Source organism: Ochotona princeps, chromosome 3 (assembly GCF_030435755.1).
Source record: "Ochotona princeps isolate mOchPri1 chromosome 3, mOchPri1.hap1, whole genome shotgun sequence".
NCBI lineage: Eukaryota > Metazoa > Chordata > Mammalia > Lagomorpha > Ochotonidae > Ochotona > Ochotona princeps.
In genome coordinates this window covers 78,236,026-78,380,204 of record NC_080834.1, presented here as the reverse complement: position 1 = coordinate 78,380,204, position 144,179 = coordinate 78,236,026, and the positions used below count along the sequence as shown (strand labels likewise).

The following is a 144,179-nucleotide window of genomic DNA, read 5'->3' as shown; positions in this document are numbered from 1 at the left end:
TTGATCTGTATTCTTTTTTTTTTTTAGCATATTTTTAAATTCATTAATTACATTGTATTATGTGACACAGTTTCATATATACTGGGATTCTCCCCTTCCCTCTCCAAACCCTCCCCCCCAAGGTGGGTTCCTCCACCCCGTTGCATAACCACAGTTTAAGTTCAGTTGAGATTCCCTCATTGCAAGCATATACCAAACATAGAGTCCAGCATCTTATTGTCCAGTCAAGTTCAACGGCTTCTTAGGTAGACCCTCTCTGGTTTGAAGACAGAGCCAGCAGAGTATCACCCCGATCAATTAAAAGCTCCAACATACCATCAGCAAAGATTTACATCATTATGGAATTAATTGACATAGTAATGAGTAACCAATATGTTAAAATAAATGCGAGTTCTTAACCACCTTCTGTGACCACCTCATTGACATTTCAATTTTAGTTTATACACAACATATAACATACATAACATAACATGTTATACATACATTATATCATCTTAAATTAAGGCAAACATGTGGTATCTAACCTTTTGGGATTGGCTGATTTCCCTTAGCATTATGGTTTCCAGTTTGGCCCATTTGGCCACAAAGAACTGCATTTTGTTTTTTTTAATATTCTTTCATACAGAAAAACCTGATCTCATTCCTGGAAGAAGCTCTGTGCGGTCCACAAGAAACATCCAAGGGCTTCTCTTTGACAGTTGCCCAGCTGAGTCCAGAGAGGCCAAATAATTTGCCTGAGTTAGTTCAAGGAGATGGCAAGAGGCTCAGGACCAAATTCAAGTCGGCTTCTCAAAGGCATTGCTTTATTTACTGGACCTTCTTATCTCTTGGAACAAGACTCATTGCCATTGAAATCAATGGCTCTTCAACAGTCATGCATTTTGTTGTAAGAGGTCATAGTTCTCTGTAAATAGACTAGTAACAGATGGAAATATTCAAAATACTTTTGTTGAAATATAACACACAAACAGAAATGGCCCAAATCACAAGTGTTTTATTTGGTGGACTTTCACAAAATGAAGCCCCTGTGAAATCACCAAACAATAGTTGACATTCTTGTCACACTCTCCATGCCTCCAAGAAAGGAATTCTAATTGTGAAATATACTATGAGTAGGTCAAAAGGAAGGCAAACGGCTCTAGAGAGAAAAATTTCAGAGAGTAAAGTCAGAAGGAAAGTTCTGTGAGGGAGGTTTCCCAGGTTAAGTGACCTGAACACCTGCCTCATGCAGGTTGCTCCTATAAGAAAGTCTCACACGATTTGGTGAAGGGGAGAAAAGGCTGGAAAGAAGATTCAAAACCTGGAGACCCAGGAACTACTGCCACCCCCATTAATTGACTCTGTGTGTGATGGTAATGTCTCGTGAGTGAGTTCTTTCTGATTCCTCCTGTCCCCAGCACACTTAACCCCACTCACATTCTATTGGGAGTAAATATCAAATGTGACCAGATGTGGCAAGTTAGGAGAAACTTTTGTGGCTTTAGTGTAACTGTTTGATTGCAGCCACTTAGGGCACTGCCTGCGACTCAGGGTGAAGGAACCACATAAGCTGCTGGCTCAGCTTAGAGAGAACTGAGAAGTGTATGTGGTTTCACCAGTCCCTTCTTCAGGGGAGATGGTTGCAATGTTCGTGAAAATATGTGATGGGGTGGTTAGGAACTTAAACCTTGAATTTTTCTCATACTTGAACTGCAGCTCCTCACTATTTAGCTGCAAGCTGCAGGCTCTGCCTAGGTTTGGTAGTCTTGAGAATCTAAATCTTCCAAAGAAAAAACTTCAGAACATGAAGCTCAGTAACAGCAGGTGAGTTGCTTGTACCCAACCCAGCAGAGAACAGAAATCTCTGGCGGCCTGGTCTTCCTGAGAGCATCTACCTGCTGTGATGCTTGCTAGGGTAAGGGTGGAGCTCACAGCATTTATGCCCCAGGAAGCTAGTGGTAACTTTTTAGACGTTTAGAATAGTGTTAGGGATAAGCAGAATTAGGGTGTGATGTGTGTATTGTGTGTTGAGGGGATTTAATAAAATTATAGAGGGAGTCAGTCTATCTTTGACACAACCCAGGAGCCCACCTATCCCCATCTCTGCCCTATTCTTGTCCGTCAACCTCATTCAAATCTCCAGGATCTTACACCTGTCACCTTGGGCCCAGGTTATCACAGAGGTATTTGAAACATCTAATTGCGACTGTGTTTGGCTTTACACACACACACACACACACACACAGAGTTTGTGAAAGATTATATATACCTATATTTTGTATTTTTACATTCTATTTTATTCTATTCTTACTCACTAAAAAATGTTGAACTACACTGACTAAACTCATCTCACAAGCCATGATTTTCACGAAGCATTACTTCACCAGGAAAAGTGTGGACAAGCAAGCAGGATCTTTGTGTTGCTTTGGGTTTGATAAGCATCCAGGTTTCACCACTGCTTCTGGCTTCTAAATTGAATCTGTGAGTGTTACAGCGTTTTGTCAGCATGCTGGACACGGAGGGAAGTTTTTCAGTAGGCCTCCAGTTTTCTCCTGTGTGGGAGGGCTTCCCCGGGGGATCTGCATGCTGTGTGGGAGGGAGTTGCCACTGTCATGTGCTCCTCCAAAGCAAGAAGTCAGAATATATAGTGCAGTGGGTAAAACTGCTTCAGTGTTTGAAATCTGAGTAAATTTATCATGTTGCTACAATGACATAGAAAGTCCTTTGAAATACAAGAATCAATATGATTCATCACAACCACTTCTATTTTAACTGCTGCTTGCTCCAGTAACTGAAAAGGAGGGCTTGCAGCCTTGGGTTCATAGGTTACCTCCATTTTCTTTTTAAAAAGAATAATTTCTTGTAGCAACATGGGGAAAATCTGGAGGGGGGTGGGAATTTGAGGGGGAATCCCAGTCTGTATGAAATTTTACCACAAAATTTAAAAATCCAAAATAAAAATATGAAAAAAAAATAAAAAGAATCATTTCTGTGAATGACAGAGTGACACAGTATGAGGGAGTGATGGAGAGAGAGGGATACAGAGAGCTTCCGTTCACTGGTGCATGCGCAAATTTCTACAATTCATGGATAGACAAGGCTGAAGCTGAAACCAGGAACCTGATCTGGGTCTCCCAGAAGTGGCGTGAGGCCAAGTATTTGAACCCAGAAGCTGCATGGTAAGCACGGTAGCCAGAATTCAAACCAGCACTGCAATATTGAAGCAGCAGCTTAAGCCACTGCACCACGGTGGCCACTGCCTGAATTGCCCCTTCTTTCAAAATGGAGAGCAGGCCATCCCTAACATAGATGAGATTATTAGGAAGAATTCTGGAGGGAGAAAGGCAAGAGGCACAATAATGCGAGACCTAGCTAAAGTAAGCCTGCAGTAGGAGTGACAAATAAAAAATCCAGGAATGTAGGGTTCAGGTCGTAACAATGAAGAATAAATAAGACTATTAAAAAAAATTTGACCCTAAATCCAATGAAGTATATGAAAAGTACAGTATTCTCTAGTGATTCTGAGATGTAAAAGTGATCAAGTCTGTTAATCATTTTCCATTTGTCAAGTATCTACTCAAACTGAATGGATTTGCTTATGGTCATACGCTTCCGCTAAGATTTAAATCTCGATCTCTGATTCTATAGGTCATATCCTGCCCATAAAATTACACAGGAATATGGATCTTGTGTTTTTTTCCTTGCAATTTTGAATATTTTTCAACATTTTTCTAATGAGCTTGTATTGTTTCTGTGGTGAAAAGAAAGCACAATACAGTCTCTATTCTTAAAAATATTTCTCACCAGAGAACCATTACCAATCAAATCAAGATACAGAATTTTAACTATATCAAACAAGTTTTCAAGAACTAGTTTAATTTTACCCTAAAAATTTTCAGGTGGAAATGAATTTCTTGTTTGGAAAGTTTCTTACTTTAAAGATAATTTTCACTTGATTATATTTGGGTTATTGTTTCAGCATTATTTTCATCTTCTTTCTTTTATGCATTAAACTAGAGTCAATAATCAGGGTTGTTCAGAAGTATAAAACTGTGTAAATGTAGCTATAGATATTTCTAGATAAAAGAGTTTGTGAAAATATAGTAGATATCATATCTGATGTAAATAGATATAGATGATATAGACATCCAATTATAATAGATGCATTCTGAGAAACATGTTGTTAGACAAACATCTTAGAGTATATTTACACAAATCTAGAAGGTATAGGCCAATAAGTTAATTTGGCTTCTTGATGGAATCAATAGATAAGTTAACAGAAGTTGTATGAGGCTGCTGCTAGCATATCAGCTTGCGGTAAATCTCTTTTCTTTATTTTTAAAACGATGCATTTATTTACTTGAAAGACAGACTTATAGAGAGAGAGGCAGGGGGGATATTTCATCTGCTGGTTCATTCCCCAAATAGTTGTAATATTTAGGGCTGGGCCAGGCCAAAGCTGGGAACTGGGAGCTTCTTCTGGGTCTCTCTTGCAGTTGCAGGGGTCCAACAACTTGGGCCATCCTCCACTGCTTTCCCAGATCCTTAACAGGCAGCTAGATCAGAAGTGGAGCAGCTGGAGCACCAAACAATGCCCATATGGGATGCTGGCACAGTTTTACCTGCACAACACAAGATCTAGTAATCTTTTAATTCTTTTTTAAAATATAAATCAAAACAGTATATTATGAAATAATTACCAAAGTACAATGACTACATAGACCAGTAACACAGTCATCCTTGTCATCCATCACCATTTTTAAACATTTTGTACCATACATTACAGTATGTCCTGGTTTTTATTTAACTGGCAATACAATAGATATGCCAACACCATCACAAATTCATAATGCATTATGTCATGACACTCTTAGGAGGATTGCAATGTTATTAGACTAAATAGAGTATTTTTTAGTTCCACTACAATCTTAAGGGACTACAGTCAGATAAGTGATCCATCGCTGACCCAAATGCTGTTATGCAGTGCACGATTGTACATAGCAGATAGCTAGATAGAAGGGAGGGGATTTTTGAGGGAAATTGTCTCATGTATTTCTGGACGCTGAAAAAAGTACCATTACAGGCATTTGCAAGCCAGAGAGCCTGCAATGTTGGTAGTTTGGTGAAATCCAAATCCAGATGCCTCAGAGCCCAGAAAGTTGCTGGTACAAGTTTCAAAGTGTAACAGGGCTGGGAAGCTTTTTTTTTTTTTTTTTGCCAAGGACCATTTGAGTATTTATTTATAACATCATTTAACAAAATTGTCAGCTTAAAAATCAGCCTGCTGTAGCTTTATTGAACTTTTAATCCTGCTTACGGTTGCCCTGATGAGGCCAGACCAGATAATTTTGTTGGCTTTTTGTGATCTGCAGGCTCAATGTACCCTTCCCCTGAAAAATCAAGAGAGGCTGAAATTTTGATGTTCATGGACAAGAGGAGAAGAGGAGCAACAAGGCAGGGAGGAATAATTTGTTTTTCTCCACTTTATTTGTTCTATCTTGGCTCCCAACCAATTTAGTGGTGCCTACCACTGTAAGTGGGGCTCTTTCCCAGTCTACCAACCCATAGTGTTCTCCTCAAGAAACCCTCTCACAGATACACTCAGCAGTAATGCTTTTCCAGTTCTCCAGTTTTTCATTAGCTCAACCTGACACAGAAAATTGACCATCATAACACCTGAACTTTATAGCTCATTTTATTTCTTAAAGGGACAAATATTCAACAATGGAAAGAAGTGACTGGCACGAAAGGGAATTCCTGACGTTAAAGAATGGTCCAGGTGGCAGGGAATGCTGTAAAAGAATTCTGATGTTTGAAAACCTGTTTTTGTAAATCAGTTTTCTCTTTATAATAAAGAAGGATTCAAGTATACTCAGGAAGAGGTTTGATCATTCTGAATAATAATAATAATAATAATAATAATTGTAATTTCATCTTGGGCTTGACATGATGGCTCAATGGCTAAATCTTCAGCTTGCAAGTACTGGGGTACCAAATTGGCACTGGTTCATGTCCCAGATGCTCCACTTCCCATCCATCTCCCCGCTTGTGGTGCAGAGAACAGCAGGGGATGGCTCAAAACCTTGGGAATCTGCACCCATGTGGGAGACCTGGAACAAGCTCCTGGCTCCTGGCTTCAGGTTGGCTCAGCTCCGGTCATTGCAGCCATCTGCGTAGTAAACCAGCAGGTGGAAGAGCGTTTTCTGTCTCTCCTCTCCATAAATCTGATCAGCCTTTTGAGTAAGAAGTAAATAAATCTTTTTAAAAAAAGAAGAAATGGTTATGTTAATTGGGGAATGATAAAGCAATGCCTTGATACTTCCATTGCAATGCTGTGAGTGTATTCAAAGAAGTGGAGATAAAAGGAAGTTTGTTTTTTTAAGCAAAAATGAGGAGGAAGATTACATCAGACAGTTTGAAAGAATAATCTTTGGCATTAATGATTAATAACCAGGATAACAATAACGTTAGCCTGAGGCTGACTAGACCATTGCTGCTAGTCAGATATTCTTTTTCTTATTTCCTTTTGAAAGGATATATTTTTATTGGAAAGGCAGATTTTTACAGGGAGAGAAAGATCTCCAATCCGTTGGTTCACTCCCGAAATGGCCACAACAGCTGGAGCTGAGCAGTTCAAAAGCCACAAACTGGGAGCTTCTTTTGGGTTTCCCATGTGGGTGCAGAGCCTCAAGGCTTTGGGCTATCCTCTACTGCTTTATCAGGCCATACACAGAGAGCTGGATGGGAAGTGGAGCAACCAGGACACAAACCATTGCCCATATGGGATCTCAATGCTTGGAGGTGGAGGATTTTTCAATTGAGCTAATGCATCAGCCCCCAGTACTTTCTTACAGAAGTATTTTATATATCAATTTGTGGTGACTTTTTATAAGTTTGTGGTTCTAAGAGAATCTTTTGTGATAGTTGTTATCAGCTACCCCTGCATCACAACATTTCCTTCATAATGACCTGTATTTTTTTATTAATTTATGTTAAGGATGACACATGAAATTTCACTTCAATTCTGACAAGTTTCATGCTTCTTTTACAGCTGCAAATACAAGGAAGTTGGACTAGACCTCAAAACTTATCTCCTTCACAGTTTTATTTTTACTAGTTTCCATTGGGGGGCATTCTTCCCATTTATCTTCATCATTTGTGAATCCAGCCATCATGATTTCATACTATATGGATGCAAAAGTTATTCAAGAAAACTCTCACCTGGACTCTCTAAAGCTTGTACCAGGAGACAAACTCTCTAAGGTAGAAACGGGGAAAACAAAGCAACTATGGAGTAATAAAATTGACATGTATGAGCATAGTCATTTTCTCAAAGAAATTGTCTTCTATTCCACTCTATGCCTCAATCAATGCTGTTTGCATTTCATAGCTTGCTTTTTGTTTCCCTAAGTTTTAGACTGCCTGTGCTAGTTGGGCCTGTAGATCAAAGCACTGACTGCCTAACTCTAATCATTTGCTAGGTGGCCCTTGGTATCAGGAAGGGGTGGGCAAAGGATAAGTCTCCTGTTTTCCTGTTATCCGAGGCTCAATGGTTTTCCCAAAGACAGAAAAGACTGAGTGCAAAAGCCCCAAACAGATCAAAGACTCAGACCATTTGTGGATCAACAACCTGATCTGAGAATACAAGTTATCTGGAAAGTACCCAAGAATACTAAGTATTTGGTATCCTGTGTCATCATATTTTATTAAACAGCTGCTGCAGCTGTAATGTCACATGTACAATAAATGCTGCTGTAACTTGCAAGTATTAGAGGGGTTGTCTGGGACATGTCCTAGAAGAGACAAGTGGTCAGGCTCACAGCAAGTTTCTCATGTTCCTGAGTTGTTCGGCATAAGCTGTCCTAAGTAATGAAATCTCCTAGTGACAGCTTGGAAGCCTTTTGCACTATGATAGAAGACCAAAGAATTATAAGGGAGATTGGGAAGAGTAGGAGACTTGCTTTAAGGGAAAGAAATGCATTATAATAAAAGGAATAAAACTCTGGCAGCTTAACGCCAGACTGGAATTCCCACAGAGAACCATTCTGAAAGGATATAATCAGCTAGTGGAATTTGTGGCCCTGAGATCAAATATAGCCAACCAATTAGGTGTGGATGTGGACCAGAGGAATCCTGATCATGATAAAAGCAGGGAGAATCAGCCCGAAGAGAATTTTTATCCTGAGTCTGGAATTGCAATTTGTGTTGGAATCTGAATTGAAACCCTTCTTGTGGGCACCTCCATCCCCTTGATTCCTTTCTCTGAAACACCTGATCTGTTTTGTTTGTTTATTTGTTTTGTTTTGTTTGCATCCTGGGCTTTAAATTAAGCTTGGTACTTACCAATTCGAAAAGCACTTTCTGTCTCTCTCTCTTTCTCTTTTCATCATATTATCTTGCCCTTCCTCTTCTCTTTTTTTCCTGCTTGGAAGCCCAAACCAAGAAGTCCTGGGCCCTGATTTCAACCATAGCCTGGGCCAGTAGCATGGAGGAACACTCTGCTTGGCTCAAGTTGCGCTTTTAAGCTTTTCTCTTCCAGGATTATAGGAAATAAAACCTTTTCTAATGTTGCAGAATTAAGGAATATGAATCCTTAAAAACCTATTTGTGATGCTTAATTTTCTGGTGTCATCTTGACCAGAATAAAGAATAGCTGAAAACCTGGGAAAACGTTGCTTTCAAGGTGTTTCCAAACAAGATTCAATGTAAGTCTGAGTAGACTAGAAGATAAAACCCAACCTCAGTATGAATGATGCCATTAGTTGGCTGGAGTCTAGAGGGACTAAGTAGAGAAGGTAAACTGGTCCCTCTGAGAGCTGAGACACACAGGGCTCCGGCCTTGGACAACCATTGCTGGCTTTTGGACTCCAGGATTTAAACCCTTTTGGACACTCAGGCTTTTGGACTTGAACATAATTGGCTTTCCCGGTTCTGAGGTCCTCAGATGTGGACTGAGCCATGCCACAAGAATCTCAGTGTGTCTAGGCTACAGATAACTTGTTGGAGGATTTCTCAGTCACCATTACCATGTGAGCCAATTGTCTTAACAAATTTCCTTTTCCATCCCTATTTACATACACCGTCAATTCTGTGTCTCTAGAAAATCTGGAGTCGAATTTAGTGCTTTCTCTTTTCTAGTCATACAGTCTGTCAAGGATCATTATAACAAGAAGACAGAGACTAGGTGTCTGCTTATAAAATGGCCCTGACATGCTGGGATGAAGGCTCAGAGTAGCAAGAAGGAAAATAAGCAGGGTGTCTACCTGGGGTAATGAAATGTAGTATGCAGGGAGAGTGAAAAGCATGTAATTCTCATTTTAAGAAATATTTCTCTCAGAGACTTTGATTCTTCTAAATTCCCATAGTTTGGGGACTCTGTGTATATAAACAAACCATGAAATCCACATTGACGGATGAAGTGAACAAGGTGGAGTTGGGTCTAAATCAGGAGAGGGTGGGACTCCGTGAGAATGCATCCTTTTCCCCAGGATCTCAGTGAGCTTCATAGAAAACAAACAAAACCCCAAAACCAAACAATAAGACTTTGGAAGCAGTAATTAATCTTTTGCTATAGAACAATGTGTTTCTCAAGTACTGAATCTCAATTTTTGATTTTTTCTTTGGCTTTTGGAAGTAACTTAGGATGTTGATTACTTGATACAGTCAAAAGATTTCTTAAACTACAAATCTGTTTAACAGCGTCTGGCCACAAGAATTAAGGAAAGATAAAGCTGGCCAAAGTTTTACTACATATCATGCGAAATATTTTCAAAAGATTGGGTTTGGCATATTTTGGCTCTATCAGCTTCCTGTATTGTTATCTCTCACTGGTGAATTCACTCCAAAGGCCAAGGAAATGATGGCATTTATTTTAACTGTGAGTGGGATTTCAAGAGAGATTTTTGTTGTTACAATGACTCATCTATGCTAAGAGTGACTCCAATAAGATAAAGGCATAGTGTCTGCTGCTGTACTTATGCCTCACCCAAGTCTTAGATCAGACACTGTGAGCCTGTTACTGAATACACTTACGTGGGCATTGGCCTGTCTTCTTGGCTTTTATATCATCAGCTTCTAGCTGAATTTCTGTCTCATAGTAGAAACTCAGAAAGCATTTCTTGCTTAGATTAATGATGGAATCTAATACTCCACTTAGCTCTGGTGTATAGCAAAACCAAAGAACAACAACAACAACAAAATCTAAAGGAATAGGACTCAAGGACATATAGGATGATGAATGGTGATCCCCATAACAATAAGATATGACTGGCTCTTAATCCCTGAAGTCTGTGAAGGTGACTATGTTGGGGGAAAGTGTCTTTGTAGATGCAGTTAAGATAATTGTGGAATATTCATATAGATCCAAAATTCAATAGAAATATCCTATTGGGAAACAGATACATGCAGAAGGTTGATGGAAAGACAGAGGCAGATGTTAGTTCCATGCACCTGCAAGTCAAGGAGCTCCAGTGATCACTAGAGCAGAGGCTTGGACTTGATGCTCCCTCCAAGCCCCTAGAGGGAACCAAGGTTGCTCTTGATCTCATGCCAGAACCCCAGCCTCCAGAACATCTAGAAAACAAGCTCTCACTTTAAGCACCTCAGTGTGTGGTGCTCTGATAGAGCAACCACAGGAAACTAAGACAAGGTTTCTGTAGAAAATTCAGAGCAAGAAGGATAAACATTTTTTGAACACCCCTCTAGAACTACTTCCCATCAGTAGAAAAGGCAACAGGGACCTCAGGGTACCACAAGGAGTTGCGTTCTACAAAGCTTGCTGAATGAAGATGCCCTGCTGAATTCTGTGCGAGCCTCACCTTAGTACACTACTCATTCTCAGAATTGTGATAGCATGGAGGAGCTCTCGGTCTACGTCTTGCATCTCCCACAGAAATATCGAAGGCAGAACATAGGACAACGAGCCTGTGGAAAGGGTATTTGTGTAAGAAAGAACAACGAAAATGACCCAGCTTAAGATCTGGCTAGTAAATCGTTCATAAATAGTACAAGATGTTTCACTTTAATAGTAGTCTTCTATCAGTGGGTTTGTGGCTCATATACAATTCTGGTGGTGGTGGTTGGCGGCAGTGAGGGGTAGAGGGGAAGAGGCAACCCTTGCTCTCCTATTTTCCAAACAGCTCCAGACCAAATCTTACATATAATTACATTTATGTAAGGAATTAACAGTCTGCAGATGACAACACAGCTGTGTCAGCTGAGTGCCGGCAGCTGAGTCAATATAAATGGTAACCAAGATATTGTAAGCCAGGAAAATGGTTTATGATGTAAGAACATCAGTCCCAAGAGAGGCCACCTGGAGCCCTGAGTTTTCACAAGGAAGGCCAAGGCTAAGCCTTCCTTGTCAGCCCCTGAACTGAGCTGTTCCTGCTGGTCCATTGCTAGCCTGGACCCAAGCAGCTGCTATGTGATATGATTGGGATGCTAGAGGCCCACTCCCTCTACCTCATTCAAGCAGCACGTGTCAGGGACCACCCTATGTGTTCAGTGTTGGAGGTTGGCCAAGAACGGTATGTTGGAGCTCCAGGACAGGCTCCAGGGCCCTCAGCAGAAGGAGATTTTGAGTCCCTCTGACACAGTGCCTCCTTCTCACTCCTGCCTGGATGCCAGGTGCTGTGAATGTCCACCATGCACTACTTAATAGGTCATTCAGCTGATGTAGAGCTTAACAGCAGAGTTTAATGTTGAAGGATGCATGCTACAGAACCTGGCGCTGTCCCTAGTGACTGTGAGGCTGTTTCTCGAAGACTTCTTTTTTTCATTTGTAAAATCATGTTGTTGCACACATGATACAAGGTATTGAGATATGAAATCAGATCATAAAGGAGTGCTATGCACAGGCATAGTAAACACCTTAAGTCTTATTTCTGTGTATTCTGGGATCTAGAAGGTGTTAAGCAGATACTTAGACAACAGAAGGAAGAAATAGACAATTCAACACATCTCACTGTAGCAATTTGCTCCCTCCCTGTTTCAGTAATGGCAAGGACCCTGCCTGGGTTGGAGGCCAGAGTGGTATGAATAAATACACAGATCAGAGCAACATTATAGAACAACTTGGTGTAAGTGACACTTCTCAAGCACTACATTCACCTGTAATACCATCAATTATTCTCAAGTACACATGCTATATAACTTAAATATACAATATGCTGTGCTATATTACAATTCTCAATAAAATTAAGAAGCCAAAACTTTATATATTATACTGTTTGACCTTAAAACATTTGCAATTATGGGTCTAATATTTTGGAAGTACAAATGAAACAAGAAAATACATTAATTTGAATAAAACCAAACATATGAAGGGAAATTATGGCTTTAAAGGTTTATATTAACAATTTTCTTAGGTACAAAAACAATGACAGAAGCTTACCTGTAGAAGAATCTGTTAAAAGGTGGGGAGTGAAGAAAACACAAAGTAAATTGGGAAAGAAAAATATTAAGGACAAGAACAAAAAATAAGTAACATTAGATTTTGGCAACCAGATTTCAATAAATGGGATAATAGAGCATGGCCAAGTAGGTTTAATCTGAGGAATACAAGTTTAGTTTGATATTTAAAAAAATCAATCAACTTTCTGGTCAGCACCCTGCATAGTAAGTAAGCACCAGTTCATGTCTTGTCTATTGCATTTTCAAAATAGCTGCCTGTTTATGGTCTGAGAAGGCAATGGGGAACAGCTCAAGGTTTTGGACCCCTGTGCCTATGTGGGAGATCCTGAAGAAGTTTCTGTTCCTGGCTCCCAATCAGCCAAGCTCCAGTTGTTTGTGATCATTTGATGAGTGGATCAGTGGATGGAAGAGCTCTCTCTCACCTCTCTCTTTCTCCTCACTATGATACTGCCTTTCAAAAAAATTTAACCTTTAGGACTCAATCAATGTTACTTTATTAACAGTGTAAATGGGAGAATTTTATTGTTTAATGGGCACACATTAAATATTTGAAAAATCCAATATTCTTTAATGATTAAAAAAAACCACTATCAGAAAAGTAGGAATAGTAGGAAAATTCCTCAAACTCACAGAACTATTAAAAAAACTTCAATGAATGGTATCCTTAATATGTTAGACTAAGTCATGATCACTGGAACACAGTCCTTGCTCATTTCCATAATTTCTGTTCAACATAATTTAGCAAATTTTGGACAGTACTGTAATAAAAGTAAAAGAAATGAAAAGCCACAATGACTGGAAAGGGAAAATACTATCACATGACAAGATTATTTTAACTTTTAAAAAAAAGATTTATGTTATTTTTATTTAAAAGGCAGAGTGTTACTCCATCTGCTGGTTCACTTGCTGAATGGCCAGGGCTGGGTGGTGAAAAGACAGCAACTGTCAATGTAATGAAATCTACCATGCGAGTTGCTGAAACCCAATTCTAAAACCATCCCAAGTCTACACTGATAGAAAGCTGAAGTCAGGAGCTGGAGCCAGGAAATAAATCCAGGTACTCTGGCATAGGAAGTGGCATCAATGCCTAGTCTTTGGTATGATTTCTTAGGTAAAAAAAATATCAAGAATTGTACAAAACAACAATTAGCACTAATGAGTTAATCAGTGCAATAAACAATGTCAAAGGATGCAAGGTTAATATGTAAGAAATATATTTTTATGTGTGTGGTCTTTAAAAAGTTTATTAAAAATGTGTATTATGAAAAGCCTATGTATGATTTTAAAAATGTAGGCCAAAATAAACTTATCCTTCACTTCTTTCTTTCTTTCTTTCTTTCTTTCTTTCTTTCTTTCTTTCTTTCTTTCTTTCTTTCTTTCTTTCTTTCAATAATCTTATTTAGTTGATTAGGGTACAAAGGGTCAAGGGCTACAGAAAAGTGGGTAATACCATTGGTTCCACACTAATACCATCATTTTCCCCTTGTATCTGGGGTCAGGGGAGAAACAAAGGGAGAAGCCCCACCCAGCCTCCCTCCCATCCCCGGTCCCTGATGTGAGGCATGCTCTGAGGGTCCTGCTCAAGCAGTTTTGATAGTTCAACAGTTCTGAATTGCTGCCAACCTCGCCGTTCCAATTGTGATGAAATCTATTCAGAATCCACTGGCTGACATAGCCTCTTCATGGTTGGGGTTCAGATCAGCAGTTCAGTTGGAGGGATCTCCAAAGAAACTTCATGTGAGGTGATCCCGGACCTGGTTCTTATGTGTGCTTGCCAGTACAGGGTCCAGCACAGTCCGTTGCTTCAATCAGTTTACGCACATGCTGGTCATTGCAATTGCTGGGTCAGTTCTGTTTCCAGCCCTGTCTTCCATGTGAACCGATGGGTATTGTAGTCCAGCCCAATCCTGCCCACTTCATACTCAGCCCTCATGCAAACAGTGGGAGCTGCAGCCTAGCTGGGTGACTACCCATAACCCCTACCAGGCCTGCCCCTTACCCTGGTTCCCATGCATGCCAGTATATACTGCCTACTTGTTCAGTCTGTCCCACATCTCATTTAGCTCTTATACATGTCAATGGGCATTGAAACCTAGTTCAACCCAACCAACCCTACTATCCAGCCCACACACACTGGCAGGTGTCTTTCTGTCTAGTCACCCCTGCCCCTGCCGTGCTCTCCAGTGGAAGTGATAACCCAAGAGGGAGGTGCCCACTATCTCCCTACTAGGCCACTTCCATTGCTGGAGCATGCACTCTCCAGGTGGTTCTGGGGTTTAACTTGATAGATTAACCCCCAGTGCCAGCCTCTGCCATCCAATGCTGCGGCAAAGCCCAACCAACCCTCACCCACTCTAATTTATGCTTGTGCCAGTCAGAACAGTCAACCCAACCTGGCCCTTCCCTGATCTAGCTCACATGAGACCCACAGGTGTTGTAGCCCTGCCTGGTCTGGTCTGCCCCCGTCCCAACTCACGCTCTCCAGTGGGAGTTGTTGTCCTGTGGGGGAGCCCACATTCCCCTTGCCGGCTTTGACCCCACCCTCCCCTGGTTCTCACATGTGCTGTTTGGGTGCTGCAACCACATCTGGTATGACTCACCCCTTGGCATTCCGTAATGTGCACTGGTTTGTGTTGTGACCGAACCTGGCCCCACCCACACTCTGTTCCGGTGCTCGGATTTGCCAGCAGGTGATGTGAACTGGTTCAGCCTAAGCCATATGTACGCCTGTGGGTATCTTTCTCTGGCCCGGTCTGGGTTGCTCCCTATCGTGGTTCTTGTGCTCACCTGTAGGGACTGTGTCCTGACAGAGGAGTTTCCCAAGCTCCTCCATCAGAACCTTTCCCTATGCCAGATGTTACATGTACTTGTGGTTCCAAGGGCCAGCCCTCATTGCTGGCCTTCAATCCATTCCAGTTCTTGATGTTGGCTGTTTCACCCTAGCCAAGGCTTGTCCATACCCAGACACTGCTCACACATGGCTCAGTAGGGGCAGAGACCAAGCCTAGTTCGTCCTACATTTACCCAGGTTCTCCAGAACATCAGTTGGTGCTGGCATCTAGCCTGGCTTGCTGTGCCCAGCCCCAGCCCCAGCCCACACTTGTGCCAAGGGAGATTGCAGCCATATCCAGACCAGAACAGAGCCCCCATTCCAGCCCCCATACTCTCCTGTGGAAACCTCAATCCAGCAAGGATATACTCTTACAGCTCCCCAACCGAGTCTATTCCCAGCCCTAGATTACACATGTTCCAGTAGTTGCTCTGACCAGTTGGTTTAGCCCCACACCTGTCTTAACCCTTGCCTTCAATGCTGTGGCCTAGTATCCCTGGCTTAGGCAGAACAGTTGGTGCAAGAGCCTCGTTCGGCATGACATGTGCTCCATCCTGATTTCTGTTCTTTCTTATGAGCTAAGGTTTGCTAGGCCCTGTCTGGTCCACCACCTTCCAGTTGCAGCTTGGCCCATCCCACATCCTGTTTTAGAATGCACCTTCGGGTGCTGCTGCCTTGACCTGCCCAGACTGCTATCAGTTCCTTTACCCATGAGTGATGGCAGGTTCTATGGTCACACCTAGCTCAGCCCATCACCACCCCAGCTCATGAGCTAACCTGCGGGACTTGTATTTCCACAGGGTTGGGTCCACACCTCCCCCACAGAATCTACCCCTGGACCTAGTTCTCTCATATGCTGGTTAGTGTCTTGACCCTGCCAAGTGTGACCAGTCCACTATTCCACCATCCAGTCAGGTACTGGTACCTAGCCCTACCAAACAGGCCCCCATCCATAGGTTTAGTGTGGAGGGTGTGTGGCAGTCAGTGATGCTCTATGCTAACAGCTCATCTCAGGATTCCTAATTGTGCTGGTGAATCAGTCTGGCCCAAATAGATCTTATGGAATCTCCCCTCCAAACCATCAGGTCTCAGTCCCCATAACACTGGCCTTATTCATGGGTGTCCCTAGGCAGCAATTAAATATCCTAAAAACCCCAGAGTTTGCTGCCAGGTGGGCAGCAGGCAGAGCCAGGCATCACATAGTGTACTGGCCACCCAAAGCCCAGGACTCAGTCACCGCCTTTCGGCAGTGGCTTTGGCCTGAGTCCCCAGCATTGGGGCTGGCCTGGCTGGGATACCCTCCGCAGCCTCCACACTGCAGGGAGCTGCTTTTTCCCCAACTCCAAGGCCTGATCCCCCACTTCTTTCTTTTTTCATTAACTTTTTCAAGTATTCTCATACTTCACTCATAAATCTATTTGAAAATGAAATTGAGGGTCCGGCATGGTAGCCTAATTGCTAAAGTCCTTGCCTTGCATGTACTAGGATCCAATTTGGGCACTGGTTTGTATTCCGGCTGCTCCTTTTCTCTAACAGCTTCCTGCTTGTGACCTGGGAAAGCAGTTGAGGATGGCCCAATGCCTTGGGGACCTACATCTGCATGGTAGACCTGGAAGAAGCTCTTGGCTTCTGGCTTTGGATTGGCTCAACTCTGAAGGAGTGAACCAGCAGATGGAAGATCTTTCTCTCTGTCTCCCCTTCTCTCTGTAAATCTGAATTACCAATAAAAATAATACATAAATCTTTTAAAAAATGAAATTGAAAAAGTATACTCCCATTTATAGTAGCAAATGAATTGAAATACTTAGGAAAAGTTGTAACAAAACTATCCAAGACTTCTACACTGAAAACGACAAAAATTGTTTGCAAAAGTTTGAGACCTAAGTTGACAATGGAAACAATCACTGGGGATTAGAGACTAATTTCATTAATCCCCAAATTTTTCATTGCAGTGGTAATAAAAATTTTATGAAGCTACTTTTTGAGATTTATTTATTTTTATTGGATAGGCAGATTTACAGAGAAGGAGAGACAGAGAAAAGATCTTCCATCTGCTGGTTCATTCCCCAAGTGGCTGTGACAGTGGGAGCTGCACTGATCCGAAGCCAGAAGTCAGAAGCCAGAAGCCAGGAATCTCTTCTGAGTCTCCCATGTAGGAGCAGGTTCCCATGGCTTTGGACCACCCTCCACTGTTTTCCCAGGGCACAAGCAGGAAGCTGAATGGGAAGTGGAGTAGCCAGGATAACAATCGGCACCCACATTGGAGCCCGGCTCATGCAAGGCAAGTACTTTAGCCTCTAGGCTACCATGCCAGTATCTCATGAAGCTATTTTTATAAAAGTGGAAATATGATTTGAAAGTATATATTTAAATGCCAAAAACCTACAATAGCCTAAGCAGTTTTTAAAAACAAGGAACAAATTTTCAAAAAATATAAAAAAGTCCCATAAATTTAGGAACACAAACAAGCCAATTTAAAACAATGGTTCAAAAAGGAGTTGAATATTTAATATAAGAAAATAGATGAATGGGGCTTAGCACTATGGATCAGTGTCTAAATCCTTGTAAGTGTTGGGATCCCATTTGGGTGCTGGTTTGTGTCCTGCTGCCCCACTTTCTGACCATCTCCCTGTTTATGGCCTGGGAAAGCAGTTGAGAATTGCCCAAAGCCTTGGAACCCTGTACCCTCATGGGAGACCTGGAAGAAGCTCCTGGCCTTTAATCAGTTCTGCTCTGGCCATTTTGGCCACCTGGGGAGTGAAATAGCAGGTGGAAGATCTTTCTCTCTGTCCCTCCTTCTCTCTGTTAAATCTGTCTTTCCAATAAAAATAAATTTAAAAAAATTTCCCACACATTTGCCCACAGTATATAAATCCCATGTTCTATACCAAAAGATCACATTCCTGTCTGGGACCCTGTGCATAGGTTACAGAGAAGTAGTTTCTGGGGATGAGCCATTCATAGTAGGTGAGAACTGCAAGTATGGTTGGTTGGTTCTGCTGCAGGGCTTGGGCTTTATGGTAGGTTGGGGGTACCAGGAGCACCAAATAAACAAAATCGTTTAAAAAAAGATACGTGAATAACAGACAAGTATGAAAGCATGTTTAACATCATTCGTAGAAATAAAATCAGCACACAAGAGAATTATCTGTACTTCCATGTTTATAGCAGCTAAATTAACAATAGCCAGGATATGGAATCAATTCAGATGTCCACCAACTGATGGCTGGATAAAGAAAATATGTGCATGTGTGTGTGTTATGGAATACTACTCAGCCACAGGGGGAAAAATTCCAATTTTTTTTTTTTAACAGATTGGATGCAACTGGAATCTGCTATGCTTGGTGAAATAAGCCAGTCTCCAGAAGACAATATATTTCTCTGATCTGCAGGAACTAACATACAGAGTAAATAAAAATGTAATCTACATGTGTGAAATTGACATTTAGAGCTGATTATTGTTTATAACTTTTATCTAAACCAATGAGGAGCATTGGTCTTTTCACACTTTTTTTTTCATTTTACCTAATGAATTGTTAAGTGTGTGATTGTGAAGTGAACTCAAAGTAGGTCATTATAAAAATTTTAAAATGGAAAGAGATGATGCATCATATTTATAGATTTATGAATGTTGAACCAACCCAGCATGCCCAGGATGAATCCCACTTGGTCTGATGGATAATCTGTCTGATGTATTTTTTTAAAAAAGATTTATTTATTTTATTTACAAAGTCAGATATACAGAGAGGAGGAGAGACAGAGAGGAAGATCTTCCGTCCAATGATTCACTCCCCAAGTGAGCCGCAATGGCCGGTGCGCGCTGATCCGAAGCCGGGAACCAGGAACCCCTTCCGGGTCTCCCACACAGGTGCAGGGTCCCAATGCATTGGGTCGTCCTCGACTGCTTTCCCAGGCCACAAGCAGGGAGCTGGGTGGGAAGTGGAGCTGCCGGGATTAGAACTGGCACCCATATGGGATCCCGGGGCGTTCAAGGCGAGGACTTTAGCTGCTAGGTCATGCCGCCGGGCCCTGTCTGATGTACTTTTGTATTCTGTTCGTTAGTATTTTGTTGAAGATCTTAGCATCGATATGCATCAAGGATATTGGTCTGTAATTTTCTCTCTGTTGAATCTCTACCCGGTTTTTGTACTAAGGTGAAGTCAGCCTCATAGAACGAGTTGGGAAGAACTGCCTTCTCTTCTATTATTTTTGAAGTTTATAAAAAATTGGGGTTAACTCTACTTGGAATGCTTTGTAGAATTCATCAGTGAAACCATCTGGGCCCAGACTTTGTTGGGAGGGCTTTAATTCCTGATTTGTTCTCTGCCTCCATTATAGCTTTGTTTAGGTTTTCTGTTGCTTAGTGACTAAGTTTTGGTAGATGGTGGGAGTCCTGGTACCTCTCCATTTCATGGAGACCTTCTGTACAGCAAAGGAAACAATCAACAAAGTAAAGAGACAACCAACAGAATGTGAGAAGATCTTTGCACACTACACAGGAGACTAAGGGCTAATTTCCAGAATATACAAAGATTTCCAGAACCACAACATCAAAACAAACAAGCAAACCAGTCAAGAAATGGGCAAGGGAAATGAGCAGACACTTCTCAAAGGAACAAACCCAGTGGCTAACACATATGAAAAGCTCCCTGGCAATAAGGGAAAGTCACATAAAAACAACACTAAGGTTTCACTTAACTCCAGTAAGAATGGCCTACATTTAAACTACCAAAACACCTGCTGGCGAAGTTGCATGGAAAAAGAAACCCTGCTCCACTGCTGGTAGGATTGCAGGTTGATATAACCACTATGGAAATCAGTATGGGGAATACTTTGGCAACTAAAAATCCACCTACCATATGACCCAACAATACCCCTCCTAGCAATATGTCCCAAAGACCTGTCACACGAGAAAGCAAGCAATGTGCACCCCAATGTTCATTGCAGCACAATCAACAATCAAAAACATGGAAGCAACCTAAATGCTCATTAGCAGAGGATTGGATAAAGAAATTGTGGCTCATCTACACTATGGAATACTACTCAGCTATTAAAAATATGAAATACAATTCTTTGTGACAAAATGGACCAAACTAGAAACCATTATGCTTAAGGAAATGACCCAATCCCAATAGGTCAGATATCATATGTTCACTCTAAGATAAGATAATAAGTCAAATCTAAGGACATGACACGTGAATTTTACCTTATGTCACTTCCTAGTTACTTGTATCTTTTATAATAAGATACAAGATGTAATTCATTAACCAAACATTCATAAGAGACTAATTGTTTATAATCACCTGAGATTGTTAATGTTCCTCTAATCAGTGTTATTGCTACTGCCCATATGTAACGGGGATTTAGTCCTCACTGTACCTTCATTAGTGTTTTGGAACATATGCTGACATTTATTGCTATGTGAAGATGCTGGACACTCCTTTTCACCACCCTAGCATCATGTTGATACCTTTGTTAAATGTTCATTAAACTTCTGTGGATGGAGGTTCATTATCCTTTTCTTTTCTTTTTCTTTTTCTTCTCCCCATGGTGGACTGTACTCAAGGGGATAAACCATGGACATGCAGTGGAAATTAATATGTGCAAAAGTAGGAGCAGAGAGAGAAGTATGTCCTCATGTATGCACTACAAGGATGGACTCACACCGAAATGACGGACAATCTCCTACCTTGGTGGGAGACACCCCAGGGGCAGCGTGATGCACTTGTGAAAACTCACGAAAGACACCCATTGTAAAACTGGAGGGCAGAACAGAGGCGAGGGAAGGGAACTTGGAGAGGGGGAAGAGAGATCCCAGTGCCAACTAAATTGTATCAAAAAACAATTAAAATATGGAATGAGGAAGATGGATGGGGAACATGGGCATAATTAAGGGTAGGGTGGGAAGTATCACTATGATTCTGAATCTGCATTGTGAAATATATACATAATTTGTTTACTTTATATAAATAAAATAATTTTTTATTCATTAATTACATTGTATTATGTGTCACTGTTTCATAGGTACTGGGATTCTCCCCACCCCTCCCCAAACCCTCCCACCATGGTGGATTCCTCCACCTTGTTGCATAACCACAGTTCAAGTTCAGTTGAGATTCCCTCAATGCAAGCATATACCAAACATAGAAGACATACATCACTAGTTATCAAGAAAACAAACTGGACCCAGCGTGATGGCCTAGCGGCTAAAGTCCTCGCCTTGAACACACCGGGTCCCTTATGAGCGCCGGTTCTAATCCCGGCACCTCCACTTCCCATCCAGCTCCCTGCTTGTGGCCTGGGAAAGCAGTGGAGGACGACCCAAAGCCTTGGGACCCTGCACCCATGTGGGAGACCTGGAAGAGGCTCCTGGCTTAGGATCAGCACAGCACCGACCGTTGCGGCTCACTTGGGGAGTGAATCATCGGACGGAAGATCTTCCTCTCTATCTCTCCTCCTCTCTGTATATCTGGCTTTGCAATAAAAAATAAATAAATCTTTTTTAAAAAAACAAATTAAAACCACAATAAAATATCACTATGTATCTGTTAAAATGGCTAAAAGTAAAATGACTAGCCAACCACATTTTGGTGAGAATTTGGACAAAACTGATACAACTAATTTAACAAAAAATTTGACAGGTCCTATTATATGACCCAACCATTCCATTCTGAGAAAATGGAAGATCTGTGACACTAGTATGTTCATGCTGCTTTGTTAAGACTCAGATCCTGAAGATAACTCAGAATGCACCAACTTGTGAAAGGGCGACTAAATTGGGGTACAGTGATGTTTCTTGGCAGTGAATTGAATGAATTGTTATATGAACATGGACCTCAAAATAGCTTTTTTTGAATGAAAGAATCCAAGGCCAAAGAAAGTACATAGGATTTCATTGTTAAGAATTTAACAGAGACAGACTAAAACCTTAATGAGTTTAAAGGGTTTGAGCAAACAATATACATGAATCAGGCAGCTCCCAAAGGATGGTTTTATAGATGAAAAGCAAGAAGTTTGGCTGATCACTGTGGAACATAGCCTCATTCTTTGAATCATTCCAGTGGAAAGTCCCTAATTGAAGGATATTTGTTGGTTTTTGTTGGCTAAGCTTACTTGTCACTTTAGCATTTATACCAAATTGAATTTCAGTTTGCTTACAGGTAGTAACCCAGGGTGCTTCAGAGGTCTCAGCTTGATGGCCTCCAAATGAACTGTTTTAACATAGTTACATAAAATTATAGAAATGCAACTAAACTATAGTGACAGAACAGTTCAGCAGTTACCTGAAGACAGAGGTAGAGGGAAGGATGGATCACAACCAGGCATGGAGGTTTCTTTCAAAAGGGATGAAGGGACAACTGGTTAATCTTCTGCCTACAAGCAACAAAGCACTGAGGAAAAACGAAAAACAGAAGTGAGAAAAGGAAAAAAATAGAGATAAATCAAAGGTAATGTTGACAACTTGCATGATTGATACAGATGGGTTCAATATACTTACATGAGTGTTCTGTTACAATCAGGAAATACTGAGGCAACAATTCTGTAAAGAGAGAATGTTTATTGAATTCAAAGTTTTGGAGGTTCAAGTTCAAGAACAGATGGCCCCATTGGTTTGGACCCTATAAGGATAGAAATCTTGGATACCGTCAGAGCTCTCTAGGCTTCTCCTTGAGATCTGCTTATCTAAAGTTACAACTTCTATCTAGTCATCTTGGACTCTTTGTGCTGGTAAACCAACAGGAGAAGAAGAGAATGACTATTGCAGATGGGCAATTGGTCTTAGTAACCATATGAGATAAGAGATATAATTGCTAATATGTAATACTAACAGGAAGGATGTCTGGGACTCAGGAAATTAACTTGAGCAATTTTTGTTGATTTCATACATGCTGATTGTAGGACCAAATGATTCAAGCATTCTTAGCTTGACAAGAACCTGGTAACAGCGGCTTAGATCCCTCAGCAATGAAAATCTAGGATATCACCCTCAGCAATCATGGTAGAGGAGGGAGACGATATTTAACAATTAGATAAACATTGGAGTCAATTAGATAAACATCCAGTTATTGCAACCAGTGCAGCTATGGAGACTATTTTGTCTCATTAGCCTTCCTAATTTTCTGGTGTGTGTTTTGAGGTTCTGAATCATGACATCCTAAAGAATCAATAACAAAACAGGTCAAGTTTAATACAGGGCCCAATGGGACTTGAGTGAGGCAAAGGTGGACCGCAGCAGGCACTGTTGGTTCCAAAGTGTTTGCTTTCGGCACTCACTAGTTCCTCGTTTTCTACTTCAATTCTAAGACTTGCTTGTTCAGTGCCACACAGTATAATATCGGAAGCTCCTAGAGCAGACAACATCTCCTGAGGATCCTTCAACTAATGAATGAAAGAAAATGGAGAAATCCCCTACCTCTTTATGTTTTGATTAAGGAAACTATGGTGTGTGACACACACTACCCTAGAGGCTCCCATGGGATAAATTCCTGTTGCCACAGTGGCAAATTGCTAGTTGTCACAGCCTGCATCTATCTTTCTTTCTTTCTTTCTTTCTTTCTTTCTTTCTTTCTTTCTTTCTTTCTTTCTTTCTTTCTTTCTTTCTTTCTTTCTTCCTTTCTTTCTTTCTTTCTTTCTTCCTTTCTTTCTTTCTTTCTTTCTTTTCGTCTTTCTTTTTCCTTCCCTTCCTTTCTTCCTTCCTTCCTATTTTTTTTGCTAGCTTTTATTTACCACTCTCTTCCCTACAATTGCTTAAATCTAATTTCAAATAAATACCTTCACTTGAAACTTTTCCATGAAAGTTGCTTCTGGCAGAACCCAATTTAAGATGGTCTCTGACTCACTGAAACTTATGTTACCTCAGTGTCATTATACCATCCCAAGTAATGATAATGTACATTCAAGCAAAGTTCTCACAGTAGTCTGCATATCATGCTACTCTTCTCGTTTAGTGATCTAAGGTAATAACAACCATACACATAATAAATTTAAGGAAAGTCAGATGGAAATGAAATCTGGTTTGTGGCTACATGGGTGACTTAGTTGGGTGAGATAATTTACAGCAAGAGAGTTTTATTCAGTTATGGATAGGCATGAGCTTAACATGTGGCCTGGTCACTTGTGAACTACCTCTTTTTATTTTTGGTCATCCTTGAGTTCTAATGTGCTAGCATCCTGCTTAGAATGTGTGTTTAGCAATTTTAGAATTCATTGTAAAAAAAAAACTTAATTTTATCTCAAGTCTTTATATGTTTAGCCTCAAAGGTATCTTTCCATCTGTTATTCTTGTGAAATTCTCATTTTACTAAGAAATGTATGTGTATATGGACTTTTACTAGAATTCTTTGAAGGCAAGAGAAAAATAAACACAACATTCCATCATTTCCTATTTCGGTTAAAAAAAAACATATGCTTGGATGGATTAAAGTAGAAAAAAGGGGACAGAGAAAATATCATGTAGAGTTATAACAACAATTTTAAAGTTCTGATTTTAAAGTTCAAAATAGTTACTGCTTACACACTGTTGAGGAATTGTACTGTACGATGTTTGTCTCATGATAGTTGTGTAATAATAGACTACTTTTATGGTTAGTTGTGGAAAAGTGAAAGCTGTTTTAGGAACAGTGTTTTAAATTTGTATATTGAACACAAAAATCTGGCAAACAGGTTAAAATTCAGATTTCTGATGCCACCAAGACTTTCTAAATTATAACCCCTAAGGGTGTCCCAGGAACATGAAATTAGATAATAGTCCCTGGAGATCTTTAGCCAAGGGTTCTCAGATTTTTGGCATACACAGTCCAAGATGGGCTCTCATGCCTACAACTTGATTGGAGCTCTTGTGAAATTCGTCAAAGGCAACTTTAGAGTAGAGTTTAAGATGATGCCCTAAATGCTGAATCCCATTAAGATTAAGTTATAAATCTGAGCAGTATTGTGTGTAAAGTTGGGTTAACCTTTGGTAAAAAGCTTAGATAATATGGCAAGAAACAGGACAAGGTCTGCAAAACCAGCTACTAATGAGCTGTTGAACAACTACACACTTCGCAAATAAGACAAATTTAAATTTTTTGGTAGATTATTGGCTCATATCCCTGTACTTTAATATATAACAAAGTCTTCATGGAAGTTATTGCTTGGATGTATCCATGTCTGGTCCTAAACGGAAATTTATGAGGCTGACATTGTGCTGCAGAGAGCCAAGCTGCTACCCAGCAATCCTCATATTCATGTAAGAGCGTTGTTTCAAGTCTTGATTGATCTGCCTCTGTTCTAGCTCTCTGGTAATGTGCCTGGAAAGCAGAGAAGTATGGCCCAAGTACTTGAGTTCCTGTCACCCACATGGCAAACCATGCTGGAGTTCTGGGATACTGGCTCAGTCTCATCCATTATGGCCATTTGAAGAGTGAATTAGCAAATGCAAGATCTCTCTCTCTCTTTAAATTAAAGAAATAATTATTTCAGATGGGAGGTGTGTAGATACCTTTAAGGACAAGTATGATAGGATACACAGTCCTTTAAATTTTTAAAAAATTTTGTCACAATTCCAGACTTCAAGATGTCCTGCAGGGTGGTGGTAATGAGAACAGTTTGGTAACAAAACAAAAACAGATGAGAAGATCAGTGGAGCAAAACGAAAATCCCAGAAGTAAATACACACTGCTATAGTCAACTGATTTTTGACAGATGAACTGAAATCAACCCAGGGACAAAGGATAGCCTCAGTATTGGGAAAATTAGAGTATGCAATTGCAGCAGTATAGGCCTCTACCTTTCACTATATACAAAAATCAATTCTAAATGGATCAAGCCTCTAAATCTATGACCTGAAATCACCAAATTACCAAAGAAAACATCAGGAACATTGCAAAGCATAGGCATAGGCATAGGAATAACTGTATAGCCAAATAAGGCAAATTAAACATACGGGATTGCATTAAACTAAGAAGCTTCTATACTGCAAGGGAAATGGTCAGCAAAGTGAAGAGACAACAAACAGAATGGGAGAAAATATTCACATGCTATACAACAGAGAGGGCTGACATAAGGCTTTATAAAGAACTCTAAAAACAGCAAAACAACCCAGTTAAGAAATGGGCAAAGGACATGAGTAGGTAGGTACCTTTAAAGGATAACATTCAAAGGGCCAAGGCCACATAAAAAAATGCTCAGATTCTCTAGTTCTCAGGGTAATGTAAATAAAAACCATAATAAGGTTCCACCTAACTCCAGTGAGAATGACCTACATATTAGAAATTAGCAAACAATAATTGCTGACAAGGATGCAGGGGCAAAAAGGCACCCTAACCCACTGTAGGTGGGAACATAAATCAGTGTAATCACTTTGGAAGAAAGTATGGAGACTACTCAGACAGCTGAAAATAAATCTACCCTAGACCCAGCCATCCCTTTCCTGGGAATTGAAATGAAATATCCAATTGAAATGAAATGCACAAATGAGAAAGCTATCTGCAGTCCCACCTGTTCAGTTACACAATTCGCATACCTAAGACATGGGACCAGCTCAGATGCCCATTAGCAGATGAATAAAGAAAATGTGGTGCATTTGCTCCATACAACACTACTCAGCCATAAAAAAGGAATGAAATCTTACCATTTGCTATAAAATGAACCCAGCTGGAAACCATCATGCTTAGGGAAATAAGTCCTAAAAAGACAAATATCACATATTTTGTTTTCCTAATATGAGACATCTAATACACAGAACACACAAAACTAAAATCTACAATGGAAATCAACATACTGGGAAGTAATGGTTGTACACAGTATGCATTTTTACTCCTAAATAATAGTAGGATTCCCATTACTATTTTAATTCTACTTTTACATTACATACTTTATTTTCTTCCCTTTCCTATATTATAGCATGATACATGTATATATCAGAAAGTAAAACTTGTAATGGTGAAGTGAATGACTATGATGTTGTAATAACTTGGAAACAAAAAAAAGGAGAGGAACATAGAGAGGGAAGAGGAAAAGGGGACGGATTGATCCACTATGGTTCTTAAAAATAAATTTTTAAATTTTTAAACTCTTTCTTTCTTTTAAAAAAAATCCTACTGTTCAAGTTTGCTGTAAAGCAGCTCTGAGAAAGTATCGCAGAGTTAATTCTGTCATATGATGACATTTATCACCAACAACATGATAGGTAATAAATTGGTTGTAATGGACTACGGAATCAAACCTGGATTCAAATGGTAACTCTGAAACTGTTTGTATCATCTTAGGTTTTGCTACTTATTTGGTGGACTTGTCTCGCAAAATGAGGCCAAATATCTCTTTATATTATCATTTGCAGTGTTGAGTTAGGAGGCTGAACATACCAATAATTATAATTATTTTCAATTGTTCTTTGTGAAATTGGTTCTAGACAAAGTGATGACAACGTGACTACCACCAAATGATAGGAATTAGTAAGCTTTTTAGTTTCTAAGGAATTTGGGCAGTAATTTTGAAGATAACCAAATAAAATGAAAACTTTGCTTCTAGAAACACTGTTATAGGTAAGAAAAATCTACTTTACAGTGGGAAAGTAGATTTATTTGCTGTAAATAAATCATGACATGTTCCTCTTTTAAAAAAAAGGATTTATTTTATTATTTTGAAAGGCAGGGTGAGAGATCTTTCACTCACTGGCACACAACTGTTGGACTAATGGCAATAGGACTGAAATACTTAAACCACCATATGCTATCTCCCAGGCACATTGGCAGGAAACTGCATCAGAATCACACTAGCTGAAACTTGAACCAGTGTGCAGGCTTGAGATGCAGGCATCCCAGGAGTGGCTACATTTGCTGTACCATAGTGCCTGCTCTTTTTCCTCTTTCATAGCCAGCAAATGAGCTTACAATTACCCCCAAATTAATTTCTTTAACAGACATTCAGTTATGCAGGTAATCTGCTTCTTGAGTGGGCACTGCTAACTTGTCTCCAGGACATGTTTTATCAAAACTGTCAAATTTAGTGGACTTAAAGTTTGCAAAACACCCTTTTGCTTTCTTATTATGGTTTCATGTATTAATATCTAGAGAACATACTTCATGAAATTCATAGAAATTATTTCAAGAATACAATGATGCTTTCTACCCTCTGTCCCTCCTTCTTTCTTTCCACTTTCTAATTCCTATTTTTTTGACACTACACTTTCAATTTACTTTATAATCACAGGCTCAATTCTCCTCTAAACAAAGAACTCTTTAGCTAAAATGGAGATAGACCACGCTTCCAAAGGGGTACAAGCAAGGGTTTTAGACAACAGCAAGAACACAAGATGTTAACTTAGCATGATATACATCAAGTGGTTTTTCTGTACTCTATGTATCACATACAACTAATCAGAGAAGATACATGATGCTTGTCTTTTGTGACTGGCTTAATTCACTAAAGCGTGGTAGTCTACAGTTGCATCATTTTGTTATAAAAGATAGGATTTCATTCTTTCTCTGTGTATCTGTCTCTCTATCTCTCTGTCTCTGTCTCTGTCTCTGTGTATATGCATATATTTCTTTATCCAGTCATCAGTTGATAGACATCTGGGTTGATTCTATATCTTCGCTATTGTGAACTGAACTGCTATAAAGATGGGGTTACAGATAAATCTTTCAAATGTTGACTTCATTTCCTCTGAGTATCTTCCTAGAAGTGGGGCGGCTGGATGACCTATTTTCAGATTTCTAAGGAAATCTCATACTGTCTTCCATAATACTTGTACTACTTTACATTCCCATCAATATTTGCATCATTCATTTCAAATGTAGAATTACATACATACATGTATCCACTATTTTTTCCTGAAAACATAAACAAAAATATCACAGAGAAAGGGATTCATGGGAATGATCATGATTTGGGGATAGAAAATACACTATCATCTACATTCATTCATTATATTACAGTCATCAGTTGCATCATGCCCAATGGCATGATTCAATGAAGCAATATTTACAACTAAATACCCAAAGAGATGCCTGATTTTAGAGCATTCCATCAGAGAAGGGCAACATTCTTGGGAAAAGAATTGACACTGCATTTCTCTGTGCTGAGTTTTTTTTTTTTCTGGATAATAAATGAAAGTTCTTGGTTTTATTTTAATCAAGAAGTCTCTTTCTCAGCTCCTTTGGCACCTCTACTAAGGATTCTAAGCTGGCATTCAGCTACAAGTAATAGGTAACTTCAGTTAAGTTGACTTTAGCAACTAGAAAATATAAAGATAGATGGGCTTCAAAAATGGCTGATGTCATGATTCATCAATGTCTTCAGATATGAAGGTGTTTTCATTTCTCTGTGTCAAAGCTTTTAAATCAGTCTGATTGGTCCCCCTACAGGATGGTTTCAATCAGGAATGAAGGTGATAGACTTTTATTTATTTTTGATACATGTCTGCCAAGTATGAGAGCATCTCTTTCAGCCCTGAAATACTTCCTTTCTACTTAGCAAGGCCAATGTCCCAAGTAAGCCATATGCCCCAATGCTGCATCAGTAGCAGTCACAGGGAGTATGAGTCCTGGATCAAATCACGTACAATGAGGAAGGGGCTCAACGTGATTGAATTAGTAAGATCTCTCTCCAAAACTGAGAATCTGACTAGCTTCCCCTAACTGACAGAGACTGCAAGGAAGGAGGATGGTGGCTGTCCCAAAAGCACCTGGAATTTGTTAGAAGACAACAGAGCACATGCTGAAAGGCCATCAATAGGCTTACTAAGCCCAAAGCCTTCTACTTAAAGGTCCCTGGCCAGCTTGACCACAATCCCACTCCATTTAAAATTCTCAAATGCTGTAGCTGGTGAGGCACTGCCTTTTACCCAGCTGAACAGCTTGAAGGATGCCTTGTGCTTAAGCTGTCCTGGGATCTGGTGGGAAGATGGCTCTTGCAATGCTGCTGCAAACCTGACAACATTCTGAGACATGAGTGAGTGTGGTGTCTGTTGGCAGTCAACCCAGTGAGGTGTTGGTACAGATGGTACACGTGCAGAAGTGTTTCTGCCTGGGTCTCAGGCACAGGTTTGGGGGAGATTTTCATTTGGGTGAGCAGAGAGTGGTTAGTGGAGAATGCTATGGTTCTCCAAATAGTCCAGACTATTTCCCAGTTACCCTGTTTTTCCTATTCGGTGATTCTTCAATTGACCCTTGATTGACACTTCATTCTCTTTTTCTGTACAATTGTCCACATCTGGAAAGTCTCTCTTTCTCTTGTCCATTACATCCGATTTTAGCTACTTTTTGGAGTGCCAGCACTAAACTATCCAACACACCCAAAGCCTAGAGATATTTATTTTTCTTTGGTGCAATGTTTTTTAATAGTTATGAAATCCAGGCTCAAATCGCTACGAACTAAACACTCATTTGTTTTTCCACTGCCAGGAGGCTTCATCATCAGAAATTTCCTGGGAGTGGGAAGTGGCTGGAAAAATGTTTGCTCTCCTTCCTGGGTGTGGCAATTGATGGGAACTGAGGCAAAGCAGGGAAACTCTCAGAGTGTGGTTCAACTTCTAGACTGAGCTGAATCATTCCTTCCCTTGCAAAGAAGCAAAGGAAAATAGAAATGTAGTGACATTTTAGCTCATAAAAATAGGTTAGCAACTCATATCCCATACAAAAAGATTCAGAATGTATCAGCAACTCAAAAAACAAAAACAAAAATCAAAAAAACTCAACAGCAAAAAAACTAATCCGATGGAGAAATGGGCAAAAGGACCACACAGTTTTCAAAAGAAGAAATACAAATAGCCTACAAACATATGAAAAACAAATGCTTAATATTACCAATCATCAGGGAAAAGCAAGTCAAACCTGAAATGAGATATCACCTCTTCCTATTAGAATGGGTATTATCTAGAGATGGAGAAAAACAAATGCTGATGAGGAGGCAGAAAAACTGGGAACACGTATACACTGAAACAATGTACACTAGTGTGACCACTGTGGAAACCAGTACGGTGGTTTCTTTAAACACTGGAAGCTGAATTGAGAAAAGATCAGCAATCTCTCTCTGCTGTATACTCAGGAAACATGAGGATGTTGTGCTAGATACTGCTCCACTATGGTTACGTCAGCACAGTTCACAAAAGTCAAAATATGGAATCAATTGAGGTGTTCCTCAACCGATTAACGGATAAAAATTGCAGCATGTTAAAACTATTAAATATTATTCAGATTTAAAGAGAAGAATGAAATCCTGTTATTTGCAGCAAAATATTTGGAACTAGAGAACTTCAGGCTGAATAAACATGGACCATGTAGAAAAGAAGCCAAACGCAGAAAGACAAATACCACATTATACACCTTAAATGTGGAAGCTAAAACTAAAAGCGGAAAAACACAAACAAAACAGCTCAATTTGAACACAAACTGTTGATAAGTAGAGGCTGATGGAAATAGAAGGATAAAAGGAATTTGGGTTAAAAAATTAGGAAGATCTGGGAGAGTTTATTACTTGAGACACATATAATAATATGAAAGGCTAATAAGGAAAATCCAGTGAAAGATATTTGGGAACTCATTCTGTTATCGTGGAAGAGCATGGGATTAAAAAAAAAAAAAACACCACTAAAACTAGGACTGCCACATATTCTATTGCTTTCTCTGCTAGTTTTACATATGTAAGGGAAATGAAATAAGCCTATCAAAGAGATCTCTATTCTAATGCTACTAAATATTACTGTATATTGTGTATTATGTGTATGGAATACTTTTGTGTAACTAATCAGAAAAATTATGAAGATCTGAAATTTCTCTCTGAGTACTGGCTTCTGTTTGTTCTCTGCTTGATGCTGTGAGCTGCTGGAATGGAACCGGTAATAGTGATTTCATTACAATCTTGACTTTTTTATTGGAGTCATCTGGACCCTCATCCCTTGCCTTACCAGCAGAGTCAGGGATGGAATTTTGTCACTCAGAGAAAACTTGACCTCTTTGTAGAGTAAAAATGGAAAAGGAGACAAAAAAGCAGGTATACTTCTATTAAAAACATTTTTGAGGGTACAATGTACAAGTTTGAGGAGTTTAGGGATTAGTGATTTGAAAAGAACGTTCTGCCATCTGTTGAGTTGACTCCTGAATACATAAAGGCTAAAATCCCTACTCTCCCCCTCTCAGTGTGCTTGGTGGACAAGGCCAAGGTTTCAGGGTTGTTTGCCTCTTAATAAGTGGAAAGAATAATATTTCTCTCTCCTACATTCAACCAGTTCATTTCAGACCACAGAACTTATTAATATTCAGTAATAAGCTTAGGCTTGCATGATTAAAAATAACCAAGCCATTTCATTTAGAAACAAATTTCTGTAAGCACAGGCTTATTTTCTCTCCTTTACAAGTGTTACTGCTTTACCGTGTAGAATGATGACTCATTTCCTATCGGTGATCAGTAAGTGGAATAGTCACCATCAGTTGTTTCATAAAAGGCTGTATCCTTTTGAGCTCCGTATGTTAACACCTCTGTAAGTTTATTTTTCTGCCTTACCTTTACCTGTATCTACAAACAATATTATACCAGGTTAAACACAGGTTTAAGGGAAAGCGTCTTTGTAGCAAAAAGTAACCATTCTCTCTCTAATTATGATCTGTGTGCTATATTGCTGTGCTAGTATGCTGTCCAATATTGCAGCTGCTAGTCACAGGAGATTTTTAAATTTAAATCCTTTACAATAAAGCAAAATAAAGTAATTCACAACCTCAAGTGCACTCATTTCAAGGACTCACTAGTTGCATAGCAGCTAATGTACAGAACATTTCTATGTTTCCAGAAAGTTCTAGTACAGGGCATTGCAGTTGATTGTAACTCAAATCCTTATGCTAGTTCAAAAATTCTAATGAAGTCCTAACAAAGTTGTGTGTGTGTTTTACCAAACAGTTCATATTTCTAAATCTGTGAAAAATAAGCACTTATTTGTCACCACTGCAAGTTGTGTAGCTCCCTTCATCTTTGGGTCCAGATTCAAACCCTTTAACCTGGAAACAGTTTTGTTGTGTGCCTTGCTATTTTAGCGTGGAGAAGCAGGGATTGTGTCTAATTTACCTCTGTACACACAGAACTTTCAGCAGTGAACAATACATTGAACTGAAACAATTTACATGAATCCCCTTTTGTAAGTACAGTGTCAACATCATTATATGAGAAGATAACTAGATGGAAGACTTTATCAAGAGTAGAAAGAATATAGTCCCAGAAATATAAGACTTGAGGTGAAGAAAGGATGTCTGAACAGGATTTTTAGAAAGTTTAAAGAAAATTACAACCAAGATCGAGCAAGTTCTTGAAAGCTTTCTGAGTCAGAGTGATGTGGTTTAAATACACCATTGGCTGCATCTGGTTTCAAGTCAAGAATAACCAGGTCCCTCATTTTATATGGGTTACAACCAGATGAAATAGCAAAAATAGATCATGTAAAGTAGTTTCTTAAGATGTTTTAAATGATAGAGAATCTTCTTCCCCTTTATTCTTTGCTCCCCACAAGGCTCAAAGTATGTAAAACAGCTATTGGGAGAGCACAGTAATTTCTTGACCAGTAGAAGCTGGCTTTCCTTTGGTATTGTATGTACAGCCACATCTTCTCATGAACACTCACAGGGCAGAGTCCTACACACCACTGACTAATATGAACGATAACAGAGTTTTGTCAAGGAGCTCTTAAGCTAGCAGGGAAACAAACCAGCCAGGCAGGTATGTGTGCAGTAGCTTCTAGCTGACATTGCACAGAAAGTAGGCTGTGCTGGCAGCGTAGAGGGGCTGGATCACTTTGCGACTAAGGACTGGGTGTTCAAAAAAAAAAAAAAAAAAACCACTGACTGGGAGTGGGTTTGAGAATGGGCCAAAGAGGACTGCATTGTTTCAGGCTCTTATAAAAACAGAGCCCTGAGAGTGGTGCTCCAGGGGTGAGGTGCTCAGGCACATGGCCCAGTCAAAACTACTTCAGTGTGAGTTCAGTGCTTTTCATTCATTCAGCACAGATGAACTTGGTTTGGGGCTTTGCCAACTGTGGTAGTCTACATTGTCTTAAGCGGCTTTTCAAAAAGACATACTCCACTTCATTAGGTTGTATTTGGTAGGCTGGTATTAATTTGGGTGTCCTGTCAAGTAACTGAAGAAGTAAAATGATTTTAGCTCTGGCTTTTGTATCTTATCTTTTAGAAAAGTTCATGGGAGTGATGTACAAATGAGGAGGTGCGAAGGATGCTTTCCTTATTCGGGGCTGATATGCAGTCTCCAAATGTTGATCTGATACAGTCTTCTTTCTGCAAATTTAAGTAACAAATCACTATCCCAAATCCTTCTTGTTGCTCCATCCTCTCTTTTTTCTCTGGTACAGTGACTCCAGACTGGAGTTTCATACAGATGGCATTATCTCTTTCACAGGCAGCTGGCCTCTTCAAGGCTTCTCCTTTGTGCTGAAAGTGACTGTCCTCCGGCTGTTTCTTGGTCCATCTGGTTTCATGGGGGTCATAGACACAGAAGTGAAAAGTCACTGTTTTTAACCCTGAGCACTGTCTCATCCTCTTTTCCCACAACACATCCAAACCCAGAGAGACTGTGAGCCCTGGAAGGCAGAAAGCGCAGAGATTTAAGTTTAATCGGCCAGTAGCCAACATCGGCAAGGCTGTCCACTTTGATGTCTTCCTCAACTGCAAAGCTCTTGAACTGGAACAGCAAACCCTTAAGCTTTTGTCAGTTCATACACAGCTTCAATTCATAGACTCAGTGGATGCCAGAGTCAGGAGCAGGGGAGAGGAGCCAGAAAGCGCAGAATTCATAAAGAAGTTACACTTTGTTTTTGTTAATGTCAGAAAATCATTAAGTACAGTTTAATTACTAGATTGGCACCTTCTGTCTGATTTAGAAAGAAATCAGAAAGTGAAAGAAACAAACAGGAAAAAAAAAAACTTGCTTGCTAAAAACTGCCCCTGTTAAGGATTCCGCATTTTAAAAATTATCCTAAATAATTCTCCATAAACATGAGAATCTTCCTTTCCACATCACTCGATTCCAGGAAGTTTCTAAATTTTCTATGTTGCTGAACATATGGTGAAGTATTTGATTTAACTATTGCATTAGATTATGACTATGACAGTTATTTTTAAACACCTTTGTTTGAAAATCTTTCTGCATTCTGGGGCTAAATAGGCTAATCCTCCACCTTAAATGCCTCCATCCCATGTTGTCACCTGTTTGTGTCCTGGCTGCTCCACTTCCCAACCATCTCCCTGCATGTGGCCTGGGAAAGCAGCGGAGGACGGCCCAAAGCCTTGGGAGACCCAGTAAAAGCTCTTGGTTCTTAGCTTTAGATCAGCTCAGCTCCAGCCATTGAGCCATTTGGGGAGTGAACCAGCAGATGGAAGATCATTTTCTCTGTGTCTCCTTCTTTCTATAAATTTGCTTTTTCAAGTAAAAACAAATCTTTAAAACAAAATCTTTCTGCCTTCTTTTCCCCTTTGTCTTTCTGCATTCTGAAATATGATTTTTAAAGGTGAAATTTTGTATCTTTTTTGCATACATGCATCTATTTTTTGTAGTTTATAGTGCATATCAAGAGGAAAAGGGAACAATTTTCCAAAAAATTGAAATTTCAGTAATAAATTCACTACATAAACCATACACAGGCATATTCAATGGCTTACCCCCAAAATTCTGTTAAACTTTATGTCATAGGTTCCCTCTCATCTGATTTCTCCCTCATCTGCCCCATCAACATCTGCACCAGGTTCACAGCCACAGCCTCCAGCCCACTTCCACAACCCCCAGTCCTGGCAGAGTCTCTGCAGAACCTTTGGTCTCTACTGCAGCTTTCCATTCATTCCGCTAGTACAAAGATGTTCTATGCCTGACACTTCGTTAGTTAGCAGAGATAAAACAGTAAACAGGAGAGGAGGGTAGGGTTAATGGAAACCTGGTGAAGAACAGTTTATTATTTTGTTACAATTATAAGAATGCAACATAAGAGAAGTCAGAGTGCTTTGAGAGTGCTGAAGGCAGAACTGCTTAGTTGGTAAATATGAGAGGAATGTTAGGGAAGACTTTCCAGAACAAAGAATATTTTCTTAGGCCAAAAAGAAGGTGAGGAGTTGTTTAGTTGAAGATGAAATGGGGTGGGAGTGAAAGTGGGCAGGAGAATGAATCTCCCAAAGTTTCATATGAATTGCATAGTTAGCTTTAAGCTTTCAACTTTTTGGACAGTTTTCTCTCTGTGTGTGTGTGTGTGTGTGTGTTTCATGTAAGTCTTCAACTTTTAATCCCTGTAACCAACTATGCTAAAAAATACTTCTCCTCAAGATATGCTGCAACAATATTTCCAAGCATAACAGTTCTAATGCACACAAAATGTTTCAATTTAATAAAAATTAACTCTGGGAGTCAGTATTATAGATATTAATTTTCCCATTATTTTTCCATATTTTCCATTTTACTTAAAATGATTGCATGTTATTTTTATAATATATATAAAACACACTTTTTAAACATAGTAAAATTTACTTTTGAGAAATAAAATGTCAGAGACACAAAAGTGTTTTGATTGAGTGGTTGCTTAGAATGGAAAAAAGTCCTCTGCAATGTAATTGGTTGTCCTAATGCACAAGCAGCCTAGACCCTTGAATGTTTGTTCCACTGTCCTATTCATCTCCTAATCCCTCATCCAGAGCATGGTGCATAGCATATTACTGAATAAATATTGGTTAAATGAATCCATAAGCAAAATCCTAGCTGAAATCAAGGGTATTAGTTGTGAGACTTATGACCTTGGTAGTTAGTATTTGTGAGAAAGAGCTAAAATTGCATAAATATACTTTATTATTTACTAACATTTATTAATTATTAATATTCACTAATTACTAATATTTTATTGGGATAGGGGGGCTAATCTTACAACTGAATTGTTTGTGCTGTACCCACACTTAGTTTCTTGGGTCTCCACCTAACATGAAGCTCAGCACACTCTTTTGTTCATTTGTGCTGAAGAAGCCATAGATCCACTCAATGTCTTCAGCCACCTGCTATTTATAAATTCCAGTCAGCAGGTAGATGATTAGCTTCTTGCGCTTTCCTTTGTTTGAACTTGAGGAACGCTGATGCCTGGAGGAACGCTGACGCCTGGATGATCACAACATTAACCCAAGCTACAGTACCTAACAGGAAACTCTGCATTTCTCTCCAAGCATGTCAAAAGTACACAGAGATAGAACTATGAAGTGTTGTGGACTGTTAACTGTTGACAGGATTTTAAATGTAAATGTAGTCATTGATTAGCGGACACCCCTTCTAGTGGGGGTTTTAAGAGAGGTGGCTATGCTCCTGAATGTCTATATGCTTGATAAATTTTTTCTAACTTATTAATTTCTTGTTAGGTCACTGTGATTAAACCAATTTCCACTGCCAAGTGGTCACATTGTCTACTACTGCTGGCTCTGTCTTCAGACCAGAGAGGGTATACCTAAGAAGCCGTTGAACTTGACTGGACAATAAGATGCTGGACTCTATGTTTGGTATATGCTCGCAATGGGGGAATCTCAACTGAACTTGAGCTGTGGTTATGCAACAAGGTGGAGGAATCCACCATAGTGGGAGGGTTTGGGGAGGGGTGGGGAGAATCCAAGTACCTATGAAACTGTGTCACATAATACAATGTAATTAATGAATTAAAAATAATAAATAAATAAATAACAGGTGTCAGCTTTTCAGGTTCTGCTTCATGGAGCCCTAGAGACCGCAAAAGTGTCTACTGCTGCGCCAAAGGGTAACTGAATGAGTCAGGAGCCAGACAACACTTATTCTATCATCCGGATTTTCCATTTCTGCTTTAATTACAAGAGAGCTCTGTATAAAAGTTGATTTTGAGAAGAGTTCTTTAATGGAAAGGGGTTGAAAAATCTCTAAGTACTAAACAATCTATATAGAGTTGCACATGACTCAAGAAATCCCAAGTAATGCTTTAATGGAATAGAATTGGCGAGATTATTTTCCTCTTGGTTAAACAATTTATGCACCAGGAAGAACTCAGTAAAAAGAGAAAAAATCCTCATTCATCTGATCAATTATTATTGTCAGTAACATTTATTAACAGTCTGCACATGTCTGCATGCTAGGTCTGGGAGACACCAGCTTCCTTGTTTGCAATGCCATGGCTTCATCTGGAGTGAACAACTGATTTTTTTTTTTTTTTAAGAATTATTTATTTTTATTGGAAAGGCAGATATACAGAGAGGAGGAGAGACAGAGAGGAAGATCTTCCTTCCGATGATTCACTCCCCAAGTGAGCCGCAACGGCCGATGCTATGCCGATCCGAAGCCAGGAGCCAGGAACCTTCACCAGGTCTCCCACACGGGTGCAGAGTCCCAAGGCTTTGGGCTGTCCTCGACTGCTTTCACAGGCCACAAGCAGGGATGGGAAGTGGAGCTGCTGGGATTAGAACTGGTGCCCATATGGGATCCCAGGGCATTCAAGGTGAGGACTTTAGCCGCTAGGCCATGCCACCGGGCCCAACAACTGATCTTTCATGAAGACTTTAGTTCTGAATGATTACTGTATTTTCCCTTTTACTTATTTTTTCAAATATTAAGCCTAAAAACTTGTATTATCAATTGTGTGATCCAGATAAGCAAAATACACTCAGGAGAAACTTTACAATGTCATCATGACTGTTTACCTAACAAATAGCCTTCCAAGTCCTTGTGGGCCCTCTCCAGGTTACCAGCTCAGTTGTAAAGGCCTGTCCTCAAACTCAGCCAAATCATACCCACTACATAGCTAATATCTTTCCTATTTCATATGGTTGTGAAAATTAAAATGAGGTGATATGTGACAATGTTTTTCATGATGGAAAATGACATTATCCTGGTAACAGGATAATGTAGTTTATTCTATTTCTATTGTAGTTTATTCCCAATTTTGCTGCCTGGGCATTGCCAGTTAGAAGATCAGAATCAAGCACACAATTATGGATCAAGAGGAAAGTACTAGCAATTGGAATGACCACAAGGAGTACTGTACTTCTCAAATCCAGTTTGTTTTTTAATGAAAGTTTTTCTATGGGGGAATACATAAAATGTAAACAATTCTTTTAAAAATATTTATTTAGTTATTTGAAATGATGAGCATCAGCGAGAAAGAGGAAGAGCAAGAGCTAGAGAGAGAGAGAGAAAGAGAGAGAGAGCTCTTCTATCTACTACTTCACTCCCAAATGGTTGTAGTAACCAGGGTTGTACCAGACTGAACCAAAAGCCAGGAACTCCATATTGGTCTCCCATATGGGAGACAGAGACTCAAGCCTTTGGGTCATCTTTTGTTACCTTCTCATGCACCTTTGCAGGGAGAGAGCTGGATCAGAAGCAGAATACTCAGGATTTAATCCTGCATTCCAGCATAGGCTGCCTGTGTTGCAAGTGGCAGTTTAGCCAGCTGTTCTATGGTGCTGTTCCCTAAACCACTCTTTTTTAGTGATTAGCATCAAAGAATTTAAAATTATTGTGACCAATGGCTGAAAATAATTCTAAATGCAATTCTCAACATTAATATGACTCATTTGATATGATCAATTAGAAATAGCATGGTGTGCAAACACAGGACTGGCTGGGGTATCTGCAATTAGTTGGAATTAGAGCTTTTAAAATTCTGTATAGGTGTCCTAAACCACATTAACAAGCCAAAAATGAGCACCCAAAAGATAAGAAAATGGGGGAGAAGAAGTTCTTTTTGCCATTCATTTTATTCTAGAGAAACGCAAAGGGGGCAATTTTGTCCAAGACAATCTTCCCATGTATTGTGTCACAGAACGATTTCAATCAATGAGGCTAATAAAACTAATTTGTACAAAAATAGATTTTATGTATACCCATTAGAAAATTTCTCTAAATGCCTTAACTGAAACTGAGATGAGATGAAACACCTCTGGTTTTGCCTCTCTAGATTGGAACGATCTGTCAATGTTCCTTCTAATACTAATGTTTTGTGCTTATGAACTGGAAGATGACTCAATGCTTGGATGTCACAATAAACCAGTGGAATCTCCCTGGTCAGAACTTTAGGTGGCACATTTCTGGTCAAAGGCCTCTTTTCCATTGCTGATTCCTTGCTATTACTACTCAGAAGATAACTCCCATAATTAGTTCTTTTTTTTCCCCCTGATATTTAGAATGTCTAATAGTGCTTCAAGTGGAATGCCCTATTTTGACGAGGGGTGCTATCTGTCAAGCACAGAAAATATTCCATGACTAAGACAATTGAGGTCATGTGAAGTGAGCAGTTCAACAGCAAACACTTCAGAAAGCTCCAAGCTATTTAAATGAAATGTAAATTTCTAACTCCTGGTAGTCTGTTGCTGTAGTGGAAGGTTATAGTCAGCACTTTAGGAGATATGTTTTTGAAACTTTCTAGAGTGAATACTTTGAAGGGTGCTAGACAGTGAAGTCTTGATGTAGCTCCTTTGTGAGGACCTGTTGCAAGTCTCCTAGGACCTGCCCTTTTAGAAGTAAGAGCTGGTTCTTAGAGGCCACATCCTGTCTTTCAGATAGAGATAGCAAATCAGCTTCCATCACAGAACAGTTCCTTTCATGCCACATGTGAGTAGGTAGCAAAAAGAATTAGCAACTGCACTGGTGTTTTGTTCCCTCCCTCTGTAGCACAGATATTGGTGTTTCCTGTGAAGAAATCTCTCACTGTCCTTCGTCAATGTTATAGAAAATGTTATATACATTCACAAATGGTCCAAGTTTGGTGCAGGAATAGAAGCTAGGATAGATTCATAGACCAGATTCCAAAAAAGATATGCATTGGCAAGCCTGGGGCTCCTGGGTAGGTAATTTGTATCTGGTACCCATCCTGATTACCCATTCTAGTCACTCAGGGTTTTGAATCCTTACCTGGACGCATAATTATCTCGGAGAGCTTAACTGGCAAACTGTAACACATTAATGGATACACCAAACTCTCTTCAAAGGAAATCGCACCCCCCCCCAAAAAAAACCCACATACGTGTGCCTGAGAAAATACAAAGACATCCAAATTCAAGGTGAAAATGCAAGGCAGCATGCCTTAAATTCTACCAGAATTAATACAGCCCACACCAGATCATTCTTTTTACACACTGTATGCGAATGATATTGTTTGTTCAGGGACTGAGGGAACAGTCTAAATATTGCCACCTCTTTCAGAAGTTCATGTGTGAAACAGGCATCATGGCTAAGACCAGATAATACACACATGCTTCTGTGAATTTTTATCCCAAATCTTTTTGGGGTATCTCAAGAAGTCAGGCAGTGCTTGTGGAGGAACTTCCACCCCCTGACTTGATCCGAAGGATGATGTCTGCAAATGGCAGAGAAGGGTGGTGCCAAGGGTTGTAAAGGAAAAGGGTGGGGTTTGCTGGTCCTCCCTAAGGGCTTTGGAGTGCTGTTCTAATATCCACACACCATACTCACCCACAGGGTCTACAAAGAAGAACGTCCCTCGAGAAGGAAAATGCAGGGCAAAGTGGATCACAGCCTTTCTATGGGGGATTTGATGAGAGTTTCTCTTGACGTAAGTGGATGTAGGATTCCTTTTTCAAGCTGGTCTGTAGGTTGTGCGGGAGACCGAGACCTGCAATGCCCTCTAGAGGCCAAATGCAGTTTACCCTCACTTAAGAAAACCTACGGTTAGAAACCAGGTGGGTCATGAAGGCTGAAAGAATAAAAATCAGCAGCATTCTGTAAGCTACGCAGGAGAGAGAAACTAATAAAGTGAACGGAGCTGAGTAGTTAAAAAGAAGGGGGCCCAGAACGCTTTATAAGCAGTAGTAAAACTCACTGAATAAATGAGTATGGAAGACGTTTTGCTAGTAAATCTGGACCTGAATTGACACTGGACAAGTTGGAGTCTTTGTGTCAGAGTGAATATTTTAAGCTTTTTGAAACAATATTTATATTGTGTTTGACCATGAAATGCTTCCCAAATTCCCATTCAGGGTGTATTGCAGTAATTATTACAAATTATTCTCCAAAACCTTGTTTGAATGACCCCTGACTCTAATCAGCTAACATCCTGCGAGTCTGGATTATGATTCTTAATAAGGCTATGTGACTTTGAACAAATGGTCTGGAACTCCTATGTCCAGTCTCCTCTTTGGAAAAAAGGGAGGTATCACTAGTTTAGGTATTAAATGAGCATTAAATATGCACTGTATTCATCCCAGAGCTCAGCAAATGGTCAGCACCTAATAAGTGGTTCTTACACTTCGTTAATATCACATGACCTGAAACAGTGCATACCTCCATATACTCTGACTCATAGTAACCGAAGAACTATCTGACTACCAGCTATCAGACTTTCTGTTACCAGGAAGATGGAAACTTGGATGATTAACATAAGCTATTAGGTCACTGTGACCCATTAAAATCAATAGCTTGGCATTCTGAACCATTCGGCAATCTCTTGGATACCTTAAAACAAAATCAAAGATCACCTTCTTTCTGAGATACAACACGCAACAACTTGATTAGTTCTGATCAAATTTTGTCAAACAGTTAGATGGGTAAATTGGGGCAAAAGAATGTAGACAATCATTATTTGATTCAAGTACTATAACTTTATGAAGGTTTTTCCTCAGTTTACAATGATCCAAAAATCTGTAGGCTTGGGCAAATACTGTGCAGATTAAGCCACCTCTAGGAACACCCATAACCCATTTCAGAGTGGTTGCAGGCCTGGTTGACTCCACTTCTTATACAACTTCTTGCTGTTGCACCTGGGGGACAGCAGATGACAGCTTGAGTATTTGAGTCCCTGAACCTGCACAATTGTGAGCTAAAAAAAACCCTGCTTTCTTCATCATAGTGTATGGCACATGCTTTGTCACAGTAGCTGACTAATGCTGCTATGATACCTCCAGAGCATCCAGTAAGAAAAGAGTCCTGCTAACATTTTGATTTTAGCGAGACCCATTCCGGACTTCTGACCATCAGAAGTTCTTAGACTTCTTACTATTACATTTATTTTGCTTTAACCTGTACCAATTGTGATGGGGGGAGGTTGGCTTGGAAATCACCAGCCCCAAGACCCTTGAATTCAAGGAGATTGGGAAGGCAGCCCTGCCTTTGTGTGTAAGAGCTGACCATACGGCCCTGTGCAATGGCTCAATGTTAAATGCCCACCACTATAAGCACTGGGATACCATGTGGGTACCAGTCCTTTTTCTGACTGTTTCACTTCCCATCCAGTTTCCTATTTGTGGCCTGGGAAGGTGGTAGAGGAGGACTCAAAGTCTTGAGCTGCTGCAATCATGTGGAAGACCCGGAGGAGGTTCCTGGCCCCTAGCTTCCAATTGGCTCAGCTCTTGCTGTTGTGGCCATTTGGGGAGTGAATTAGCAGATGGAGGATCTTTCTGTCTTTTCTTGTCTCTCTAAGTCTGATCTGCCTTTCCAAAGAAAAATAAATTTTAGAAAATTGCTCATAAAGAAATCCTCTGATCTGCTTTGTCTAAAAGTAGGTCATAAGACCCTCTTTCCAGAGGATCTCAGTCCTGTTGCTGGAGAGAAGGGATGTTGCCATGGGAAGGGACTCATCTTCCTTGGCTGTTACCAACTGAACTGACTTAGATTAACAGCAGAAAAATGCTTTAGTGGTGTTTAAATGCATGGGAGTCTCACAAAACATGAGGCTGAAAAGGGGTCAGATGCCTGCAATTTTGGTAGCATGCTGAGCTGCATAAAGGAAAACGGTTGGGGACTTCCAGGGGGTAATGATGCCACAAGCTATGAGAGAGTGGGGGCAGGAAATACAAGGGAAGTAAAAGCTGTCTTGTATAGACAGAGGTTTGTGAGGTACTGTGTTGTTATCATGGAGAAGTCCTCAGGATATTAAGTGATTGGCTGGGTATGGGGTTAACTGGCAGTCTCCTCTCCTGTTGCCTGAATGACTCTTCCCTAGTTTCTAAGATTCCCAAGGCGGGGATTCCTGACAACTGAGTTACTTTTGGTGGATGGGTGTAGGCAGGCAAGGGATGCTCAGAGAAAAGCTGCATCTGTTCTTTCCCAAGGGTCCTCAGCTGGAAGCCATGGGCACCGCCAAATTGTCATATTTTAGGGTGACACTGCCACGACTGCTTCACTACATGGAGAGGGCAAGAAGACTCTGGGCAGACATGCCTTGCTAGGCTTCCCTGCCTTGGTCTTCCATCATTAGGTCGTATTCCCTTGCCCAATCATGTTTCTACACAGCTGTGCTTAGAAAATGGAAACAGAAATAGATAATTGTCCCTTGGTTTTGGGGTCATTCGTGAAGTTAGTGTTAGGTAAAATTTTGGTTAAATAAATACCTTGTGTCTTTCTATTATTAACCTTCCTTTTAGTTTAGGAATGACTCTGATCTTTAAGAAGCATGGGAAAAGTCAACGTATCTTGTTAATTTGTAACAGTGTCAAGAAAAAAACTAATAGAGGCACCAAGCATCCTGTTTAACCATTTCGAAGTCTTTTACACATTTTCCTAAGAAACGGGAAGTACCAAAGTTTGTAAAAAATGAATATAAAACACCCAAAAATGATTCTTTCAGAGCTGACAATTTATGAATGCATAATGATGCATGATTATATAGACAAAAATACTTAAAATAATTATCAAATAGTAAGATGGCAAGTACAACAAAAAAGTTAGTTGATGAAAAATCTGGAAGTTTTTTCTGATCTTTCTTTAAAATATATTTATTTATTTATGTGGAAGGCAGAATTACAGACAATGGAAGAGACGTAGAAAGGAATAGAGAGGTCTTCCATATGCTTGTTCATTCCCCAAATGGCCACAACGGCTGGGGCTAGGACAGACTGAAGCCAAGATCCTGGAATTCCATCCAGGTCTTTCATATTGGTGCCAGGAGCCTGGGTACTTCCGTTGCTTTCCTTACACATTAGCAAGAAGCTGGATCAGATGTGGAACAGGAATAACTTGCACTTACATTTGATGTTGGCATTGCAGGTGGCAATTTAACTCGCTGTGCCACAAGGCCTGCCTCTCTTTTTAGAATTTAACAAAGACAGCATATTACTGTTTCTGTGTAGAATTGGTAAACACAGTGAACACACCGCCTTTATCTGCTAAACAGCATTCTCTAGGACCTGAGCCAGCTTTGTATCTAAATCTACTTGCCTCGACCAGGCATCCATGTAGGTTCTTAGTTCTCTCAGTTCAGCACCCTCTGCCTATAAAATAGGTGGGAATTTGTTGTTCAAATTAACGTATTTCAGGGGCAGGTGGGATTTTTTCCCCCCAACAAATTGGATTTAAGTAGATATGAACCCTTTAAGGTTTTGCTTACCTTGCAAAGAACTGAAGATTGGTTTCATCCATTGCCTGAAGATCTTGGCAGCTGGCCTCAGAGAAAAGCAGTCTCCAGGTAAGAGTGTGACAGACAGATATGATGTGTAAAATAGTAGTGGAATGTTTTCCTGTTTCCTTTTCCACTGGTAGGTTTATTGGATATGGTTTTCGTGGAGAAAGTCACCATGTATTTTCATGGTTGCTATTTTGTGACTGAGCAATTTTGTCACTATTTTGTGAGCAATGTGGGGGGATGCTGTGGGGCACACATTGAGAAAGAGAGTTGCTCTCTGTTCTATCTCAGGCTGTTGATCCCAAATGGACCTAAAGAGGAAAAGAATGAAAGACTTTGTGACTGAATTGTTAGTGAGATGATTCTGAATAAGACCATTGAAGAGAAAGTTGTCTGAAATTATTTGGGTCAGTTTTCTGCTATACTCATTATGAGGACATCAAACTACAAGATTGATGTGAAGTTATGTGATGAACTATTTTTGCTTTCCTGGAGTAGGTGAATAGTTGTAATAGGAAAACATCCTACCATTTTCAACAGCATAGAGAAAATAATCCAGGAGAGAAGTTAGGAGGGGAAATATCTCAAGAGAGCAAATGGAATTGAAACCCATGTTAAGTTAATTTGTAAAGAAAGTAATTAAAAGCAAAGGGTCATACACTATTCTGAAAATCTAGCAGCAATGGCTGCTGCTCTCAAACCCACTAAGTCACTATTAGCTGCTTTGCTGAATATTGTAGAGGCCAATAAATAAATAAATAAAATCTGCAATATATTGCTGATGACTTTGAAGTCCAGGCTGCAAACTGAAGCATTTGAAAGAGGAATAAGTCATGAGGGAAGTGAACCACTGGTCACAGAAATGATTTGAAAGTATTTCAGACCATGATTTTTCATGCCAGTGTGTCTGAACCTTGGCAAGGGACGAAGGACAACCCAAAAAGGGGAAAATTGTGTTTGACAGAAGAATTCCTAACCTGAGCTGAAGGTATTTCACCTGAAGTGTGAAAGAAATTGAGAAAACAAAAACAAAAACAAGCAAACGCAGCTCTAAAATAAATTTGGTGATGGGCTATTACAAAACTGAAAGAACTCTTACAAACTGCCCAGTTATTCTAACAAGAAAATATCAGAGAAGAGAATTCATGCTTTGATCTTGTTAAACATTCCAGTGTGTAGATGCTGGGTTCAAACTAATGGATGTTGACATTCACACAATCAGTGTAACTTCATGAATATTGTTGTGAATATGTAGAGGTTTGGAATTTATGATTGTGCTGCGTGGCATGGAGATATATGTAAGATGCTCAGCTGGTGTAACCAAGCCAGAAAGAAAAGTGGCAGCTCTTGGTTCGGCTTTTATTGTATATGTGTTTTGGCAACCCAGAAATCCGGCTTTTGAATATATATTCCAGAGTCTTACACAACAAATCCATAATCTATTGCAGCTGTTTGGTGGTGATAAGAAATTGGAGACAATAAGGGGAAAAATTGATAATTCAAAGTGGTTGATGGATACCATGAAACATCATGCAAAAATTAAATCTAGAAGACTGGAAGCTGATATTGTTTCATGTGTAGAGGTAAACATGTTGATACTGAATAATAGAAATTATAGGGAATATGATAATGTATGCATGATAAACTATCAATTATATATTCTAAATATGGAAATATGCAGATTTTGAAAACATCTATAAACACACACACGAATCTATCAAACATATGAGTGCAATTTGAAGAGGTTGGGATAAATTGGTAAAAATAATTTGAATAAACCACTATGAAATATAAAAAAAGACTACAAAAAAAATTCATGGAACATGGAATTAAAAGACTATTTGGTACAAGAAAGGCAAAATATATTAGTGTATTCTTCATAGTGTGAATTTCCATGAACTTTAAAAGTACATTTATTTATATATAGGCCCAGCGTGGTAGTCTAGCCGATAAAGTCCTCGCCTTGTATCCTCTGGGATCCCATATGGGCACCGGTTCTAATCCCAGTGGCCCCACTTCCCATTCAGCTCCCTGCTTGTGGCCTGGGAAAGCAGTCAAGGACAGCCCAAAGCCTTGGGACCCTACACCCATGTGGGAGACCTGAATGAAGCTTCTGGCTCCTGGCTTCGGATTGACTCAGCTCCAGCTGTTGCAGTCACTTGGGGAGTGACTAATTGGATGGAAGATCTTCCTCTCTGTCTCTCTTCCTTGGTCTGTATATATCTGATTTTGCAATAAAAATAAATAAATATTAAAACATTGTAAAGTACATCTATCTATATAAAGAAAAGAAAAATTCATGTATTTTACACACACTATTTAGTACAGTGGTTCTTCCCACTCTTGCTTCTACTCCACTCTTCTTCATTTCTTAACTTTCTTGTAATTTTGTGAAAACATAACTCAATTTTATAATCACAGGCTTAATCCTCTGATAAATAAGAATTTAACAGGTAAAAATACAATGAACACTGCTTTGCAGGTGTGTCAGACAAGAGCTGCAAACACTAACCAAATATCAAGATGTCAATTTCACTCATATATGCTACATTTTTATGTTATAGATATTGGCTACCACAAGTCAGAGAAAACATAATATTTGTCTTTTGGGTATTGGCTTATTTCACTGAGCATAATACTCTCCAATTGCACTTGTTTTATTGCAAAAGACAGGGTTTCACTTTTCTATGACAGTAGTATTCATGAAGTTTTTTTAAAAAAATTCATATTTTATTCAATAATTGAACAAATTTCATGTATTTCACAATAGTTTCAGGATCATAGTGATACCAGCCCCCTCCCTTTTTCCTTCCTCTTGCCCTCATTGCCCACCTTCCCTCTTCCTTCTTTAATTTTTTTTTCTCTTAGGTTCTTCCCATGACATACTTTCAGTTCACTTTATTAGGTAAAGAATTCAACAATTACAAGCGGAGTAGAAAACCCCTGCTGTTCCTTAAGAGTATGAACAAATGCTGCAATCAATGATTGGCTCTCAAAGTGTCAATCTTGTTCCTATAGATTGTATCTTTTATAATCTGTAAGTAGTTTACTAAAGATCAGGAAAAACATACAATTGTGTTTTGAGGACTGGGTTATTTCACTAAGCACAATACGTCTCAGTTGTATTGATTCTGTTGCAAAAGACAGGATTTCATTCTTTGATAGGATTTTCATTTCTTTTCATGGCTGAGTAGTATTCCATGGTGTGTATACACCAGATTTTAAAATCAGTTCATACATTAATGGATATCTGGGTTGATTCTACATTTTAACTGTTGTAAATTCAGCTGCAACGAACATGGGTGTACAAATAAAGGTCCTATGGACATGTGGATTTCCAATTTTCGTGTCAAAATAATCTTTTGTATTTAGCTTTGAGAAAATTATTTGTTTGAAAGACAAAGAGAGATACAGAGGCCAAAAGAGAAGGAGAGAAATAGGTTTTGCTGTTTCATTTCTCAAACACCCACAATAGCAAGTGCTGCTCCAGGTTAACCCTAGGTCCCTGGCATTCAAGCCAGGTCCCTTACATAGGTGTCTGGGACTCAAGTATTTGAGACATCACTGGCTGCCCTTCAGTGTACATGTTGTCTGAAAACCAGAATGAGAAGCAGAGCCAAGAGATCAACCTAGGCATGCTATTAGATGTAAGAGTCTCAATTTTTTAAACTATTGTGCTTATAGATCTGTCCCTCAACTTACATTTTAATTCAATTTCCTACCTTTTATTTCCATTTGGGTTAGTGGTTAAGGCAACCTGGAAGACAGAAGATGTTAGCTTAAGTGTTTGGGTCTCTCTACCCACACGGGGGACTTGGAAAGAGTTCCAGATTTCTGGTTACAGCCCAGTTCAATGCTGCCTATTGTGGGCATTTATGGTATAGGTCTGTGAATGGAAGATAGATTTCTCTCCCTCTCTCCCTCCCTCTCTGTCTTTTTTGCCTATCTGCCATTCAAATAAATGAATGTGAATAATTAAAATTCCACCTTCTAAGAACTTTCTGAAATATCCTTGTAATCATGAACTAAAGAGTATGATAAACCCAAGTTCCAATTGTAATGGGAAAAAGAAAGCACACTTTAACAGAAGTGTTAAAGTGCAGTAGCATCTCTATAGAGTGAGGACTAAATGACACTTGTAGGGAATTTCATGTGCATGGCTTTGTCCATGATAAAATTCCATGGGATATATTGCCAAAAACTTGAAAAAGATAAGCAGTAATAATAATGCCAAACTTTTGACATGTCACAAATCTGGAGTAAATGGCTTCTGTGTTGGATAACAGGAATCAGGGATAGCTTGGAGTGGCCTGGTACCATTTCATCCCTCTGGTGGTGATGAATAGGATACTTCTTGCTGGAAGAAGGCATCTGTGAGAGAAGCCTGACTTCTGGAGAAAACAAAGCTGTTTTTCTGGGTTAGAGGGACGATATTCAGTGTTGTCCTACTCTAATGGACGATTTTCAGGAAGTATTCTCCCTCTGCCATGACACCCTGACCTTTACTTTCTGATCTTTTGGGGAATCTAAAGAATTAGCATTACAGTATTCTTACATATTTTTCTAAAGCAATGTTTTATATAGCAGCTTTACTAAACTCACATTGTAGGCCTTGTACTATACTAAGTTCTTTATACTTATTAGTTATTCTAATCCTCCTGATACCTCCATGAAATCACCTTCATTCCATATTTATAGGTGAGGAAACAAGAAAAATCATAAATCAGATCTAAAGTGACACAGTGATCAAAGTTTCTTTGGAGATCTCCCCAATCGAACTGCTGGACTCAGAACCCTAGCCAAGAAAAGACAGAGGACAGAGCAAGTCAATCAACCATCTCAGATATATGTTGGCATCGAAATACTGGGCAAATGAAGACTCTATGATGGACTGTGTCAATCAGTGGACGACCTCACTGAGTGAAACTGACAGCGATTCATAACTGGTGAACTATTAAAACCAATTGAACAAGGATCTCAGAGCATACCCCACATCGGGGACTTGGGGTGGGTGGGAAACTGGGTGGGGCTTCTCCGTCAATACCCCCCTTTACCTCAGATACATGATGGAAACAATATGGACATAATACTATTACCCACTTCCCTATACCCCCTGAACCTTTTTTTTTTTTTTACCGTAATTAACTATGTAAATATTGTCAACAAAAATACAACAAAAAAATAAAATAAAGTGACACAGTGATAGGTGTTATGATCAAAATTTATTCCTGATATGTCTGACTCCAAATCATTATTCTAATCACTCTACTGTAGGACTCTGAGAGCTGAACTGTACAGGGAGTAAAGAAAAACAGGCATATGCTATTGCATATTCCCACACTAGAAGGCTGTTCTGCCTTGAGAACTCTGCTTGCTTGTCATGTGTTTTAGTTAATCTGGTTTTCCACTCAGTAAATTATTTTCCTATTTTCCGTTTTGCACCCAGTTTGAATTCTCAGGCTGCACTTGCAGAGTTGGAACAGTGCAAGATCCTGGTTTTTTTTTAATATTTATTTATTTTTATTGCAAAGTCAGATATACAGAGAGGAGTAGAGACAGAGAGGAAGATCCTCCATCCGATAATTCACTCCCCAAGCAGCTGCAATAGCTGGAGCTGAGCCAATCCGAAGCCAGGAGGCTGGAGCCTCTTTCAGGTATCCCATACGGGTGTAGGGTCCCAAGGCTTTGGGCCGTCCTTGACTGCTTTCTCAGGCCACAAGCAGGGAGCTGGATGGGAAGCGGGGCTGCCGGGATCAGTACCGGCGCCCATATGGGATCCTAGGCGTGCAAAGCAAGGACCTTAACCACTACGATAGCACACCGGGCCCGCAAGATCCTGTTTTCACCAGTGAAGTTTGGACGCTGGAAATCAGTGAACCAACCAAAGCAATTCATGTCTTCAACTTGCTTGGGTTTTTTCATTTCTTATTTGCCATTTTCATTTAAAAATCCTGATAGTCATCTTGTAAATTCAACAAGAGAGTTGGGATTGGATGGCATCGTGACACGACCACACATCAGATCACCAGAAGCAACACCAAATCTTGAATCCAGAAACCTTGAAGAAATGAAGGGAAAGAAAACACTTTGAGAGGGTGAGGGAAGGCAGCCATGTGACTATGGAGCTATTTGGGCACTGCAGATGGCTTATTAATGGACAGTTCAATCCTCATGTTTTCTCTTTCTCGGTGCCCTGAAATTCCACTTCACCAAAAATCCTAAGAATCAAGTAAAGTACAAGCTTGCCCAGAAAGAGAAACCACTCTTCACTTTGGCAGCCTTATCATTCCTCTTTAGAGTCTATTTTTTAACATACAGCACATTTCTTCACTCAGTCAGGAAATTGTAATTCTTCAGTTTTGTTTTCACTCGACCTATTTTCTTCTCTCCTCTCTTCTTGCCCCCATCCCTACCCACCCTTTTGTATTCTGTAGTTGTGCATTCGTTTGACATCCCTACTAACTTTGATGCCTATTTAAGAAAGATATCACATTTTCTCTCACTTTTCATCCTTCCAATCTAGCAGAATCTTTAATTTACAGTATTTACATTAACCACCTAATAAGTTAATCTGTATACAAATGTGTTTATTAGTTGTGATACTTAAATATTGCTTATCATAAAAACCTGGAGAGTTATCATGTTATTTCATGGACCCTAATCATTTCTCTCACTCTCCAGAGAAATGTAGCTGTGCAGTGCTGTATAGGAATTTTCTCACTGAAACAGCTCAGGCTGTCTTTCTTTCCCTTTCCCTGTTTTTTCTTCCTTTTTTTCATTTAGTGTAAGCTTCAATAACTTTTTTAAAAAAGAAATGGAATCTTTGAATTTAGTGAAACAGGCTATCACTAACATTAGTAACACGCAACTTTAAGGTTGGGCATCTGGCTCATCTGTTCTTCCCAGACCTCCTCTTCTTCCCGAATACATGACTCTAAAAATTTCCAACCTTCTGAAAGTCAGATACGCCCTTTTGATTGAAGTATGGGTCAGCAGAATTGAAATGAAAAAATTATGGCACTTCCTAGCCTAGTCTCAAAACCTTCAGGAATGATTGTGAAAGTAAATGCTCTCCAGTGGAGGGGGAGTGGTTTTGAACGCAAACACACAATACCTCCAAGAAATGATTGACGTAGCTGAGAGGTGGCTACTGTCATCTAGGGGTAGAGACTGGGGATACTGACACACATCTTATGACACACAGGACAACATATAAAACACAACACAACCCAAAATACTGATAAAACTTTGTTAGCTGAGTTGCTCTTGAGAAACACAACACATAGGGTATATAAAGATGTGTATCAGAGATTTGCCGTGAGAATTGGTCCAAATGTTTCTGGAGACCGAAAAGGCTCATGCATGACATCAACAAGTTGGAAATCCAGGAAAGCCAGTGGTACAGCTCACTCTAAGTTCAAAGGTCTGACATCAAGGGAATGGCTGTAAGTCTGGGAGCAGGAGTGAATGGGTAATCCAGCTGAAGAAAAAGCTGCCCACTCTCCTCCTTGCTATTCTATTTGGATCAACCATGGGTTGGATGATGCCCACCCATACGGTGAGAGTGGTCTTTACTTAGTCACAAATTTAAATGCTAATCTCTTCTGGAAACACCCCCACAGACATGCCCAGAACTAGCTGTACCAGTTACTAAGGTACCTCTTAACCCAGTAAGGTCAACAAATAAAATTAATCACCACAAATACAGGTGTTTAGAAATTCTCTTGGTCCTAGATGCAGATCATATACAAGAGGATTCAGAGAATGTAGAAGATGTCCAACCCTTGGAGAGAAATGGACCAAAGCTCTGAATCCCTGCATGATGGCCTTCACGGACCATCTGGTTGGCTAGTGACTTGAGAAAGGAATAAATTTGTCTGGAGGCTATTTGTAAAGCTTACAAAAAAACTTGGACTAATACCAGCTCAAATCTTGAGAAAATTATTGGAGACTTAAAATATGAGTAGCACAGCTAGTATTTCCACATATTTCATATTTCAACAAGAATTGAAATTTAGGTTTGATTTTAATTAATTTAATTCGGATATCCACACATGAGTAGTTGACATTGTGTTGATCGAGGCAGCTCTGTATGTCCTGTGAGATCAGAAAATTTTAATTAATTTCTTGGTGTATTTTCAGTGCTGAGAACTATTCCTTAGACATAACTGTTTCTTAAAAACACAGTAAATAAAGTTTATCCCACAGGAAAAATTGTTTTTTAGGAATGTTATATGTTATATGACTATATAATAAAAGCAAAATTAGCATGAATGTTTAGGGGTAAACTGTCATTTGTTATTCCTATCCTCACTAGAGTGATTCTTACCTAAGATGTGTGTGACTCCATTGCTACTATGGGTTCCTAGGATCTCCTATCCAAGTGCCTGTGCACCAAAGCAAGACTTTACTGGCCTTGTTCTTGCTCTCTCCTGTGTGAGCCTGTACTTGCTAGGGACCATTCCTGAAGTTGGTGCCACTGAGGAACTGAAATTTAACTTCCTTCTATTATTTCTTTGTCGTGCTGCACCTTGACCATGTTGAGAGAATGGGGAAAGCAACTGTTAGCATAACTGCAAAAGAAACACGAAAATCAAAGTGCTCACTTCCCATGCATGGTCTTCCTGATCCAGCCTCAGCATGGTCTCTGGAATTAGCTAGTCTCATTCAACACCAACAGAAATGAAAACTGTTGTCACTTGTCGAGAGACGTGCCTGTAATGAGAGAAATGAAGCAGAGGAGGGAGGAGTTTTGCAGACTACAGGCACAGTAATATGTGGGACTCAGGTTAATGTGAGAAGATCTTGATGTAGACAAGGTACACATGGGCTGCTTGGCCATGTCTTTGGGGTCAGGCACCATTATTTTCCTTTTCATGCTTGAGTTCACTCACTTCCCAGCATGCTGTTAAGTATGTGTTGGAGATTGTAATCATGTATCTTAAGGATAACGAGTCAGTGAATGCTGACTTCCAACAATATATTCAGACTGTAAATGAACTTTATTCAAGAGAAGTTAAATACTTCCAATCCTAGTAGAAAAATCCAGAGCTACAAGGCAGGGCTCAAAAAGCAGGTGTGAAAGGCAGTGGCCTTGGAGTAAAGTTAGATGTTCTCTCCATCAGGCTCTTGGTCATGTGTTTCTATTATTCTTGTGCTTCTCTCTACCATCCTGAGCCTCAGCATCCATTCTTTGATCTCATGGAGGTATTGCTGCTGCACTCCAGGCACCAACCATTTCTTTCATTCCTGAAGACTAACTTCTCCATCATTTTTTTCCTTGGTCACTCTTCTGAAGGATTCTGAAATTAAAATCTATATTCACCTAGGGAAGCATGTGGGTAGAGTGTTTTATTTGCACCAAAGAAAACCATTTGAACGTCTGATATTGGTTCATTTAGACTCCTCTTCTGTCCCCTCAAAGCACCTGGAAACTTTGGAAAACTACAGATGCACTTATTTACTCTACCTTGTGGGCTTGAAATCCACTGATCAAAATTGCAGCCAGGGTTGAGATTGTTGATGTAGACCCCATTTGAAGACAGAAATAGCAACAGAGAATCACTCAACACTTAACAACACCAACATCCTGAGAGATACAAAACAGATGAATCAAATCTAGAGGAATCTGGTAATTTTGAGAACAGATAAGATCGTGTATATGAAAATGTTTCAAGAAGTTCATGGAAAATGGGGAAAGCCAAATTTGGAGTAGGGGTAAAAACATCTGTATCACTTAGTGAAACATCTGGTCTTGATGCCTACCTGCAACTCCTGATTCCAGCTTTCTGTTAACACACATCTGGGCAGAAGCCATAAGTCTCGAGTAAGTTGAGTTTCTGCAACACACATGGGAAACCTGGATCTTTGCCCAGCGCTGGTCCTCACAGGTATTTGAGAAATGAACCACCAGAGAGGAGTTCTCTCTTTCTATTTGATTCTCTGCTTCACTTATTTTTTTAAGTTCATACATAATGGAATTATGAGACAAGTTTCTTCTGGGGCAAAAAATTTCAAATGTATACATGCTGTTTTTATAATATGTATTTTTATAACATTTTTAAAGTTCTCATGTCTGGGATTTCATATTTTTATATGACAGTTTTTTATCTTTGTAAAAAGTTTAATTTTATTATTTATTTGAAAGGCAGAGAGATGAGGTTGTAGGGGGTGGTGGTGGAGAGAAACTTTGATCTGCTGGTTTACTCCCCTGCAGCAACTAAGCCTGTGACATGCTGAAGCCAGGAGCTAGGAACTCCAGTCCAGTGGCAGAGACACAACTGCTTGAACTATCATCTGTTGCCTTCTAAGGCACAGTAGCTGACAGTCATGCAGACAGTGTTAAGGTGTGGCCTTGTCAGGGGCTCCTGGCTCTGAGTCTCAGCATCCTCTGAACACTGAAGGTCACAAAGACTAAACCTCATAGACTATTTGGTATCTGGTAGATGTTCAGCTAGTAAGAATGAGAATGAAAGTTCCTTACTAATTTATCTCTGAAATTGGACCCATAGTTCTTTGTTCTCCTGCTTTGAAGCCTGCCTTCTGTTTAGAAAACTTTTTGCTGCTTGCTCCTGGCCTCAGGATCTGGCATATATTTTATGTGTCTGATTTAGTCACTCTGGGCTCAGCCCATATTTGTGGGCTTTGTGCCTGGGGATCCTCCTGTGTCTGTGTACAAATTGCCCTCCCCTCCTAATCTTGATGTTTTCTTCTTGGACCTTGTCTAGAGAGGATTGCTTGGGCAATAAGGATTTAAAAAATTAGTAAAATGAAGGAATAAATAATGTTTATTAAAAGAACTGGAGTGGGCCTGATGTGATGGCTCAGTGGCTAAACCCTCATCTGGAAGGTGCTGGAATCCAATATGGACGCTGTTCATGTCCTGGCTGCTCCACTTCCCATCCAGCTTCCTGCTTCTGACCTGGGAAAGTTGCAGAGGATGGCCCAAAGCCTTGGGACCCTGTTCCTGCATGGGAGACCCAGAACAAATTCCTCGCTCCTGGCTTTGGATCGATTCGGCTCAACTTCAGCTGTTGTGGCCACTTTAGAAGTGAACTAGTGGATGGAAAATTTTTTCTCTGTCTCTCCTTCTCTCTCTAAATATACATTTCCAATAAAAATAAATAAATCTTAAAAAAGAAGTGGAGAAAGAATGGTGTAGCATTAGAGGACCGCAAAATGGAAGCTGAAAAACCAGCAATGCAGAACAACAAAGATCATATCAAGAAGTGTGAAAATAAGACTTGGGTCTTTTTTCAGCAGCATCAATGTGGTTGACTGCTCTAATAATGATACAGATAGGAAGCTGTCATCCATCACAGAACCTGAACTGAGTGGGGGACCGACACAGAAGGAATCATGCGAAGCATGGTGAATTGTTTCAGCCAAAAGGCAACTGCTGGCCTACCGTGGGCAGCAGCCTGCCAAGCTTCAAACATCCATGTTTTTTGCAAAGCAAATGCTGCTTTTTGGTGTGTGGACTCGAGACTTGCCAGAAACGAAATGAGTTCGCACTCTTTCTCTCTCTCTCTCTCTCTTTCTCTCTCTCTCTCTCTCTTCTTACTAGGCCTCCTGCCAGTACCAAGAAGCAATTTTAACACTTAAAAAAATATACATATTTTGGGTTGACCTTGCGATTTTCAACACCATCCATAGTACTGAAAACATGTTTCAGTAGGGTACTTCCTCTTGCTCTCTATCTTGGGGAGCTGGTGAATTGAGGGCTTCAAATGCTGGGGATGTTTTCTATAATGAAACATTCCGGTTCAGAAGACTTCAGGACCCAGGATGTCAAAAGACTTTACGAAGAAGAAAGCTTTAGGTGCAGGAGCAACAACTGATGAATTAATGATCAATGTTTTGCCTGTGCCACACTTTTGAGTACTGTCCATATGTTTTAGTTAATTGAAATGGAAACCTATTCTGGGATGAATTTCTACTGAAACCTTGAGTCCAAACACGGAAAGAAAGAATTCCTCAGCCCTCTCTGTTCCCATCAAGTCTGTGAGTGGGAAGAAATCCGGAGGCAAAAAAAGGGCATTAGAGAGAAGGAGCACTGGGCATAATCGGTGAGTAAGTGTCTGGTTATTGAGCATGAGCTTTTTTTTTTTTTTTTAGCATATTACCTCTTTTTTTTTATTAATTCATTAATTACATTGTATTATGTGACACAGTTTCATAGGTACTTGGATTCTCCCCACCCCTCCCCAAACGAGCATGAGCTTTTATATCCTACCTAGAATGAGTCATATGATGGTTCCTGGCAAAACCTGAAAGAAGCTTTTATGCTTTGGTTGGTGGGTTCAGCTCACTGGAATTCTTGGCGCAGCCAGCCATTGAAGAAAGCAGACAGAATTCACACGTCCTGGACATGCCCCTTTACCTAAGACTAACCTCCTGATGGGGTTCTAGCTGTGACCTTGCTGGATGTCTGACAGCTCCCGGCATCTGTTTTCTAGAAGCGACCATGCTTTCAGCATCAATCTTGATCAGCCCTGTTGCCACAGCCAATCTCACCTACTCATAATACCCTCCCATGTGGTTCTAGAAAATTCATTAGTGACAAAAGAAGCAGGGATGGTTAGGGACCTGTGGGTGATTGAATCCAGGGAAAACTCATGACTTTATTCATTCAACAAATATTTATTATTTACCCTGCACCAGATGTTAGGACTTCAGTGTCACTACCTAAGCTTAAGACACCTATTCTTAAATATTCCCCTTAAAAACTACAAATAAGTAACACCTACTGGATCCTGATTCTATGCCAGACACTGTGCAAAGGCCTTCATCTTATCCGATTTTCACAGAAGCCCTATCAGGAGATAAATTTGTAAGTTCTATTTTGGAAGTTGAAACTTAAGACCCTGAGTAAATCATGGAGCAAGGAAGGGGTTAGAGTCTAGGATTGACCCAAATTCTATCTCCTTCCCCAGGGCCCTTATTTCCTTTGTTGTATTTGAAAGCACAAACCCTTACATCTAGTTGTACCGAAATGTTATAGAATTTGACTGTGTAGAGAAGTGCTGTAGGATTAGCCTTGTGAGTGAGCAGAAGCTGGAGACCTAAGTGATGATAATAGAATGGATGATATGTGTCGTGGCTGTCTTTGGGACCTACTCTGGAAGGTGATTACTTTCTTTCACACGTTTATTTTATTTTATTTTATTTTATTTTATTTTATTTTATTTTATTTTATTTTATTTTATTTTATTTTATTTTATTTTATTTTATTTTTAGTTTAGTTTTATGACACAGTTTAATAGGCACTGGGATTTTCCATTGCCCTCCCTGATCTCCCTCTCCTCCCACTGATTTCCCCTCTAGCTTTATAATGGGTGCCTTTCATGAACATTCATAATAATAGCTCTTTTAGAAAGAGAACTGAACCTAAGAATGGGGTTCATACTCAGGACTGAAAATCTGAATGAGAATTGGTTTTAATAGTCTTTTCCCCCTCTCTGCAAATGGAGAGCATCACAAAAGGGAATTTGGAAGAGTTTGGAGTGTCAAGGAGTCTCCCACTCCCAGAGCTGCTCCAAGGCTGTTACATGTGTGTTTTCCTTAATACCAACTGGCCTCCTGTGGGACATTACCTTTGCCAAGGCATCCATTTTTGATCACAGCATATGCTCTGGCTGTTACTTAGAGTTTCTGGGAAACTATTACCCAGTGGAGTTTGCAAGAAATCTCCTTGTTTGTTTGAATTGCCAGTCAAAACAACATCACATTCCCTGGGTCAGTGTGCTATTTATTCAGCCATTTATTTACTTACTATTTTTCAGCATGTTGAGGTCAATCCCTACTGGCTTCAACCTGGTGATGTAGAGGATGGTTAATTTAAGTCAACCCCTAGAGGCTATGACAGAGAACCAGTTTTGTTCATCATCCTAGAAATTTTGTATTGTCAAAAGAAAGGCATACCCCAGTAAGACAGAGACCTAGACAATTGTTTTCAAAGACACAGACATTTTATTGTCTACGTCTGTGGAAAACAAGCATGATCCCTCGGGGACAGTACGCCTGTCATTCAGCCATTGTCTAAGTGCCAAAGCCCTAGAAATCTTGTTTGGTTTGAGGCTCAGCAACGACAGAGCTGTTGCCAATCCCTCTGCAGACACAGTTCTGTCTAGTTGGCAGGATAAAGCCCATCTTCACTGGGATGCCCAGGTTTGTTCTGACAAATTTTTGAGCCAGTGAAGCTTCATCAGAGAATGAAAATATTAATTTCAGAACTATAATTTGCTTTCTTTCCTGAGCAGACCCATAGATAGAAATGCAGGGACACCTTAGTATTAGGAATTGATGTTTTTGTGTGTGTGTTAGGGAACCCTGTATTTGGAACTTTAACCCCTAAAGAGGTGACAGAAAGAATCTGATGAAATTTTGGTGTAAATGGATTAAGAGTCTCTAAGGAAATGAGCATGAGAATCTCTCAAACAATTAAAAAAAAAAACTAATCTTTCCAGCTGATACTCCCTTTAGAAGGTTAGCATGGTAACAATTCTTACATAGTGCTTATACTGTGCCAGGTTCCGGGGCTTTTCTCTCCTCCACCAGTTAGTGATAAGTCCTTAAGTGGCTCCAGGACTTAACTACTCCAAACAGTTTCAGTAGAATGGAAGGGAGAATATTTTTTAAAGATTTATTTTATTCTTATTGGAAAGTCAGAGAGAGAGAGAGAGAGAGAGAGAGAGGAGAGACAGATAGGAAAATCTTCTGTCCATTGGTTCACTTCCCAAGTGGCCCCAACGGCTGGAGCTGCGCCAACCTGAAGCCAGGAGCCAGGAGCTTCATCTAGGTCTCCCACATGGGTGTAGGGTCCCAAGCCCTGGGACATCCTTCACTGCTTTCCCAGGCCACAAGCAGGGAGCTGGTGGGAAGTGGGGCCACTGGGATCTCATATGGGATCCCAGAGGTTGCAAGGTGAGGACTTTGGTTGCTAGGCTACCATGCCAGGCGAGAAAGGGAGGATTTAAAGGTAACTAAAGTAGCGCCCATTGTTTCTTTCCTTTGAGGTAATTGAGGATGCTGCGTTTGTGAGCAAGAAAAACCAATCTGCAGTGTTCCAACCAGCACCAATGCTCTCTGCCTTAGCAGAGTTCTCTTCCCTTTGTTCCTCCTTCTTCCCACGCGCTGGCAGGCTCATCCATGCAGCAGCTGATCATGCTGCGCCGTGGACTACATCCACTCCCAAGAAAAATCACCTAGAGGGCAATCCTCAACAACACCTCTGGTTTGGTTAGAACCACTCAGTTTTCTTTCAGATCTATTACAGGAATCTACACATGATGCTGCTTAGACTGTATACCATTTTTCCAGAACTCTGGCATGTGATTGCCAAATCTATATTCAAAGTTTACTTTTTATGAAACACCAGATGCTCTTTGGTGTCTGACTAAAATGAAGTATAAAAACAGCTTGAATTCAGAGAAATGGAATGGTAATTCCTGCAAGGAAGTCTTCCACTTTGCAGATCACTGGCTGATTATTGAGCTGACCAATTCAACAGATGACGATGACTGCAAAGTGAATATGGTTGACTCCACTGAAAAGAGATGCTGCTTAGCTGAGCTCATTCAGGTCATTAATGTGTTCTATTTCGTGTTTCCAATATCTAATGAAAATAACCAGAAAAAAATGTACCTTACGGACTCTGTTTCCCTACTGTTTGAATAGTTTGTCTTTTATACATACTCTGTTATTTCACATCATGTCTTGGCAAATGATTCCAATGTTAAGATGTCTGAGTCCGAGAGTTACACAAACATGAAGAACACAAGGGTTTGTCATCCTGTTTTGTGTAGGAACAGGCTGATACCCAGTCAAGCCAACGGACACCACAAAGTCACGTAGTAACAGATGGTAAGAAATAATGCTTCAGGGAAACATTAAGGGTAAGAGTCCAACTTGTTCTTATTAACACTGGTGCTGGTGGTAGACACAGAGAAAGATAAGAGTTTTCAACCCTCGTTTTCAATCTCCAAGTTCTGTGCTAGGTTACCTTGCCATGAAGATAAAGCACCATATTGATGACTGAAGGCTGAAGTATGAGAAAGGTAGAGACCTGTTTGTTCTTGGTTGAGAGGCTTCTTCTAGATACTACCTGCCTCCTTGTGGTTTCAAACTTAATGTCAGGTCACTGAGTCACTGAGTAGCCTGAAAATATCCTCCTGCAAAAACAGCAGCTAAAACCTCCAAAGACTTGATCACTGTTAAAACAGATTTTTAACTTTTCTCTTGAGCATTTTTTTGATTAAGAAAATCTTGTTTTTATTCAAAAGCAGTTTAAGGATCTATCTAGCATCTATGATATCCCACGTTTCTAATAATCTTGATTTTATGTAGAATAAAGCCATGATGTGTTTGGTGCATGCATATTTTTATTTATATTTATGCATATGTTTTGGAATCAACTCACTCTGAGTATTTGAAAAGACCGTGGGAGAAGTTGTAGACTCCAAGGCTATGCTCATTAACCGAAAGTTGAAAGAATCCTCCCTAACAGTCTTCATTTGTTGTTTCCCATGTGTTTCCCAGGGTTTCTCTTTCTCCCAATCTCTGACAAAACAAGCCTACCACACTTGATGGGAATTAGAAAAAAAAAAAAAAAAAAAACCAACTTTGAAAAAATACCCATGCTACTGTCCAGGGCTTCAAATGGGAATTTGTGGATAATTCTGCTAAAGGAATGATGGATTTAAGGACTCTTGACTCCTGTTTCATCCTATTGTCTCCATTATTATGTTAATACTCTCCTTACATGACTGGGCATAATGAACTGTTTGTGGCCCGGTGTCTCATCTGACCAAATAATTTCTGTACTGATTTGGAAAACTATGGGATACACATGTCACCAGCCTCTGGTTCTGGCCATTATCACGACATAAGTAATATTTGCATCTGGTTCCTGAATTCAGTTCTGTGATCTCCTCTGTCATCCTTTATCCCACTGAGGGCTGAGGTTACTCCAAGTTCTCCTAACTGGCACTATTAATTTGGCCTCTTATCTAGGACCAGTGTTGCTCAATTTTGTTGTCACTGTTTCTCAACTATCAAATTCTGCCCATATGTCCTGAGTCACCAGATAAGAAATAAACAATGCTCTATCTACCATATTGTTGAGTGGGCTGCCGCTCTCAAGAGTACTCCTATTTCAAGGAGGATTCCTGGAGAAGGATGGGACTGAAGTTTGGTATTAAAATGCAGAGCAACAACTTGGAGCGGGGCAGAAAAATCCTCCCAGAAGCAACTTATGATATACATGGAGGCATGCAGTTTCTCCCAAGAAGAAAAGTGAAATGACTAAGTAACTGATGGGTGGTTGGAGTATACAGCATGGATTCACTGGCCGTTCACTGGGATGATTCGTCAAGTCGGATGGGGTGAGACAGTAAGAGATATCAGAGTACCCAGAACAGCATGCCATTATAAAGGCATGAAGTGTTATTTTCGTAATTTTCCATTTGATAATTTTCTGATCATGGTTGATTGCAGGTACCTGAAGCAGCAACATGAAGCCAAAAGTGAAGTGGAACTACTGGTCTTGTCTCTTGTGCACTATGTTTCATTTTCTCGAGATATGAGAGTAGCTCTCTGAAGGGTTACAGCAAGGGCATCTAAGCTGGCAGTAAATATCTATTTTAAATAAGCCATAAAACAGAAAACTCACAAGGGTATATGTGAGAAAACTACTTTATGATTTGTTTAACAGTGCTCTGTTAAATTAAATGTGCTCTTAAATAATCTAGAAAAATGAAGGCCTGGCTGTGGGAGAAGAGTGCTGAGGCAACAACTTCTTTGGGTAGATTTCTTGTAAGTAGATGATAATTCCCTCAACTTGACATTTCATATAAATTTGAGCTTTTTGTAAAAAATGTTTAATTAACATTTTGGTTCACTGAGCCAGGGAACTAGTATGGTATGGGTCAAGCCAGGGAAATACTATGGGTCAAGCATGCCTGTAACTGAGACATCGCCTTTACTAGTGGCAGCTGCCAAAGGAATAAATAAAAGGAAAATAGAATCTTTTTATTGATGGTAAATACACTTAAAAGCTGAGCCTAATTTTCCTGTTTCCAAGAGCTGAAAACAGAGCCTCTAAGAGTTTGCTTGACCTGACCGCGATCAAACAGCCTGCCAAAAGAGGAACCTGCGGATTGCTCCATGTACCCATGTGTTCTGTTTACCTACTCTACTTCCCTCCTCTGTGCACGATCCAATCATGGGTCCTTACCTGATTGGCTTAGGTATTTCGTCAGCTAAATAATTCAAAAGTGAGCTCTGAGCCATAATTCCTGAGGATATTTGAATGAATTATTCTGTGACTCCTTGCATCTAAAGTCTTCAGACAGTAAGGAAAACTGTCCTAATACTGCCAGTACCTAGGAAATTTGATGCTGTTATGAAGGGAATTTCATTAAGACTCCTGAGTAAAGGGAATGGTTTGTTGTTCTAATTTGAATGTGTTCTGTAAAAGGAATGTTAGCTAGATGCAATGCAGGGAAATGAAACCTGTAACAACAATAACAGCAAACACTACCATCAGATATCAGCGACATCTTCCCTGCCCGAGTTTGGTAAAAGCAACATTTATAAAAGAAGTTAATCAATGAAACGTTGTATGCACATCATATTGCACTAGATTTTGGATTGGGGTATCTGGGAATGGCATTCTTAAATTATCCCAGCCAAATCATTTTTGGAATTAGGCTAGATGAATTTAGAAAAACTGGGTTTGGAAACTTAAATGTAAAACCCAAACTACAGGGGCCGGCGTGATGGCCTAGCGGCTAAAGTCCTCGCCTTGAACGCGCAGGGATCCCATATGGGCGCCGGTTCTAATCCCGGCAGCTCCACTTCCCATCCAGCTCTCTGCTTATGGCCTGGGAAAGCAGTTGAGGACGGCCCAATGCATTGGGACCCTGCACCCGCGTGGGAGACCTGGAAGAGGTTCCTGGTTCCCGGCATCGGATCGGTGTGCACCGGCCCGTTGTGGCTCACTTGGGGAGTGAATCATCGGACGGAAGATCTTCCTCTCTGTCTCTCCTCCTCTCTGTATATCTGACTTTGTAATAAAAATAAATCTTTAAAAAAAACCCCAAACTACAAAATTTAATGATGAAATTTGAGAAAATCTGACACCTTGGGGTTAGGCAAAATAAATATTTTATTCAGCCCACACTCACACACACAATCTGTAAAAGAAAAGAGAGAAAAATTGGATTTATATAAATTCAAAAGCTGTTTGCTTGGCAAAACACTGTTCAAAGAAAGAAAGGAAAAGCCACTTATTGGTGTGAAATATTTGTAAAGCAGCTGTATGGAAGAGCACTAATATCCAGAATTATATAAAGAATTCACAAAGGTCAGTTACATGAAAGTCAACTCTCTAGTTTCAGAAAATGGGCAATATATTAGAAAAGAGAGTTCTTTTAATCAAAGAAGATACTCAGATGTATAGCAAATGATAAGATGTTCAACAGTGTTTCATTAGGGATAGTCAAATTAAAACCCCATGAAATAACACTATATAGCTACAATTTCCCTTGGAAATTAGGGTCTTTTTCATGTAGTTTATGAACTCAGATGTTGATTAATCTCTTTATTCTTTCTCAGGAATCTTGTCCACTGAAGTTCTCATCTAACCACCTTCAAATGAGATCATTGTTTTTCTGATGTGTTCGTGGATAGAAAAAGAGTCTTGGCAATTTATTCCAGAATATAGATAGTGTCAATTGACCAAGCCTCACTCTTGCAACACAATTTTCTCATTTGCAATTTCACCATTTTGCCCTATTGATCTCCTGTTCCTTAAATTAGAAGCAGTATCCTGTAGCCTGTAGCCAAGGTGGGCAGGTGGGGAGCTTGCTGTGCTTTCCCACCTAATTTGAACATCTGTGACATTTTTCAGGATGGTCTCTTGTCTCTGTGGCAGAAAGAGGAAGGAGCAAGAAAGAAAAGAGAAAAAAAGAACAGTGCCAGACAGAATATTGACTGACAGGTCAAACATAGCATCCACATGTGTTTTTAAAATGAAAACTGATGTTTACACAAATGTTCATTCTATAAATACAGATCCTAATTTGTACCTTTTCACAGGTGAAGACTATATTAGTGCTCATTTGTGTAATTACCAAGTATACCACTGCCTTCAGCTTCTTAACATCAACACTGCTGGAGCCTGTACTTTGGTTAAGATTGCACTGTTGAATTTTAACATTTGAAAGCAGATGTATTGGGCCCAGTGCAATGACTCAGTGGCTAAATCCTTGCATTGCACGAGCCAGGATACCATATGGGCAACAGTTTCTATCCTGGCAGCCCTGCTTCCCATCCAGTTCCTTGCTTATGGCCTGAGAAAGCAGTAGAGGATGGCTCAATGCCTTGGGATCCCGAATCCACGTGGAAGACCTGGAAGAAGCTCCTGGCTCCTGGCTTCAGATTGGCTCAGCTCTAGCCATTGTGGCTACTTGGGGAGTGAATCAGTGGATGGAAGAGCTTTCTCTCTGTATCTCGTTTTTCTCCATATATCTGCTTTTCTTATAAATATAAACAAATCTTTAAAAGAAAAGAGCTGCTATGAGTGTTCATATATAATCCTCCTTTTGACACAGTTTTTCACTTATCTTACACAAACACCTAGGATAGAAATGGATAAATAATTGATATTTTTATCTTTCTAAACATATCTTTCTTAAACATTTGAAAAGCAGATTTACAGAAAGAAGGAGAGACACAGTGAAGTCATCCACTCTAAATGGCTACAGTGGCTGGGACTGTGCCAAGCAGAAGCCAGGAGTCAAGAGCTTGTCCAGGTCTGTGAGGCCAACACCCCATAAAATTGCCAGCTCAAGTCCCATCTACTCTGCTTCTGATCTAGCTTCCTGCTAATGATCTGGAAAAAGCAGCAGAAGGTGATCCAAGTGCTTTGGCCCCTGCATCCCCTTTGGAGAACAAGATGGAGTGCCAGACTTCTGGCTTTCACTTAGTATGGCTCCAGCTATTGTGGCCATTTGCAGAGTGAACCAGCAGATGGAAGAAGCCTTTCTCTACATCTCCCTCTCTGTCTGTTATCCTGCTGTTCAATAAAGTGTTTTATTTTATTTTTAATGTTGTTTACATAGTTGAGAAGGATGTGTGCCCATTTGGTCACTGATTAGGGTGGGAAGGGTTCAGACATGGAGGAAGATGGGCCGGATAAATATTTTTTTTTCTCATGTATCTTCAGGGAGGGAGGTGAAGATAAGGGGAGTAAGCTAGTCCTTGCTGACAAACTGCATTAGCACCTCAGGCTTGGGGACAGCCACTTGATGTTATCTTAGAGACTCCAACGTGAAGAAGAATGTTCTGAGGGTGTTATTTGAGTGATTTTGATAGCTCCGAAACTGTTCCTTTACTTGTCCCAAGGGTTAGAGGAAATCTTTCCAAAAGTCCATTGGTTGACAAAATCCACCTTAGTGCATCAGTACACCTAGACACCTGCTGCCAAAGCTAGGTCAGAAGAAATGGTCCAACTTGTTATACTTCCCAGTCTCTGATGAGGCACTTTACATCTTCTGCTGGCCTGGATGATTTGGCTATCATGTACTCTGTGTGCCTCTGGGCATGCTGTCCTCTACATAGGCATCAGCAACTGAGGAGAGCAGACCCAACACACGTACTCTAAGGTCAGACTACATATTTTGTGATTTTCCCCCTGTGGCCAGAGTTTTTGTCCAGTTGTCCAGTTGGGGAGTCTCCCAAGAAACCTCACCTGGGATGACCCCAGAAGACACTGTTGTGTGTGTCAGCTAGTGCGGAGTCCATTTCAGGCCAGAACCTGCCTCAGCCTATACACACTGGTGAATACAGTTGCCTGGTCAGTTCTACCCCCAGTCCCATGCAAACAGATGGCTACTGTGGCCTACCACAAACCCAATTCTTATATACCACAGAGAGAACTGCAACCTAATTCCCAATAACCCTAACCAGGCCCATCCCCAGACCCAGTTTCTGTACATGCTAGTATACACAGACTAGTTCAGCCCCTCCCACATTCTATCTGACTGTTGCAGGCACCCATGGGTGCCGTGGCTTAGCTCAACCCAAATCACCCTTAAACCAGGCCCATATGTATGCTGACGAGTGCTGTTGCATTGTCCAGCCTGGCCCAGCCCCAGCCCTGGCTCACATGCTCATCAGTGGGAATTGTAACCTAGCAGGGAACTGCCCACAGTTTCACTACTAGGTCCACTCCCAGCCCTCGATCTTGTGCTTGCCAGGGGTACTCTGACTCAGCCTGGCATGGTCCAGTTCCAATCCCAGCACTCACCATTGGATGCTGTAACCTTGTCTGACCCAGCCTGTCACCAGTCCCAACTCTCATTGGTGAGTGCTGCAGACTAACTTTGCCCAGCCTGTCCCCATCCCTGAATCTCATGTTAACCAGCAGGTGCAGTAGCCTATCCTGGCATAGCTCACATCCCAACCTGATTCCTGCATGTGCCAGAGGGTGCTATGGCTTACCCCAGCCCTGCCCAGCCTGCTCTCTGAGCCAGACCACACACATGCCAACAATGGTGCAGCGTGGCCTATTCCAGACCTGACTCTCATGCTCACCAGCAAGAGCTACAGCCTAGGAGAGGAGTTCCCCAACCTTAGTGTAGCCCTTTTCATTTTAGAATGAAGAATACTTTGCCTGGTTCAATGGCTCAGTGGCTAAATCCTCACCTTGAATGCACTGGGATCCCATATGTGTGCTGGGTCTTATCCTGACTGCCCCACTTCCCATCCAGCTGCCTGCTTGTGGCCTGGGAAAGCAGTAGAAGATGGCATAAAGCCTTGGGACCCTGCACCCACATGGGAAACCTGGAAGAGGTTCTGGGTTCCTGGCTTCAGATCAGCTCAGCTCCAGCTGTTGCAGCCAATTGGGAAGTGAACCAGTGAATGGAAGATCTTTCTCTCTGTCTCTCCTTCTCTCTATGAATCTGCCTTTTAAACTAACTAACTAACTAATTAAATAAATAAATCTTAAAAAAAAAAAAGAATGAAGAATACTGACACCCAGAAAGGTAAAGCTGGAGAATATACAATGAGACCTTGAATTTAGTGTCTCAATTCCTATTCTAATGTACTTCCTCAATGACTCTGAGCCCTGAAGCTAAAATTACAGTTTGCAGTCTGGGTAGAAGATGTATTTTCACCACTTCTCTCTCAGCACTCCCACAGCTTGTGCTTGAGGGGCACTTTAGTGTTCAGGTGTGTCTACACAGGGGGATTCCAATATTTCTTGCAAATGTGTGGAGAAATGCCCATAATGCAGACCATTTGTTATTTTTTGCTAAGTAACATGGGAAGGCACTAGGCTTGTATTTACTTCTGTATGATGTGCAACAGCACCTGCAGAAGTTGTGTCTGCTTAGAATAGATCTCTCATTAGTATTTGGTCAAGAACCCTAAATTCTCATCACTAAGGTATTGGAAAATAGCCGTTTACCCCTTACCAGCAATATGTGGTGTAAATTGATTCATTTGTCTTTCTTTTCCTGGAAGTATTTCTCTGCCCCTTCAGGTTTACTATTTACTGAATGCCAATAGCTCATCTGGAAAATCAAATAAAAATTCTATTCCTTGAAAGGTAAGATGGAAAAATAAAATGATGATTATTAGAGGGCTTGAAAAGAGCTTAGAAACCTTAGTTTCCAGACATAGCAATGTGGACCAGGAGGCCAGGCTCCTGTAATGTCAGAGAACTCAACCTGAACCACTCATATTCACATCTAGGTCTGCTGGCAAGAGCAGGTGGTTGCTATTTAGGCTGCTTTCTCCTCTTCACAATTCCTGAATTTTTTCCAAGAATCTCCTCTTACACACTTCAAAAAAAAACCTTTAATTTTCCTCAACTGTTCAAAAAGAAATGCTAAAATCAAAGAATACAAAGATCCTCTAGGATCTGAAGGTACTGGATACTGGGGAGACAGGAGAGAGAAGAAGGGAAGCTTGGAAATGACTCCATAGTGAATTCCTTTCTGCCTGGTGTCATCACACAAACATTTTCTCCTTATCCTGTAGTTTCTGTCTTACATTAGGCAACCAAAAGCAGGACATCTCCCAAAGTCTTCAATACGTAGAAGATGGGAAGGTAGGTCCCTGAAGATGTGAGCCTCCATGAGAAGGCTGAGAAACCCTGTGGGCTAATTGTCCCTGTGAAGTGTGCGGGGAGAGGGGCTGGAAATGCTCAGTAACAGAAGAGAACACTTGGGGACAGGAAACTAAGGATGAAAAGCTACAGCTGAGGCATAGACCCCAAGAGAGAAGATTAAACACAGAGGCTAACTCTTTTTGTTCAAGACTAGGTCCATGATGACGTGGCAATAGGATGTCACCTTTTGCAAACATCTCTCCCATTCCCCCCAGTGTATACTCTCTCTTCATGTCCCTTGAGCTTGGATCAGTTTTGCATAATGTTTGCGAGCTGATACTTTTAAGCAGTTTTTATTTGAGAGGCATGGGGGCAGATGGGTGGGGGAGGAAGAGAGAGGGATAGAACTCAGAGATCTCCTATGCACTGGTTTACTCTACAAATCCTATGAGCACACAAGGCTCCTGTGTGAATTTCAGAAGCCTCAAAATTTGAGCCATCACCTGCTACTTTCCAGGGTGCATGTTAGCTGGAAGCTGGAATTAAGAGCAGATCTGGAAGTTGAACCCATGAACTTTGATGGAATGCAGTCATCTCAAGAAAAGTATTAACCACTTTGCCAACTGCCCAACCCAGAAACTATTTTAGGTTGCTGAAATTTCATTTTTAATTTAAAAAGGTTAGAAAATTATGTGAGTTATAACTGTTTTGTACAAGGAATGAAGCTTTAGTGCCTATATCAGAAAGTACCCAAATTTTCCAAAATTCCAGATATTAAGACAATGTGAGATTCCAACTACTTAATAATTGTCCACTCACCTCTTTATTTGAATGTTTTGATCTTACTGTAAAAGTGTTTCTTTTGATTAAGTTTCAAATTTTGGAAAAATACTCTTGGTATGTCAAGTTCTCCTGCAAGGATTTTATGAGCTATTTATAGTGCTTGCTGTCACTTATTAACTGTATATTAAAATCACTCCTTTATTATGCTAATTTCCTAAGTTACTGTGTTTGTTTTGAGCATTACGTAAAAACCGATAATTTTTAAAGCTTCTAAAATTCATGATAATAGAGGCCACATATCCTACTGCAATTTTCACAAAAATGTCTTTATGACAGGAAGAGCTGGAGAGATTCTAGAAATGTCTAAGCATATTTGGACTGTATTCAGGTATTTCCTTCTTTTACCCAACACTTCTGACATTGCTCATTCATCAAACAAAGCATGCCATAGTCTGGGCATGATTGTTGCAAGATGTTTTCTAAAACTCAATTTTGGTTATTGAAATAGAGGAATTAAGACTCATTTATATATTAGCATGTACATTTTTTTTTACATTTGCACCGATTTCAGTGAACTTTCTGGTTTGTTCCTCATCAAATGAAGGCATCTGTTGAAGTACTGTTCCTTTGATATTGTTCTTGTACTTCTCTTTTAAAACCTATTCTTCGGGCCCAGTGTGTTAGCGTAATGGTTTAGGTCCTCGCCTTGAATGCCCCGGGATCCCATATGGGCGCCAGTTCTAATCCCGGCAGCTCCACTTCCCATCCAGCTCCCTGCTTGTGGCCTGGGAAAGCAGTAGAGGAATAGGGCCCAATGCATTGGGACCCTGCACCCGCGTGGGAGACCCGGAAGAGGTTCTTGGTTCCCGGCTTTGGATCGGCGCGCATCGGCCCGTTGCGGCTCAGTTGGAGAGTGAATCATCGGAGGGAAGATCTTCCTCTCTGTCTCTCCTCCTCTCTGTACATCTGCCTTTCTAATAAAATAAAATAAATCTTAAAAAAAAGATCTATTCTTCAGTCTCTCTGCTGTACATGCTCCAGGTCAGGAGAAGAAAAATAGAATAAAAATGGAAATCTGAAGAAATACAGAAAATGAAGGAGAATAGCAGTAGTTATAGGGAATACAGGACATCTTATGATAGTAATCAATTTTCCTGCAAGTTATTATCCGTTCATTATAATAGACATCCGCTTGAGTATATCATCCTGAAGTATAACTTTATGGGTCAATTTTAGAACAGAAAGTAAAGAACCACTATCTTCCAATGGGAGAGGAAAAGCTGGAGGAGTTTACAAATAACACAGTAAGGAGAGGAGGCACACCAGGCCTTAACTAAGATCCAAATCTGTAATTGAAGTGGCACGTGTGTTACACCTGACGATTAAGAAATGACAGCTAACGTTCATGATAGCTATTATTTCTGAAGGATCAGGACTAAAGACTATGATTTAAAAGAAAAAAAGAATTTGTTCTCATTACAAGCAGGTGGAGTTAGCAGGACTGATGAGTAAGGATTTACAGGCTTTGGCAAAGATCCCTTCTCTTGGTGTTTGGTCCTTGAAGGACTTCGATGCCTCTGGGCCTGAGAACTCTGTAGAACCTGCTCAAACAATAGAGTACATGTGTAACTTCAGTGACCCTTCAAAGGAAAGATTGCATCTCTGACTTCAGAGAAGGTACATCTGTTTCTTTTTAAATTGATGCAATCATTTAGAAAGTTCTGTTTAGAAACTTCACTTGGAAATTGTTTTAGAGTTGACGTGTAAGTGTTCTGCACTTCATTTGTGGATGTCTCTTTCAAGGGCTTTCCTTGCTGTGAAAGTTCCTGGCAACAAATTTGAAGCAAGACCATAAAGGTAGTAAAAAGGAGACATGAGATAATACCCTTTCAACAGTACTTTTTTGGAAAAATTTGTGTTCACATAAATATTTTGCACCACAGGAGTAGCTGCAGGAATAAAAATGTCTGCAGATGCCTCTGTGTGATATCAGTTTGAGGTCATATTTTGAAAGTCTTGCATTGATCCAAGGATAATTGGATGCTGCTAATCTGCCATGGTTTTATAAGCTTTCTTTAAATCCATATCATAATGAGAGAAACATGCTGTAATACCAAAGAAGGCTCACAGTAATGATATGAAAACACAAAGCTTTGGCCTGGAGATCTTCTGTTTTAATCCAATACATTTTGAGAAGGACTAGCAGCATCTGCTCTTTCTCTGTTTAGTAAATGAGGGCTACATAAAGAAAAACCTGTTGTGACTACATGAGCAGTAGATATGGTAAATGTGGTAGATGCACTTACATGGTGAGAAGTAAAGATGAACTGAGCTGGTTGGCATGAATGGTGTTCCCACTTAGAAGTCATGTGGAAACATACCTTTCTCAGAAAGTAGCTCCAACTTGGGTTAGCAAATGTAAGTTGAGTTGGAGAAATTAAAGAGATATATTGCTTGTATAACAAAAGGAGAGTAAACTCAGTAATAAAAATAGGAATTATTATTATTATAATTGGTCATTGAATTTCAAACTCTCACTTTTGTATGCTTGTGTTAATCAAACACAATGTCAAACCGAGTGATTGCCTATCAACCACATTATAAAAAACAGTATCAAAAAAAGACTGAAAAACACAAAGGCTGTTTATTCTTTTAAGAAAAATCATCTCAAAGTCAGAGGTACAGAGTAAAACAGAGATCTTCCATTCACTAATTCACTCTGCAGATGGCTGCAATGGCCAAGGATGGGCCAAGCTGAAGTCAGGAACCGGGAGCTTCATCCGGGTCTCCCTCGTGAGTAGTCTAGGTCCACGTACTTGAAACAGCTCTGCTGCTTTCCCAGATCATGAGCAGGGAACCAGTACAAATCTTGCAGCAGTGAGCTGTTGCAGCCTGTTGGGCTAGTTCTTGATGTGGGCTAGTAGGACTGGATCTGGATATAGGGAAGAATCAATTTGGTCATCCTGTAATGCCAACATATATAGTCCTGGTTGCCCTGAGAATTTGTTGCACTTTCTCCCTTTGGGGGATCTATTTGAGGTCTCTCTTGGTTCCCTGGAGCAGGCAGGCATATCTTTCATTTGCACCTGGGTGTGTGTCTCTTTTTTACACAAGCGTCTGCAGAAGGTGGTGATCCCAACTGCAGTTGTGTGCACTGAGTTCAGGACACACACCGGCGGCCTCTGGTGCCTGAGATCCGAGACCTGAAGTGTCCGAAACCAGCCAGTCATAGAAGCACCAGCTACCTGTGCCGCCAGAGACCACCAGTGGCATCTAAAGCAGATCTAATATAAAGATAGGGGTTCCTGGGGGCCTGAGGCGATTAGCCTCTGGGACTTAGAGAAGACATAGACAATGAATTGTATATTGGTTTCATTTCCTTAGAGTAAATTTCCAGGAATGGAATAAATGAGTAGATCTATTTCCAGATTTCTGGGGAATCTCCATGTATCTTCCATAATTGTTGCACCAGTTTGGTCACATTTGCTTCAAACATGATATTCTGTACATACTTATCATTTTCTCTAGAAGATAAACAGGTGAACAGAGGGAGGGATTCATGACAATGATCATAATATGGAGAAAGAAGAACATCTATGTTTTTCACTTTAAAATCAGAGATGGTAGTAGCGTCTACCTCATCAACTCTTCACCTAAACTCCTGGAATGATGAAATCGAGTGGCTCACATTTGTCTCCTCTCTTCAAAGTGAATCATTCAAGTGGAACTGCAAGTTTTCCTCTGGCTCACTTAGCAATAAGCCAATTGGAGATGCAAATTTAACTATTTACTCTTAAATTAAAATAGTTTTCTTTTAAGGAAAAACAGAAAACTATCATAGAGGCAGGGAAATCCTTGAAACATCACCCCTTCCTTTCCCAGAGCACATCCTCAGGGCTCCTCCCACAATGATACCATTGGGCTGGACTGTGGGGAGTAACACCCTACCCGCTGGTTTGTAATTCTGGTGTATGCAATGAACAGAGACACACTTTAAATTCGAGCTAAGGTCATGCTTGAAAATTTTCTTCCTTTTATAGAATTATAAAGCAATTAAGAAAAAAATTCATAAAGGCACCTTTTGGAAGGCTGATGGTGTAATGGAAAAACTTATGTTATCCATAATCATAAGACCTGAGTTTCAATTCCAGCTGCACACATAGTGCTGTGTACCCTGGAGACTTCATTTCCATGACTATGTAATGAAGATAGCACCTGCTGTGATCTTAAAATTACTGCGGTGCACACAGTGCACTGCTTAGCTCATAGTATTTGCCCATTCACCCAACTAATGTTTTCTGAGTTTTTATACAATGTCTGGCACTATGCTAGGCTTTAGAAATACAAGAGCAAAAAAAAAAAAAAAAACCAGAATGATTCCCACTTGCACAGAAATTGACAATATGACAGAAGAGGCAGACATTAATGATGATACAGATAATCATTTAATGAATAAGTAAAAGTGAATTCTGACTGAAAATTCCCTTGCTCTTACTTCTAATACTGTTTTTCTGTCTCTATGTGAATTAAATAATGTGAATCAGATTTGCAAACACTAAAGCCTTCTACAAACCATCTTGTGACATTTAAAACAAAAATTATTTTGTGCAAATTGCAAAACCCTAGAGAAAATATGAAAAATAAATAGACATAGATTCTCTCTGCCCCTCGTAGAGAAGGTAGGACATCCGAGCATTGTGAGCAGAAATTTCAGGAGTGAAATTAAATTAGGGATGTTTTGAATTAGGGATGGGAACTGCTGTTTAGAGAAAACAGGTTCACTCCAATGGAAGGACTGCCTGGAGCAGCTGCAGCTGCATGAGGCTAGAGTATCAGGAGGCATTTGGGATTGAGGGGATCAGGGAACACAACAGGCCAAGCCCCCAAAGTGTTAAAACTAGGGACGACAATGGACAATATGTGGTGCATTTTGGTTACTGTGAGAATCCCTTGGATGGTCTTGGTTGCCAATGAGAGTTTGGAGAAGAGATTTGGAATCAAACCATAGATGACCATGTGTGTGAATTTTATCTGACAGCTGTGAGCCATTAAAGGAAATTGAGCAGGAAAATAATACAGCTGGAACTGTGAGTCAGGGAGGGTAACCTACACGTGCATGTGGGTTTGGATCATTGTGACTTGATAAAATTTTGCTGATCAGCTTAGACAGATTTTAGTGTTATATTTTGACCCTCTTGAAATCCAGCGTTCAGAAGCTGTCACTATTGGAGTGGTCTAAGGAACTTGAACTATTCTCATATTTGGAGGTGCTGAGATATCCAGAAAATATATTGCCTCCTTTTAATAATATAGAACATAAAAACTGGGGCCAAAGACCCTATTTCCTTGGTGAAAGCAAAGCACTCTTTGGTAGCTACATTGGCCTTAGCATAGATCACATTACAATCTCATCTCAGAGATATTAGGAGAAAAGACACCAGAACATAAAAACAGCAGCTTTGGAGCTAAGATCCTCTGACTCACCATCCTAAGAGCTGTGTACCGGACCTTCTGCTTGCCTCACACCCACGCAGGACCAGGCCTTGCACATCCAGACAGGGGCCATCAGCCCAAATTTATGAAATCTCTGTGCTTCTGGATCTCGCAGGGGCTGCATGCAAAAAACAAACTGACCCTGACCCTCTCCTGACATTTGAGCCTCTCAAAGCCAAAACAGCTGTGGGAGTTGAGCGGCAACTGCTCAGCCAATCAACAGGCAGCTGATAGGTGACAGGCTTCATTTGCAACTCCACAGCATTGGCAGAAAGAGCCAAGCGGCCCTGCCCAGCTGTGTCCAGAGCTTCTCAACTGGAAGACAATAACAGATGTTCATTTTCACAATCCCAACTGTAAGCCTCAAACATAATTTTACTACACAAATACATGCCAGGGGATATTTGGGGAATAAAAACAGGTTTTTTTTTTTTTGCCAGCCCTCACAGGGTGTCTGAATGACAAAAACAGATAGAAGAATCTACATATTTCTGATCTTCATCACATTTCCACGATGCACTCCAGAGAGCATGAGACACTGTCTTGGTATGTCCCATAGACCAACTCCCTGGGCTGGTGCTGCATTTGTTAGAACCAGTGGCAAACATGGGAATGAAGTGCTTAATCCCAAGGCAAGGAGAACTAATGAAGTAGGAGCCAAGATGGGTAGCTGAAGACTTTGTCCTATTACCTCATACAAAAGTCATCGTCTTAAATAAAAACAGCTGGCATGAATTTACCAACGTGGAGGAAAATCACACTAAGCCACCCAGATAGGCTTTTAAAGAATTCAATGTACAGGCTCTAAAATGTTATTCACCCAAACAAGCAATCAGCGTCTAGGTTTGGACCACTGGGGACGAATGAATTTCTTAATAAATAGAGACAGCCAGAGGTTAAGTCCTTTCTCCGAGTGAGAGCAAATTCCCAAAGAACTCCCATGTAGGGCAATGGTCCTATAGGGTCTCTTCACCAGGCTGCCTTGGCCCCATGGTCAGTGTGTTTATGACTAAAATCAGAGCTGTGAATTCCATGAAGGGCAAGGAAGGGGCCTTGGTCTTCAAAGGTTGTTTGATGTCTGGGTCTAGTCTTTGAGCTCTGGTCTGTACTGTGGCTCTTTCCTTTAAAGTTCTTGTAGTTTAACCTAAACCAGCACCTTAAGTCCCCAGGTTTAATGACCACCTAGCTCTCTCTGTGACTAACAGGGATCTATACTGGCTCTTAGTTAACTGGAGGCTGTGTGTCCTGGGTCCTTTCTCTTGATAAATCACACACTGTTAAGCTGAGGATGGGGTAGGTTGAAATTTACTTTAGGAACCCTGAGCACTGTGAAAGGAGCATTTGATACAAATTGGTCTGGAGATCAACGTGCTAGATCCTAAAATTCTAAAAGTCGGTCAGGAGAACAGGTCAAGAGTCATACAGCAAAGATCATAGGCAGAGCTGGGGCAGATCTAGTGTAGGAGTGAATACCGAAGTCATGGTTGTCAAATCTTCCCCAGATATGGTTTCTGGTCATCTGTTGCTGCATTAATGATCAAAATTCCTGGAGATACTTTCAATCACATGCAATAATATAATAATTAGAAAGAAGTTCATGTAATAACATAATTAATGCAATGTATGATCTTAGTCCTTAGAGGACTAAAATGAGCTGTTGATGTACAATGTGTAAATCTGTGGCTTGTGACATCTACACGCTGTATTCAAGGTCAGTTTGAGTCCAGGCTATTCTGTTGTAGATCCAGCTTCCTGACAATGCACTCTAGGAAGCAGCAATGGTTGAGAACTTAAGACTCCTGACACCCATGTGGAAGGCCCAGATGGAGTCCAAGGATCCTGGATTCCTTCTTGATCAGCCCTAGCTGTTGCAAACATGTGAGGAATGAACCAGTAGATGGAAAATGTCTCTCATTCTTTTCTCTGCTTTGTCAAGAAGTTGAAAATAAATATCTATAAAATCAAATTAACTTATCACAAGACTTGAATGTCATAGAAAATGAAGTTTGAAAACCTATCATGAAATCTGAAAAAGAAATATGAAAGGTTTATTTTATGGTCAGCAAATTGAATTGTATTGCAAATATGTGCTAAATTCTTAGGATGATGAAAGGGTGTCTCAGCTGTTGATTCGAGAGACAGTAAAGTTACCCAATAAAACAGCATGAGAACATGAGCCACGATCCACTGTTTTGTAGTTGAATTTTTACAGCACAATCCCAATGTGGATCACTTCAGCTTTCTGAAAGAATTCATCTATTAATATCAAATCATCTTTTCGTTCTTGCTTTTCTCTCCTTCCAGATACATTTAGTAATAGTTTGCATGTGATTTTTTTTGTAGCTGTTGATCATTCCTTTAAAAAAAAGTGCTAGCAGATTTATGGGCAGATATTTAAAAATTGATTTTGTAAGTGTGAAATTTGTTAGTAAATATTTGTTTTATGATGACACTTGCTTTCTTTATCATATATTTTTAGATAACACCAACTGTTACTTCATATAATTCTTTTTTTTTTTTTTCAAAAAAAGGAGGCCATAGCAATTGTTGCATCAATTCATACATTCTAGAAGCACAGGCTTCTAGAATAGTCAAGGCTAAACATTCACCTACGTTAACAACTCACTGGTGCTGAAATTCTTTGTTAAATGAACCCCTACTTTAATATGTTCTCTACCAGGGAGTCAGTCCACTGCCTTCAAAGGCAGCTCCTTGTCCGAACAGCTCTGGTATTTAGAACATTTTCGTTTGAGTCATCGGAAGTGTTCTACAGTATTCGGACATAGGAAAGCACGTCTGAAAGGATATGGAGGAAGGACAGGAGGAAGAAAGGAGAAAAATCATTAATATTTTAAATGTAGTCAGTTGGATTTGAACAAGTGGATGGACATGCAACGGATTCTACTACAGTTGAAAGCACAGGAGAGCACTTGGTTCTTTAAAGCATCAGTCCAGTTGTCAAGCTCCAGATAGCTGTAGAATATTTTCAAATAACTCCCCAAGTGCTTTGCCTTGTCAATATACCACAGGGATATTAAGCACTTGTACATATAAAAGTCTTTCAAAAGACTTTAAAAAGTAAATTCTGGACTTAAAGCCTTGTTTTATGTTCTATTCCCATATACATTCTTTCGTTAAGCAGAAGTCTTCTCAGCTCAGACATGTTAGTTCACTTGAATAGGTGCACGTGTATAATTTTAGAGGCTATTTATCTTGAGACACCAGTTAAATTAAAAATAAAATTAAATCCACAATCTTTTAAATTTAAAATGCTATTTTGTTTTAAAGAATGAAACTAAATAATCTTTTTTCTGCTCTTTAAAAACAAAAAGTTATATATACAGTCAGGTTAATTGAGGTCCAATACAGTAGAAATAAATTCTTTCCATTTTATTCCAAATTTCGTCTCTGACAAACTTTTTTTTTATATATATAATCAAGTTGCTAAATCTCTTGGTTAATGGAATTGCTGCTAGTCTTCACTCTGAAATTTTGCAGTAGACTTTGATTAAAAGCACTTAAGTTATAACCTAACATACCTTTTAAAAGGGTCTTTATGAAATATGCTTACATACTAATGTGACTATTTAAAAAGAAGACATCATACAGGGTTCAAATTAATAACCCTGACTTTGAAGTGGCTATTTGGGGGAGCTGTAGCTAGTAATGTTCAAAACATTCCTTTATTGAAACACATAGTTTCATCTATTAAAACACTTATTCATTACAGGTACTTAAAGCATTTTTTAAATTGTTTGTCCATGCTTTCTCCAAAGCTAGTTTAGGTGCTACAGGAAACTAATCACTTCATCATCCTGTATTTTTTTGACCCCAATCACAGCTAACCAATTGGATCATTTATCTCATCCAATAAAATTGGTCTTGAGAGATTTCACACTATGGCTGGAGCTCAACTCTAACATCAAAGATTGAAGAACTGAAAAATAGATTTGTCCAAGAATCTCTTACATACAATGTGTAAATTTATCTTTGATAATGTCTGCTCACCTCATCTTAATTCTACCCTTGGTCCTTTACTTGCTATTTTTCCTTTCCCTGAACTGTAATTGTGTTTCTTCTTTGCCTGCCTTGCTAGCAGAATGTGAGTTCCACCAGTGCACAGACTCAATTCATTTTGTCTGCGACTGCTCCCAATCTTGGATCAATGCTCAACATGTTAAGATGCTCCATCAACAGTTTTGAATGACTGAATTAAAACGAAGATTAGTGTTACTCTCATAAAATATTTTTATCATATTTAATAAGTCCATAACTCAATGCACATGTAAGTCTTAATTTTGATTCTTTAATTTATACAGCTAAAGAGAAACTCTGATTCAATTTTGTGACAGATTTCTTTTCTTCTGTTGTTTCCTTCTTCAAAGGGAGAATTCATAATTATGTTATGAATTATGTTGCCTTCTGTGATTTGCCATCTTTTTCTTTAACTACCTGCCATAGACTTATACCTAGAGTGATAAAAAGGGTGCAGAGCAAGCTCAGGTACTCCATGCTCTCAGAGAGTAAAGCCTGGCTTGGGAGAACAATAACCCAGGCGTGAGGACAGGACCGGCTGATTGATGCTCTGCACAATCTCTTCTCAGACGAAGGAGAGGAATTTGGGCTGGAGCTTCTGGGAAAAGCCTGAGAAATTGCTGATCCAGGGCCTGGATATTGGATAGTGAGCTAAATGTGGAGCTGAGTAGTAAAGACCTGAAGAAAAAGAGCCAGGACTTAATGTGATATAAACCATGGGCTACCAAAACAACCCTATTCTACTGCCTTTATTCCCATAATATTAGCTGCTCCTCCTCTGTCTATTGTATCCCATTTCTTATTCTCTAAGTGTTGTGCATCAAGCTACCTTATTTTCTTTTATCTTCACTTATACTCATTCCCTAAGTTAGTCCTTCAAGCCTTACACTTTCAGATAGATTTCCAAATAATTCAAGTCCTAATCTTCCTTGAACTCCAGATTCCACCTGCCTATTTAACATCTGACCAGAATCTCTAACAGGAATTTCAAACCAAACATTTGGTTCTCTCTACGCCAAATGGCTACTGTCTATTCTCTGCAAAAGAAAAAACAACCTGGATAGGATGACTTTCTGCCCTTATCCTGCCTCCACACTCTACCCTTGCTGCCAAGCGTACCACTGACCTCTTTCCCATGTAGCATCCATGGCAATCCTTTGAATTCATACCAGATTTTATTACAGTTTTGTTACAGTTTGTTAGGAAGTTTTCATCGTTGTACTTCTGGGACACACTTGCGAAATGGTCCCCAGCTTAGCGCCTGTGCATTTGTTGTTCCTTCCACTTAGAGCATCCCTCCTTCCCCCTGGACTTTTGGTGCCTTGCTTTCCATTTTTGCATGAACTCTACTTTGCTCACTATCTAGAATGCTGTCATTCCCTTAAGAAACAAACACATGCATTCAAGCACCATGTTTCGGTACAGGTATGTGGTACCACTTTTTCATCCACGGAAAATAAGTTACATGACCCCTTCAAGAGCAGGTGACTTAAACTAGGATTGCATGAAATCCTATACATATACACACCCATACATGTATTATGATTTCTTCGTATGCAAGCATATATAAATTTAATACCTTTCCCATCTTAACTAAGTACTTATTACACACTGGTCATAATTTCTATAATTTGAAGTTTGGCAGCAAAACTAACATGGATTCCTTTTCCCTTTTTCAGAATTCCATGGACTGAAGAGTCAGTCTTACTATAGATCCTACCAATTCCAGAATACAATTTATTTTACTTTCTATCCTAAGTATAGACTTTTCATCTTCTCTCTTAAAGGTACCATTTACAGCTTCTCTTTGGTATAGCTGAATTGCCACCATCATTAATCCTGGGCTTTGGGGTCATTATTAAGTAAAATAGGGGCTCCTTGAGTACAAGCTTATAGACAACACCATCATTAATCTGATAACTGAAATGACTACTAGGTGAATATTGGTCAGGTAAGTTGTACAATGTGGATATAAGGGAATGAGTCACCTCTGGGCAGGCCAGGACAAGATAGTATGAGCTACAACATTATAGCTACTTAAAAAGGCACATAATTTAAAACTTGTTTTTTTCCCTTTAATTTTCCCTTTAATATTTTCAAGCCTTGGTTGATCACAGGTAACAAACCAAGGAAGGAAACACCTCATATAAGAACACATCATTGTTTCGTATTGTCTGTTTGCCACCAGATTAATGTAAGTTTCTTGAGGTCAGGGAAGTTTGCTGCTGCATCCATAGTAATGACCTAGTGAAGAGGAAAAAAAATTGCCTTTATTTAGGGTTAACTAGGATGGCCATCTGAATAAAACAGATTCAAGCTGCCTTGAAAACATGGTTCAAGATCTTACAAGAGGCCACAGAGTGGGTAATGCGACCAGTGGTTGATACTAACAAAGGTGAAATGGTCTTGCAAGAAAGCAATAAGGTATTGCTGCTCTCTGAGTGGTATAAGGAAAATTGAGAGGTTTGCAAAAGGCCTACAAAAGGTAGTAAGTTGCAGTTTGGCCCAAGTCTAAAAATCCCTCTGGAGATGTGAGTGGCTTGGTTCAGTTTACAGACATGGCTAAAACTCTAGTTTAACAATTACTTCCCAACTCTATTTTAAGTGCTCTGAACTCCTCTATTTTTACGGCCATTTCGGATGCTTTCAAAAACCTTGTCTTGATTGTACAAAATTTTGTACTGAGACGTAATTAATTAATTAATTAGATAATGTAGTCACTGTTTGAAGATCAAGTAGGTTAGTTACCATTTCCATTTCCTTAAAAAAAAAACAACCTTTTTTTGCCTAATAGTAATTGTAACTAATTATGAGTTAAAGTGATATTTCATAATAAATCATTTTGAGTTTTGTCCTTGAAAGTCGTGACTAAAACAGTGTCTGGATTGAGCAGATAGCTGTGGAACAAAGAAACAAGCCTCTGCTGGCTCACAGGTACTGGTGAAAGTGGCGTTTTGAGTCCTGTGGCCAGCGCGTGGAGGGCAGGGTCAGTCCAGCCAGCCAGGCCATCAGGGAGAGACAAGGCAAGGTCCCTCGGAGGCAGTCTGTGACGTCCTCCAGGGGGCTGTGAGCTTCTAGACACCCATTAAAGGAAGACCCTTAGCAAAGACAGAAAGAAACTAGGTCATTTCCACCATCTTGGCTTTACCTAAGGAATCAAAGCTTCTGTAAGGAGTAGTCAGTAGTTAAGACTTCAATTATATTCCTTCCCCAATCCTAACAGTAATATTGCGAGCAACAAATTCATGTAACCCACACGTTTACACCTCTCATGTCTGAGAAAAACAAACTTCAAATCCCTGACCTTAAGATTTAACCTGAACTACCTGGAGAAGATGGTATTTTAGGTTCCCCCCAAAAAACAAAATAAAAATAAATGAATCTTAAAAAGAATGCAAACCATTGTTCTTCCCAAGCGTTTTGGTTATTAACCTGTCAGGTAAGTTTTATTATTTTTTCTAATTACACATTTCCTTCAATTTTTTATTCACCTGTTGACATTTCAAAGCTAAGATGAAATATTTTATTTTTTTAAAGACTATTTTTATTGGAAAGGCAGATTTATAGAAAGGAGAGCCAGAAAGAAAGCTCTTCTGCTGGTTCACTCCCCAACGGCTGCAACGGCCAGATTGCAGCCTGTCTGAAGCCAGGAGCCAGGTGCTTTTTCTGGGTCTTGCACTCAGGTCCAGGGGCCCAACATCCTCCACTGCTTTTCACGCCACAAACAAGGAGCTGGTTGGGAAGTGGAGCAGCTAATACGTGAACCAGTGCCCACATGGGATCCTGGAGTTTCCAAGGTGAAGATTAATCAACTCAGCCACTGCATGCGGCCCTAAGATGAACTATTTCTTGGTGGGTCCTACCCTTTCTCAGAAGCTGCCTAGGCGGCGGTGGGTCCTGAGTTTACAGTCAGAAAGGGCCTTCCCCTCTGCCTTGTATTATTTCTTTAGTTCTTCCTATACTCTGAATATTGAGAAAGAGGAAGAGCCCTTCTGCATGCTGAAGGATGTGAATGTGGCTCGAGACTACATATTTGCTTACCATCTACAAACGGAAAGCAAAAGCACATGACCATACCCTCCATGTGAAAACTGTGTCCCCGAGCTACAAAGATGTGGCAACATGGCTGTGCCCAGTTCCTGGTGGGAGGATGTGAGGAGAGTGCCGGTTATCTCAGGGTGGGATGGAAGGTTTCCCTCGAAGACCACAGCAAAGAGCCCAATATATTATTTTGTTCCTGTAAATCATTCTTCGAGGCATTAATACAATGATTTTCATTCAATTCGATAATATCAGCTGAGTGTGATCCTTCATGCAAGAGAATCCACTGCATAGGACAAAAGCGCTGTTGTCTCCCGGGTGTGTGGGAAGTGTGTTGGTTCTTTTCATCTTGCTCCCAGGTTCCTGAGGGTGTGTGGATGGTCCAGCGAAATGTCCCTGCCTCCTCAGGCTCACCACAACAACCGTACCTACTCCTACTCTAGTTTCCCTACAGCAAATTGGGTTGGAAAATTCTTTTCCGTTTCTTGCCCAAAACTGCCGCACCATCAAAGTCAGGTAATTTCCTGTGAGTGAATCCCCAAATTTGCATTTCTAAATTTTAGTTCTCAGTTTTATTCTGTTTGCCTTTTTCTGACTCAGCACCGATCCCTCCCTGTCAGACTCCCTTGCACCTCCTCCCACTCACCTGTCCCACACAAACCGGTTAATTGTTTCGTAGGTTTATGATCTATGGAAAGGGCTGACTGGGGACATTTTAACACAGGTTTCTTAGAAACTGACAATCACTGGAAGTCCTAATTCATCACAGGTTTCTCCAGGGAAGAGTGGAAGCGAACCTGTCCCCTAAAGGTTCTTACAAGGCATGTAGTTCCCGGGCCATCAGGGAGGCTTTTCTGAGTCCCAAGTAAGATCTTAGGCTTTGAGATGGAAAATCCTGAATAAGCACCAGAAGACGCCACCTGGCCCTCCTCTGTATTCCATGTGTGCGCGCAGCGGTTGGTGGAGGTGTGGAGTGGGCTAAGCAGAGCAGTGGATTCTCTCCCATGCGTGTGCTTAGAGCGCCATCTAGCGACCGGTGCTTACAGAAAGGAAGAAACACAGGGATTCCGGGAAAATACACAGCTCAACTTTCTGAGGTCAACTGCAGATGGCCCAAGTGGCTGTATTTCTACTTTCCCAGTGCCAGGAGGCAAGTACTGTCCACATCGTTGGGATGCTAGTGAAAGCCATGAGACATTGGAGAAAAAAAGAAAAGACCCAAGGACATATTGAGTAAAGCACAACTACACAATTATTCCAGAAAGTAGGACTCTAAAAGTATAAGTGCTCTGATTGAGCAAATGAGAGAAACTGTGCTATGAACATGAGAAATGCAAAAGGGAATAGGAGGAAGAGAAATAAAGCAGTGGGTAGAAAGTTTAAGAGCAGGGTAGGATAACTTCCTGGATTGTAGATAGTTCCAAACCAGGCTTTAATTCTGTGAGCTATCACCCTCCCCACTTAGTGTGATAATAGGTCATTTATTTAAACTCACTAAGGCCAAGTTTTTTCACTTACAACATGGGAATCCCCTACCCAATGATTCTTCCTTCCTAAGAACTCTATGAGGGTATATATTCATATATATATATGAAAGTGCCAGGCTCAGAACATCACGTAAAAATGCTCAATAAATGATAGTTTTTATCAATAGAAAGAAGATGAAAGAAAGAATAATGTCAAAAAAGGAGTGTGCACTAGTAAGTAAACAGGAAATTATATCCAGGACTGCCCAACTTAGCAAGAAGCTCTTGGCCAGCTAACATGTGAGTTCTGTGAAAGCTGAAATCTATGGCTGTGGTCCACAGAATGTCTGCTTGAAGTTCGCCCTCGTTGCTGTGTGGCCAGGCGTGCTGCAGCACAGGCGTCCCTTGCTGCTCGTCATCTGAGGCTGTGCAGGCGACTCCACTACAGGACTCCCGCATTTCAATGCTCAGACTTTACATGAAGGCAAAGCAAACGTGAGCAGGGGAGGCTGATCATGGGGTGGCCACTAGCAGTAAGTTCTGAGATAAATCATTACATGGCCTAATGAGGTTTCCTGGGCTGTGGATGACAGTTAACACTGACCTTGGACAGACTGGGAGATATAGCTACCGTACCTGAGGCCCCTTCACTTCCCATTGAAAGTTGAAGCCTCACTGCAGGTTCAGGAACTGGCAGCACAGCACTGTCTGTCTCTCCTTTGTAAGCACTGCTTAAAGCCTCCAGGCACCAACCCCCCCGGAGAGAAAAACACTGAAATACACACACGCGCACACGCCCTTCACGCCCTGCATGGCTGCTACTCTTGCTCCAACACGGACAGAGCAATGAAGTCAGACATCACAATGCATGTTCTTTGATCGCAATCTCAGGGCCACATCAGCCGTAGCCTGCGTGCCTAACCTTTGACTAGCTTCCTTCCACGCCAAGAAAGTGGGACCCAGCACACAGTAATGTGATTCCCCAGTTAGCATGAAGTAAAAACAACCCACTCATGTTTTCCATGAGCTTTTCCAGCTTCAAACTGAAAGCATGAAGCAGGGAGAGAGAGGTACAAGGAGGATAAACACAAGTATCGTCTGTGTGTGCAGTTGAGGACCCTGACCCAAATGAGAATCCGTCTCTAAGGCAACCAAGCAGCGAGATGCAAAAATCTGAGAATTTCCCTTCTGGGGCGCAGTGTGAAAACAGGCAGTGAGGGGTAGGACCCTGCTTATGTGGCATGGAAGGGGTTAAGTCCTCAGTCATCCATTCTGAAGTGATTTATGATGATGTGCGGAGTTTCAAAACTTTCTCCCACCCCAGGACCGGCCTCCTCCCTCCCCACCGAGCCATTCCATACATGCTGAAATGGGAAGGAGGCGGGGTTTTGCTGATCTGTTAAATTCTTCGTGGAGTTTCCTTGATTTCCAGTGGCTTCTGTTGCTTGAATTTGGAGTGGAGCAAAGCGGAGGGAGTCCTGACATTTCTGGGCCCAAATCCAGACAAGAGAAAGAAGTAGCCGAAAGAACAGGAAACGAGAAAATAAGTTGGGAAGGAATAAAAGGAGAGAAGCAGGAGGCAAATTAAAAAAAAAAAGTCCTTTTCAACATCACATTCCTGTGTTTTCCCTGAGCCTGGAAAACATATTAATCCTGGCGCTTTTTACATCCGGAAACAAAGAGACTAAGCCAGGCTGTGGGGGAAAGGGTGATAAGAAGGCTCCGGGGACTCCAAAGAGGGACCTTGGGCAGGCTGTGCTGTCGGCACAACGGAGCGGCAGGCACAGGCTCACAAGACCACCGAGAGACTGCAGACACATGGAGGCTCAGAGACTTAACAGGACGGCTCGATTCGGCTCATCCTACTTGTCCAGAAGGTAAAAGCCACAGCTGGAGGGAACAGGACTGTGCTCAGCTGTCAGCCCCGGACAGGCTGTGCGATCGATCGGCGGTGGTGCTGGAAAGCTGGGGCTGCGGGCAGCACGCCCCAGCGAGAGCCCAGAGAGGCTTGGGACAAGCCTCGCCTGCAGGAAACTGTCCCGGGAACCAAACTTCAGATTTCTTTGCAAACACTCTGCATTCCCCCTCTATGAGCCAGCATGTAAGTGTGCAACCCTTTGTGTCTTTGGTGTGCTTGCTTTGCTGCTGATTTGAAGGAATGCGTGTGAATGTTGCCATAATTAATGTGCTCGGTTTGCATTTTTCCGGGAGCATCTAGCGTTCGTTTCAACAGCGCAAGTGCGGCTGACTGGGGAGCTGAGTTGGGTTTCCTGCTTAATGTTACTGTCTCTGCTGAACACTTGACAGATCACAGGAGTTTAAAAGCAACAGGATCCCATCCTGGTTTCCATTCCCTGACTGCCCCTCAATAACCACTCCTTCCTGGTCCCATGGGCCAAGATAGGGAAAAAGATAGGCATCAGCTCTGTTTGCAATTAAATGATTGTCTTTCTTCTTTTTCTTCTTCTCCTCTCGCTTTTCTGTTTGATGACCCGACTGCACTCTTAAGTGCATTACACAATGACGTGGAGAATGGGACCCCGTTTCACCATGCTGCTGGCGATGTGGCTGGTGTGTGGATCAGAGCCCCACCCCCACACCACACACGGAGGCAGCCCCGGAGGGCGGAAGGGGCCCTTGGTCTCTCCGGTCAGCAGCAGGCCAGCCCGGTTTCTGAGGCACGTGGGGAGGTCTCACGGAACTGAGAGAGCCTCTCTGGAAGAAACAAACCTGCGGCCTCTCCAAAGCAGGAGGAGCGTGCCCGTATTGAGACTAGCCCGCCCCAGGGCACTGCCAGCTCCTGAGGGCAGTCCCGTGGCCCCGGTGAGACCCGAGCTGGGACCTGCGGCCAGGAGCTCTTCCCGCGACATGGTCCGGGATGAGGGGTCCTCTACTCGGTCAAGGATGCTACGCGTCCCCTCTGGGTCCGGCTCTCCCAACATCCTTGCCAGCTTTGCTGGCAAGAGCCGGGTGTGGGTTATCTCGGCGCCCCACGCCTCTGAAGGCTACTACCGCCTCATGATGAGCCTGCTGAAGGACGACGTGTACTGCGAGCTGGCCGAAAGGCACATCCAGCAGATCGTGCTTTTCCACCAGGCCGGCGAAGAGGCGGGCAAGGTGCGCAGGATCACCAGCGAGGGCCGCGTCCTGGAGCAGCCACTGGAGCCCAGCCTCATCCCCAAGCTCATGAGCTTCCTGAAGCTGGAGAAGGGCAAGTTTAGCATGGTGCTGCTGAAGAAGACACTGCAGGTGGAGGAGCGCTATCCTTACCCGGTCAGGCTGGAGGCCATGTACGAGGTTATCGACCAGGGCCCTGTACGCCGCATAGAGAAGATAAGGCAGAAGGGTTTTGTCCAAAAATGCAAGGCTTCTGGCGTCGAGGGCCAGGTGGTGGAGGAGGGGAATGAGGGGCACGGAGGAACAGACAGGCCCAGCCCCGACGGGGAGAAGAGGAAAGAAGACCCAAGGAGAGCACACATCTCTCCAACCAGAGACACAACCAGAGTCAAGGTGATGCGGAAACCTGCAGTCGCCAGCACCACCGACGCCGCGCCTCTGCCACCTGCTCCCACGCCCAGGGCCACCACTCTGCCCCCGGCTCCAGCCACAGCAGCTACTCGGGTCACACACCGGGTGGGAACAGTAGCAGCAAGGCCCACAACCACCACGCCCTTCCCCACCACGCAGAGGCCCTGGACCTCGCGTGCGCACACCCCCTCGGCTTCCCACAGGTCTCCTGCCACGTCCCAGGCAACCACGGCCAGGGCAGCCTCCGTCTCGGAACATCTCTACCCTCCAACCAAGAAAGAACAGCAGAGGGAGAGGTCTCAGGGCTCCAGGAGGCCTGGCAAGGCCACCAGCTTTGAGAGCCTCACAGCCGCACCCCCCACAGCCACCTCAGAGCCCAGCTCCAGGGCTGCAGACCCCGGCCGTTTCCGGGACAACCACACGGACAGGCGGGAGCATGGCCACCAGGACCCAAGCGTGGTGCCAGGGCCTCACAAGCCAGCAAAGGGGAAACCTCCCAAAAAGAAAACCCAGGACAAAATCCTTAGCAATGAGTATGAGGACAAGTCTGACCTGGGCCGGCCCACCGCCTCTCAGCTGGAGGAGGAGCTGCAGGGGGTCAGGATTCCTTCCCCCAACGCCAAGGACTCCAAAAAGCATGACAAGCTTGAGAAACCTGAGAAGGACAAGAAAAAAAAGATGAAGAATGAGAAAGCAGACAAGCTACTCAAGAGCGAAAAATCCATGAAGAAGGCTGAGAAAAAGAGCAAGCAAGAGAAAGAGAAGAACAAGAAGAAGAAAGGGGGCAAGGGTGAGCAGGGGGGCTACCCCAATCCCAGCCCCAAGCAGCCCCCACAGAGTCCCCACAAGTCAGCCGCTGACCTGCTGGGGTCCTTCGAAGGCAAGCGAAGGCTCCTGGTAAGTAATCTTCTCCTTGGCATTGACCTGTGGGCCGAACCCTGGCAGGTTTGCAGCTTGTTTTGTAAAACAGATTTGCTAGAGACCGACAGTGGCTGAACCTGTCAGGGAGAGAAGCCAGCCAGGTCAGCAGTTCCAGTCCATGTGGCTGTTCAAGGAACCCCTCTATAGCACTCATGACCCCGGGGTGCAGAGCACACAGCTTCAGACCTCAGCATGAGCCCAGGGGAAACAGCTTCCCCCACACCTGTCAGCACACCACACCCGCTCATACTGCCGTCTTCGAGGACTTGGGTTGCTTTGATCAAATTCAAAGGATAAAAGAATGAAAGAGTTTCTAACATGGAATGCATTAACTATAGTCTGTAAATTTAGGAATCATAACGTGTCTGGGGAAATTGCAGTGTTCCACTTCTCTATTTGTAAAGGTTTGTTTTTCTTTATTTGAAAATCAGAGTTACACAGAGAGATAAGAGAGAGGGAGAGAGACAGAGAGAGCTTCCATTCTCTGATTCACTCCCCCAAAATAGCTGCAATGGCCGGAACTGGGCTGCTCCAAAAGCCAAGAGCCCAGCGTTTCTTCTGGGTTTCCCACATGGGTGCAGGAATACAAAGGACGTATTTGGCATCCTCTGCTACTTTACCAGGAACATGAGTAGGAAACTTGATTAAAAAAAAAAAAACTGGGGCAACTGGTACTTGAACCAGCACCCATGTGGGATGCCAGCATTACTTGCCAGCTTTACTTGCTAAAGTCACTGTACCAGCCCCTTCTCTTTCCTCTTGAGTGAAGTGTATAGCAACACTTAAGGCCATGCAGAGGAAAGTCAGATAACCTCACTAGGGAGTGGGTGTGATTGGGATGGAGAGAGGTCCTTATTTATGTGATTCCAAATATTTATAAAACCAGCTCCTAGAAATCTCCCTTAAAGACTGCTTCCCACCTCAGCACCCAACCACAATAGAAGCCAGAGGGATGGGAGTAGGAGGAACTGGGTTAGCTATTCTGATTCCAATAGCCTATGTATATCTGAGTTTGGAATCCAGACTGTGTAAAATGAGCTTGTGGGTGTGTTGGGATGTCAAATAGGAAGTACGATCCTGCTTCCACTTCACCTGTCGTTCTTAGAGCCAGACACAAATTCATCTCATAAATCTGTCTTGTGACCATTCCTTGCTACAACCTGTTAGACCTAAGAGGGGCTTTGCCTAGAAATAAGCTCTCTCTAAATGGAAGGGGCAGATATCATCCACCAGCTGAAGATGCTTCTTGTTCTCTCTGTGTCTCTTCTAAGAGTTCTACCATTATCTTCTTGATACTATCATTTTACTTGATATTATCAAGGAGGAAAACAGCAGGTTGCAATGAGCTCAGAATAGCAGATGGCTACATTAATGTCGGGTAATGTGCATCAGGAAGCATTTCCTCAGATCCCTGGATGAAGGAATCAGCCCATGCCTGGAGGACAGCGTCCATCCCACAGGAGACACAAGGTCACTCCATCCTCATCTTGCACTCCCATGCCAGGAGGATTAGGCATTCCTTCCTAAAGGGTCTTTCCATTCTTCCACCTTACCTGAGTTTGGACTGATCATCTTGGCAGAGGGACTCTGGCACCCATTTATCTTAACTGGTTTCAAAAAGCTTACAGGTGCATCTGAAATGTTACTCACAGTTCTTTGAGGTGCTTATCTTGGATGGGATGGGTCTCCAAATCTCTTAGCTAATTCCAGAAGAGGAACTGTGGGTTAGGAGAAACCTAAAGTCTGGTTGGTTCTAAAAATGTGTTATGTGTGTCTTGTTAGGAACTTTTTGTGTATTGTTGTATTTATTACTATATTAACTTAGGTTGTCTGGGCTGTTCAGATATCCCCAGAGTTGATACATTCAAGTGGAAACGTTCCAATGAAAACCAACAGAATGACTGTTTGGGGGGTAGAGTTCTACCTTGTACTGCTAGAAGGCCTTCGGGACAAATCGCTCTCTTTTGTGCGAAGGATAACATAGTTGGTATACTCCACAGCTCTCCTCCTGAGAACTTGCAGTTTGGTCCATCCCAGAAAAGCACATGGCCTGGCTCTGTTCAGCAGACAGGGAATGCAAAGCACTTCACATGATTGGTTTATAACTAGGGAGAGATAACCCTGGGAATAATGACAGGATCATCCTTGTCCAGTTGCCTAGCAAATACTTCCATTGCCACTGGTAAGGTAAAGAAAGTTTTCCTCCTGTGCCCCAAGTACTAGTCATGCTCTTCATTTCTCCCTCTTTTTCTGCTCCCTTAGTCAGGGATCTGAAAGCCCAGCTGGATGTTTTCTGCAGTTCACAGAATCCCTGGTCATAAATTTCTAGCAAATGAAACTCTAACTAATGACAGCTTGTGCTGATGTCATGCGAGGCAAAACAGAAACCAGCTGGAACTCTGCTTGGCCACGTTGCTTCTTTGGGGCTAGTGAGAGAAGTAGGTTTGTTATTAGAAAGAAGATATATCAAAAGAAGGCTGTTCAGTTTTCCAGTCCTACATATGTTCAATTGATGATCATGTCACAGGTCTGTTTTCCAAAGATCTAATGATGTGGACAGCAAGCATGGATTAGAAAAGACCAAATAAACTAAATGTGATACCAAAATGAAAGATGAAGAGAAAAAATTTCATCAGATGGAGAAGAGGCTAATGTTTCTGGATCAAAGATGCTGATGTCTGGAGTAGTTTTCCATTCGTTTTCCCCATCAAGCTCAGCTGATGTTATGCAGGAAGCTAAGTGACTCAACTGATGTTTGTTAAGGTTTGGCACTCTCAAGTTGCTTAAGTATGGCTAAGAATATTTACCACTAAGTGGCCTGAACTTCACCCAGTTTGCTCAAACTGAAAGCACATTTACATTCCAAGAAATTATGCAGGACTTTCTGCTCATCTTTCCAGCTTTTCAGTAATCTAATATCTGCATAAAACTTATCAGAAACCCCCAGTGCCTTGCATTTATCTGTACTATTCTTTAGGTATAAAAATATCATTGCTTTACCAATTATTAAGAGAATCGCTGACAGCAGTGGTAGAACCTGTGGTTGGATGGATGGCATTCTGGAGGTAGTCAATGATGCTTCAGGTGGAGTCAGGCATCCAATTCTTAAGCCAGGGTTTGATTCTTCTGTCCTCTTGCTGCTCAACCTTTTGTCTGAGAAAGGTGCATTCTGCAAGGCGCTTTGCTGAGACTACGTTGTTTGATTGTCACCACAGTCCCACAAGGAATGATTTATTAACTCCACTTTGCAGATAAGAAAACAGAAGTTGAAAGAAGTTAACAAGGTATCAAGATATATACTTAATATGTGGCAAAGCCAGAATCAGGACTTAAGTATGTTTGATTTGAAATCCTAAGCTTAAGCTACATTTCCATTCTGTCTTCCTGTGGATATGAACTTCCTGTGGCATAAAGTGGAGATACTGAAGAATTATCCTGTTAGTTAATGAATATGAGCACTGAAAAATTCATGTTGAACCTTGAATTACCAAAATAGGCGTAAGATATAGTAACTGTAAACATTCTCTGCTAAGTATAAAAGTGGAGTTTCTCTGTGTAATATCCATCTAGTTCTGTGTACCTCAGCCAATCAAGAATCAAAGACTGCAATCCATCTTAACCTGACTCTTCACACTGTATAGTTCCAGATTGGGATTGACCATCATGAGTATAGATGAACTCTTTATCAACAAAACATTAAACTATCTAGAGTACTGTTGATGAGCCATTGTTTTGTGCTATGAGATCTACCTGCTTGTCATTAGCAAGGGACTGCAGCATGCTGAATCACAAAAATTCCAGCATAAGTTTAAGCATTGTTTCATGACTGAGTCACCCATACTTCAAATGATTGAATATTTTCAGCCTTCCTTCAAAAAACTAGATATTGACACAACAACCTACTTACTTAGTTTATTTTTAGAAAAGGATTTAGGAGCAGGTGTTTGGCCTGGTGGTAGAACCTGGGTTGGTAACCTGGTTCCAGCCCTAGTCCTGGCCCCTGACTCTAGCTTCCTATTGAATGGTATCTTGGAAGGTGGCAGATGATGGCATAAGTGACTGAGTTTCTGCCACAAATCTGGGAGACCTGGATTCGGTCACCGGCTCCTGGCTTCAGCCCAGTCCAATTCCTGGTTGGTTCAGAAACCTGAGGAGTGGAGCAATGGATGTCAGTGCTCTCTGTCTGGCAGCATTTCTGTAGATTCAACCCTCTGTACTTCAAATAACTAATTTAAAAAAAGGAAGAAAAGATAAAAAACCTTTGGTTCACTAAAGCAGACTACTAGCTTGAAAGTTACTTCTCAGAATCCCGTAAGGATCTACTGTTGTAAGCCTAACCCAGTATTTAGAACAATCTGAGCTTTAAAACATCTTCCCCCAACATCTTCCCATTCTTGTTTCTCCCTCTCTTTATGTAAACAGGTTTCCCCATCCTCTGAGGTTCACTGAGGCAACACAGCAGTTGGAACAAACACAGAAAAAGAGGCACAACACAATTCTAAATTCATGACACATATGCTGATGTATTGCCACAAACCTGGATAGAGGCCAAATGCCAGTGACATTCTGAGGAGTTCTAGGACTCTGTTTTTAGGAAGGAGATGGCTTCTGTGTTAAACACTGTTTGAAATCTTGTCAAACAGGAAAATGAAATTGAGGCAGATGCTGATGCAATCAAGTCTGTGACACATGTTCAGATGATCAGCTACCTCAGTTGTTCCTGCTGCAAACTTGAAGCGTGGACTCAGTGTAAGGGAGAGTTTGTGCCAACTGGTTTGTGTGTTCATCTAGACATTCCTGACCAGAAAGCCCTTGTTCCTGAGGTCTTCCTCTCTCCCCTGGCTGGAGGGATCTGTAAACTTGAAAGACATAGCCCAGCTGACCTAGATGCTCATAACTCCACAGCACAGTCGCAGAGTCTGAGGCTGTGCCTTGAGGAACTCACAATGTAGTTGGGGAGGTGGGACACTAAAGGGAAGCTAACAGAAAATGAGTCAAATGCCTAATTCCAAGTGGGCAGTGCAAACAAGAATAACACAGAAGGAGTGATCAGTGTGGGCTAGCGAAGACTTCATGGAGCATCGATGCTGCACTTGGAGAGACTCAGCTTCAGATAAGATGGGGACAGGTGAGGCAGGTGGGTGTGAAGCACAGCAAGGAATGAGAGTGAACTATTCAGAAACAGGATGTATCTGTGTGCTCGGGTACACAGGTTCTATTGCAGACATACTCTTCTGTTTCCTTCCTTCTATTCTTTCTCCCCCCCTCCCATCCTTCCCCCGAATTCTCATGATTTCATGAGGTCAACAGGGAATTGTTTCAGTAAGAGTGATCACACTGAGGTTTGAATGGTTAACTGGCCTGCGTAGGGCCATATGCCAGGCAGGGGTTGAACTAGGACAAAAATTCCAGCCCTCCGACTTTGCCTGGGATCACCCTCATCTTTGCCACTTTGCCCGAGAATCCTCCCATTTTACAATTCTAAGTACTTTGGCTCTGGGTGCTGAGGTCATGTAAGGGAGAAATCAGAAGAAGCTTCCTAAGAGAGAGCCTGGGGCCAGATCTTAGAGGGCCAGCAGCCAGAAAATGAGTCAGGCAGCATGAATGTCATTTCTCTGATAGGTTGAGGCATCTTTGGGCCGACTCTGAGGTGAAAACAAACACCACAGATTTCTATTTATTTAAGTGCTTAAAACCGTTGTATGTGAAGCTGTGTGGGAGAGGTTGCCACAGAGGGAGGATCAGGTTCTGTTTGACTATTGTTTGAAATTCTTAATTATACACAAAGGGGAGGAGAAGATTAGAGGAGGCTTTAAGAACTCATAAAATTCTGTCATACTCTCTCTGGGCATGGATTTTAAGGATTCATAGCAAATTATGAGACCACAGAAATGGAGTTGATGCATAGGCTTGAAGGTCCACAGGCAAGTACTTGTTAATATCTGTTTCTGGGCAGATGTGCCTAGAAACATCTCCAAATCTACTCAAAACACAGATTTATCCTTCATTTGGAATGGGGAGTCTACAATCATGAACAGCAAAGCTCTGCCTCTTACCTTTGTTTTTACTGTTTTGTATACTCACTACTAATTTTATTTATTTCAAAATCTTGTGTTTATGAACAAAAAACAGCTAGGAAGTAAAACCTGAAATAGAATGCCTTAAAATACAACTCCAAGATCTTGGCTAACCATCAAAACCTGAAGAAATATTTTTAAAACCCACGTAGCTAACTAAAAACCAACCAACCAAACTCACCACCACGGCATATTTTCATTGCCATCTTGAATCTTTTCAAGGCTAAGTGTGAATCAATGAACGAATTTGGAAAATTTTATTATTTTTTCCCTTTGGGAAAACATGCTTTGAAAACAAACATTTCCTATTTACCATGCCCATCTGAACAGGCAAATAAATACAAAAATCAAAAATAAACTAGACCATGTCTGTTTAAAATAAGTAATAATGTGAAAGAGTAGCAATGTTTTTCTTAAAAACCCACTTCATTCCAGAAAACTTTTGTTAACATTCTATTCAAAAGCTGTTGAACACATTTTCAGGTCCTTGAGGGGAGAATATTTTGTCAATCATTGAGAATTCACAGAAGGGAAAGCCTATAGGCAGAGAAAAATAAACTGTAGGATCAAGCTTGGACCTGATTTCTTAAACATTTGCGAATAAAATATTTATAAGAGGTTAACAGGAAGGTGACTTTCCCTCTTAAAAAAATGCCAGGTTAATAGTCACAAACTTGAAAAACAAGATATAAGTTTAGATGGGTAGATAGGAAAGTGGTTTGGATGTGGTCAGGTACAAGAAATTGCATACAGAAAAGTGATACACAGAGCCTTGCTTTGGGCTCAGGGATGAGTCAACAAGGCATTAGACTCCATACATCAGCTTGGTGATCTGATTGAGGTCAAGAAGATTAATATAGACCTCACCATCATCAAAACAAAATTTCACATCCTCCCACCTACAGAGTGAATAGCACCATGCCCCCCAACCCCCACTCAATGGAGTGTACTACACAATTCTGGCTGGTTTCAGATCAGAAAAATCCAGTGAAACTAGAGAAAATTCAGAAAAGGACAGCCAAACTAAGGTAGTAAAAAAGCTTTTATATTAGGCTAGATGAAAAGCATGGAGCCATTCTCAAGCAGAATTTAAGAGCACCTCTAAAAAATAGTAGCATCTTTATGTTAGCCAAGATAACATAATATACTTCCTCATGTGGCTGGTGCCTAATGTATCTCAACTGCACGTTGTCTTTCTTTTTTAAGATTTATGGTTTTTTTTGTTGTTGTTGTTACAAAGTCAGATATACAGAGAGGAGGAGACAGAGAGGAAGATCTTCCGTCTGATGATTCACTCCCCAAGTGAGCAGCAACGGCCAGAGCTGAGCCAATCCGAATGCAGGAGCCCAGAGTTTCTTCCTGGTCTCCCACGTGGGTGCAGGGTCCCAAGGCTTTGGGCTATCCTCTGCTTCTTTCCCAGGCCACAAGCAGGGAACTGGATGGGTAGTGGAGCTGCCAGGATTAGAACTGGCGCCCATATGGGATCCTGGCGCATTCAAGGCGAGTACTTTAGCCACTAGGCCACCGCGCCAGGCCCTGCACTTTGTTTTTCATCCCACCAGAAATCAGAGATTACAAATGGAGGATTGAAACAAAGGGTGGTAGATGAAAAACCCCAGGTCTAAACTAAACAGAATGCTCTGCTAAGTACAAACCATATAGTTGAAGGGTTTCAACCTCTAAAAATGTCTGCCAGGAACTCTACAGAGGCCCATTGGGACAACGAATATCTTATATATGTGACAAATCGTTGCCCAAAAGATCCTGATAAAAACTGTCTTTGTGGTTACCTAGTAAAAGGTCTAAGTAAGTCACAGAACAGTCCTAGAGGTCAAGTCCTGGACTGGAGACACTTCCTCAACTCCAGAGAGTATGAAATAAAGTCAGTAATCCCTGAGTTAACTGATGCCTGCTTAGCCAATTAGGACAATGGGACTCAAAATGAGTGAAGAGGAGATAACAGTGTTTAAAACAATGATTACATGCCAAGTATTTATGCAATACACATAAGAGCCTTGCAAAATTAAGTATTCCTGCACAGAGTTCACAAGTGGTAAAATTGAGACACAGAGAAACTGGTAGAAAATTCTAAGCTGTATGGAGCATGAAAAGAAATGCAAGGGTGGGAGTGGGAGCACTTTCCAGATGGACTTTTTTTTGCCCCATTTGTGCAACACAATAATTGGTAGTTTATGTGTTAGTCACTACCAGCTGTCTGTTCCAGATCTCTTTGGACTCTGCCTCAATATGAAATTAAGACTGTAACATGTGTTTCTCTTCCCTGACCTCCAGCTGATCACTGCTCCCAAGGCAGAGAACAACATGTATGTCCAACAGCGTGATGAATACTTGGAAAGTTTCTGCAAGATGGCCACCAGAAAAATCTCCGTGATCACCATTTTCGGTCCTGTCAGCAACAGCACCATGAAAATCGACCACTTCCAGCTAGGTTCTGTTATATCTTTCAATTATATTAGTATTTTTCTCACATGAAAAAATGGAATGAATGTTTCTGGAGGGGTCATTGGAAAATCAAAAGGAACATTCGGGTGCCTAGAGGGATGTAGTAACACAGGTCTGTTGCCTATGTACTTGTACAGCCATGCCGAGATGGCTCTGGTTTTAGGATTTTTAGCACTTGGCTTACAAGGTCATTGGGTAGAGAAAAATGAAGTTGTACATGGGGCTTTCAAAAAATTTGTGGAAAAAAAAAAGAATTAAGTTTATTTCAAAAATTTCAAAATCCAGGACTAGTTTTTTTTCCATAGTATGTGTTTTCCATGAGCTTTCTGGAGAGTCTTCATACAGCAGAGTTCAACCAGGAAAGTAGTCAAACACTTTCTTCTGGGTCTTGGGTCTTTCTGTCTGAGCAATAGCATCGGGTCTTCCTCCAGACTTCATGCTGCAAGTGACTCAGCACAGCTGGGGACCTGCCATCCTTCAAAGTGCTTGGCTTTGTCCACACTGAGTAGGGAATTAACCAGAGCTGAGAGAGGCTGTTGGTTAGATGAAAAGTCACTGAAACTCTGAACTGCACCCAAGTCCTTTCAGAGAGCAGAGGAATGTGGCTGAATGTAGTTTTTTCACAATTTTTCTTATTACTGATGCATGTGGGACTCATGAGGGACACCGCTCAGTGATGAGTAGTTGCGATCTCACTTGTTGCAGTAATTATGGGAATGCTGCAAGGCTTACTGGGATTAGTTAAGAAGCTCCAAGTCTGACCCACCCAGGTTTTCTTTCTTTCTTTCTTTCATTTTTTAAAATAATTATTGCATCTCTAGGGCTTTATATCTTAAAAACATTTCTTTTAATGCCTTTTCTACTCTTGCTTCTGTTTTTATATAATGAAACTCCTTCAGCTTAATCCTTCATCTTCCAATATTTACAAATTCTGCATATTTTTTCATAAAATATATTTCATCAGAAAAATGTCTGAAAGAATGTAAAAGTATTTGTCATTCACACTTAAGTTTAATACATATAACACATTATCTCAGATACAATTAAACAATCATCATTAGGTCATGATGATGTCAACTCCATTTGAATGTGATTTGGCTTTTTAAAAATTTTTCCTTATTGTGGAAAATACTTAACAAAAAATGCACTTGCTAAACAAATCCATAAGTGCAAAATATTGTATGTTTAATTAAAGGCACATTGCTGTATAACAGGTCCCTACGATGTAGGCAGATATAAATTTTCAATTTTTTATTATCTGTATTTATTAGCTTACCTTCTCTTAAGTGGACTAGAAAGAAAAACTAGGTAGTATTCTTTCCAGGGTCCCATTATGCGACATCATGGGATGATGGTTGGCTTGTGGACATTTATCTCTGTGTTGTACATATGTTTGAGGGAGAAAACAACAAAAAAAGTGCTCTTAATCAAAGCAATAGCAATGATAACCATCCAAACAAATGACACAAAAGTTTTGGAGGCACACAAATTCAAATCCAGAGTCGCAACTTATTTGATGTACAACTTTGGACAATTTAATGCTTACGTTTTAGTCCAGAAGTTAATCACCTCTTCAAAGCAAGATCAACTTTAAGGGCAAACATAAAATCCTTGACAGCTGTAATGAAATCATCACCTCATTGCATAAGACTCTAACTAAGAAGGAAAAATTTGAGCATCAACAGAAAGAAGGAAAGTGCACTAAACCATCATGATCAAACTGCTGCCTGCATGCTGGAAGTATGTTAGCTGGAATACCTGGGGACTTCCCTGTAGGGGAACCCTCCCTATGCAAGTGCTTCATCAGAGCCCACCATCAGAGAGACTGAGTGAGTCAACCCAAGTATAGTGGTTACTTATTTCATGTAGTAAAACATTAAAGATACAAAATTCTTTTTTAAAATTAAATGTATTTACTTATGTTATGATACAGTTCCACAGGCTTTCAGATTTTTCTTATCCCTTCACAAACCCTCTCCCTTTTGCTCTTTTACACTATATCATTACAATAGTATATTCCTTCATAAACAGTCGTTAAGTTCATCACTCTGCTATTGAAGTGTATTCTGACATTGTAGATACAAGCAATGACAGAGAGTCCAGCATCCTATTGTCAAGATATATTTAACAATTTCATTGGGAGTCCATCTTTGATTTGGAAGTAGAGATGCATACTACATTGTATCTTCACAACTGGATATGGTAGTTTGTTTCTATTACAATTACTATCCAAATTACTATACTTTTCACCTTAAATGAAAAGCCATAAAATGAAATTAACAACAGGAAGAATAATAGAAAATTTACAACACCATAAAGTTAAATAACATGCTACTGAATGACTAATGTGTTGCTGAAGAAATGAAAAGGAAAATGAAAAGCCTTCATGAAGCAGATGATGCTACTGTGTGACCTATGAGTCAATGAGGAAATTAATAATAAAAAACCCAAACTTTTCTGAGTGAATGAAAATAAATACAAACTACCCAAACCCTGAAATGTATCACAAGCAGTACTGAAATAACTATTGAGCATATATTTTGTATGAAGGTTGCCTTATATTAGAATATATGATATTTGTCCTTTGGGATTAACTTGTTTCACTGAGCATAATGGTTTCTAGGTGGAACCATTTCATTGCAATTGGTAGAATTTCCTTCCTTTTAATGGCTGAGTAATATTCCATGGAGTAAATGTACCACAGTTTCTTTATCCATTCCTCTTTTGATGGGCGTCTTGGTTATTTCCATGCCTTTGCTGTTACACTGCTGTAAATGTAGGATTACACATCCCTTTCTCATATGCAGATTTTATTTCCTTTGGATATATTCCTACAAGTGGGATAGCTGGATCATATGGCAATTTTTAGTTCTCTTAGCAATCTCCATACTGACTTCCTTAGTGGTTGCACTAGCCTATATTCTCATCAACAGTTAAGGAGTATACCTTTCTCCCCATATCCACACCAGAATGTGTTGCTAGTAGAGTTCTGAATGTAGGTCAATCTCATTGGAGTTATGTGGAACCTCAACTTGATTTTTGTTTCATTTCCCTGATAGCTAAGGAGCCTGAACATTTTTCATATGTCTATTAACCATTTAAATTTATTCTTTTGAAAAGTGTTAATTTCCTTTGCTCATTTCTTCACAAAGTTGTTTGTATGCTGTTGCTGAGTTTCTGCTCTTTGCAAATCCTGGATATTAGTCACCTATAGGTTGTATATTGTGCAAATACTTTCTTCCGTTCCATTGGTTGCTTCTTCACTTTGTTGATCATCTCTTTGCTGTACAGAAGCTTCTCAGCTTGATGTAGTGTCATGTTTATTTTGGCTTTGACTGCCTGTGCTTTTGGTGACTTTTGTAAGAAGTCTTTTTCCAATACTTGTATCTTGGAGAGTGCTTCCTATGTTTTCCTTTAATAGTTTAATGGTTGCTAATGGCAAATGTAGGTCCTTGATCCATTTAGAGCTGATTTTTTTGTATAAGGTGACAGGTGTGGATATTGCTTCTTACTTTTGCAGGCTGCTATCCAATTGTCCTAACAGCATTTGTTGAAGAGACCAGACTTTTCATCTGGATTATTATTCATTCTCTTGTCAAAGATTAGTTGGCTGTACATGTGTGGACTCACTTCTGGGTTTTTTTCTTTTCCATTGATATTCTTTTCTGTTTCTGCACCAAACTGTTTTAATTACCACTGTCTTGTAGTGTGTCTTGAGGTCTAGAATTGTGATTCCTCCAGTTTGAACTCTATCCTTCAGGATAGCTTTGGTTCTTTATGGTCTTTTGTGTTTACAGACGAACTTTTGTAGAATCTTTTCTGTTTCTGAGAAGAATGTTGTTGGGATTTTGATTGGGATCACATTGAATTGGTGTATTACTTTTGGCATATGGACATTTTGATGATGTTGGTAAATTGTAGCAAATTTTGTCGCTAAACTAAATTGAAGTGCTGTATTATACTACTGAGCATTCCCAAAACTCAATATGAGCATGTATATGCGTAGATTCAGGAAATAACACTGCAGTTTATCTGTACTGTATTGTAAGTAGAAAATGCAGACTTGTAAGTAAAACTGTAAAACTGGTACATAAAGAAAAAAGACATAAGATATTTGGCTCAAGAAGATTTTTAGTAATTTGTTCTGGAGGGAAAGGCTTAAAGATGATCAGCCAAAAAACAGAGGTGACAATGTTGATGGAGGTGCAGTATGGAAAGTAGATGTGCTGATGTATTTTAGTTTTTTGGTGACAGACTCCTTAAGTTGGGTATCCATTGGTAAATATCTAAAGTAACTTTGCAACTGAGATAATCTGATCATTTCACAGGTCATGTGAAAATTAAATAAGAAAAATAGGTAACAGGCAATATTGATTGTGGTCATCATTATCACCATCTTCTGATCTGACAGTCTTTAATTGATTAATGACCTGTCACAGTTATCACCAATCAATTATAGAATTAGTTGTCTGTTAATTAAAGCATGCTATTACTTGAACTCTCACAGTGCCTCTTCAGGTAAGGCTCCATCAGTACTTTTGGTGATAGAGTGATGGCCAAGAGTTTAACACTATATTGCCATGTATTTGGTGATCAGGTGGGACTGAGCCATTTGTTCCTGCAGTTCATATGATAGCATGAGCCAGTGAACTCAGCCTCCAGATGTCTAGAAAGGAAGTAAGCATTTAATCCAGCACAGAGATTGGTGTTGGTTGGTGATGAAAATCCTCCTCCACCAACTGTTGCTATTGTCAAATGTGCTGCCCTCCAACTCTTCTTTATTTTTATTCCTTGTTTCAGAGAAATTTGGAAAAATCATTATGTCTTCCAACTCAATCTCTTTGCAGTTCTTTTTATAAGCATCTGGTATTGCCTTGGCAAACTTTTTGTATATTCCTATTGTTTTCTGGACATCTGGATTGAATATGCACTGTAAAGGGTCTGGGGTTCTGTTTTCTGCCTTCTTCGATATCAGGTTTTGTGCTTTGGGGATTTGTCTCACTGAGAGTCCGTTGGTACCTGATTTGAAGTGGGGAGGATACTTTGTTCCTTATCTGGTTCCTGGATGGCCTTTCTCTCCTTGGGTTATGTCCCAGGTTACCCTTATGGGAAAGGCTGTAGAACTTTCAGCCAAGACTGGGAGTCAGCCATGGGAAAATAAGAATTGGCATGAGCTGTGGTTTCAGTGAACCCAGCCCAGCCTTGACCAATTTTCAGCTGGAAATCTATCAGATGGCCCTGCTTCTGCTTGAAAATAAATCAAGCACTGTTTACTCCTCCAGACTTTTGCTGGGCCTTGAAAGCAAAGGCCCACATTCAACTGCAGTGTGAACTGCATGTAGCAGCTGGTACATCATGCTAATTGTGTTTGGACCATTAGGGATGGACCTCCAAACAGAAAGAAGCTTACATTGAGATTTTAGATGATTGTCTCAAGACAGCTACTGATGCTTGAGCAGATTCCAATGCCTATCTGCTTTTTGCCAAAGCAGAGTAGATTATTTATGTGAGTTTAAAGTGACCTAACCGATAAAGGCATTCTTTACAGCTAATGATATTTAATGCCAATCTGGTTTAGGAATATGGTAAGCCTGTTAAGTGGACGGATTTCACAGTTCATCAAATAGAAAGAACTTTGCTAGATAAAGGTACTTTATTGCGGAATAAGAGAAATACAGCGGAGGAACACAAAAAGCAGGTTTCTTTTTCAGCAAAATATAGTGTAAAAAATTTTAACTCTGGTATCTGAATATTAAATGTTAAGGGCTACACACATAGTGAGAAGGAAGTTCTTTAAGAGGTGCTTTTGAAAGAAGAGTTTAGGAGTAATAGGTAAGGGGCTGGGATGGTGGCTTATCAGGTTATTCCTATACCTGTGGCACTCACATCTGGTTGCAAAGTGTTCTGGTTATTCCTCCAGGGAGGAACCATCCTCCCTGTTTACAGCCTGGGAAAGTAGCAGAGGTTTGTCAGGTTATTGGGTATCTGTACCCACGTGGGAGACCTGGAAGAAGCTCCTGGCTCCTGGTTTTGGATTAATTTAGCTCTGTTGTGACCATTTGGGGAGTGATCTAGCAGATGAAGATCTCTCTCCCTCTCTGTGTCCCTCCTTCTCTCTCTCTAAAATCTGCTTTCAAGCAAAAATAAATAAACCTTATTAAAAAAAAAGGGGTAAAAATAAAAAAAGAAAATAATAAAGTTGATGGCAGTAAAATAAAACAACGCTTTGATTCCCTAATTATTAATAAGAAATCATAAGGGAATTTTAAAAGATAGTTTTCATAAATGAAAATGATAGAATTTAAGCCAACCCTGTTCTTTTGTGGTCCTGTTGAAGAGACTTTTCCTCAACAGAGATGCTTTACAACCATCAGGATCCTTAACAATCCAGAAACATCATGTTCCATCCATGGCAGTGCTGAAAAATGCATCCTTTGTCCCCTACCTCTCCTTTACTCAATGGTAAAGGTTCCTGGTAGCTGCCTCCTCTACTCTGTGCCACCCTAAAAGGGAGGAGAGATTTAATGATTGCTCAGATTTCTCTGCACTTGCCAGAACTGTTGAGCCTTCACCAATCAAAGGCTAGGGATTCTGTCTCTGATTTGTCTAGTCATCATCTTCTGCTGCCTCCAACATCAAGCCTATCAGTTTCAAGAACAACACTTGATGAGTAAGGAATGAAAAGAACACATGAGTCAAAGGTACAAAACTAGTGTATGAAGGATGAAGGAGGGATAAGCTCTTCCAGTGGCAAGAGAAAATACTGCAAATATTGGAGAATGTTGAGAAACAGGTTGATTTAGTTGAGAACCTTGAAACACGAGTGATTTATGACTCTACCAAGGTATTTTTAATCTAATTTTCAAAACACTGATAATTTGGATTCTGAAATTGAAGTGATATACAGAGATATTCAGACAAGTTTAAACCCATTCCTGATCTTTTTATTTTGCTATTCCATGTCCTCCATAGGTTATCATTTTTATGATTTTTTGCTTATTCATGCAGTGCTTCTGTATGCATAAGGAGATAAATATAAATGCCTATATTCATCTTCCTTCTGAAAATTACAGCACATTATATATAATATTCCATAGCTTGCCTTTTCACTTATTTTCTTATGAGTATAGAGTACTCTTATTCTTTATTAAGAGTAAAGATTCTACTATAACATTCTACTATAGTGTGTTTAACAAGCTTGCTGATGAATTCTTCAATTATTTTAACTGTCTTGTTAAATACATGCATCTAGCACACATAATATCGAATGATATGTAATCAAAATGATTAGTTGTGAAGTTGCAGGTGGATCTTTATAACAAATTCCAAGAAGTACAATTTTCTAGTCTACTAAGAAGTATATCCATTTTTGGTGGATACTGCCAGATTCTTCCTACATGGAAACAGAATTATTTTGCAACTTTACCAACAATGTTGAAGAGCATCTACTTCCCCAAGCTTTTCCAACTAAAGAATGAGATTAAATTTTTTAATATCCATCACTAATGAGTTATTTGAAAAAGTATCAGTATAGGATCAACATAAGACAGTGTTGGTCTGTAAGGTTTACTACTTTATTAAAAGCTAGAGTGAAAGAGAAAGAGAAGAAGAGACACAGAGAAAAAGAGAAAGAGAGACTCTTTCATTTGCTGGTTGTTTATTTATTTATTTATTTATTTTTATTGAACAGTCAGATACACAGAAAGGATGAGACAGAGAGGAAGATCTTCCATCAGTTGATTCACTCCCCAGGTGACCACAACAGCCAGAGCTGAGCTGATCTGAAACCAGGAACCTGGAGCTTCTTCTGGATCTCCTACATGGATGCAGGGTCCCAAGGCTTTGGGCTGTCCTCGACTGCTTTCCCAAGCCACAAGCAGGGAGCTGGATGGGAAGTGGAGCTGCTAGAATTAGAACCAGCACCATAGAGGATCCTGGCACAAATAAGGCATAAGACTTTAGCTGCTAGGCTGTCGCGTGGGTCCCTGCTGGTTCATTTTTAAAATGTCTGCAATAGCTAGAACTAGGCCAGGCTGAAATCAGGAGAGAAAAATTCCACTCAGGTCTCGTCTGTGGGGACAGGAACACGAAAACTTGGGCCATCATCTGCCCTCTTCCCATGCTCATTAGCAGGAAATTGGGTCAGAAGTGGAAGCCAGACTCTGCCCCAACCATTCTATTTTGGCAATGAGAGTCCCAGATTAACTTAATGAGCTACAATATAATGTCCATCCCTGCATTTTTTTAATTGAGTATGATTGAACACTGTTTCATGTAATTAAGGAACATTCTATTTTATTTTTCTTTGCTCATGTTTTCCTTAGCTTGTTGACTTTTTAAAAAGATTTTTATTGGAAAGTCAGATGTACAGAGAGGAGGAGACAGAGAAGATCTTCCATCTGCTGATTCACTCCCCAAGTGGCTGCAAGTTCCAAAGCTGTGCTGATCCAAAACTAGGAGCTTCCTCTGAGTCTCCTATGCTGGTGCACAGTCTCAGGGCCTTTGGCTGTCCTCGACTACCTTCCCAGGCACAAGCAGGGAGCTGGATGGGAAGCTGGGCTTCCGGGACATGAACCATTTGGGACATGAACAAGCCCGTATGGGATCCCTGCATGTGCAAGGTGAGGACATTAGCCACTAGGCTACTGAGTTGGCCCCAGGTTGTTGATCTTTTTCATCTCACTGTATAAACTCCGTATAAACTAGATTTTAAACAAAATTCAAGCTCTCAGCTCCCCTCCAAATTCCAAGATAATGACTCTTTATTTCAGGTATAGTGATCCAGGAATCCATATTTTTAGAGGATGACTTTGATTTACAGCCATCTTTAATCCAGAACAGAGATTGTGTATGGGATAGGAAAAGAGGGCGATAGGAAAAGAGGAGGCTAGAAATGTAGTTGGGTTCCCAGTTTTAGAAAATTCAAGTTCCAGAACCAAGATTCAAGCTTCATTTGGTATGGATAACATCAGGGATGTGAAAATTAATAACTGCAATGAAATGTCACTCACCTCTGTCAGAATGGCTAAAATCCAGCAGAGTAGCAGATGGCAGTGAGGACATGGAGAAATGGCAACACATTTACTGTTGCTGGGAGTGTAAATTAGTGAAGCCACTGTGGAAAATAGTATGAAAATCAGTTTTACAAACATAGAAGTAGATTTGCCATATGATTCATCAATTTCATTAGTAGATATACACCCAAAAGACATGAATGTATTGTATCAAGATTACCTGCACCACCAAATATATCATTCTTCATTATAATCAAAATTTTGAATAAACCAAGTTCTCTATTATCAAATGAATGAATAAATAAAATGTGGTATAAACACACAATAAAATATTATTCAGGAATTTTTAAAAAAGTTAAATTCTACCGCTTGTTTCAAAATGGATTAAATTGGAGGACCTAAGGCTGAGTGAAATAAGCTTAATATGGAAACAAAAATACTACATATTCCTCCTTATATGTAGGAGCTAAAAATTAAGAAAAAAAAGAAGAAGAAATAAAAACATTAAATTTTATTTGAATGTATAAGATTTGGGTAGGTAGTCTTTAGGACAGGAAAGCATCTCAGCGGGATCCATTCTTCAGAGATAAGTTTTGGCAGAAATCAAGTGAGAGTCTCAGCCTTGTTATCAGAAATGACCAGGTTAGTTCCAATTGTCATCGAACCCATTCTCTCACCCAGTCTTGGGGAATGGTAGGTAGGAAAATGAAAACACAACTTTTTGAGCATGATAGATTTTTTTTTCCTTAAAAAAACTTGCTATTATGTCTTTTTAAGAGAACTAAGTCATAAAAATCCACATTTAGGAAATAAATATACACGATGAGTTTTTCATATTACACTTCTGCTGGCTGTGTTATAGATCAAAGGAAAGTAATATGGAATCTAAGATGAGTTTTCTGCCAAGAGTCCCTCGTTCTCTTTATCCTTACCACTCTCTTCTCATGTAGTGTATGCTTTTTAAAGGTTTCTTTACTTTCATTTGAAAGGCAGATTTTACAGAAGTAAAGATAGAGAAAGAGAAGTCTTTTACCCACTTGTTCACATCCCAAATGGCCGCAATGGCCAGTGTTCAGCAAGTCAAAAGTCAGTAGCCTGGAACTCCTATGGTTCTCCCATGTAAAGTCAGGAGCCCAAGGACTTAAAGCCATCCTCTGCTGCTTTCCCAGGTCATAAACAGGATGCTGGCTTGGAACTGGAGCAGCTGGGGTGTGAACTGATGCCTATATGGGATGCTAGGGCTACAGAAAGCAAATTAGTGTGCTATGCCACTGTTCTGGATCCATGTTGTGTCTTTCTTGAAGGAGAATTTTTCACAATTACCGTATCTTGATTGAGTGTCTATTGTACCAAGCCATAAAGCTTTAAATGGTGTCTAGGACTTGGTCTTCATTATTGAGTTATGCATATCTAATGGCAAAAATAGACTTAAAAGCAGTGGCTTCAATGCAAGGTGATAAGCATTATTAATGAAGAATATAAAAGTGTTACAAGTACATAGCTGATATAGTTTACTACAAATACGATACTTTGCATTCTCAGACACAGAAACACGGCTTGTTCGTGTTCAGTAGGAGAGTCTGCCAGAGACCTCTGAGAGGAAAAGGCAGCTGAAGAAAGGGTGCCTTCAGGTGTACCTTCCTCAAAATCTTGCTGGGAGGGGATGCCTATGGAGTTCAGTTCCTCCCATCCTAGTTAAATCCAGTACTGACCATATCGTTCATTGCTTTTTGTTGGCTGAAATATTTCAGAAACCATTTTGTGAAAGTGAGAAGCAAAGCCAAGAAATTGTTTCCTTGTAATTTACTAGTAAAGTTTGGCTTGAATTTTAGTCCTAGGTCTTGTCTACCTTCAGATGAGAGGCTCTTTGGTGTAGTAGAGTGTTGGACAGGTGGGAAGTAAGGTTACCATACTATTCACTGTATGATGAACTAACTACATAAACTTCAAGCAAATCTCTCTTCTTCCTAGGGTCTATTATAGACTGGATTCTCTGGGATTCAGTTTGAGACTCTGAGTTTTGTATTCTGCAGATTGATGTTCTTGTCATATTTTCAGGAACAAAACATGAGTTATGCAGGATACAAGACTGGAGGAGGATTTGAACTACAAGGTGGACAACTTTGGTATCTGTCTCCTCCTTGCATTGCCTCAACTGTTGAGTATGAGCTATCCTCCCATAGGGGAATGGCTTAGGGAAGCAGCAGCTGTCTTCTAAGGAGAAAAAAATCTCAGAAAGGGATACAATGGCAGATATTCAAAGCAATCATAGTTCTGAAGATAGAGCACCACAATGTCCACTGCACTTTGTAGTTTTATTGTCAATGGCATGACTGAATTGTACCAGTTGAAGTCTATCAGGTAACTATTGCCACAAGAAGCCTTTGTAGCAAAGACTCACAAGTATCAGTGGTATGTAATAAGTATGAATGCATTACAAGTTATTTCAGTTCAGCTGATCATGCTAAATAGATTGTTTGCTCATACATCTCTGGTCAGTTACACATTGCCAAGGTGGTTCTGCTGATCTTGGCAGTGTTTATACCAATACTGAGGTTCAACCGACTGCCAGCCATGTGGGATTACTTTGACTGGGATGAGACCAGTGCAAGTAGGCTTGACTTGTCCTCCAGCAGGGTCTTGTGGACATGTTGTCATGACAATAGTAGAGACAAAAATAATCCAAATATGTGGGCTTATTTCTAGCCTCTGTGTCACATGTGCTCCATTGAACAAAGTGAGCCATTAGGTAAGCTAAGAAGAGAAATGTGGGACAGCTCAGCTGTGTCACCGCTGTAGGGAGGGAAGAAGAGTTAGGTCCATTTAAAAAATCTGCTACAATCTCTGACTGTCATCAAAACCCCTCAGTGGTTTTAGTGAGTTTGTTCTTTAGGTAAATGCAAATAGTGGAATTTTGGTTTTCTGTCCTAGTTACACATCTTTAAATTTAACACCTATTAAAGACCTACAAAAGACAATGATGATTTTTTATTTTTGATTAAACAGAAGCAAAAATGAACGTATGTTAGGAATTAAAGTTGTAATTTTTAGATGCAAGATGAATTATGCTTTTAAAGCCCTAGAATCAGACATTCATTGCTAAAGGCCTTTTTTTTTTAGAAATAAGGATTTTTTTAAAAATGGTTTTATTTATCATTATTATTCACAAAGTAAAGTATATTCCTTGGTAAGTTTGAATAATCAAGACATGTAAAGTAAACAGTGAAAGTCTCTGCCTCACTTCTACCCACTCCCATCTCACTCCCCAAAGGCAAGTCTTGTTCAACCACATTTCTTTCTGGACCTTTTGTTGTATGTGCTCCCATATGTAGGGTTTTTTTTTTTTTTTTTGGCCTCATTTCTTTTTAAATCAATCATAAAGTCACACTTCCTATTTTATCTTGCAACTTGCTCTATAAGAGTTCTTTTAACTTGATTTATATGTTGTTAATGACAACAAAAATGAACACTTGAGAAAATAGTTTTGGAGCCAGTATCATGTGTAATAGGTGAAGCCACTGCCTGTGGCATTGGCTTCCCATGTGCGTGCATGTTTAGCTTCCACTTCTCCACTTCCAATCTGAAACCCTCTTGATGACCTGGGAAAAGCTGCAGAGGATGGCCCAAGTGCTTGGGCCCCTGCCACCCCTGTTGGAGATCCAAGTGAAACTCCTGGCTCTTGGCTTCAACCTGACTCAGCCTGATTCAACCTGGACCATTGTTGCCAGTAAATGAAAAATTCTCTCTCTCTCTCTCATCCCTTGTCTCTCTTTATAACTGCCTTTTAAGTATAAAATAAATAGATCTGTTTTTGTTTAATGTGGGGGTAGAGTTGGTATTGTGATAGAGCAGGTGCAGCCTCTGCCTACTATGCCAGCATCCCACATGGGAGCTGGTTCAAATCCCCATGGCTGCACTTCTGATCCAGCTCTCTGCTAATGTGCCTGGAAAGTAGCAGAAGATGGATGCCTGGGCCCTGACACCTATATGGTGATCCAGAAGACGTTCTAGGCTCCTAGCGTTGGCCTGGCCTAACCAGGGCCCTTGTGACCATTTGGGGAGTGAACCAGTGGATAAAAGTCCTCTCTCTCTCTCTGAGTTTCTTCATCTCTCTCTCTGTCACCCTTCAAATGCATAAAAAAGTACATCTTTTAAAGAATTATATGTATGTAGCAAATAATTCTTCGATTTGTTGTGGAGAAATAAAATTCCTGGTTTAAATACTTTCAACAAACCTAATCAAAGTAATAGTTAAGTGATTATATCCCTCTTTTAGCTATAAGAGTGATGGTTTATGATTCAAAACCTATAACCTGTTATTTGCAAATTGCAGTTGTTTCTACTATTATACTGTAATGCTACTCGCCAGGTGGTAATGTGACAATAGCTGATAGAAGATCTTCACTAATATTCCTGTTATCACATAGTTAGCTAACTCTGATAGCCTGCATTTCTTTTTAATATATGAGATATTTTGCATTTACTGAGACCAGAACTAAGTTCTATCCTAATGAGGAGGAACAGACATGAGTTTCAGCTTTGGACTGTGATCATGGAAATGAGACCTGGTAAAAAGAGCCTGGATTTTGTTCCCTGGTGGCTTAGGGTGAAGACTCTTTCTGGGTGAGTTGCTTCTTCCATGATGACTCGGCAGCCACCACTCCCTCACGTCACCTCGTGATTCCATGTGAACAGGTTGGGTAGGCATGGGGCTCTGATTAATTTCTGAAGAAAGTCTTTCAAAGCCAGTAATTTGTTCGGCTCTACATTTTGTTCAAACACAGTGTGAATCAAATATTTAAAACTCATGAAGGCATCCGCCCATTCACTTCGCACTGGTTTCTGTCTTATCACACCCATATTTACTCATATTGCATTTATTTCAGATAATGAAAAGCCTATGCGTGTGGTGGATGATGAGGACTTGGTAGACCAGCACCTTATCAGTGACCTAAGGAAAGAGTATGGAATGACCTACAATGACTTCTTTATGGTGTTGACAGATGTGGATCTAAGAGTCAAGGTATAGTTTCTTATTTTGGATAATAAAGGGCCAATTGCTAGAAGCGCAATTCTGAATTTCTTTTGTCAAAGAGTCCATTAAATACACAATTACACACAGACTGTTTCATAAGTGGGAAGGCTCTGAAATAGCCCAACTATTTCATAATGTCTCATGAGTCTGCACACACTAATGTGTCCAGAAAAGACTGGATTGTAACTGACCTCCCATGTCCCAGCTAGTTGACTCCTGCTAAATTTTTCTTTAATATGCATGCTGCACATTTCTTATTTACTTGTAGAATAGCCATGGTGTGCCAGGCCTTGAGTATGAAGGGGAAGAATGATCTTCACTGTCAAGAATTCCACTCTAAGATACTTCATGAAGCGCTTGCAAAATGTGTATTGTGAAAAAAACCCCAACAACATAGAATCTAGTGCTTCTAGATAGATACAAACTTATCTTTTAACTCCGTTTTCACAAAAATTTTTGTTGTATTTAGTTTAAGCCTATGTTGAATTTTTCTTCTTGGCTCAATATGGATAAGCCTATAGAGTTTGACAGCAACTTTTTTTTTTATTATGCTCACATATAGAGGTTCTGGATCTTGAAAAAATGTGCCATATTAGCATTATAACAAAAATATTTAATCTTGTTGAGTATTTATCTTATGCCATACACCAATACAGTGCTTTGTAATTCTTTTTTCAAAATTCTAAACTACAGCATTGCTTTTGTTTCAAAGAGAGAAAAGTAGTAGAGAGGAGGCAGCATGGTTAAATAACTCACTCAAATTTGTCCAGGCAATACTGGGCTTCATACCCCCAGAGGCTGACTCCAGAACCTGCATCTTAACCATTCTGTCTGTTGAATGTATGCCATACTTATATGAAAGAAGAGGTTGCAGGGCTGTCATAATTGCTGACTCAAATTGCAGCTTTGTTCTGAATCTGGAGATACATCATTTCACAAATTCATTTTGCACGTGTATTGCCATGGCTGTGATGTGAGAGGTTGGACTGGATGATCCCTCGGGTCCTTCTGTGACTTGCTAAATTCTTCTGAGGCACAGTTCCAAGCCATGTCAAGACTGCTCTTTGGATGATGCTAGCAATGCCCAGCCAGCCCCCAAATCCTTCTTTGGTTGCTCTTGGAAGTCCAAACAACAATAATTCAGAAAATTGAATTTAATTGTTTTTAAGCTGGACCCCTAGTTGTTTCTGAGACTATGTCAGCATTGTCTGTAAGTGATGTTCACCTAATAGAGGAATCCCTGGGACCAGAAGATGGATTAACCTTAATGCCCAGGTCATGTACTCCAATCAGTAAAAATCTGAAGAAATCTGTTGTATGGCTAAGAGCCCCAGAAATGGAACAAGCATTTGCTTGGGGGCCCAACATGAAATGTGTATAACTTAGGTAGAATCTTAACTCATGTCTATAAAAGCTTTCTGTTCTTTCTTAAATAGCAATACTATGAGGTGCCAATAGCAATGAAGTCTGTGTTTGATCTGATTGATACTTTCCAATCTCGAATCAAAGATATGGAGAAACAGAAGAAGGAGGGCATTGTTTGCAAGGATGACAAGAAGCAGTCTCTGGAGAACTTCCTATCCAGGTACATTTACCTTTACAGTTCTTGAAGACACAGGCATCAATGTGTGTGAGTAAAGTAACGGAAATACCAAAGAAACACATAGCCACACTTGTGTCTACAGAGTGACAGGGGTACGACAGGGGTACAATTCACTTCCCTCCCTTCCCTATCCTTCCCCAGATCTCTGATGGAAATTCCTCAGGGACTTAGGAGCTGAAGAGCTGCAGAAATCTACTAAAAAAAAAAATTCAGAGGCGTCAGTGTAAGCACCACCCTAACCACCATGCTGCTGGCCAATAGGCTCCAGAAATACAAGTTCAATGTTATATATTTATATAGAGAGATAGATGTTTACCCATGTCTGTAAAGGCATGTTTTCCATAAATGAATCACAGCATCAGGAATTACATGATGAGTAAGTGGATAATCTGAATTCCCATTGTTCAGGAGATTTGGGTGCTTTAGGACATAACATCATAAGATGGGAAGAGCATAGGACTTGTTATTCAGCTGTTTCTGATCTGCAACTTACTGACTATGTTGACTCTGCACTGCTCAGTCACTCACCCCAAAAATGAAAATAATAACAAGGACTCCTACCTTTATGCCAGAGTTGTCTTGGTAACTTTATACAGCTGTGTTTATTTGAGAGACACACAAGAGTGACAAGGAGAATGACAGGTAGCTACCTCTTTTTTACTGGATTGCTCCCAAGATGCTCACAATGGCTAGGGGCCAGGGCAGGGCTGAAGACCTGAGCCAGGAACACATGCATGGCTGGGGCCCAATTACTTGAGCTATCATTGCTATCCTCCAGGGTCTGCATTAGGAAGCTAAAATCAAGAGCAGGAGGTGTGTACTCTGATAGGGGATACAGGCATCCTAACAAAATGTCTTAACCACTGGTCCAAATATTCATCCCTATGACCACTTCTCAGTATTCGTCTCCATACCAAGTACTCCAACTTCACTCCTTGGTTAAATCTTCACAATAACCCTCTATCTGAATGTAGTAACTATCGTCAGATTGCAGGAGGGATGTGAGGCTAGTGGCGAGTAAAGCAACTCGCTCATCATTAGCTAGAGTTAATTCTAGGAGTCAGTGGGTTCAGAACCATCTGACCATTAAAATATAGTGTGAATTTTTTTTGGTTCTGAATCCAGAAGTTCAGAGTCTGAGTGAAGGAAAACACTCCTCCAACTACAGGATTTCAGAGCTGTAAGGAACTCGAGGCTCTCCTCCATTCAAATTGTCAGGGCAGTACAAATACCTGAAATGGAGATAGAATTTGGAAGACTTTATAAGGTCTTGGGTTCAGTGCAGCTTTCAGGCCACTCTTGGGGACACAAAGGGGCATTCTATTCCTTGGGAAAATGAATGTTTGTTCAGCTCTGAGGTCGCTGAAGATCAGCGTCTGATCCCAGGTCTTCCTTCTAGATCACAGTGACTCAGAAGATTGATGGTAATATCTTCTTTTTTTAAGGTGGAAACATCTTTTAAACGTTTACTTTTGCTTTTAACAGTTAGTGTTAAATATATTCTCCTTATAAAATGAAGACCTCAGGGTTCTCTGCAAGTTTTGAGTTGGGCTCATGAGTTTTATTTTCCTATTTATAACCTAGTAAAGTTTGCTCATCACTTTTAAGACAACCTTGAGTTACATTTAATCCTGTTTACAAACCCAGTATTTAATCAAATTCATCACTTCCAAAATCATTATATGTGTATGCTTTTCAGTTATTTGAAATAAACAGCCCAAATCTTTTTAAATAAGATAATCAGATATTTAATTTTTTTCAGATGTTCCAAACACTACATGCACTTGGTAAGATTCCTGCTTAAATCACAATTCTAAACCAATTACTCAATCACACATTGTATTTGGAGTTTCAGGGCTGTCATTTTATTAGGCCAAATTCTCTTTACCCTCACAAGAACAGATATTATATCTATAAAGAAAACCAGAATCCTTCTCAAATATACATATTATTACTATACCTTTGACTTTTTGGCAATCTTTCTCCTTAACTCCGTATCTCCCAGGATTAAAAGATTCATACCTACTGAACAATCCCACTACACTCTGGTTTCCCACTCTAAAGCATTTTCTATCCACTCCTTTGGTGTTAGCAGCACTTCAGTCATGGGCATTCTAAGGGGATTATTGTCATCCTTCCCAGGCAGTGTCTTTGCAATTCCTATACTAACAGTTTCAAAATTTGAAGTATATCCAGCATTATCTCAACTTTGTTCAACCTCAAAAGCTTGCAGTACTCATCCTGGTTTGGATTTGGCAGATTTTTAAAGACATATACAAATATTTCATATCTAAAACATTTTAATTACATTAGGTCTTAAGATATGGATATGTATTTTGCATAGAATTTAGGAAATGTGTGGATTCTTATAATTAGCCTATTTCAGGAACACTATCCATCTTATGATGATATCCTAAGTGGTGTAAAATTACATTTTAAATGTTTTATATGTGTGTCTGACTATGGCCACAGCTCATATCAATTTGTAAATCATTATCATCATTCTTAAAAATTAGAGTAGAGTATTAAATACAAAAGCAAGGAAGCACTGGTCTGATATGTGGTTACTCCACTTACTAATTGTGATCTTACACCGATTAACCAATTTGAGCTTTAGTTTCTCATTTGCAAAATGAGAGCAATAAGTGTGTGTATTCTTAAAAATGTTATGAAGGATAATTTTACAAAGTTAATGATGGTCCAAGACCTAGTACAAATTAAGTAATCAGTAAATACTCACTAGTTTTAATAGTGTTAGGACCAGGTCTGTAACTCCTATTACAGAAATGTGTCCTTAAAGGATATGTAAAAGAGATTCGGAAGACTGTTCAGAATTAAACTTGGGAAAAGAGAAATATTAAAAACACACACACAAAGAAAAACACTTCAGTAACAGCTCTTTGAATAAACAGTATGTGAGTGGGAATTTTCCTTCAAATTTGCTGAGCTGTTGGTGCATCTGTATAGTCTGTTTCAGTTGACCATATCCTAAGGCATTCTGGTCTTCAGCAAAGCTCATTTGGGTCAGGCTATAATTACCTTTCCCAAACACAGAAGCTCCAAAGAGTGGGCACACTCATTGGGGGTGCCAGCTAACAGCCACAAACACACACATGGCTTGTAGGACTTTGATTTTTGGAGAAGCCAGAATGATTCAGAAGCGATTTGAAATAAAGACCTGAGTCAGGATCAGATTTCTTCATACGTCCTTTGGCAGTTATTTCTCTCAGCGTTGTGACCTGAGGAGTGTGTCTCTATAAAAGCAAAATTTGTGGGAAGGCAAGACATGACTTGGGGGAAACGGCCTCTCGGGTTGTCTGGGACAGGGAAGTTCAGGCTCCATGGCTCTCCAATCAGTACTGCATTCAGCAGCGCACACAGGTAAACAAGTTAAAATAGACTTCACCTGAAATAGCTCCCTGCAGGTCACTCCTCAGCTCCATGTGAGGCCAGCAAGGCTGGCCTGGCTGGAGTCCCCGCAGGGCGTGGGGACAGTGATGGTTTGGCACACCTCCTATGGAAGCAGAGGAAGCAGGGGAGACCATGTCTCTGACCTGACAGCAGTCATAATTTAATTTCCCCTGAAACCTCGAGGGTCTACAATAACTCCTTTTCCTCTCATCTGTGCCAAACGCATTCATCTCCCTATCCTTGGTGGAGGCTTTTATTTTTCTTTGCCTTTGAAGAAAAATAAGCAGAGGAAGTGAACGTAATGTCACAGCAAGCAATTCTTGGCAAGTCCTGAGACAGGCGTCCATTCAGGAGTTTTATTTCATGAGACTATCATTTTCTCACATTTGCCCAAACCACTGTTCCCCATGGAGGCCATTTTCTTCTAAACTGAAAAATGCTTATGTTCACTCTGAGGCTAGGCGGGCACAGGCAGAGAGACCACGGGTAAAACCAACTGGCTGCTAGTGAATGTCCTAACGTTGTGTGGGTGCCTGCACCCAAAGCGAGCACCAGGGGGGAATCTACTTCTCCACTGAAGGTGGAACTTGGGATAACTCCACACAACTGCCCCCTAGAATGCCTGGCTTCTCTTCTTTGCACTCTCTTGGAGTCTATGATAGCACCACCCAACCATGTGTCCCCACAGGGCAATAGACTAGGGCCAGGAGCCAAAGAAGCTTGTATTTCAGTACTGCCTTATTTACTAGTTAGGCAAGTTACTTTTCTATGCCTCATTTTGCCCTCCACAAGATAAAGGAAAATAGCATGCCTTCACTGAGTTCTAGTGAGCAGCAGGCATTGTGTAATAGAGCTCAGCTCCAAAATGGTACACAGGTATAAGGACTAAATCGGCTGCATTATGTCACTGCAGTGGAGAATGTTGGTGGTCTGTTGGTAAATAAAATTTGGGGACTTAGAAACTTGCAGACCAAGCCACAGTCTTCTATATCCATGTCGTCATGTAGATAACACACATTGATAGACCTCAGAGTTTAATTCTTTTATCATTTTTCAAAAGCAGGCTGCTATTTTTTTGTTCTAGGGATAAGGAAAAGCTGAGACTTAGATGAACTGAGTGACCTGCCCAGGGATGCCCAAAACATAGCACCCAGAAGGAACTATTACTCAAAAGCTCTTTCTACTGTGTTAGAGTTGAGAGCAGGTACCAACTTGACTACTGTGTTTTTTGCCTGAATCGTACTTCCAGGTTTGGCAACACTGCAGTTCACAGAGGTACCATGTGTTTTTCCCTAGCAATGATTGTAGGATTAAATTTTAGAATATTTGCTTTCAGAGAGAATTACTGGGTGCTGAGGAAAGTATACAGGGCTTTTGTTCTTTCTTCCAGGGATCATTATTTACACTTTCAACTATTTTCCCATAATTTCTCTTCTCCTCTCTGCCAATTCCTTAACATTCAGTGTCTTTTTCTACTCTGTTTTCTGTTTGTATTCTCATTTCCTAGTCCTCTCCAAGGCCTAGAGAGAACTCTGATAAGACTCGCATTCCCATCAGTCTTCTTCCAAGTGCCTTATTTCTGTTGCTACTGTTGAGTGTGTAATTGTGGCCAGTCTTCATTGCCTCGGAGACTTCCTGCTCCCCCAAGTGACATCATCAGGCATGGCCACCACAGCTTAGTGTCTGACGCATCACACAGACACCAAAGTAGACAGACTGTGAAATTATAGCAGCAAAAATTACAGGAGTGTGGTAACGCAGCTTAATGGCTTTGAGAAGCCAGGACACAGTTCTCCCGGTCAGTGGTTTTGAAATTTCAGGCATGGGGAAGAAGACCAACAACGGCAGAGTTATACTGGTGGATTTTTGCTGGCCTCCATTGTGAAACATTGGTAACAGCCTGCTGCTTCCCTTCCAGGTTCCGGTGGAGGAGACGCTTGCTGGTGATCTCTGCCCCTAACGATGAAGACTGGGCCTATTCACAGCAGCTCTCTGCCCTCAGCGGTCAGGCATGCAATTTTGGTGAGTGGGCAGCCATCTCATTACTGCTTCCCATTCCACTGTCTTGCTGGTTGATTCTAAAATGGAACATAGATGTTAGCGTGCAAATATTTCCCAGTCCAGACTGTAGATTCCCAGACACATATTCTATTATACTGAGTATAAAGTTGCTTTTAGAGTACAGTTTTAATCATCTGTGGGTCCTTTTTCCCCTCTCTTAATGTTCTCCCCTCTCAACTTCTTATTGATGTGTTTGAAAACATCTACTGCTGTATTTTTAATCATTTACATTATCTGCATTCTGAATTAATAAAAAAATTATCTCAGAATGACCACAGTTAGTTCAATTTATTTAGGTAATCTTTGGGCATTAACATAAGAATTATTGCTGGAGATTTCTCTGTAAATTAAATATATATTTTAAAAGATTTATTTATTTTTATTACAAAGTCGGATATACAGAGAGGAGGAGAGACAGAGAGGAAAATCTTCCGTTGGATGATTCACTCCCCAGGTGAGCCACAACGGCTGGTACTGCGCCAAATTAAGTATTTTTATAAAACAAGAATAGCATTGGAATTAAACATTGATTAAAGCGAACTATATTATATTAACTTTCCCTTAAAAAGAATTGGATTTGGGGCCCACAACAGTATCCTAGCAAAGTCCTCTCATTGCATGCACTGGGATCCCATATGGGTGCTGGTTCTAATCCCAGCAGCTCCACTTCCCATCCAGCTTCCTGCCTGTGGCCTGGGAAAGAAGCAGAGGACAGCCCAAAGCCTTGGGACCCTGCACCCACTTGGGAGACCAGGAAGAAACTCTGGGCTCCTGCGTGCGGATTGGCTCAGCCCTGGCCGTTGCCGCCACTTGGGGAGTGAATCATCAGACGGAAGATCTTCTTCTTTGTCTTTCCTCCTGTCTGTATATCTGACTTTCCAATAAAAATAAAATAAATTTAAAAAAAGAATTTATGATTGAATACCAAAAAGCAATAATATTTGTTCAACAATAGCCTTGTTTTAAAAATAAGCAGATCAAAGAGAAGCACAATTTATTATTTTTTAAAAATATCCTTTTCACTTTTTAAGGTAACATTTTTATGATTTTTCATGTTAATGTGGTGTTAATACAAAGAGAACAGATTCAATATGATAAAGAGATTATAATTCTAAGAAAATAATGATATTGCATCTTTCTCTTTCAGTCAGTTTTTCCCTTTGAACAATAACTAATATCAATAACTTGATACTACTTATGAATTATTAGTTTTTCTAGGCTGAGAACACATCTAAAATCATAAAATCTTGATAGAATGACTTGGCAGCCTCTTTATTCTGATTTTGTTCTGAATCCCTTCTTGGGCTTAATTTTCCAAAGAATTCCAACAGGTGCAATGGTCCATTAGCTAATCCTCCACCTTAAAGTGCTACCATCCCATATGGATACAGGTTTGTGTCCCAGCTGTTCCAGTTCCCATCTAGCTCCCTGCTTATGGCCTTGGAGAGCTGCAGAGGATGGCCCAAAGCCTTGGGACACTGCATCTGTGTGGGAGACCTGGAGGAGGTTCCTGGCTCCTAGCTTTGGATCAGCTTAGCTGCAGCCATTGCAGCTATTTGGGGAGTGAACCAGTAAATCCAAGACCTTCTCTCTGTCCCTCCTTCTGTCAATCTATCTTTCCAATAAAAATAAATAAATCGCTGTCTTTTTTTAAGGATTCTAACAAGTTGCTAAGGTATGACCCTCCCCTCTTGCCTTAACTTCAGCAGAGAACATGAAGGCTGTACTTGCTTCTATTTCCTCATTGTATACTCTAAATCATAGCAACATGTCTTTCCATCCAACCATCTTGTGAACGACACACTATGGATGGAATTTCCAGCTTTTTCTCTGAGAAATTAATCCAGAAAAGCTGTCACAACTTCAAGCTTGTCTTCTCTTTTTTCCCTCCAAAATGCTAATCAGCTTAGATCATTTTAGATTTTTTAATACTACAGTGGCTTTTTTTTCACTTTTAGCAGAGTGAGAATCATAGCTTTATAGTAAATTCTATTTTGAGCTATCAAAAAAGAGAAATTTAATCTTCTTCTTAATGTTGACAGCTGCAGTTGTAATTTTAAAATAAGATATTTTCTTTTTTACAGGAAAAATTAAAAATGGGTGAATCTACTTAATTGAGGCATTCCATATCCTTAAGAGATCTTAAACTTTCAGATACCAGGTCCTTGGAAGCAGCAGATGTCTTACACACCGTTCTGCTAACTCTGTGGCTTTCTCTTTGTCTCAGGACTCCGCCATATAACAATTCTGAAGCTTTTGGGCGTTGGAGATGAAGTTGGGGGAGTTTTGGAACTGTTTCCAATTAATGGTAATATGTTGTTATTTTATGATATTATTTTTAGTATTTATTTTCACATACTTGAAAGGCAGAGAGTAAGGGAGAGAGAGAAATAAAGAGAAAGAATGAATATTCTCCATACATTCTTTTTTTACAATTTATTATTATTTTTTAAAATAATGATTACATGGTTGATCAGGGTGGAAAGGATCAAGGTTTAAGGGAAATTGGGTGAATTCATTGCTTCCAAAAAATTTGCTATTTCTTCTTCTTATACCTGGGATAAGGGGAGAAACACAGGAGAAAACATTCATAACTTTCCACACATCCCAGTACCCAGGGATGAGGAACCACCGCTTTATATCAACCCAGAGTTTCAATGTGTACATATTTCTAGGGTTCTGTCCAAGTGGTCTGGATAGTTCTGAAATTCTGCTGACTTCACCGATCGAAGGATTATGTCACCCTCCCAATGTCCATTGGCTCCATTCACCAAGATTTTTGTTGTCATTGTTTGACTGGGGTTGTTGTCCAGTTAGTTCTGTTCTTCTATGACACCAAATATGCTGCCTTAATCTCCTTTTACAACAGGGCCTGTGTCCACTGTTCCACCTTTTTCAGTAAGTAGGGCATGTTCTTGCAGGCTAGTCCAAGAACCTGGCCAGGTGTCACAAGCATCGCAGGATCCCCCATCCCTGGGGCTCACGAACCCGACATCAACCTAGTATGTCAGCCCTGGAACCCAGACCAGGAGACCCAAGCCCCACTACATTCCCCACCCTGGGGTTCATGGAACCAAAACCCCAGCTAGAATGCAGACCCCAGGATCTGGACCATTTACTCTTCAAATGATTGGAGTGGCAGGGGTTGGGCCTGACCAACGCCAGGAGGGTGGCACTCCATCTGGTCTCCCACATGGGTAGCAGTGATGCAAGCACATTAGCCATTATCTGTTGTGTCTCACAGTGCATTCAAAGAAAACAGGATCAGGAGCAGAAGAGCCAGGACTTGAACCAGCACTTTTTTTTGGAATGCAGGTGTCCCAAGTGATAGGTTATCCTACTATGCCACAAAACCTGTCCAATGCTGTTATTTTAAAACAGCAGAAGTTAGTGTGTTAGTAGCAGCAGGTGTGGCTTGAAAGTGAACAAAGTTCAATTGAATCCTTCCTCCAATCTTACATGTGTGGGTGTGCACAGGTGTGTGTAAAGGAGGGCAGAGTGCAAAGATTAATATTGATTTTACTATCAAATCATTCAAAGTATCAAAGGATCCATTTTTATGTAGAATAATGCTTTATATAGGGGTTTATGATTTATAAAGCATTTTTTTCTGTTACCTCATTTAATTTCACAATAGTCTGATGAAGTACCTGGGTCATATATAAAATATGTGATAAAATGCTGGGCTGAGCGGAGCACACAAAGTGCCAGCTTCTTTTATTATTCTCCTTTTCTTTTTTCCCCTTGTTATCAGCATTGTTTAAATTCATTAATCCAGATCTTAGTATAAGTAGTCTTTCTCACATTTAAAATGAAATAAGCTATTTGTTGTAAAGACATGTCAAAAGGAAAGCTGTCATTGCAAATAAGTAAGTAAGATAATGGGAAATTAACTAAGGGACATATGAGATGTGATGTTTGCGAGCAACAAGCTTGAAAGGAGTTGATATTGCCAGGATTAAAGTAAGGAGTGTCTTTTATTTACCTTGTCACACTTCCTGTGAAAGAGACAGGCTCCTCAGAGTTTGACAAAAATCACAATGCCAACAAGCAGGAACATTTGATTCCAATTGTAGGACAAAAATTCACAATTGTTTTAATTGGATTTGGAGTTAAAGAGACTCATGGGCCCACTCCTTAGCCACTTAGCTTGTGTGTTTTAGGAAGTCTGTTCTAATCCACTAACTCTTTCAATGCTGTTCTAGGAAGCTCAGTTGTTGAGAGAGAAGATGTGCCAGCCCACTTGGTGAAAGACATACGTAACTATTTTCAAGTGAGCCCTGAGTACTTCTCCATGCTTCTAGTTGGAAAAGATGGAAATGTCAAATCCTGGTATCCTTCCCCAATGTGGTCCATGGTGATTGTGTATGATTTAATTGATTCCATGCAACTTCGGAGACAGGAAATGGCCATTCAGCAGTCACTGGGGATGCGATGTCCGGAAGATGAGTATGCGGGCTATGGCTACCATAGTTACCACCAAGGATACCAAGATGGTTATCAGGATGACTACCGCCACCACGAGAGTTACCACCATGGATACCCTTACTGAGCGGAAGTATGTAACTTCAGCTCTGGCTGGTGTCCCCTGCAGCTGCTGACTCCACATGTGGCCAGCTACATCAAGTTCTACATTGCCTACATTCCCTTCCTGTTCCTTTCAGTGTTCTTCCACAATTCAATAAATAGCAAACTTTCGCCTACACACGAGTTGTTATTGGGGCCTTAAATCATAAAGACATTTTAAAGAAGTGTTAGTTTCTCTAACTGGAGGAAATTTGGTGCTAAATAATGGTACTGAGAGTAAATATTATTGTCCTTTTCCCTATATTATGGACATAGGATACAAAATTCTGGAAATATAGTATCTATACATTTTTATTTGGCATGTTAACTATTCTGTGAAAACTATGACTGTTAAGGAAAGATCACAGTATGAATGTATTCGGGAAATCCGTGGACAGAGAGCTTCTTCACACTTTTGCAAACATCAGTCTAAGGATAAGCATAATGGCTTCGCTCTGTATGAATTTCTTTCACAAAGCCAGACACCTCAGGAGTCCAGTGGTGGCAGAGGGAAATCTCACCCAGTTTTGTTACCAAAGCTGCTTCCTGCCTCTTGCAGAGCTCCCTTAGGGCTTCCCACCGTCAGAGAAGGCCTCCCAGAATCTGACGCTGCAGCTGGTGCCCTTGGCAGTGCCAGCCTGGTAAATCTGCACCCCTGTACTTACTTGCTGATGGGCTTATTACCATTACTGGTGTTCAATTTTTAGAAGGTTACAAGGAAAAAAGCTCACATTCCTTATATTTTCAAAGGCCAATGTTACCAAGTTACAGTGAATAAAAGTGTAGCTGGAATATGAGAGTTCAATCTTTTTTTTTTTTTTTTTTTTTAAGATTTATTCAGTTTACTACAAAGTCAGATATACAGAGAGGAGGAGAGACAGAGAGGAAGATCTTCCGTCTGATGATTCACTCCCCAAGTGAGCTGCAACGGCCGGTGCATGCTGATCCGAAGCCGGGAACCAGGAACCTCTTCCAGGTCTCCCACACGGGTGCAGGGTCCCAAAGCTTTGGGCCGTCCTCGACTGCTTTCCCAGGCCACAAGCAGGGAGCTGGATAGGAAGTGGAGCTGCCGGGATTAGAACCAGCGCCCATATGGGATCCCGGGGCGTTCAAGGTGAGGACTTTCAGCCGCTAGTCCATGCCGCTAGTCCCTTTTTTTTTTTTTTAAGATAATTTATTTAAACAGCAGAGTGACAGAGAGAGGGAGAGAAGGGGAGACAGCAGGAGAGAAAGTATTGCCATTCCTTGCTTCATTCCCCAAATTTTCACATCTAAAGCCAAGCCAGGCTGAAGCCAAGAATTCAGAACTCAATCCAGTTCCCACAGGTGGGTTACAGGGACCCAAGTACTACACCTATTGTCTGCTGCCTCCCAGGGACATTAGCAGGAAATTGGATAAGAGGTGTCTTGTAACCAGGACTTGAATTGGGAGCAGATATGGGATGTGGACATCCCAAGTGGTGGATTAACTTAGTATGTCACAATGCCCACCCAGATAGAATCCTTTTTTATGGGGCACTTTTTGTGGATGAGAAACAACAAAACCACGAGAAATAAATGAATGAAAAACCCCAAACCAAGCCAAAACAAAGCCAACCCTGGAGGAGGGATATTTTATTACTTTCTTTAAACCATTTGTAACTATATGACATACCCATTTTTAAATTATTTTACTAGGTCTTTTTTTTTTGAGATATTTTACTGAATTGAATATGTTTCCAGAATAAATATACAAATCAGTACATTTAAACTATTTATTTCGGTTTTTTAAAAAAAATTATTTGTTTGAAAGGCAGAGTTATAGATAGAGAGAAATATTTCACTTGTTGACTCATTTCCCAAATGGCAGGAATGGCAAAAGGGCAGGGGTCATGCTAAAGTCAGGAGTTTCATCTAGATTCCCCATGCGAGTCCAGTGGCCCAAATACTTTGACTAGCTTCTTCTGATTTCCCAAGTGCACTAGCTGAGAGCTAGATCAGAAGCGGTGTAGCTTGGACTCTAAGTAGCCGGCACTGCAGCCTGAAGTTTTACACACTACACCACAGCACTGGCCCTTATTTTCACTTTTAAGGTAGAAAGAGACACAGAGAGAGATTTTCTAATGCTCTGGTACACTTCCCAAATGCCATCTGTGGCTGGAGCCAGGCCTGAGCTAGGCAAATCCAAGAGCTGGGGAATTCAATCCCAAGTCTTGCAAGCAAGTGGCAAGGGGCGAACAGTTGAACTGCTGGCTCTCAGGTTGTGCAATAACAAGACGCTGGAATCAGAAGTGGAGCCGTGACCTGAACCTAGGCATTCGCAAAAGTAATGCATGTTCCCCAGTGGCATCTTAACTGTGCCTGCCCCTAAACTAGAATTTTTTTTTTATTTACAAAGCAAAACCAGTATGATTTCCTTCATTTAGATTTTATGTATTGAACATCATGTAAGAATAATTTTGGGGCAGGTGTGTTGGCTCAATTGGCTAATCCTCTGCCTACAAGCACTGGCATCCCTTATGGGCTCCAACTCATGTCCCGGCTGCTCTGTTTCCCATCCGACTTCCTATTTATGGCCTGGGAAAGCAGTGGAGGATGGCCCAAAACTTTAGGATGCTGCACACCTGTGGGAGATCCGGAGGAAGCTCCTGGCTCCTGGCTTCAGATTAGCTCATTTCTGGCAGGTGCAGCCATTTGGGGAGTGAACCAGCAGATGGAGGATCTTTCTGTCTCTCTTTAAATCTGCCTTTCCAATAAAAATAAATAAATGTTTTAAAATACAGTTTTAATAAAAGTCAATCTCTATTAGGATAAAATAGCTTTCAGAATAGGTCACACAGCAAAACCAAACTGTAGGTTATATGTAATAGATACATTTAAACAAAAAGCATTAGAAAGCTTGAGAATAAAATATACACCAGGGAAATGGAACCACAAAATGTAGGGTGAATATGTTAACTTCACAAAATCAGGAAAGAAGGCTGTACTATTATGTAAGGGGTATCACTCAGTGAAGACAGAATTTATAAATATCCATCTATTAAATATTATGTTATCCATATTTTTTGCTGATTGGAGTGAGATAATCTCTCTTGTGGTTTTTATTTGTATTTCCCTGATGGTTAGCAAGACACATTATATTTTTCATGTTTATTGACCATTTGCATCTCTTCTTTGGAAACATGTCTATTCCGATAACTGGATTGTTCTGTTGTTGCATTTTAATCTTTTTCTAGATACGTAGTTTGCGAATGTTCTCTGCTATTTTTGTTGCTTTTTTCTTCATTGTGTGGATTGCTTGCTGTGCAGAAGCTTATTTTGATAATATTTCATTTGTCTATTTTTACCTTTATTGCTGTTCTTTTGTATTCTTATCTGAAAAAAAAATCATTGCCTATGCCAATGTCTTGGAGTGTTTTCTTCAGTAGTGTCAGAAGACATATCGACATATCAAAGCATATTTTTCTCCTTTTCTTCTCTTTCTTCTAGTTTTCATGTGTTTCAACAAATATTTCTCAAAAATATTACCAAGTCATATTTACAAGTTTGTCCTCAGATACACAGTGAAATTCCCAGGCACTATCTTCTATCCATAATGGGAATATTTATTTTTTTCCCACTGCAATTATTGACTAATAATTAAAATATTTTGGTTATTGCTTATTAATGTTAATGAGTATAGGTATTAATAAATGTGAATCTATGCCACATTTGGATATTTTCACTTGATTTTTCTCTACTTATTGCATCCACAAGCTTTTTTTCACCTCTCAACCTTATTGTGATAGTAAAATTTGTAGCTCAGTGAATTTGAGAAATCATTTATTCTGTGCTTTCTCCATAAAGCCAACATTCATTTTTGTTTCACAGAAAGTTGTAGCCCAGAAAGTTCAAATGACTTCAGAATACAACTGCTACCATATAAATTACGCACCCATTTTGCCTCTCTCCCATGCTAGTGAAATGTCCTCCTCCTTTCTTGACTGTTTTGTACCAGCTATGTGAAGTGTGCCGCTAGGAGAAACAGGTTGATGTACATCACATTCTTGGCATAGTGAAGGCCAGCTCTATATTGCTAATCAAGGGAATGGGTGTTTGTCCTAGCAGCTGACACCTCTGTTCCACATCCTGGGGTCCTGGTTCAATTCCTGGCTCTGACTCTGGTTGCCAGCTTCCCACTACTGCAGGTGAGGGAGGTAGTGCTGACGGCTCAAGTCATGAAGCTCCAGCCACCCACGTGATCATACATTCCACCAATAAAATTGGATTTCCTTATCATTGCTTCTGAAATCAGACAGGGACAATTTCTAAGAGGCTCAAATAGGCTCAATTCCAAGAAAAATAATATTGAAGGAATTTCATCTGCTAAGAAAACCATCAGCCAGGAATAGTAGAACTATTTGCCTACAGGGTAGTATTAATGAGGTTCTAACTTCTAAAGCCAACAAAAGATAATGTTTTTTCGTAACGCAAGATTACTATGCATCATTTTTCCTGTTTCACTGGCACTGAGATCCTACTTAGAAAGGCTTTTGAACTCTCCTTTCTCCAGTGAGTGAGCAAAGAAGACAGGGGTCACCCTTTGGAAAACACCATAGCTCATCAGAGGGATCAAAACACATGGGGGGAGATGCTATTGATGAATGTCCTCACCTTGTATTACGAGGAAAAATGAAGTGTATGGCAGAACAGGAGCGGGTGGACCTCAATCTGTTTTGCTGGTGTAGTTTCAAATTTAGACGTTTGTTTTTTGATAGAGGCATTTCTTTCCAAACTGCTTCTCTCCTAAAGTAAAAGCTCATAGATGGGTTTTGAGAAAAGCTATGAAGTTCAGTAATTAATTATAAGGAAAATTAGCTGTTAGAATCAGGAAATCCTCAAAGATTCTTGTCAAAGTTGCTGGTTGTCACCATTCCCTCCTGCGAATCTTCAAGAATGGCTTTCCCTCTGAATTCCCCTGGGTCTCTGAGGTGAACAGTGATTTAGCAGAGAAACCCTTCTTCTGACAGGTTGGCAGGGGTTGGGGAGATACGGTGGAGCCAACCTCACTTTCTGGTTCTAGCCAACAAGCAGGCCCATACCTTCTTGGCCTTAGGAAGCCTTGAGGATAAAAACAGCTCAGCATCAGGTGAATGATGGCCTCTGTCGGCTCTGACTGATAAATCTCCATATGTGATGTGTGGAGTTTTGGATACCAGTGTCTCGAAACAAACCTCTGCTCCTGTCTCCAGTTTCACCATCCCCTGCAGGATTACTTTCTTTTGCTCCTTGTTGCTCCTTGGCTGGTCTGCACATCATGCTTTGGGGGTGCACAGAAGGTGTGTGGGTACTCTTCACTCCATGTCCAGGGGAGGCACACTTAAAGCACCTCTATAGCTCTCTCAAAATTGTTGTGCAGCTTGTGATTTCCTTATCTTGTGCATTCTTCAGGTCCTAATCAAGATTCCTGGCATTAAGATTAGGGTGCAAGGGGCAAAGGGCCTGATGCATCAGATATTGATGGGTGTCATTAGAGGGTCCCGGACACAGGTGAAGCAGATACTGGTCCTTGCTCTGGTTTCTACATAGCTGTGTGACCTGAGGTGTGATGCCTTTCCTCTGGGCCTTGGTTTCTCACCTGTAACATGATAAGGTTAATATCTGTGCCTACATACCTTTGTTGGATTCATGAATCACTTCAGACACTTCCCTGGAATGAATTTAGGTGCAAATTTTCAGAGAAACCAGCCTTGATGACTCAGAATCTGATTCCAGCTTTCATGGAATTGGGGATAAGAGGTTAACTGCACTGAATTCTTTCCATTTCAACGCACTGCTGTAGCTTAGACTCTGTGAGGTCATCACCTCCTTACAGCTAGACTGGAACTTCCACAAACACGCAGGCTGGCAAGGAACATAGAGTATCCTGAGTACCCTTGGCATTTAAAAGTCCTAAGAATGCATGTGCTTCTTTCACCACAATTCCCTAGTTTGGTGACCACAAACACCACCTGACGTCCTGAAGCTAGAACAAGCAAGACAGCCCCTAGCGACAACTACAATGCTCTTCAATATTTGTGCTTTGCTTCTGTAACACAAAATGATGGGCCTCGGCTCCCTCAGTGGTCCAGAGAGCTGGATGAAAGTGAGGAGTGATTTTAAATAGCTGCAATTGACCTAGAAGATGGCATTTTTTAGCTTTCTTCTTCCCCCACTAGTAATGTTTTCCTCTCTCTCCAGGTCATTTCCCCACCTCCCAGGCGCCTCTCCCATGCCTCACACTGGCTTATAGATGGCTACAACTGATTGGGTGTAAGGAATAGGCCAAGGGTGCCACCCTTCCCAAGGATACCCACAATGCAAAAGGAGATCCTTGCAGGAGGGAGACAGGGAACACCTTGGCCAATGTTTTCTGGAAGATTGCCAGCTCGTGCTGAAAACAAGGTTCATTTTCCTTCTTGAAAATGTAAGAGAAAAGAGTAAATTCCTCCTGTACACTTCACCATCATTCAGGTTGTCTTCTCAGCCTGTTTTTTCTTTGATTTGCTTGTTGTTGTGAACTGTTTTAGACTCAAATTAGAATAGGTGCAATGTTCTCTTCTAGGACTTTTCTCAAATCTGGGGAGATCTCATCGGGAAGAGTTGAAAGCCTTGGTATATACAAGGAATCAACTGTTCACTCCAGTTCTTAATCAGGGCTAACTTCCAGGTTAGACTCAAGTTAAAGGGTGATTCAAATTCTCCTGGAAACCAGGAAGCCAAAACTGGAAAAGATACTTCCCTGTTATAGAAACCTCCAACTACTACTACCTAAGCACATGAGCTTCAGTGTATAATCAGTGACAAGTCATTCTTGGGAGGTCGGGTGAAAAGGAGAGGAAGAGACCAGGGAGAGACGGAGAGTGGTGATAGTCCAGCACTCATTCTAGAAGCTGGGGTTCTTACACTTTGCTTCCTTTCAGGTGTTATGTGATTTGAGTGAGTACCTAATATTGGCTGCACTGTCACCCTGTCAATGGCTTCTGAACATTCACAGTGTAGGGCCAGGTTTCCCTGTGAAGCTTTTGTACGTTCCAGCTTAAAAACAGTTTATGGAAGTCCATGAAAGATAGTGAAACTAGTATTGATTCATTCATAGACACTTGCTGTCTGAAATAAACCCAAATGAACAAAAATAAGTGAATTTCTACGAAAAAAATAAAGATTATCATGACAAAACAGCTTTAACTTTGAGGAATATGGGACTATCACCATGTTCACTGTGAGTAGAATTAGGCAGTAGGAGGCATTAAAGTGCACTTGTAGTCTATCACCCATGCAGAGATCAGCCAGGTTAGGAGGCCAAAGGTTGGTTACATGGTGAGGTTCTGCCTTTCCTTCCTTTTATTATACCTCCATCCCTAATGGGAGGAAGATGTGGTGAGGGCCTATTGTGGATAAAATCTACCAGACTGGAAGAGTTCTATTCTCTATCTGGGGGCATCAGAATGTCTGCTTGCTCATACTAGGCCCACATAAGGGCGCTGGCATTTAGAATGTGTGTGTAATGTCTGGAACCACCCTTCTGGTGGCCAGGATCACTTTCTTTAATGGTTGTTTCCAATTGGTTTAACAGATTAAATGAATCTGGGTGATTATAGGTATAGAGAAGCATAAAGCCTTACTGGGAAATTCTTATTTTAAGCGTTCCTGAAGTTATAACCTTGGTTTGACAGAGATATGGAGAAAATGTGGTTTGTGGGTGTTAACAAGGACCCTGGAGAGCTCTTTGGCCCCCAAGTTTGTATTCTTGTATGCTGCACTGTAACTTTTTTTTTTTTCCAAAGGTTTATACCGATTGGAAAGGCAGATCTATAGAAACATCTTCCATCTGCTGGTTTACTCACCAATGGCCGCAATGGCCAGAGCTGAGCTGATCCGAAGCCAGGAGACAGGAGCCAGGAGCCAGGAGTTTTTTCCAGTTTCCCATGTGGGTGCAGGGTCCCAAGGCATTGGGCCATCCTCTACCACTTTCCCAAGCCACAAGCAGGGAGCTGGATGGGAAGTGGAGCAGCCAGGACACAAACTGGCACCCATATGGGATGCCAGCATCTGAAGGTAGAGGATTGGCCAGCTGTCATTTCAGTCCCTGCACTGCATCCTTTCACAAAATTTTATATGAGGATGTTTTGTTAAGTCTGGCAAATCATTGAAATATATGGACTATAGAAATTTTTTTCCAGGATGGAATATATATGTATGTGAAATATTCAATCTGTGAAAATATTTGAAATGGCATATCAAATGTACAAAATATGTGTGTACTTATAAATGAGTATAATATATTAAGTATGAGGGTCCTTGGAAAAAGTTCATGGAGCATAGAATTTAAGGATAACCTCATTTGGCACAAAAATTTTGAAATCTATTCAGAGTTTTTTTTAATAGCATTTTTCATGAGTTCTTTGAAGATTTCCTGGTATCCACAGACTTCAAATTACTTTTTACCAAAATATTACCTTCTAACTGCATTTTCACAAGCTCTGCAAAAACTTGTGTATATTACATAAATATAAAAAGGAACAATGAAAAATACGAAAAAATTTCTAGTAGTCCCTTTCACAGTTGTTAGAGAAAGTTTGTGAACTGCATACAACACATATCATTTAACCTTAACTTTTCACCCAAGTAGGGGCTCAATCTAAAATTAAGGGACAAACTAAAACCTCGGGGACAGCCCTCCTCGCAGACAGGGTGGTACACCTGTCTCTGCTGGAGCCTCAGTCACTACAGAGGGAAAGCACAGAGCCAGAGTTTCCTTACTATAGCTTTCTATGGCTCCCGGGTCTGTTGCATCTTTTGCAAGCCCTTTAAAACAAGTTTAAAGATGGCATTCAGTGTCTAGACGAGGGATTAGATAAGAGTCACATTATTATGTAGCAAATAATAGAACCAAATGCATTCAAAGATGAGTGCATAGAAATTTCAAATAAACCTATATTAAAGCAATTTAAGCACTCGTCTTAAAAAAAAATTTTCACCAATAAAGAAACACACACACACACACACACAGACACTCATTCACATGTTATAGTAGAAAAACATAGCTTCTGGACATTATTTTTCACATAAGCTGCCATTTGTATTAAATGGCTACAAAAATAATCAGAAGTACATTATGTCTTTGAGCAATAACTTGACTAGAAAAATTATGTGGTAAATAATCATTAAATGCTATATGATATATAGGAGAAGGTATTTAATACATTGCTTGAGAGGTCCCTATCTCACATCAGAGCACCAGGATTTCAGTTTCTAGCTACACTTCCAATTCCAGCTTCTTGCTATTGTGCTCTGGGAGACAGTAGCTTACAGTTCAAGTACCAAAGTCCTTGCCACCAATGTTGGACACCTGTCTTGGGTTCTAGGCTCCTCATTTCTGGAAGTAAACCTCTAGCTGGAAGCAAACCGGAAGATGGAAGATCTTTCAAATAAACACACAAATGATAATCAAAATACAAAATATAAGAAGCATCATCCAAAACTCTTTATTAATAATAAATACAAAATCCAGGAAATGTTTGTTTAAAAATACATCCAGAAAAAGCAGTATCCATTTTAGGATAATTTTCAGCTGACAGGTGTGTTAGTACTACCACATTGTGAATAAGAAAGCTATGTCATGAACAAATTGTTTCATTAGTTGTGGTAACTGCAATTACAAACTTAAAGGGATATAATATATATTTTTTATATATACAGGATGTACTTACCTTAGAAGTCAGAATTACAGAGCAGAAGAGTGAGAGAAAGAGATATTCAAATCTGATGGTTTACTCCTCAGATAGCCATAACGGCCAGTGCTGGGCAAGTCCGAAGCCAGAAGCTGCAGACTTGATCCAGGTCTCCCATATGGATGGGAAGGAACCAAACTCTGGGCCATTTTCCACTGCTTTTACCATACCATTAGCAGGGAGTTGGACTGCAAGTGTAGTAGCTGAACAGGAACCAGCATCAATTTGGAATGTTGGTGTTTCAAGCTGACTACAACACAGTGCTGGTCTCCATAAAAAGTTTTTAAAAGTGAACTTTCAAATTTCACCAAATTCATGACAATGCCAACTCTAAGAGACACTATTATTTCATGTCTCACTGTAAAAGTTCAATGCCAAATCAACACCATAACTTTTAATCACTTAGTTACTTTTAAAAGCTTTAAAATATTTATATCATTCTCTAATAACAAAAAATGGGAAATTATGTTACATAAATTAAACTGCTCTAGAAACATTTGCCCAATTCAAGTCAGAAACTTCTGATTTTCTTTTTTGCGGAAAAGCCATGGTTGTCAAAGAACGGTTCTTTGGGCCACTGAGAGCATGGATGGTGATGCATCATTTTGTAAGAGAATCTCTTGTCTTTCAGCATTTTCTTCTAATTACTGACACCTGTTCTGTAGAATGTGAGGATGGCACAATCTTGATCTTACCAAGAGGTATCAATGCAAAATTTTCAGATAATGATCAAGGTTGTTCCCTCCTTATGTGGTTCTTAACTGGTATGTAGCTGAAATGTCAGAAGTGCGTTACACAGTCATGCTAAATGCCTGCACGTACAAGCAAAACCTCAGCGCTGCTGCCACAAGGCCACGGCTACTTTAACACGCCCCCGTGGAAAGTAATCCAGATTCAGGGATGGTGGTATGTGAAAACATGTGAATTTCAGAATAGATGAAATACACTGCAGCAGGTGTGGATAAAACTCCCAATGTTTATTAAGCCAGCTGGAGAACTGGAGGAAACACATAATCCTAAGTTTCTTATCTTTCAGTGACACGAAGAAATGACTATTTTTTTTTAATTTTTGAAATTGATACAAAGTTTTGTTTGCTTTTAAATATAAGAGACATCACCAGTAATGGAGTAGAACATAAAGCAAGTGGAATGTCAAATATTTTAATAACTTTTCAGACTAGTTCAAGATATCAAACCAATGCTACCATGCCTTCAACTTATTTCACATTAAATGAGAAGCAAATTTATACATAATTCAATGAAAACTATACAAACAGTATTCAACATAATATTCATTCAACACTGTGAATATTAATACATCAATATTAGGATTATTATAATAGCATTATTATTATTAACATATTACTTCATATTTGCTATGAAATAGTTGAATAGTGTAATACTGGACAAGTAGAATTTACTATTAAAGAGATTAAATGACAAAAATCATAAATTTTTAATAAGAGCATTTACAAAACAATTATAATTGTCATCCCTTTTCTGTACCAAAATATAGTGAATAACACAAAATAAAAAACTGTTTAGAAACACAAATGAAAAAATGAAATAGAAATGCGCATGAAACATGAAGGAAGTATACACATTTTCAACCGAAAGAGTACAGATCATATTCTCTAATCATGTCTATGAAAAGTAGAAACTAACAAAAGTGTTAATGAAAAACCTGTCACACAATACTTGACTCAAAACAGAACTGTACATACTTCAAGGAATGTTTCTTTCAGCCATAAACAATTTCATTAACAAACACAAAAGGAAGCAAACATATTTCTACTAGGGAAAAACAACAAGTACTAAATCCTAACAAAATGGGAACCTCATTAAAATCAGGGAGCCTGGGAAGACAACAGGACGGCAAGCACCAGGCATTTGTCTGCCTACTTAGAAAGCAACTGCAGTGGCAGACTTTGTCTCCTGAAGCTACTCTGGAACCTTGGAGTCTAAAGGCTTCCAACTTAGAAGCGAGGGTTTGGACTGTAAAGTGCCCTTAACTTTGGCCCATTTCAGCTCACAGAGAAGCTGCTGCCTATCCTGCTCCTGTGGCAGGCAGCGGTGGTCATGTGATTGGAGCAGCTTGCACACAGCTGCGCCCAGGGTAGGCAAAAAGGTTCCAGGTGCTTTAAAAACGGGAGTCTGTGTGCTCATCACTTCTGGTGCTTCTCACCACCAAGGTGCAGGAAGACATAGAAGCTGATGTTAGGACAACGCTATGCAATTACTGCGAGCCCTCTGTCTTTGACTGAAGTGATTTCCAAGACTAACACGTTTTCCTTTGTGATGATTGATTTTAGATGTCAGCTAGACTGGATTAAATGCCTAATTAAGTGGTGATGTGTTATTTCTGGGTGTGTCTGTGATGGTGTGTCAGTCAGCTGACTGGGATGGAAAGATCCAGAGTCACTCTGGTTGCACACCATCAAATTGGCCGCAGTCCTGGATAAAACAAAAATGGCAGAGCAAAGGTGATTTCCTGTCTCTCCTGAAATGGAGATGCTTTTCTTTGTCTGCCCTTGGACATCAGGACTCCATGTTCTTTGGCTTTTGAACTTTACAACAAACAATTGTTCAACTGGAAGTTTCACCACTGGCTTCCTTGGTTCTGAGCCCATGGTACTTGCATCCTATGGTCTCCTACTCTCATCAGATGGCCTGCTGTGAACTCCCCAGTCATGTCAGTCAATTTCTCTAATAAATCCTTTTCCGGCTAATAAATCCTTCTGTACATCTAGCTCCCCGCTTCCCCACCTATTCGTCAATCACTTCTCCCTCTCTGTACAATCTGAATACAATTGTTTTTCTATAAGAACAGAATTTTAAGAATGAATTTTATCAATTGGTTTTGCAGTTTCTGGAAGTGGCTATCTAATTTTATTAGGCTCTAAACACTAAGGATTTTACACCTAATAGTAAAGAAAGTAGAACACAGGTGGTCCATGGCACAAATTGTCGATAATCAAAATAGCTGCTTTGTATATTCACAATCACTCATGTATATAAGGTAAGCAGGTTGTTAATTTTGTATATTACACTTTTGAACATTTATGGAAAACTAAGCAATTTAAAGATACTGACTGGTTGCCTCCAATGTTGGTAGACAAAATGAAAAAAAAAAAAAAAAAAAAAACAGGATGAGTATAGGGATGGAAATTCCCAGTCCCAGTGCTACACAAATAGTCTAAGAGCTGCTGTGACCACAAGACTGAAATTGCTGAATATCAAACATCAGCTCTCATCATGCAACTGGCTGAATTACAAAGAAAGCTGAACTTTCAGCCTCCAAGGTGTCTACTATTAAAGCAGGGGCAAGGGTTTGGCGAGAACAAAGTTCTGTAAGTTGAAGTGGGATATGTGGGAAGACCCTGATGAGGCTGAGAACACCGACCTCCTAAATTCTGAAGTCTTTTTTTTTTTTTTTTTGCCCACAGAAATGAGCTCCCCACCATTAGTGGCAGCAGTACCTCCACCCACAGTGGTACTGCCTGTTCTGTCTCTGTCTGCGGGAATAACCCTGCACTGCCTAAGGAAACAATAATGGCTTTTCCTGAGGCAGCTGCTAAGCATGACACTGCTAATTCTCCTTAAGACACACATTCACTGCTCTTTGGCCAGCAGGCCCCCAAAGGTCGGGGACAAAAAGTGATCCAGGAGGAATTACATCATATCCCTAAAGAAACACTTGGTTTCCTAATTTATATGAACAGAACAATGACAAACAATCTGGGAATGAATATTAAGCATACGGTAGTGGTAGAAAGAACGTAAAGTTGGAAGAGTATGACCTTAGGGGAAGAGGCCTACTACTCAGAAATTCTGTTGCACGTTACTGCTAAAGGCGCTAAGTGTATTGTTTCTTAGTTTGGTCCAATGAAACATGAGTCAAGATGGCCCACCATTAAGCAAAGTGGAGATGCCCAATCTCTTTTGGTTTAACATAGAGGAAAGTACTCGAAGGCTTAGGGATATTGGAATATTAGAGAGGCTTTGTCATTCATCTACATAGGATAAAATCATCCCTGAAGAATCATGTGACTGTTCTCTATATGTATGTTAGACTTCACACTGGGAACCAGTCACTCAATTGGAAAACTTACAGTGCAATGGGGATAATTATATCTTAGGATAGCAGGACTCAAGCAGCAGCACTCCAAGGTCAAAGGCAAGGTGGGCAATTACTTTAATGGACAGCAGAGGCAAAGTAAGAATCAGAATGGCTTGATCATTTAGATTTATGACAATGGCTAATTATGGTACTTTTAGATGTAAAACAGATAAGAAGTTTACCAAATTCTTAATCTGTATAGGCAAAAAACTTTCAGGTCAAGTAAACAAAAGTTGAACTTTAATCATAAAAACAGGACGTAAAGTCATGACTCCTCAACCAATTTCAATACTTGGGTCATTCTATAGACCCAAACTCCCTTGAATTAAGTGGAGGTTGGGTTACTTTCACAAAGAACCTTGGTTCTCTAGTGCCAATTAATACATTTCCTCATTTCAAAGTGAAACATGGCTGTTTCCCAGGGTAACTCACATTAGGGGGAAAAAAAAACATAATGAGAGCTTTCAGACTATTGGATGGTGGCTCTGAACTGACACTGATTTCCAAGAGATCTAAAACACCACTGTGGCCCCCTGGTCACAGTAGAGGCTTACAGAAGTTAGGGGATCAATTGAGTTTTACTTCGGGTCCAACTAGCAGTGTGTTGTGTATGTCCACAAGGCTATCTTGTGATTATTTCCTCAGTTCCAGAATGCAAAATTGTGACAGCAGCTAGTAGCATTTCCCATGGGTTTCCTAACCTATCGAATCAGGGCAATTAAGATGGGAGAAGCCAAATGAATGCCACGGAAGCTGCCTTTATCAAAGAAGGTTGTAAATTGAAGACCAGACTGAGATTAGTACCATCAGTTAAGGACTTGAACAACATAGTGGTGGTGATTACCATCAATTCCTATTCAACTCCATCAGTGCAGAAGACAGTGGGATCCTGCACAATGACAGTGGATTACTGTAAATGTAACCAAGTGGTTCCTCTAACTGCAGTGGCCACTTCAGATGTGATTTCACTGTTTCAATAGGAGCAACAGTAGCATCTGGTATGCAGCTATTGATCTGATAAATGCTTTTTTTTTCTTTCTCCTACAAATCCGCAGTTTACTTTGTGATGGCAAGGTTAACAACACAACTCACGTCCTACCCCAGGAGTACAGCAACCCTCCAGTTTGGTATTACATAGTGTAGGATCACAGGGAGCTTGATTTCTGTTCCCTTTCAGATGACACCACATGGGCACAGAAAAAAAATGAAGACCCACTCTCGACATATTGGTAAGGCACTTGTTTGCCAGAGCACAGCAAGTATATCCAACTAAAATTTGGGGACCTTTGTTAGTGAAATCTCTAGAGACCCAATGGTGAGATGTTTGTCAAGTTGCTACTTCTGGAGTGGTAGATATCTGGTTCCTTCTGCAACCAAGAAAGCCACAACTTCTATTGAGGCTATTTGGATTTTTGGAGCAATATTCTTCACTTTGATGTGTTGTTCTGGCTCATCTACTGAGTGACTCCACATCTGCTGGTCCTGAGTGGGGTCCAGGACAGAAGGCTCTGCATTATGCCCAGGTACTGCATAAGCTGTGCTGCCTTTAGGGTCACATGAGCCAGCAGATCCCGTGCTACTTGAGTGGTCAGGGGCAGACAGGGATACTGTCTGGAGTGTTTAGCAACCCCCTAAAGAAGAATCACGGTGAAGGCTCTCAGGATTTGGGAACAAGTTCTACAATAACCACTCTCCTTTTTGCAGAAAGTTCTAGGGCTGCTTCTGGGCTTTTAGTGAAAACTGAATATTTAATAAATTCATCAAATTCTGCCAGCTAAGCTGTCATGATCCAGATATTTATTATATGACCCACCAAGCTATAACATTGAGCATGTCCAGGAGAACTCCATCAAATGGAAGTGGTGCACTCATCATCAGGCTCGAGCAGGTCCTAAGGCTCAAGTAAGTTACACAAAGAAGTGGCTCAAGAGCCTATAGTTTCTACTCCTGCAATTTGGCCTTTTCTCTCAGCCTGCATGTATCACCTCTTGGGAAATATCTTAAAAACAATTAACAGAGGAAGATAACTATAGGGCCTGGTTTATCAATGATAGACCACTGGAAGTGAGCAAAGGCTGTGACTGTATCTGGTTCCCATGTGAAAGTTCACCAAAGAGTGATTTCAGTAGAGGAGCGTTACAATAATCAAGAGGATTTGATAGCATAGTATATAGACACGAGAAAGCTCCCTTTCTGGTATCTTGTCATTTCCGAATAGGCTCATTCAGGAACATTTTCATAGTGGTTAAGATGAAGGTTCTGCATGAGTTCAGGAATATGGACTTCCACTCCCCACATGAGTTCTAGAAAGGGGTGGTGAAGTGACTGCAAGACAATATAACCATGTCCTGTAGAACTGTATGTTAAATATACTAATACAGTATTTTTTATGCCATATACATACTGCCATAAAAGAGGTCTGAAAAAATTAATAGAAATAGCTAACCTATTTTAAGAAATTATTTACAAAATTATGACAGAGAAAACAGAACTACAGTAACATGAAATTTAAAATAATAGTTCATAAGTTCTAATGCACATTAAAAAATCTGAATAAATGGTATAGTTTAATAAAATGTAAATGAGTTAACCAAAAAGAAGAGGAGAAAGAGACAGAAAGCTAGGGGAGGGGGAACAACATGTGTGGAAGTAACTAAAAACATGCCAGTGGTAGGCTATCTGATTGGTGAATTCTTTCAGCACTTCAAAGAATAAAGCTGACATTTAAAAACTTCTCTGGGCCCATGTTGAGGCATAATCGGTTAAAGGTGCTGCCTGAATTGCCGGTACCTGCCGCTATAGGCTCTGGTTTGAGTCCTGGATGCTTCATTTCTGATTCAGCTCCCTGCTAATGTTCCTGGGAAACAGAGGATGGCCCAAGTCCTTGAGCCCCTGCACCCCCATGGGATACCCAGATGAAGCTCCTGGCTCCTGATTTTTTTTAGCCTGGCCCAGGTTTAGCCACTGTGGTAATCTGGGAGTAAACCAGCAGATGGAAGGTCTTTCCTGCTTCATAACTCTTTCAAACAAATACATCTTATTTCCCGCGCACCCCTGCCCAAGGCACTCAGGTCAGTGGGATGCAACATCAGTATGGGATCATTGGGGATATGAGTTGGTAAATCCCATCAGAACCAAATGCATTATCAGCAGCATCAGATTTATCCTGGCAAAGATATGAAGACACGTGAAGTAATTAAAATAGCAAATGAAGGCTGATGTTTTGCTGCACTGTTGTGTGTGTACTATTTTTTTGACGAAAATACCATTTTGTTACTAAATTCACATTTGAATTAAAAACATAATGGTTTTACAGCACTGCATTTTAGTTTGTAAAGCTGTATTTGTTTTCATATAAAGTCTAAGTAAATAAGTTTATACTACATATTATGTTTGCATGTTTTTTAGTAATAGTAAGGTAGAAAAAAGGTTTACATTGAGATTTATGAAAAAAGTTGTTTTTCCTTCAAAGGGGCATTATACTCTGCTCTAGGCTTTAAAGGATCAAAATCATCATCTTTCCACTGAGTTTGACTTTCTCTGCTGCTTCCTGTCACTGCATGGTAAGATTTCATGGGTCCCATCAGGATATAGGTAAAGGTGAAAAAAACCCGGGAGGACAGGGCTGTATTTCAAGCTGCTGGGCCCACACAGAGGAGGAAACGGCTTCACTGAAGCTCCACAAAGTCTTATCTAGGTCACAAGCAACACTGTTTCTTCATGGGGACTCAGAGGCCAAGAAACAGACAAGCCTTGAGATCTGTAATTCTATCCTCAGCGGCCCCTCTGCATGCAGGTCCTGAAAATTTATACAGCTGGCCAACCATTGAGCTCCTGGATTTAAGCGACATATTTCCCTCTTGACTCAAAAGCCACATTCTGGCTTCCCTTCTGGATTAGGCACATTCTTCAACAGAAATCCATTTATCTTACGATGAATACCAGTTAGACCAGCTTGTTCAATGCAAACCATACTAGCACTCCAATCAAATGCAATTAAAAAACCGATGATACATTATCTGTCCATCACAACTGTCTAGAAAAGAATCTAAAAATAGGGAGAGATTTCAGAAAATCACTTAATCCAGTGTCAAGATCAATGAAGTTGGTATCTTCTAAAATATCCTGAAAACAGACTCTTCCTAACCACTTCAGGGATAGACACCTACTCTTCAGGAAGTTCTTTCCTCCTGTTACAAAGTTATCTCTTGTTAGGGTAGCCTTCTTTATAACCAAAGAATGACTTTCACCTTAGAACTCTTACTGTAGTTTGGTTCTGCAGCTCTTTTTCCGCATGGTAATTCTTCTCTCTAATGTATGCAATTCCATAATTCCAACAGCACCTTGGAAATGGTTTCTACTGTTGTCACCTTTAAGATACACTCCTTAAAAAAGTTCTGCACATGAAATGTTCCAGGACATCCATACATTTCTTACTATATTATTTCTCTTTCTTTCATTAGTGGTAAAATAACACAAGCAAACTTTAGTTTGGGCAAAAATGTTTTTCAAAAAAGAAGCCGGCAAAAAAATTTGAAATAAGAAAAACAATTTCAATGTATTACTTGAATCTACTTTCAATGTATTCTTGGGCAGTATTTTTCTAAAGATGTTTTTGTAATTTATACACTTAGTAAGATAGGCAAAAGAGAATTCCTCCTATAATTTTTCCTCATCTTTTAAATGACTGCCATAAATCGAATAAACTTCCTGTTCACAAGTTCTAAAGGTGAACATTTTCTTACTCTTCTTAGATGTGAAAATCTACTCAGAAAGTTTCAAAAGTTGTTTTGGTTTTTGCTTTATTCTATTAAAATGTGCATTTATGTGCAGATATACATACATATGCATGTACACACACACTCTCTCTCTCTCACACACACACACATTTATCTATTTGAGTAACAAAAAGAGAGAAAGAGAATGAGCATCTATCCTATTTGCTGGTTCTTTCCATAGATACCCACAATGGTTGAGGCTGAAATGGTATCAGAACTTAAGAGTCAGAAACTCACTGCAAGTCTCCCATGTGGGTAACAGGGATTCAGTCACTTAAACCATCACTAATGGTTCCCAGGGTCAACATCAACAGGAAATGGAATCAGGAGCTACAGCCAGTCCTGGGTCTTGAACCTAGATACTCGAAGTGGGTTACAGGCATCTTAAACATCTTAAACATAAAACTAAGTATTCACCTCCACTTCTGAAAGTAAAAGTACTTCACATCCCATCTCATGTCAGAGTGGTAACATAAAATTTAAATTTAATAACTAAAATTTCTACCAATGCTTGCTAGTCTTAATATTGTACACATCACAAAGGGATTGCAGTGTAGCATTATCTTTTATAAATTTGCATAAAAATTAGGGGAAAGAAGAGAAGTGTACATCCTAGCAGGATGTCACCTTGTAGCTTAGATTTTACGGTACCGTCCTCTGAACATACAAGCCTGTCAGCTAAAGTTTGCTGTTCCATCATCAAACATCCGTGTGACCCTGAACAAGGGACCCTGTTTTCAGAGTTTTATTTACCCCTGCCTTCTCTATCTACTAGTGTTAACAAGCTGACACAACCAACATTGAAAAATACCTGGCACTTACAATTGTGTAATATCACAGTAAAGTAATTTCATTACTGGACTTCATATTTTGAAATTAATGCTATTCATATTTCAGTAAGAAACAACATTTGTTTGCAAAGTGTGCTTTTAAAATGAAAATCTTTGTCCTAATTCTTATTGACAATATGGTATGATTCTAAAGCCAGTGCTCTGGACTACAGCTTGAGACTTCGGAATCGCATATGAAATAAACACGTGTAAAAATCAAAAATTCAATTATTGATCATCAAAAAGTAATGAAGTCAAGGTTTTGTGATACACAAGCTGAGCAAGGGAAATGGCCCACCACAGCCTAGTTACATGAATTAAAATACAAATAGTGACTCTAGTGACGTGGGAATTAAATTGCATCTAAACTGAAGCTTACCTGTTCAGAAAAACACCAAAATACAGTTAATAAAAAAAAATCTCCATGAATTCCTAAAACTAAAATTCTGAAATACTCTGAATAATTGGGCATAGATTACCTTACCGCAAGCATACGGGGTACCTGGATTTTTACTTTCTTTACTCCAAATTTTCAGGAAGAGTCCCTTTGCTTTTGAACTGCAAAATGA

General features: G+C 40.3%; 1 protein-coding gene across 2 annotated transcripts; it reads left to right on the top strand.

The window, feature by feature from the left end:
- Window positions 1-86,900: 86,900 nt before the first annotated feature.
- On the top strand, window positions 86,901-124,288 carry CCDC80 (coiled-coil domain containing 80). Of its 2 annotated transcripts, XM_058661885.1 has the most exons (8): window positions 86,901-87,579; window positions 87,982-89,897; window positions 98,291-98,447; window positions 112,362-112,498; window positions 113,947-114,095; window positions 119,443-119,546; window positions 121,813-121,893; window positions 123,791-124,288. In XM_058661885.1, exons 2-8 carry the CDS (start codon window positions 87,993-87,995, stop codon window positions 124,135-124,137), a joined length of 2,880 nt encoding a protein of 959 aa, XP_058517868.1. In that variant the 5' UTR covers window positions 86,901-87,579; window positions 87,982-87,992; the 3' UTR covers window positions 124,138-124,288. The 2 variants fall into 2 exon arrangements, with proteins under 2 accessions (XP_058517868.1, XP_058517869.1); XM_058661886.1 differs by lacking the exon at window positions 86,901-87,579 and having other exon boundaries at window positions 87,698-89,897.
- Window positions 124,289-144,179: the final 19,891 nt, after the last annotated feature.

Coding starts and splice junctions, on each gene's coding strand:
- CCDC80 (XM_058661885.1), top strand. CDS start 87,993: ATGACGTGGAGAATGGGACCCCGTTTCACCATGCTGCTGGCGATGTGG. Junction 89,898..98,290: donor AAGGCAAGCGAAGGCTCCTG/GTAAGTAATCTT, acceptor CCTGACCTCCAG/CTGATCACTGCTCCCAAGGC. Junction 121,894..123,790: donor GGAACTGTTTCCAATTAATG/GTAATATGTTGT, acceptor ATGCTGTTCTAG/GAAGCTCAGTTGTTGAGAGA.